At 38.9% G+C, this 144,179-nt stretch overlaps 1 protein-coding gene across 3 annotated transcripts in view; it reads right to left on the bottom strand.

Moving 5' to 3' along the window:
• lhx2b (LIM homeobox 2b) overlaps positions 1-6,987 on the bottom strand; it is a 14,337-nt gene extending 7,350 nt beyond the window's left edge. Inside the window, exons 1-4 of one of the 3 annotated variants that reach the window (XM_084729303.1) lie at positions 6,418-6,986; positions 5,899-6,140; positions 4,178-4,380; positions 2,834-3,204 (exon numbers count right to left, since the gene is read on the bottom strand). In XM_084729303.1, the coding sequence (XP_084585429.1) occupies positions 2,834-3,204; positions 4,178-4,380; positions 5,899-6,081 (757 nt within the window). In that variant the 5' untranslated portion in view covers positions 6,082-6,140; positions 6,418-6,986. Of the gene's footprint in view, positions 1-2,833; positions 3,205-4,177; positions 4,381-5,898 lie in introns of all 3 variants that reach the window. The other 2 variants (XM_084729304.1, XM_084729301.1) reach the window with 2 other exon arrangements.
• Between the last annotated feature and the right edge of the window lie 137,192 nt (positions 6,988-144,179).

Genomic DNA, 144,179 nt, shown 5'->3' with positions numbered 1-144,179 from the left:
TTCTAACTTCAGTCTTGATTCATTTTCTTTCTTTCAGTCCATACAATCGATCTGATCCGAGGTGACACTGTGACCTGACAGCTGTTTCTTCCAGCTGCAGATCATCTTCCTCTCTGCACCTCGTCTGTCTGTCTGTCCCTGTCTTACATGTCTTTCTTTCCTGGGAGGAGGTGCTAGCCTGGCTTCAGCAAACACACACACACACACATATATACTCACACACAACAACACACATGTATTTGTCCCAGCCTGCAAATTTCTTGGCAACATCCAAAGTGTTGCTGCATGCATAACAGTTCGTGTTCAATATCAGAACGCTGCAAATGATGAATATGAAGTGAGTGAAAACCATCAGAATAACACTTCACTTAATTAGCCCATACACACCAGGCAGAACAAATGCTGCTTTCTGTCCAAAGCATATGCTGCAGCGTTTTAACAAAAAGCAGCCTGTTTTTTCCTGCTCGTCTCCTCGTTGTACATCACACACGACGTCTCATTCGCTGCGTTAATACCATCTGAGAGCTGCAGGCTGCTGCAGGTCGCCACATGTTCTCATGTGAGTGTGCAGGTGAAGCTTTGATGTTGTTTCCAGATGGGAACAGAAGAGGGCGCACTGCCTCTGCACTCTCTGCACTGACTGGGCTTCACATTCACTCTCCTGTCTTTATTTACCAAATAGAGAAAGGCTAGGATATTCTCTTCTTCAGACATTACACTCTTTGTATCCTTAAGATGAAACCTAGTGCCCTTAAAATTTCAGAAATTGTATTTCTAATCTATAAAGTAATTTGATTCGTTTTTCCAGCAGCCTTACTTTAAAAAGTGACACTATCTTAAAATAAAAAACTGCTTTTTCTTTCAAGGAAGAATCACTTGAACCAGCAGGATAATAAAAGAAAAGCAGCTTATTTGCACTGAATTTAGTGGGAATATAATCATTTCACTTGTTGCAGATTATTTAAACTGAACAGTTAAAAAGTTTAGAGGAATGAAAATCAGAAAATGACAAAAGAAAACTCAGAATGTTACTGTTTTTTTATCCTATATTCTGACATGATGTTTTTGTAATCAACTTGTTTTTTTCTGTGTACAATTGGAAGGTTAATTAACTAAAGCCAAAGCATTTAAAAAAATGAGACTCCAGTCACAGAGTTCTGCTGCTGCTGTAAGAAACTTCTTGTATCCCCTGCTCTCTCTTCCAGTGAATAACTCATCAAATCACATTGATCTCTGTGGTACACACCCAGTTTGGCCCAGTCCCAATGCAAAAGGACTCCAGTAGTGTGTGTAGTGTGTGTGTATATGTGTGTGTGTGTGTGTGTGTGTGTGTGTGTGTGTGTGTGTGTGTGTGTGTGTGTGTGTGTGTGTGTGTGTGTGTGTGGTTGGGGAAGGAGGGGGTGGTGGTGTTAGGGTTTGTAGATGTCTATGGAGCCTGACAAGTGGAAAAGGGTGAAAGCAAAAGCCGGAACATCAAAAAACTTTTTTCTTTTTATACCCCAAAGAGGACATGGGAGAAAAAAAAAATGTTTTTTTTTTTAACTAAACTGAAACATGACTAAAAACCACCAACTATTAATAGTGATTATTATTTTTTTGAGATTATCATTTAAAAAGTTTTTTTTCGTTCTTACTCTTATGAAATCTGTAGAAAAAGTTTAACATTCACATTCAAGCTTAAAGTTTTTTGCGCCGAGAGTAACTGTGGTCTAAAAATTATGTTAAGAGACCAAACTTCTCTCTTAGTTAGTTAGTTAGTTAGTTAGTTAGTTAGTTTGTACTCAGGTTCATTCGTGCACAATGTTTGGCCTCAAAATGAACATGCTGCTGTTACTGCTGAGAGAAACTGTCATCTCAATCAAAACTAGGGCTGCAGGATATAGTGAGAAATAATCATATTTGCACAGGTTTTGCGACATGACTTTTGCATCATAACTGTGATTTTCACTGAAAGAAAAAAGAGAAGAAGATTTGTTGGAGCCTTTTTTTTGTGTGTGTGTGTTTTGTTTTTTTACATCTGGAGAGCAAGACTTCTACACCAGGATATCTCTGCAGCACTATATTCTGATCATGCTCTGTAACACATTTTAAATTGCAGTGTTTGCAATTTAGATATTGCATTTAGCCATATTTTAGCCACATCAACTGTGCAGCTCTAATGTGACTATCATAATGTGAAAGATCCTATAGGGACACAAAGTGCACTAAACTCTCAACAAAATGATCATAAACACAATTAACATTAAGATCATGGAGATTTTAAAGAAATTAAAAATAAAGCAGTCCTATAAGGTCAATATTTAGCACAATATGTCTCTTAAAAATATATTATGTGTTTAAAACTAGGCTTATAGTTATGCCATTGTGGTAAAATCATGATAAACACTTTGTATAAATTATGTGGCGATGGATATTAAACTGCAGGGGAGAAAAAAAACTGTACAGTTTTCTTTGATAAGTTATGATAAACTCATTGACTCAGTGACGAAGATAGCACGGATCCAATATAAAAGCCTACATGTTAAAAAGACATTTTCATTAATGAAGCCTGTCAGTTTTAATCAGCTCGGTTGTTCATTAGAACTGTGCAGCGATTTTTTCCCCCTATATTTAACTATTCTTTTTCAAAGTTTTAAATCTAAAATCGTTATTTTTGAGGTAAAATCATCAAAACAGGATAAAACACGAAATGCACATTTGTTTGGTAAAAGCAGTTTTAGGTTTTCTCACTCTGTCCATCTTTTATTCACCACAACATGCTTGTCATTGATGATCATATTTTTTTTTTTGACGTTTTAAGATTTTTTGACATTTCTATAAACGTCTTTCTTACCTGCGTTATAAGCCGCCAGCTCGGCTCCGGGCCCGGGGCTCTTCCTCTTCCTCGGCCGGCCCTTCTGCACTGTCCCCACGCCGTTGAAGTAGGATAGTCCGAGCGTGTTGGCCGGGCCCAGGCCTTTGTGCGGGACCACGTCCGCGTGGTTAAAGTGTGTCTGATATTCTCCCTGGATGAGAGTCTCAAAGTGCAGCCGACAGTACACCAGACTGTCCTTCATACCAAAGTGGTCCCCGGTGGTCAGCATCTTGCTGCAGGTGGTGCAGGTGAAGCAGTTCAGGTGGTAGACCAGGTCCCGGGCGCGCATCACCATCTCCGACGCTGAGATGCCCAGGTGGCACCGAGCGCACCTCTGCACCGAAAATCTTCTGCGGACAACACAGAAACCTCATCAGCGGCTGGACACGGGGACAGGCCGGGTGACATGCAAACAGCCCAACTTTAAAGCACTTTAAAACAGTCCAGGAAGTTTATCTGAACTCACACGGAAGCTTAAAGTTCGACAGATATCCTGCACCCATTTGCCGATATTGAAATTTAATAATATATGGATATTAGCCAGGTGTATGGGGTTTGAGCCAAACCTGACATGGAATTTTGATGTGTTCACGTGTCTAATTGAATAATAAGTTGTTATTCAAGAAGCCCATGTCTCCCAGAGCTTCCCTGTCACTGATTGGTGGGGGCAGTGAGGGGGGTTCACAGCCTATACTCCCCTACAGAGCTGCTAAACCTAAAAGAAGCTATTTCATTACATGGGATTCAGTTTTTTAGCAGCACTGTCAATATAAATCCCTTCTTTTTTAGTTTTCTTTTTTTCTATTTCATCTCTGTCTCTCTTCCTGTCTTTCTTTCTTTCCATGCACCGTTTCTTTCCTACACAGCGCTTTGCTGAGAGACACACGTGAATGTAATGGAACAAAACAGTAAAATATAGATTATGTCACAAATATGAGCTGTCATAAGCAGCAGTTTTTACACATGCAGTCATATTATGAGGGCACAAGCGTTGAGAAAGAAATGTATAAATATAATGTATAAATCGTGATTTTTTTTCTGAAATGAAATTGACTTTTTCAATCCAAAATCCAGAAAATCTGTTTTTTTTTTTTTGACGCCTTGTTGCGTTACGAAGATCAACTGATCATCTGTTTTAACTTTAAGAGAGTTCATCCCCATCAGTCACAATTACCCTAATTTAAGATATATATTTATCATATATGAATCCTAAATATGGTCACTTAGAAAATCCTAAAATCGGGCTTATTCCAGACCCTGTTGGCCGGTGGAGCTCCGGGCCCTAGCTGGCCCTGTGGCCCCGGCCCTGTGTGGCCCTCCTACCTGTAGTAGTCCTCCTTGCAGTAGATGCTGCCGTCCTTGCTGAAGCAGGTGAGTTCAGACTCCAGGTTGAGTTTGCACTCGCAGCATTTGAGGCAGCGCATGTGCCACTGTTTGTCCACGGCCAGCAGGTAATACCGGTCCGCGATCTTCCTGCCGCAGCCCGCGCACAGAGCCACGCGCTCGCTGGTCATACACGGCATGGACTGCGGGACAGAGGTACGAGGACACGGCGTCAGAATAACAGGACGGTAGAGGAAAATGAAGTGAAAGCATCCTGATAGCCTGACATGAAAACAGCCTAACAAGGCAGAGGAGAGGAAACAGTAAAATCCTCGAAAGTCAGAGGCTGTTTATTCGCTTTAATGTGAAGAATATTCTGAGAGAATCACCGGGTAGAAGCTGACTACAGAGGGCCACAGCCTGCACTCACATATGGGAGGATTATAGATATATTATAAATAAATATTGCAGGAGTTTAAAAAGTATTTTCTCCCCAACAATAGAATACATGAATATTAAAATACAATGAGTTCACACATGCAATTTAGTATGAAAAATGACCATATAAACCCCATTTTACGACTGCAATGTGAAATCATGAACATTATTGGAATATTCTTTGAAATTGTAGGTAAATACATTGGTATTATTCATATTTATTCCTGTGAATAATATTAATTACACTGCAATGACAGGAAGATATACAAGGAACGATAAGACCGTTTTTATATTTCTGCACCAGCAGAATAAAAAGGGGGGGAAAAGCACAAAAAAGTCATTTGACATTATCAGCCCGCTGTGTGTGGGTTTCTATATTTTTATTATGAAGTTCAGCTGTTTTTGGCGGAGGACATCAGTCATATCTGTGCTGCAAATTCTCATATTAATAACAATAATAGTTTTAATTAAAGGTGCAGTAACAAACGAATGTTTATGATGCAGGGCTGTCATTTAATGTTATATTCGAGAGGCCTGCAAAATAGACACATGCATGTGAACACGCGCACATGTCCACACATTTTTGAAAAAAGACGGAAGCTGGATTAAAATATAAAAGTATTTTCTCCATCCCATCTCCTCTTTTTGCGTGCAAGCGCAGGTAAGGATTATTACTGAGCTTTAATCGCTAGATTTATGCGTTTTTACTGAATTGTAATAACTGTTTATAGAATATAAAATTAAAACAGAACTACTTGTCGTCTTATAGATCAGAATAAAAACTTGCTATTAATGCGTTAATTTGCCTGTGGAAAAAAAGTCTTGTTTTTGTTCGTGAGCCATTTAAAATCTAATTTGATTTTACGCTGTTTTAACTATGTTTAACGTGTGTTTTGAATGCATCATACAATGCACATTTAAAGAAATAAATGTCTAAATTTAAAGAAATAAATGTCTTAATTTAAAGAACAATTGTAATAATTTTGTTTCTTGAATAATTGTGCAGCTTGTGAAGCTTTGCTGAGTCTAAAATAACTTTTAGGACTTAGGGTAAAGAAATCACTGCTGGGTTCAGGCCTTGTGCGTAAAGTTCGAGACGTTTAAAGACAAAGTAAATAACACACTGAGACGTTTGTTAGGCAGTTTTTCGTAAGTAAAAAGTGAATCAAAGTGCTGTGAGAGTGCAGCCACTGTCACATGTCTCCTCTCTGCCATGCTGCCTGCCTGCCTGCCTGCCTGCCTGCGCTAACAAGCCGAGGGGGCCAAAAAAGAAGCTCTCCTACCGTCTCCGACTCCCCCATATCGATGGCTGAGCTGATGGCCGCTGACTCGCTCTTTCCTCTCCGGTCCATTTCTTCCACCACACCGTGCACGTCGCCTCCAGGGAGGCCATGGAAAAGCATGGTTGCCGCAGAGGGGAGGATGTTATAACTGTTCTCTTCGGATCTGCAAGCCAAGATGTCCATCAGAGGCCAGAACCCTGCGCGATGAGAACTCTCGCTTTTTTTTTTAAAGGTTCTCCTTTCTGGCCGTGACAAGTGAGAAATCCAGATCAGGGAGGAAAAAATATGAGGGAAAAATTGGACACGTGTTCTCCACACTACGTCTCATCTGCCAATGGAAACCGTCATCCGAATCTCTGCAGCTCTCATTATTAATAAGCTATGATTAATTCATAAATAACGCACAGATTCCGCTTCTCTGACTGGAATCTGTGTCTCTCTCAGGTGTGATAATATTTCTGTTTTATTACCAGTTAATTTTTCTATGTTTTCTTTTCCATTTACGGTGAATAAACATACCAACTATGGAAGCCCCCGCTGCATGGGTCTCAGCACCGATGCCTCCTCCTCGCCGGGAGTAATATTTCAGGATTTCGACAGTCTGCGAGGCATTTGGAAAAATTTCTTCTCCTTTATTTTCTGCAGAACAATAAGAAACTCTGCACAAAGCTGGCTCTTCTACTGCATCACACAGTCAGGAGGAACAAAAACAGATATGTCCAAAAAAAGCTGACAGGAGCCTGAGAAAGGCTTCCTCCCTCCTCCAGGTTCCAAGTTGATGCTCAGCAGCTGATTTCTGTCGCTCAAACTAGTTTCTCTCTGCAGAGAAAAATAAAAAAATGGGAAACACACAGAGTGTTTTCTTTATAAGATCCCGGCGGCCGTGTGGAGCAGCACTTTTCCTACAGTAGTCTGTTTAGTGACTGTTTTGTCTTTTGCCAGGGAGGCTGCATACATGTGCGTAACAGCCGAGGAGGAGGAGGAGTTGGCTTCACGTTGACTGATGATAGGCGAGTGTTTGCTGCCTGGCCCCCCAAAACCGCCGTTCCTCCTTCTTCTCCTTCTCAGGTCCCGGTTGGACTCTCCGCTCCTTATCAACGGGGCCCTGTTGCGTCACCACGCACCATTTATGTTCATTGGCTGCTCCGCCGTCACCGAACCGTTCGGCTGCACTTTTACCGACCGCTCTGAGAAGGAGGCAGCAGTGTTTTTACGCACTGACCACCGCTCAGCGTCCCTCCTTTATCCGTCTGTCCGGACCCGAGCTGCAGTTTATTTTAAAGACAGAAAAGAAGAGTGAGAGCAGGAGACAGTTCTTGTCTGTTTGTGTGTCTGAGGAGGTCTGCTGGGACACCCAAGTGACGCGCACAGAGGGTTCCACACTGTTGCTGCTGACAGCCTCTCCATGGCACCAAAAGGGTTCTGCACAGAACCAAAACCGGGACCAGGTCTCCTAAATCAGCCAGAAAAATAAATAAATAAATGAATAAAGAAACACACCTTTTTATTTTTAATCCTATTTATTTAATTCTGTTGTGTTTTATGTGATTAAAAAGATACATTTGTACTGAGGCATGTTGCTGCTACGATAGAAACACAAAATATTTTATTTTTATCATTGTAATATGAGGATTTTCATATTGTAACAAGATATTTTTATGTTATTGCAACAAAATTATCACGTTATAACAAGAAACTCTTCTTAATATGACAACATACAATTTATAAGATGTTGTTATAAAATATAAGTTATCATGTTATAACAAGATAGTGTTATAACAAGGAAAAGTACGACGTGATAAGTTTACATGTCATAATGGTGTAAAAAAAACTTATAGCATTACAGTTTCATGTTATAATGTAAAAATGTGTTTCGTTATAATGTGCTGTTAGAATTATTACATTATAAAAAGAAACTTAATGTTATTACAAGATAAACAACGTTAGAACAACATAAGTAATAAGTTCTAACGTGATTTATGTCATGATGAAAATATCTTGTTATAACATGACACTTTTCATGTTATAATGTGATAATTTATATGCTTATAATATGCTATTAAAATATAAATATGTTATCACATCATAACAAGAAACTATTCACGTTAACAAGAAAAGGTAAAAGTTATAACGTCATAATGACGTAAAATATCTTGTTAAAACATAAAATGTTTCATGTGATAATGTGATCACTGATATCATATTATAACTTATAACTTTTCTTATTATAACACTATCTTGTTTGTTTATTTTTACATTTTAACAACACTTTATATGATAAGTTTGTATGTCATAATGATGTAAAAATGTCTCATTATAACAAAAGCTTTCATGTTATATTGTGGTCATTTATATCGTTATAATGTGGTGTTAAAATATAAAAATCCAAGTAATTCATCATAACATGAACGTTTCAATGTTATAACAAGATAAGAAGTATATTTAAAAAGTTATAAGTTGGAATGAGATAAGTGTGTTGTAGTAACATGATAATATCTTGTTATAACAATAAACTAATCACGTTATAACACGACACTGAAGCGTTTTTCGTTTTCTAGTGTGTCAGCAATACGCTTCCATAAATTTTTAACAATAAAGACGCATAAAAACATCATTTTTTTCTGAAACTGAAAGTTAATTGAGCTTTTCATAAACTGTATCCACAACTTTGACTTATTCGCGTCATTTCACTTGGGTCCTGTGTTGTATGAGAAAGGTGTAAATGGAGCTCAGAACGTTATTTTTCTTTATTTTGTTAAAAAAATAATCGTGGTAAACATGGAAAAAAACAAGGCCTTAAAAATGTCAGTAAACGCCACATTTCTGCAGAATATTGAAACCAAATCAAGAAAAATATCAAGCTCCAAAAATGAACAGAAAACTTTATTAATAAGAGGGGAGAGTGTGTTAAAGCAGCATTCAGGTGATTGTTTAACTTGGCGTTAATGCATAAAAGTCAGGTAGGCACCACTGCGTGTCATCTCTACATTTTAACATCACGGCTCCCATTTTTCCTAATTTATTGATGTCCCGGACAGACATCCACCTCTGTCATTTGATGTCATATGTGAGTATCTGCAGCACAGACGCGCAGAGCGGAGCGGCGGAGCAGGATCAGTTTGGCTCAGCAGCGGAGGCTCCAGCAGCGTGAGGCTGATCCGATCCCGGATCCGCTCATTCTAATTAGCTCTCCGCTCTTAATTGGGAGGGGAAAAGTGGACTTCGTCATCAGAGGACGTGTTTGAGGACCGGAGGAGAGGTTTGATCTCGCACAAAAGACGGTGGTTCCAGCGGTGTGGGAGAAAATGACACGTTATCACATCAGCAGCGCTCACTGGCTTTTGTTGTATGAAACTACAGTCAATTCAAGCAGTTAGTGAAGAAAAAAAAATATTCAAATCCATGCAGCCTTTAAATAACCTCCTGGATTTTTAATATACAAGAACAATATTTTTATTTTCATATTTTTACGCGCTAAAACAACACCAGAATGCAAACTATTGTGTTTCCTTGATATTTCTAATTCCCTTTCTTTGAGAAAATACCTGTCCTGCCCCCTCCCGCGCGTAACAGCTCGCGTTTAGGCTATTGTGAAGTTTTATAGCACAAATATGATGTTAAGCTCCTAAATCCTTATGCAAATCAGCCCCTCTGTAATACCCTTAATTGAATACATGCATATTTATCATCTGCGTTTCTCTCTGCTATAAGGCTGGGTTTATACATTAAACATAGCGGCAGCGAGCATGTCTGCGGGCGTGTATGAAATATGATATTAGGTGGTGGTGTAAGATTAAGGGGAAAAATATCAGTTTGTATGTATTTGTATCAGACCGGCTTGTTTCTCTCATTTGATTTAAGTCACCTCAGTGTGAAGAAGAACAACTTAGATTTACGAGATGATTTATGTAAATGTAGGCCGAGAGTCCGGGCTATATGTTGGAATATTCTCACTAATGTGTGTTCACAATATTCACAGCAGCAGAGAAGAAAATTCACAATATGATAATTAACAACAGAATCAAGCGTGTTAAGGCCGAGCTCAAATAGTCCAATATTTAATTCATCTATGGTACATTTATTTAAAAAGGTAAAACTGAATTAATTACACTTCAGCCAACCCCCCCGCCCCCCTCGCTCTTTCTCTCTCTCTCTCTCTCTCTCTCTCTCTCTCTCTCTCTCTCTCACGCACACACACACGCGCACATACACACACTTTTCTTTTTCTTTCTTTTCTTTTCTTTTTTTTTTTTTTTTTTTTTTTTTTTGAACATGTGGGCAGTAGACTCACATCTTCAGTGCTGAGAGATAAAAAGATGCAAGACAGAATCAAAAGGCAAACCATCAGCAACACCAGTCACCAGTCTATTGTCAGGGAAACATTATTTATGCTTTATTATACACACTTCCATCAGCTGGGACACACACTCTATAAAAAACAGGAAACATCACTGAGATTTTCAGCATAAAAAAGTTGAGAAAATCTAAATAAAAAGTGTATTTATTTCATAACTCTTTAGCACTTTAAACAGGTATGATGAAATTAGAAGCAATGACTACTGGGAATAATTTGTTCCTATAAAATTGTAACTTTTGTCTGAGGTTTGGTTGAAACAATGAATTTTGCTCTGGAGTTTGGTATTTTCTTTGTAATGGTTGCAGAAGGGTTCATATTACATATGGACAATATGATGTTACATACTGTGAAATGATATGATTTGTCATAGCGTTTATATCATGTTATCTATCATTTTATTTGTATATCTCTGGTATCCCACATTATAAATACTGGATTTTAATGTTCTAAATGTGAAAAAGTATCAGGTATTTGGACGTTTTTTTTTGGCAAATGGTTCTCAATAATTTTTCCTGTGATAACCTTTTGTCTCTGAGGTTTGGTTGAAACAATTCAAGAAAACTAGTGTTTTGGTTTGCAGTTGTGTATTTTATTTTGTACTGGTTGCAGAAGAGTTCATATTATATTTGGTCAGTAAATTATATAATCGGTCATATTGTTTATATTATGACAACCATTAGTCTACCTGTGATTGTACAGGTCATTATGGACAATGTCCCTGATCCAAAATATTGGATTTTTATGTCTTTTGAATAAACATTTCTCAGGTATTTTATAAACTGCTGCCACGTCAGACATTTCTGTTCCTCAGTTTTCAAAAAGTGACTGTATCGCATTGTAGACTGATGTCAGGCTCAGGGCCATAACCAGGACTTTAGATGTACCGAGTTCATGAATCCAAGTCTCCCTGGCACCTCCCAACACAAGTTTAATAAGACAACAGCAATAAAATTAGCATTTCTTAAAAAAAAAAAAAAAAGGCATAGAGACTTTTTAAAATATGTAATTATCTATATGCACACTTTTTGAACATGGGGGCAGTAGACTCACACCTTCAGATAAAAAAAAGATGTAGGACAGAGACTCAAAAGGCAAACCATCAGCAACACCACTCACCAGTCTATTGTCAGGGAAATAATCATTTATGCTTCATTATACACACTTCATCAGCTGGGACACACACTCTATTACAAACGTCACTGAGATTTTCAGCATAAAAAAGTTGAGAAAATCTAAATAAAAGTGTATTTATTTTACTACATTTTAAAACTTTAAACACAAATGATGAATTTATAAGCAATGACTTCTTATTCTTAGGCAAATGATTGTGAATATTATGTTCCTACTAAAATTGCAACTTTTGTCTGTGAGGTTTGGTTGAAACAATTAGTTTTGTTATGGAATTTAGAATTTAATTTCGTAGAAGTTGCAGAATTATTCATAATATGTTTGGACAACATGATATTGTATACTGTGAGATAATATCATGTATCATATAGTTTATATTGTAGTCTATATAAACACTGGATTCTTATATGTTTTTTGAATAAATGTGAAGAAGCATCTTCAGTTGTCATGTATTTGGGCTCATTCTTAAGTAAATCATAAATATTGGATTTTTGAATAACTGTGAGGAAGTATCTTCAGTTGTCAGGTATTTTATAAACTACAAAACATTTCTATTCCTGTTTTTTTTTTTAAAAATGACCATACCACAATGTAGATTGATGTCAGGCTCAGGGCCGTAACCAGGACTTTAGATGTACTGAGGTCATGAATCCAAGTCCCCCAAAACCTCCGAAGACAAGCTGTACAACACAACAACAATGAAATCACAATTTTTAACAGTTACTTGCAATTTTCTTTTAATGTAATTATGTACTCAAGTATGCACACTTTTTGAACATGGGGGCAGCAGACTCACATCTTCAGTGCTGGGAGATAAAAAGATGCAAACCATCAGCAACACCACTCACCAGCCTGTTGTCAGGGAAACATCATTTATGCTTTATTATACACACTTCCATCAGCTGGGACACAGTGTTTTACAAAAAGCTAACCTCTTTGAGAGTTTCAGCATGGAGAAGTTGAGAAAATCCAAATAAAAGGCTCAAAACAGCAACCCTCTTTACAACTGATTCAGGATCTGTTTCAGAGTATGTAAAAGAGTGTCTGATCATTTTAAAGCAAACACTAATGATGAAATGAGAAGTAATGACTGCTGCATGAGCTCGTTCTTAAAGCAAATGATTCTGAGTATTGAGTTTCTTTTAAAACTGTGACTTTTGTCTATAAGGTTGGTTTAAACTGTAAAAGAAAAGTCTAGTTTTGGTAGGAAGTTGGTATTTTGTTGTGTAATGATTGCATAAGTTTGGACAAAATACTGTTATCTACTGTAAAATGAATTTGTCCATTGTGGATGATTTGTCTATTTTGACTATTTTATGGCAATATTGGATTTTTATATGGTGTTTGAATATATGTGAAGAACTATCTTCATTTGTCAGGTACTTTATGAACTGCTGCCACAAACAGTCCCCTAATAAAAAATAACTATATCACACTGTGATGCCACGCTCAGGAGAGTAAGCAACACTTTAGATGTACTGAGGTCATGAATCTAAGTCCTCCTGACACCTCACAACACTCACTGACAAGACAACAACATTAAAATCTATGAATTATTTTCATTCTTTGTATTTTGTATGTACACATTTCTTATTTAATACTTAAGCACACACACTTTCTGTTTTTGGACATGGGGGCAGTAGACTCACAAAAGATACAAGACAGAGAATCAAAAGGCAAACCATCAGCAACACCAGTCACCAGTCTATTGTCAGGGAAACATTATTTATGCTTTATTATACACACTTCCATCAGCTGGGACACACTCTCTATTACAAACAGGAAACATCACTGAGATTGTCAGCATAAAAAAGTTGAGAAAATCTAAATAAAAAGATTAACACAACCTCCTCTACAAATGATTCAGGGTCAGTTTCAGAGTGTTTAAGAGTGTCTGATCATTTTAAAGCAAACACTAATGATGAAATGAGGAGTAATGACTGCTGTATGAGCTTGTTCTTAAAGCAAATGATCCTCAGCATATTGTTTCTTAAATTGTAACTTTTGTGAATGAGGTTTGGTTGAAGCAATTTAAGAAAACTGAGGTTTTGGTTGGATTTTGATATTTTATTTTGTGTTTTATGGCAGTATTGTATTTTTTATGGTCATTGAATAAATGTGAAAAAGTGTCTGAGTTTGACAGGTATTTTATAAACTGCTGCTGTGAACAGATCTATAACTATATCACAGTATAGACTGATTTCACACCCAGGGCCGTAACCAGGACTTTAGAGGTAGTGAGGAGCATCGATCTGCCTGACAGTCCCCCAAGACAAGTTTGACCAGACACCACCTATAAAAATGATTGAATTGTTTTAATTATTTGCATTTTGGATATTTTCTTAAGCACATTTTTCTGTCAGATTTATTTCCCAACTTGATGCCAAGGCAATTTCATACAGAACAATTCAGACACAAGGCAATTCAAAGTTCTTTACAGGGTCAGAGAAAGACATTAGAAATAAGACATTAAGTAAATACTGTAATTACATTTAAAAGACAACAAAAACAAAAGGCATAAACAAGCAGATTAGTTATGAAAGATTACAGAAACTACAGGTCTTGGTGCTATTTGAAAGGCCTCTCCATATGCTGTTCTGCAAAAGGAATACCAATTTGTTTGTGTATGGCTGCTGGCCTTAAAGCAGTCACAGCTAACACTGAATTGAAATGAACTAAAATCAGAGGATCAAATCATGTGTTGTCTTTATTGCTCTCAAAAGTAAATTCCCTTTGATTTGATAAAACCTACTAAGTCTTTGTGAAAGTACCGAGGACACCCCACCTGGCAAAATTTGGTTGAAAAGATGCTGAAAAAATGGCTTTTCCAGTCGTTTAAGAAACCTTTGATTTTGGTTGAAAGTGAAAGGTGAAAAGTGTTTTTTTTTCATGCCATTGAAAAACCAACTATTAAATAAATATCAAGCTATGTCTGGTTTTAGTTGAAAGTAGATGGTGAAAAGTCACTGTTGAAAAGAGCGATGGACTAAACACAGTTCAAATTTCAATGTTTATTTTTGGGCTACATTTGGACCAAATCAGACAGATTAAACATAGACTAAACAAAACCCAAATCTCAACGTCTAATTTTTGGCTACATCTGGACTAAATCGGATGGACTAAACAAGACCCAAGTTTCAGTGTCTATTACTTTTGGGCAAAGGATGGACCCAAACAGATGGACTAAACAAGATACAAATTTCAAGGTTTAATTTCTGGTGACATTTGGACCAAATCGGACAAACTAAACACAATCCAGATTTCAGTGACTATTACTTTTGGGCAAAGGATGCACCCAGTCAGACGGACTAAACACAGCCTGAATACACACTTATATCAGCTTTTATGGACAGAAAATGAAGTAGTATAAAAAATATGACCTGATATCAGCCTCATGTTACTATAAAGCAGTTCTTTAATTAGGTAAATGCAACAACAAGTTTAGAGTGCACTAATCCCATTAACCACTGTGGAGCTAATAAACTAACAGTGTGAGCAGCTAACTCAAATACTTTGTGGAAAGCATCAACCCTTGTGTATGTGTGTGTGTGCGTGTGTGTTAGGGGGTGGTGTTGCTGCTTGTCGACGACTAAAATGCTGATGCAGCTCCACTGATTACTCCTTGTCCCGTAATGATTTCCAAACAGGGCAGCCATCAATAACACAAATCTGCATTTCTCAGAAAAACATCAGCCTCGTCAAGCTCCTGGCAGCTTTTTGATCTCTCGCCGTTTTTTAATTGTATTCTGCATAAAGGTAGAGGGGAGGCATCGGGGTGCGTGGCTTTAATGGGATGCTGCTGTGGAAGTGGGGAGCGGGTTACACACTCTCTGAGGAGAGCTCGGCTGTAATTAAGAAAGGGAACAAAGCGGAGGAGACTAAAAACACATGAAAGGGAGGAAGCGGATCACCTAATCACTGTACGTGCACCATCCACACCGTCGCCTGAGTGTAAACACACACTTTTTAACACAAGGAAGAATCACACACGAGCATATAAACACAGAGACGGTTCAGACGGCACACCTGAGCCTCTCACATGTCAGCCTCATCCATGTCAAGCCTGTGAGGAGGCTGTTTTCTTATGGGACCACACTATGTACACATCACATAGAATGGAACCATTGTAATCGAAACATGGGCCTTTTTAAACTAGTGGGGCCCAAAATGAGGGCTGAGACCCCCTAATGGGTCACAAGATGAATCTAATGGGTCACTGGAAACAAGAAAAAGAAAAATAAGCTCTATTGGGCGTGAAATTCTTGGCTTTGGAAACAGTACTTTTTAGTTTTTGCACAGCTTTGAATCACCGTCTTCTTCTGGTAATAAGTGGACCTTGAGTTTTTTGTCAACATTATTTTCATGTCAAATATTACAGAAAAACTTTACAATAATCATCCATTAATTAACATTAGTTAATCCATTAATAAGTATTAATAACGGTTAATTAATAGTGAACTATGTGTCAGGTAATCAGTTCATGTTAACTGTCATATTACATCATACATTTAATATTCTATAATGATGTTATTAACACTAGTTAATATGGTAATGTGCATCAACAGTTTATTAAAATGAAAAAAATGTTGTTTGTTAAAAATTATGACAGATTTACATGTTAATTAGGTTATTAACTAATATTAGTATATGGATGAAAAGAAAATGTTAAATAACATGTATATAATGAAGTTCACAGCTAAGCCATTTCATTAAGAATGAACATTTACATGAAGATAAAGGAAGAACTTCTCCACAACTATTCAAGGATGAGTGTTATATTTGTTAACAGTTACTTAATTCTTATTATAGTGCTAATTAACTGTTATTTAATTCTTATTACCGTATTAACTAATGCTAATAGCATCTTAATAAACTATTAAATGATGTATGAATTAATACTATAGTTAACATGAACACCATTAGTTAATGATTAACAGATACATTAGTTAACTATTAATTAACTGTTGTCAATGTTTATTACTGCATTAATTAATGTAAATTAATTGAGCCGTATTGTAAACTGTTACCAAATTTACTTATATAGGTCAAAATCACAAATCAGAGGGTGGAACAATCTGTCCTGCATATGACAGCCTCTGTCCCTCAAGGACCAACTGTCCTCAAAGACCTTTTGAAGTGCTCATATTATGCTCATTTCAAGCTCATATATTTATTTTTGATTTCTACAACAATAGGTTTACATGCCTCTATCTTATTTTTCTCACACTGGCTACAGCTGCAGCACGTCTATTCACTCTCTCTTTGGAACACTCTGTTTTAGCTTCTGTCTCTTTAAAGAGACAGTTAACTCCAAAATAATAAAAGAAAAAATACATATTTTCCTCTAGCCTGTGGTGCTGTTTATCCATCTAGATTTTTTTGGTGTGAGCTACAGCCTGGGGGCCCAGGGGTCCATGTCCAATTGGGTGCTTAAGCAACACACACACATACATGCACATACAAAATAAATAAATAAAAAACAACAACTTTTTTTTCATAAATTTCAGGTTACGATACCAATCAATCAATAATAGCAATCAAAAACACTATTTTTTGCCTAAACAGAAAATACAGTAGTCCACTTGATCCTGCTCAACTCGACCCAGCTCCCCCCTACGTCACACTCAAACTGACAGTCAAAACTGGAGAAGACAAGCAGAAATGGATACATCTACTGAAGGAAAGAAGGAGAAAAAGAGGACAGGGAAGCGTCAGTAAGTATCAACTTTGCATTTACAAAATAGTGATGAAAACACTGTCAGCAACATTACCACCTTGTTTGAAATGTGCTATTTTTTTATTTTGCTATATTTACAAAAATGAAGGTAAGGTGTTTTCGTACTGTTTAAAATTGAGTTAATGTCCAAAAGTTCAACCTCTTTTTTAGAATTGGGTCTGTGTTCTGTATATGCCTTGTATGTTATGTCAGATTCATACAAGAAAGACAAAAAGCCTGACCAACAAACTTAGCTGGCTGGGGGCCCATCAGCCATTTGTGCCCAGGGGTCTGTAACATGAAGATTTGGGCATGACAATAACAAGTCAGCCTGCATCCTGATTTGTTTTATTGCTCATTTCCCATCCACCCTTTCTATCTCCTGTCTCCTGGCAGGAAGTAACTCAAAGGAGGTGAGAAAGGAGGGGAGGGAAGTGAAGGAGGGAAGAGACACTTGTGTCTGACAGTGCAGCATCCATCCATTCAACCGTCAAACCTAAAAATATTGAAAAAAATTCCCAAACTTCTGTCTTCATTCGTTCATTTATTCGTTCGTTCGTTTGTTTATTTCTATTTGTTAATGTTTGAATCAGTTTGAATTAAAAAACACTTTGTTTGTTTGAAAAAGTGTGTGTTCTGCCTCAACATTTTATGCTGACTGAATTTGAAATTTCAAGGTGAGGTAATTTTATTCAAAACAATTATTTTCCAGCCAAATAAATTTGAGAAAACTAATTCCATAAGCTTAAGATATTTCTATTCTATCTTAAAGTATATTACACAGTAAAACCAAATAAGTTCACAGTATGGTAGAGTATGGTGTAGTTTAGGAAAGTATAGTGAGGTAAAGCAAACTAAGTTAAGCAAATTAAGTAAAGTATAGTATAGTAGAGTATAGTATAGTATAATATAGCAAAGTAAAGTAAAGTGAAGTGTGGTGTGGTATAGTCGTAGTAAGTATAAAACCTCATTATTTCATGTTCAGTAAACTCAATATAATAATAATAATAATAATAATAACAATAATAATAATAATAATAATAATAATAATAATAATAATAATAAATAAAATAGTTTTTTTTATATTTCTTAAAATATTTATGTTTTATAGACTATTTACCTCAGTAATCTAAAATTAGATTGTAATAAACACAACAGAAAGAAAATTATTCCAGCACTCAACATTTTTAAGTTAGTTGAACCTCTCAACAAATTTAAAGTTTTCACCATTATAAACAATTAATCTGAGTAGGTTTATATATTTATTAAAAAAAAAAAGAAGGGTCTCACAATGCATGTTTGGAAGTTTGCTCATGCGCTGATCATGTTTCAACTTACTTTAATGAGTTGATTGAACTCTGTACTGTACATTCATTTAACTCATCTATTTTTAGCCAAAAGAGTTCAAGTGAGGAGAACTCATGTTTGTAAGTTGTAAGAAATTTTCTGAAAAGAAATACTGGACATCTTAAGTTAATGAGAAAAGATGTGTTGTTTCCACTAAATTCCTGTATGATTTTTACAGTGGATAGGACAGCCAGCAAATCTTCCAACAAGCCACTTAATTCATTTCCTGCAGAGTGATGATGATGGCTGGTAAGATGACAGCCCAAATCAATGTCTGGTTCACAACGGAAAGAAGGAGGCTAGAGAAGGAATTAAGGAAAGGTTGGAAGCATTTTAAATGCAACTGAACAAATGTAGTTAGCTGGAGAACTCAAACTCAAACTAAGTGAAGGAAAAATCTGTCACAGCATCATATTGTTTCGATTGACAGGTGAAGCGCTGTGGAAAAACACCAATGAGTGAGAGGATCCAAAAATACCCAGCAGACAGTGATGTGAAGGACGGACGAGCCAACAGGAATACCTCTGTAATGACCCGTCCAAAAATTACAGGTAGTCACAGTAATGGCAGGCGGGAGGAAAGAGCGCTGAACGTAGGAGGGCAGCAGTGAAGAACACAGCCGCTCTGAGTTAAAATGCCCCGATGCCTCTTTATTCTCCACTTTTCAGCACAACATATTCCAGCAGCCGCTGCTTACACCGAGGCAGCACACACTCACACTGACAGAGAAGGTGTGGTGTTCCACATTTGGCACAGAGATGGAGCTGGAAATGATGCTATATGGATATACATTAGAGGATACATCGCATCCATGGCTGTTATTTAGGTAATGGAGAGTTTTACATAATTTAAATCCAATATTTCAGGAAATGTGGGCAAAATCTGGAGTAAAAGACTATGACATAATGTGACTGTTTCAGTGTACACACAAATGTTTATTCTGAGAATAATGAAAAAAAGAAAAGAAATTCTCAATTGACAAGTTCAGAAGTTTTTAATTGGTTAATTGATTAGTTAAAATGATAAGATTTTAATGTCAGTACACGACAAACCCGCTACTGTACATTTAAATATGTCATTTAATTCTAGTGAAGAGTTTTTATGTAAATGTAATAACCCTACTGGCCATGAGTGCATCATTATAAACAGCGATGGAAGAAGTATTTAATTCATTTTCTTGAATAAAAGTAGCAATATCACAATGTAAAAACACAACACAAGGCCTACATTTTAAATTAACTAATGTGTTACCAATGTTATCCAGTCCAGGGGTGTCAAACACACGGACAGCGGGCCAGAAAAAGCCCACCAAAGGGTTGAGTCAGGCCCACTTTGCAAAGTGTACAAAATTGCAGAGCAGTCATTAATTCCTGACTAGAATACAGTCCTCTAAAAACAAAAAAGATTATTGTGGCAACATTTAAAGATACTGAACACTGTGCAAAATATTGTCAAGCAAAAGAATCTGTATCAGACTTCTAACTTAAAGGGATAGTTCACTCAAAAATGAAAGTTCAGTCATTATCTGCTCATATCTACAAAACAGTTGGAGTTTCACAGTAGAAAACAGTGGTGCAGAATCTGTTCCAGAAAAAAACATAAAATGCCTCCATACTGCTTGTCTGGTGTAATCCAAGTCTCCTAAGGCAATGACATGCTATTCACTTGTGTGCACACACCATCTCACACACGCACACACACACACACACACACACACACACACACACACACACACACACACACACACACACACACACACACACACACACACACACAGTTCAGATGGTGTGCATGCGCACATAAATGTGGCTCCAAGCTAAAGATCTACACTGAAGATTAAGACTAAAAACATGGTGTAAATGATGTATTACAAGTCAACTTGGCATGTCAGGTCTTCAGGAAACTTGGATTACACCAGACGAGCAGTATGGAGTACTGAGAGGTGCTATGATGAAATGGCAAACACAGAAAATACAACCAAATTATGATCAACTAATATTTAAAGGGAGAGTTCACCCAAAATCTAAAAGTACTGTCCATCCATGTAGATACTTTTGGTGTGAGTTGCAGAGTTTTGGAGAAATCAGCTGTGCAGATGTCTGCCTTCTCTGTAATTTAATGGGACTATATAGCACTTGGCAGCTGGTGCTCAAAGCACCATAAATATACATTTGAAAAATTCAAAATCAGTGTCTCCTTCCAAAAATCATGGTTACTAAAGATAACAGACCTTGTTGAGAAAAGAAAATACTTCTACTTCTACTACTACTGCTACCTCCAAAACTCTGCAGCTCACACAAACAAAATATGTATGGATAAATAACACTACAGGCCAGGGGAAAAAATATGAATTTTTGATTTGGGGGTGGACTGTCTCTTTAAGTCCTCATGTAGACTACACATGTCAGGCCAAAATATGATGGAAATTGGGTTGTCATGTGTCCAGATCACTGAATAAATCAATGGACAAAATCAAATTTTCCTGCAGCTAGTCTGTGCTTATATCCATATTTTATTCTTCATAACCTTTTTTTTTCTAATGCATTTCACATTTCATATTCTGTTATCTTTTTTAATATTATGTTTTTCTTCTTTTTGGTATTTTTGCCTCTATTTAGTAGATAGGTGCAACAAAGATTCTTTAGCTGAAAACATACAGAGTAATCAGTATATTGGCCACAGTGTGTCGTGTACGGCTGTGTGTATCTAAAAGGCCTGTTCAAAGAGGTTGTTTAAGTCATCTCTCAGTGGGGGAGCTGCATATGATTCTGACCCACCTCACTAAAACTCTGTACATCTGATCAGCATTGTGCTGTATTGCTTTTAATGTTTTTTCCTTGTGTTAAAGCTATACAGGCAGGATAAGGCGCTGTGATGCATATTTTCAATAAAGTGAGTAAGCAGCCATCATTTTTATTCATCCTGAGACCAGGACTGTTTAAGTTTTTAATTCTGGTAAAAAGATTTTTTTAATCAATTAAAATTGACAAGATGACAAGGTGTTTCCCTGACAACAGCTGTATCACGGATGGAGATAATCAATAATTAACATTGTCCATTTGTCTTCTTTCTCATGGCAGAGTTGAGGTACTGTTTTTCTCCTGGTTTTGTGCAGCGCGGCGCTCCCACCCCGGCCCCTGTCAATCAGCCCCAGACTGCAAGGATTACAAAAGAAGCTCATTCTGCCCCAGGAGCCCCTCTTTGGAGAGCAATTCTAAAACTTACATGCCTCTTATTTGTTGGGTCAAAGGTTAAATCGCTGACCCTCCCCTCCATTCCTCCCTCTCGCTCTCCCCACCGTGGCCAAGCTGTACTCGGAGTCTTATATTTACATGGATTAGAGTCCTTTCACGCTGAAGAAAAGAGCTGGTTCACAGTCAAAGCCCGAGGAGCAGTCCATGCTGCCCGAGTGGCCACATTATTCACTGGCAGACAATGACCATATTGTAGTTATGTGGAAAAGGAGGGGGCAGGAGGAAAGAGAAATCCCCCCTTTGCCATGGCAAAGTCCTACACTTGTGCCACGGAGAGGGGAGGGCCGAGCCCCATCCACTTTTTCAAGCAGAGCAAACAAAGCCTGCCCACTGTGAACAAGATGAAGATGTCAAAAGCTTTTAGGCAGGGGGGTGAGACGGGGTTTAGGGGATAAACCAACAAAACAAGTGAAAAGGTCTTTTCTCAAATGGATAAATCCTACTAAGTCTACATTTCCACATCAGATTTACTCTCTCCTCTAACATCCTCTCTCCTCCCCCTCTCAATAACCTTTCCAAATCAAACCATATAGGAAAAGAAGAAGAAGGAAGGAAGCATCGCCTTAAGGAAGAAGGCATTGTTGATACAGCTCCTGCTTGGTTTTGTATCATAACTGAAAAAAAAAATCACAAAAATTTGAATCTTCTTTTGTGAGATTCAACGCACTGACTGCAATATTTTATAGTAAGCATCTGACAAACAGCAGGTGTAAAAAGTGGCCAAGATGGAAAAAGAGTGAAACAGCATCACAGGATGAATGATATCATTGCTGTCAAGTTAAATTTGTACAGCACCAAATTATAACAACATTATCTGAGGGCACTTTTCATAGAGAGCCGTTCTATACTGTACTCATAATATTATGTACAGACACCCAGTAGTTTCCACCAAAAGCAAGCACTAAGTAACAATGGTGAGGAAAACCTCGAGTGGAGCCAGGCTTGACGGTTGGCAGCCTTTGGCTGCGTAATTCCAGAACTGTTACTTTTCAGGGAATGAAAAAATGAGAAGTTCTGACACCATTTTTTCTGATTCCATTAACCAGAACTTTGCATATTGGCTGACAGTAAGTATACATCTTAAACCAGTGCATTACAAAAAAAGACGATTTCAAGGTCTTTTTCCACCAAATTAGCTCTGGTTCTTTAATTTCTGGAACCTCATAGCTATCTAAAGAACCAGCCTGCATTTCCACCAGTATTTAGTGGAACTATTGTAATCAAGGCTCATCATCAACAGAGGGTCTTGCACAATGCACAGCAACCCAGGGAAAATCAACTTCATGGGATCTGAACCAGTTTACTTTGGGTGAGAATGCTCCTGGTTTTAAACCAGAACCACAGCCACTTCCATGTTGGTGGAAAAGACCTGTCAGAGGTAAATCTACTCTGCAAAGAATCCGTTTTGTTATCTCCCAAACCCCAAAACTAGGGATGATAATGATTACTTCTGATTAAGAATTTGACTGATCAAATAAAAATTAATCAATATACTATCAAATAAAGAGCTGAAGTATAACTGAAAAAAATTCTATAAGCACATTCCACATGTTATCTGAAACTGAACTACACTATACAATTTGTAACCCTACCAAAACAGGTTCAATCCAGTTCACTACAACAAAACAAGACAGCTCTGGGCTTTACTGTGGATCCCCACAAAAACAAACCAAATCAATGAAGAAAGAAAGATTGAAATAATAGCATCTGTATTCACAGGTAAGCAACAGGGAGCATGTACAATATATATGTATGCTGGGTACACATGGTACTGATAGTCAATCTGCAGTCATTCAGTAACTCAGCGCTGATACTGGTATTGGTGTCAGGACAACCCCAGAAAAAAATGTATTTTTAAAATATCTGAAGCAAAAAGCTTCCTGCCAGAAAGACAGAAAGTCCTGAAGGCTAACTTCTCCCATAAGTACAGCACTCCAGTCAACATGGAAGCACGGTGGAGCGATAGGATTTGCAGACAGTTTGAGGATCCAGTGGAGTTGCAAGGTTTAGTCGCAAGCTCTTTTTGCATCGATTACATATTTGTAAACCCAAAGACAGAAGTAAAGGGTGATCAAAGGCATTGATTAATGAAAAAAAGACCAGGTTTTATCCCAGTTGTGATGGAGATTTAAACTGATATCAGAATCACAAGATGACTGCATAAAAGGCACATTTGAAAGCTGTGAAAAATCTGAATTTCCTCGCTGTGGACTGGAACTAAAGCCTCCTCTCTGGGTTATATTAATGACAGGTTTTCTTGCAGTATATAAGGACGTACAGATATTTCTCCCCAACATGCACCTATGGCAGTGTGATGTCCCAGAGGACAGAAGCCCGAGGCATTAGGGAATGAATGACATAAAGAGGCCTGGTATACAGCCACAGCCAATTCACATGCAAATAGCCAGCCTTGCACTGACTCTGATTAACTCCCTGTGAGTTCATAGTTTCCCTGTTAACAAAGATTTAGCCGCTTTTGAGTGAAGCGGTACATTAAGTGGGGAGAGACAGAGGGAGAGAGGACTGGTGGCGAACCTTACAGTAAAGCCCCCTCAGGACATAATGCAACCTCCGTCTTGTTGGCCTAATCCGCCTCGCAGATGCAGGACAGAGCCGGTGCTGCTACAAGGAACGAGAAAAAGGAGACAAAAGAAAGCAAGCGCTCTTGTTTCTCGTTCCATCTCAGCAGCAAAAGTCCTCCAAAGACCCATGACTGAACTCAATGAATGACTTGAGATTGAGCCAGTCAAGAGCTGTGTGCCCAGTGGACCCTATGAATGAGAATGGGTCATGTTGCTCTATAGAACTGCCTGTATTTGCTTATCAACAACATTCATACAGTATTGCAGTCTCACTGATTGCATGTTGGCTAAAAAAGCAGCCTCATCAAATGGAAGTTTATGAAACAAGCATAATGTCTTTACATGAAAATTAAAGATTGTATAAAGGAAAAAAGTTTTTTCCTGTAAAAACATTATATATATTAGAAAATAATTGCTGAAAACATGTGAAAACACTGAGAAATATGTGGTAATGAATTGTGAAGTTTGATCATTAAACTGACTGTTTCGGCAGACATGAAACATGAATCAGTTATGACACCACCTCCCCCTCCCTGACATTCCTTACAAACATACCTTCAGCCACTATCTCAGACCAAATCAACCCAGCAGTTCACTTGAGCTCACTTCAGTTCCAACAACCTGACATAGAGTAAAAAATACCATCCTGTCACTGTCCTCATGCCTGGACCATTAAAGCTGTTGGACAAAGCGTCCATGTTGTATTTCAGGTCATGGTGGAGTTTCAGACCAGGGAAAACTGACCATTCTTTGATGTTTTTGAGGCTTAATTTTTATACACTTAATGCTTTTTTAATCATTACGACAAACTCAGAACACACATTTATTGTTGCTCTACATGATTTTAAGTTTTCACCAATTTGAGATCCAACAAGAAACATTTAAAAGGTGCTGAAGCCAGTTACAAAATATGACAGTTCCACTATTAGCCAAGAAAACTGTAAGCTACATTGAATATAATTAAACATGTGTATATCCAACATCTTCCTAACAATATAAAGTCAGTGGATAGTTTATGTATTATGTTTCTGTTTCAATAAATAATGTTGCTTTTCCACCATATGTCTTTTAATTGATGCTGGGAATAATTGTTCCTTTAAGGTGATAATTATTAATGCTTTTAAAGAGGTGAAGTCACAGCCCCTCTGGTGTGCCCCATGGGACCAAATTACATTTGTCAATTTAAAACAGTCACCATTTATAATAGGTTTGTCATAGTTTAGTTTTATATGAAAACACTCAGTGAAGTATATCTCATCTCAAGAAATATGTCCTCACCACCACCATCTCTGTCCCTCATAATGTGAAGTGTTTTATCCAGTGACTCCTGGTCCTTTCATCAGCCAGGCAGAGAAAGAATACATGGACCTGTTGTTGTGTGACCACATCCCTGGTACGAAAAACACACAGGCAATTGTGGCTTCAGTGGCTAATATTAGCGTTTGGAGGGATAAAGTCATGATGTCACTTACCTTTGGGTCACGTAATTTTTACAACAAACTGCAATTTACTTGACTTATAAAATGATCTTTTAAGTTGACAAACAATCTATGTATGATTCATGAGACAGTTCAAATTGGATCAAGAAATAATTTGTCACTCACCATAAACTACTGTTCATATTTTTTCCCCTGGTGGTCACTGTGAATTTATACCCCTTATATACTGTATACCTTCAGTGTGTAAATTGTGCATGATGCTACCACAAGATGCAGGTTTCCAAATAATCGTCCAGAAGGAAAGTTTGCAGAAGACTTCAAGAGCAGAATTACAGAGGTGACATCAGAAGATGCAGCCGCTCATCAGCAGCAAGAATGAGAAGGCCAGATGAAAGATTAGAATTTGCAAGTGCCAGGATGAGAGAAAAAAAAACTGGATGGCAGTTTTATGGACAGATGAGATCAAGATAGACCTTTACAACATGATGGAAAAGCCCAAAGTGGAGAAAGGAAGGATACCTGCACATGATCCAAAGTGAACTGTCTCATGGTGGTGTCATGGTTTTGGCTTGCATGGCTGCTTCTGGAACTGGCCCACTCATCTTTATTGATAGGGAAACTCATAATGGAATCAGCAGAATGAATTCAGAACATTTTGTCTGAGGTAAGCCCTTCACCTTGCAGCAAGACAAAGACCCAAAGTAGGCTGCCAATGCAACCATAGAGTTCACTGGAAAAGTGGAGGGGATTTTAGACTGACCGAGTCAATCTGCCGACTTAAATCCTATTGAGAATGGATTTCACCAGCTGAAAAGGAGACTGAAGGGAGAAACTCCCCAAAACAAACAGCAACTAAATGAATGTTACTGCCACCATCAGTACCTTGAACCTCTCAGTTCACTTTCCATTTCCAAGGGGTGTTCTCAACATGCACAGACCAAAGTGCCTCTGGATGCATTTGGATAGACCTACAACCAATCAGAGCAATGAAACATTTTTAATGTAGCATTGCTTGGCGCCCCATTAATTATGCCTCACATTGGTTGTTCCAACTACCTACCTATAGCCACTGGTCTCTTTTTACTGCCAAAATATTTAACATATGAATTCAGTGACTAGTGGCAAATCTCATGAGTTATTTATACGGTCAGGTAGAAAGTGAGAAATACACAAATCTTTTATTTTGTAAGGTATTCCTATACATGCTGTAATCTCAGTCAGCGCTCTTCTGGCAGCAGCAGTGTCTCTCCATGTGCTTCATGCAGGAGACCAGTGTTGGGCAAGTTACTGACATTTAATAATAAGTTACCAGTTACTAACTGAATTACTTTACCAATTACTGCATATACAAGTATTTAGTTATAATAGAATGTCTGCTTCAATTCTCTTATTATGCACAAAGATTCATGTTATTTCAGTGTAGCTACATATTTTTGGTAGCTATATTAGCTATATTATTAGAGTCATAGCTCCAGCTGGGACCTGTTCATTGTCCCCACCAACCATGAAATATCTGCCCTTGTCCCCAGGCTACCAGATCAGTGGAATAGTGTAAAAAAGGAGAAATGTGTATCACCTCAGTCTTATTGTGTATCTGCATTCGTGTCTTTGAGCACATATGATATAAACAAAAAGGGGACTTATAAAAGTCTTGCTTCATAGCCTGACGAGTGGTTAAAAAAATCCAAATGCACACACAAACATACACACAAAGTAGCTATGTGTTGTTGAAACTCAGTAGCCTCATTCATCATTGGCCTTAAAGAGAAGAAGGTTTTGTAGTGGGTTTGATTAACTTTAAAATCTTGCTCTTGCTTAAAGCTGCTACAAGGACTTTTCATATTGTGTTGATTTTGGAGACCCCTGTGGAGCTGTAGTGTTTCTGTTGTCATAACCACAACATATAATGGCAAAAATAAAATTAAAGGAGCAATATGTAGCCATTGCACATGCAAAAATGAGTAGACCATTCCAAATAGCGAGTTGGAGCCACAAGCTGTGTATTAAATAGGTTGTGAGTTGTTTCTTCCTGCCCCCTCCTCCCCAGACACAGCAGAGATCAGCAGGCTGCAGGAGCTCTGCAGGAATGTAGGATGACTGCATCCTCATAAATTAACAAAAACAAGTGATGACAAATCCTCCACTGTAAGTTGATCAGCTGTTAACAACAGTCAGTTGTCTGTCAATGTAAAGTCCAGCCCGTTATCCTGAAAAGAAAAGTCCACTGCTCTGAAAATACACACAATGAGTTAAGTGGCTGCCTGTTTCACTGCCTGCCAAACTCCATTAACATTTTGCTCAATTTAACAGTTATAAACATCTATGCATCCTACAAGATTATTAATGATTTCTTCTGATTCATAAACAGACACTTACTCATTCTGCGAAAATTCTGCATTAATTTGAACTCTGACAAACAGACATACAAAACAGTTATGTGAAGTGAACATGTTTTCTTGATCTCTGATGACACATCATGGTCAATTTATGATTTATTACAGTAAGTATATTACAACTTCCTCCTTTAACAAAATTAAAATCTTCTCCTGCTGTAACTTTGCCTGACAAAATGTTAACACCTCTGACCCAGTGGCATACATTAAGAATAAGTACAGAAATAGCCGACCTTCTTGCTGATGGCATCAGGCATCAGTGATAAATTGAGACTGTCTCATAACCAGTTAAAAGCTCCTTGTAGTAGATGACTAATGTATTTAATTTATCAAACCATTAGCAAACTTTTTCTTCCACAAACAAGTTCTGAATAAAATTTTCGATCCTGTCAAGTCAACTCATGGTCAAAGAATAATCTTCAAGACTGTGCTCACTTTTGTGATACGGTGTTAAAGACATACCTGCTAGTGATGTGTGTTTGACTCTAGCAATGTTTTGCGATGATAAGGATGAGCGTCAGAGGTGTATAAGTCGAGTGACTCTGCATGAATGTGACTTTTTTTTTTTGTGCAGCTTTGATTCATATCTGTGAGCTGTGCCACCCCTAGCCTCAGCAGCAAGCGCCCTGCATGGTGCTCTGCTGGTGTGAAACCAAGAGAATAGCCTTTGTCAAGGTGTACTCGCTTCAATTCTCACTCATCTCCCCTGGCATAGGGGTGTTAAATTATATGCTCCAGAGGACTCCACATTCATATTTTTACAAGACCCAGGTTATTAGGCAAACAGGCTCTGCACATGTCCCCCGCTATGACAGTTTTCACAGTCAAGGATTTCGACCTTTATTTCCATCCAAGTACCGCCCGCACTCCCCTTCGCACCCCCTGTGACACACACGCACACACACACCCCCACATGTACAACCACTACCACCCCTCGCCAATTCCCGCTCCCTCTCCTTCTAACTAGGCGAGAGCCCCTAAGTCTGCAGAGGGTGTGATCACAGTATAGTTGCTCTGGGTGTAAGACTCCAGGCAGAACGGCTGCGGATCCGAACCTCCCAATCTACTCCGCGGATTGACAGCACAGCCCTCAGCCCCCTCACCTCTCATTTTGCAGCTTTATTTATAGTTCCCCTCTGCATAGTTCATAGGGAGGAAAAAAACGGTGTTTCTGATGACCATTTGTTCCTGAAGAGGAGACAAATTACAAATGTGAGCTTCGCCTTTGTACTTTGAAAATGCCTTTTTCATAACCAAAAACGGGCCTGATGAAAAGACCAAGGAACATCAAAGTGGTTCGCCCTCCGACAGAAAGGTTAAAAGTTGAGCTTGAACACTGATTCTCTCGCATTCTTCCCGGCTCGACTCTCATTAGCCACTCATTTTAATCAGATGCACCATCAATTAGTATGACTTTTCTGTGCGTTTGATGCTTAAAAAGTTGGATCTCAAGGACGCAGAACTTTCAGCGTACTCAGATGGGAGGCAGGGCTGGTGGAGCATCCAGGGCTTGCTTTGCTCATGGCTGTTTTTTTTATTGCCACCACAGAGGAAGTGGTTAATTCTGAGACAGCCAGGGTTCAAGCCAATAGAACACGTATGTCTAAGGGTGTGCATGTGAGCGTTTTTGGGGGTTGTCTGTATGAACATTTTTGGAAATAGGACTAGAATTAAATGGGGATAAACATTTCTTTTGATTAATGGCCACTATTTCACCCGTTTCCAACCCTGATTGTATTTTATTAAATTATTTTCATAATTATGTTGTGGTGACAGTTTAATTCCTGCTTGGATTATGTTCACAGGCGACATTATTTTTGAGTGAATGGAACAGTACATTTACATAATGATGGAGGTTGGTTGCTTTGTTGGTTGGGGTGGATGGCGGCCATACAATTTGCAGGACTGTGGCACTGGAGTCCAGGGTCCACGTCCAGACTACTGTAACAAAAACACTTTGGTTGAGGTAAAAAAAAATGATCTTGGTTTGGGTAACGTTTAGGTAGAGCTGGGTGGTACTGCCCAAAACATTGGTTCCCAACCTTATTTCCTTAGAGCCCCCCTACTTGTTTTTAAGAATAGCTGAGCCCCCACAAGCCTGTGCACATGCACATACACACTAAATGATTGATTCCAGAGCTTTACTGTCAAAAATTAACATCACGTGTAATGGTTTCCATTCTTAGAGCCTTTAAGTCCACTTTTCTCATTTAAGCTTAACATTTCTTTCTTTAAAAACCAACAGAGCAGGCTAAGACACATCCTTACCAAAACTACCATTATGATTCATTATGATACAGCTTGAAAGCTGAAAGCACAGAGATGCAGCCTAAGTAGCCTACTGTAATATTTTAAACTGAGGACATAAAATGTATCTTTTTAAATAGTTCTCTGCACAAATTATTCTATAAATTGTGATTTTAGTTAACATGTGCAAATCTAATGTTGACAACCTCTGAGCTGACAAAGCCTTGGGGACCCCATTTGACTTTTGCTGCCCCCCTCAGGTGAGGCCAGACCCCAGGTTGGGATCTAACAGCCTAAAATATCACCAGTATAATTTAATGCATGAATAGTTATGGATATATATGATGGTACAGTTGTTTTTCTTTAAATTTCAGTCAAAACTCTTAACTGTACTCTTAACTGTATTCCTAGGATATATTTCACAACTTTTTATCAGGTATATCAAGTATTACCACTTTTTATTGCAAGTGTTACAACCACTGTCGGTGAGCTCCTCCTCGTCTCTGCAGTAAATTGTTACAAACAAGCTAAAACCAAAGTTGTCTGTTTAGTTTAGTTTGACATATCCTCAAATCTGGCAAAGCTCGGATGTTACTGGATCTTTTTTCTGTACTCTTAACATTTTAACCATGTTGCTTTTTGGTCAAGCAAAATGATGCTCTACCATAGTATTACAGTATGGTCAAAATTTATACAAGTAGACCTAGATTTATGCAACAACAGCACTTTAGTTAGGGTTAGGGAAATATGATTTTGTTTAGGTTTAGTCAACAGATGCACTTTATCTATGGGAAATAAACAAACAAGAGTTTTGCTGATTCTATCCTACAAGTTTTTATGACACTAAAAAAATTGCAAAAATTGTGGGGTTGGGGAGGGCATGAACTTTTTTCAGCTTTTGAAAGGGGGTCATGCATGGAAAAGTTTGGGAACCACTGGGTTAAAGTAAGGAAAATATTAACCAAGGCATTGCTGACTTTTGAATAATGCTGCAGTCTCTATGACTGGACAGTGTCTTGCAAGATTACCTATTTTTCCAGAAAACAAATGAAACAGAAGTCAGTGAAAGTCATATCAACTTTGTAACTTGTTTGGTACATTAATTTACATAATTTCCTTGTTATGTTAATAGAAAATACATTTGGTTTGCATTATTTTCTTTCAAAATTTCAAATGCAAAAGTGTTGCTAATTAGAGATATCTCAAGAATTATTATTATTGTTTTTTTAACAGTTGTGTACTACTAGCCCTGTATGGATATGATATGAGTGCTATCATTGTTGCGTGGCCTAGGTCAGGTTTTAAAAACCATGATGTTGCTGTGAAGTAGCAGGGTTTAATTTCAAGGCTAAAAAATTGTCTCATATTGGATCAGTGCACTGATTTTGCAAATACTGCTGCATCAGAGGAATTTCCTATACTGGTATCAGTATCAGAACAACCCTAATGTAAACATAATTACCAGGAGACGGAGCTGCCTTATCAGATATTGCCCATCTAGTGAAGTGAGATTAGTCAATAAACTCCTCTCCCCAAATGGACAAGAGTAGAATTTTGAGATAAAACCTGTAACTCCTGGGATATTTCTTTGATCCCTTGTCATAAAAACAGTCAAATGTGTAGATACTGACTATGAGCTGAAAATATTAACCATCATCACCTCTAATTCAAAAATATCAGCATGCCGTTCTGGCCCTCAAACAGCCAGGAGCTAAGCCCTAATACAGGGTAACCATGGAAAGTGTTATACTGTAAATATTGCCTGTTTGGGGACTTGCAGTAGGCTACATGCTGCTGGTTCGCCAACAGCTGAGGCATCCACACATGTACAACCTGATATATGGTTTTGACATGCATGCAAAAATATAGAATGTGGATAATTAGCAATAGCCAAAACTGTATGTTTTGCAATTAGGATTTATCATTTTGTGGGTCAGCTTTTCTCTTATCTGGAAAATTTTGGTTATTTGCTGTTTGCGAAAGTTTATTGCAGTCATCCTGTTATATATACAATATATCTGCTGTATAAATTAGAGGATATTAAGTGTACGTATAGAATTTTGATTACACATCTCCTCCTCTTCTCAGTGCTAAAAGATTCTTACCAAAATATTGTCACCAGTCTTCAGTGTCTTTTGAATATGGACATTTAATTAACCAAGTGTCAATAGGTATGAAAAGGTTGAAGGAAAACAATGTTTTTCTTTCACAAAAAAGATCAAGAATGAAAATGGGAGTCTACTTTTGTTGCTGCATCACCAGTTGACACAGCAGAATCTAGTCTTGATTATCAGAATAAAGGATACAGGAACACAGAGATTTACAGCAGAGATTAGCTCAGGGAGGATGATAAGAAGATGTCAGAGTCGGGCAGCAGACCAAAGCAGCACGGATACAGCAGGTCAGGGGAAAATGGCACCCAGTCTATCACCGTCTGTCTCGACAGTGCTGAGGAAGAAGAGGGAATAACACGCTGCAGAGTACAGAGAGCGAGCAAAGCCAACATCAAAGTTGACAGAAGGCTCATACTAACATATGGGGCCAGTAATAGTCTTCTGAAACAACAGATACTGGATGATTAATGTTAGTCTTGTCTGACGTGATGGACAAAATACAGTATGTGCAGTATACTGTACATCTGTTTTAGAAGTGATTAATATTGACCTTTAGGACAGTGCTACCATATTATTATGGTATGAAGAATTAAAAGAAAAAATTAAAAACCCTGCCTACTTTCTCTCCTCCAGTGGAAAGGTGAGGGGGAGAGCAGTTTTGTGGGACAATCCAAGAAGCACTTCCTTTGAAGCATATTGAGTCCTTAACACCGATTGACACCCACAGGACATATTTGCTAAATAGAATTTGCTACATCATTAATTGCATCATATTAGATGAAAGACATCATTACATAAAATATGAAACTTTTTTTTACAGCAATGAGAATGTAATGGTGGTGAATTCTAATTCGAATGATTAAACAGTGCATTTAAATGAAGTTTATCATTTGAGCACTTAATGACAGCGCAACCCAGCAAATGTAGTTTTATTAATTTCCAGTTAAAAATAAGTTTGGGCTGATTTGGGATAAATGTCTTGTGTCAAAGTTAATTCTAAAGTTGTTGTAAGCGTTAGGAATCATGCATGACTTCGACTTGAGTCAGACTCAAGTTACAATTTGATTACTTTAGACTTGGTTTGACAAAATCAAGAAAGACTTGGAGCTCAACTTGAATGTTAACACCAGTGATTTGTGACTTCACTCAGACTTTAGCCTTCTTACGTGAAAATACCTTCCCCCCAAGTCAATTTATTTAAAGCTGTGAATCCATCAATCAATTCATTTCCCTTAACTTCCCGAATCACATAAAATAAACTCTATTCATTCTCAGCAAGTCGACACTTAATTACCCAGATTCACTTTGTTTGAACCCATCTGACAGCATCCAATCAAGTCACAGGAGAGAACCAGGAAGAACTGATGTTGCGTTACTGAGCTCTGTTTGGAAAAAAAAAAATGATTCCAAAGATCATTTCATTCACGTAGAAAACTGAGAAAACAAATAGTATGAAGTATGCAAAATGTGTAGTTGAAAAGTTGCAGGTGCAACAACTTCCAAGAACAACAACGTCATCATTTGAAGTTGCACAAAGAATGGTGAGTTGAGGCTCCATTGTTAATATGGCATTATATTGAATGTTAGGACCTGTATAAGTGTAGGACTTTGGACTTGTCTGTCTTGACTTGGGACTTGACTTGAGTGCATAGGCTTGCAGCTCACTTGTGACCTGCAAAACAATGACTTAAAAGTCTTAAAAGCATTCATCCTCTGGGAAACATGGATGTATTCAAGTTTTGCACAAATGTGTCCACTGGGGGTGCTAAAGGAATATTCCCCAGAGGTTTCACTTTCTGAAGTTCTGAAAACCATGAATATCCACAGCGAAAAAAGCCCTGAATATCATTGCAGTTATATAAACAACAAGACATAATATCATAGCCTATATTATCTGAACGTTCCAGGGGCGTGGACAGACTTTTTTCACTGGGGTAGCACAAGTAGAGCACTGACTTATGAAAGGGTAAAAAGAAAAGCATTGATTTCCAATATCTACTCTGATTACTAACATGAACATTTTTTTCAGTTTCTTACATTCCTGTGTTACAAATGTTCATTTAAAAGATAAATAGTCCCACCAATCACAATACAACAATGGCATAATGCAAACATAATATAAAGCTTCCATAATTTATTCTTTAAGTCCTCAAAAAGAAATTATACCTCCATTGTACTTCTTTCCCCAGGCTGAGACTTGTAATACAACCCTGTGCTGTAAAATGATCAATAAAGTAAATTAACATCGGAAAAAAAATAAAGGTGGCTACAAACAAAAGAAAACAGCACGCATCTTTAAATATTTGTCAAACAGTTGGTTCAAACTGAGGTCCTGCCCCTTCATGGGCACATAGCCAGTTATAATTTAGGATAATGGGATGGCACTTGAGGTGGCCAATCTGGTTTCATGCATAATTTCCATGCCACCTCCTCTAGACACGCCCTGAAAAGTACATTTGAATATATTTCAGCCGTTTTGTTCCATAATTATTGGTATCAGTCAAAGAATCTGGGAAACCCATTGCTTGGAAAACGTAAGTAACCATTAGTCTTAGGTTACTTTATATCTACTTGTTCAGTTTGCTTAAAATTTTGTGGTGTCTCTAGGTACGGGTAAAGGTCAACTTTGCATCTCACTATGTGAAGTTGTTCACACTGAAATATGGCAAGTGAAATGAACTTTCTCCTTCTATGTGCATGGTGCAGTTTTAGTTTTGTGCAGTCACAGAGCGGTAGGGGTGGAACATTTCAATTTGAGCACAAAAAAGAAGGTGTTGGAGGCAGAGGGAGCCTCGACAGAGGTGTCGGAATAGGGATCTGCTGGTGAAAGGCAGGTAGCTGAGCAGAGTCGAAGGAGTTAACACTCAGCTGTGGTTAATCTCCTCAGGGGGACTTTGGGGCAATATCCAGTTAGACTGGAATGTGTATGTGTGTGATTCTGACCAGGGGCTGGCACAACTGTCTCTCACTCCTCCTGCAGAGAGCCTATGGTCGCTCCTCTCAGCAGTGTTATTTCTCCCCAGCACCCTATTAAAACTGCTCTCAACACATGGAACTGGCTTCGACCATGGTAGACAAGCAACTCCCTGGAGCCTAACCACTGACGCTTGAATCCAAACCACACAAGACCTCAGAGTACACAAGTGTTATACTGAAGAATTAACTCTGCTCTCTACAGATGTTGGAAAGTCAGAGATTCAAACTTTGCAAGAGGAAAAATCCAGTGAGTCATGATTCCAGGATGGAAACTTAGACAAGATGTGTCAATGCAAAGATTTATGAGAAACTTCTGACACATTAACATGGTTTTATGCACTGCAAATACCACACCATCTAAACTCTAACATATTAACTTTGAGTTATTACTATTACATAAACACATCTTCTGCTATTGCTATAATAACATCTATACACTTGAAATCTAAAGTTGCATTTATAGTTGCTAACATGCTATGCTAACCATTAGTTCAGTGGTTCTCATATTGGGGGCGGGGACCACTGCAGGGGGGGCACAGAAGACCAAGGAGAAATAGAGTTAAACAAAGTTGAATGAATATGATATATGTAGGGGAAATAAACAAACAAACAAACAGTTTGCTGATTCTATCCAGCTGGCCTTTATTTCATTAACATTCAACTTTTGAATTCTTTTTTATCAGTTCCATCTATAATCATTGTAAAAATTTTGAGGTGGCAGGGCTCAAACTTGAAAAAGGTTTGGGAACCGCTGCATTAGTTTGAGGAGAAAACAAAAGCTTCAGTAAAGATTCTTTTGTTAGCCTTTTTCTTTTCGGTAGCATCATGTGACTACAACCATGGCTGAGAACATATATATTCAATAAGAAAGTATCTGGTTGTGTCTGGGGGAGACAGGGGTGCCCTTAAGTGCCCTAAAGTACCCTTTAGGATGCCTTTTAATTAGAGAAAATGCAGTTTTTAGCGTTTTTAGCAGTTGTACTTTGGGTCATGTAATAAAACAGTTTCAATCTAAACAAGGGATTGGAACTGATTCACCATGAATACATCAAGACTTTTCTTCTCCCACATACAGCTGGTGGCCTTTTTATGTTTTGTTGCCCCTGTCCCTCAGACAGCCTGAGTCCACCACTGAGCTGCAGTCTAATGGTCACTAGACTTCTTGAATTCTTAGGAGAAAAATAACCCAACTTTTTTTCTTGATAAATGTAATATTTTCATGTAGTTCATCTCTTGGTGACTAACATCACGCTGTTTAAATTACGCTGGAGGTGATTTTCAAATGCTTTGCACCATTAAAGGGATAGTACACCCAGAAATGAAAGTTCAGTCATTATCTACTCTCCCTCATGCTGATTGAAGGTCAGGTTTAGGTTTTTAGTTCACTGAACACTGCTGGAGTTTCACAGTAAGACAGTGTTGCAGAATCTCCCAAACAATGGAAGTGAATGATGACCAGTTTTCAAATGTACAAAAACAATAGAATAAAAACTTAAAATGCCTCCATACTGCTCGTCCGGTGTTATCCAAATCTTCTAAAGCTCCAAAATGCCAAGTTGACTAGAAAATATTATTTACGCCATGTTTTTAGTTGAAATCTTTGTATTTTATGTTTTCCAGTTATTTTTTACATTTGAAAACTGGTCACCATTCACTTCCATAGTTTTCCTGTGAAACTTTTGAAAATCTTCATTTTTGGGCAAACTATCCCTTAACTTACAACACAGTCATGTAGGCTATTGAGACTGAGTTAACTGTGGATCCACTGCTTTGACTAATAGTCACCTAAAAGTTTTAGCACCTTAGCAAGTCCTAAACTTTGAATTTTCAGTCCTAAACAAGTCATAATGTAACAAAGTTTCCAGCTTCATTGATTTACAAAGTAACGTAGCTGTTAAGCTAACATTGGCTAGGTATTACCTCACTAACTATATTAATATTAGCCTCAACTTAGAGTTTTTTGTACACCCTCAAAAGTCAAACGAAGTTGGAAGTTGTTGCATTTGTAATCTTTCAACCTGTGCATTGTGTATACTGCAATTCATTTTGACTGACCTCCTTGCAGCTTTTGTATGCAACTATCTCTGGTATCATTTTTTCCAGCTGATGTTCAGTAAAGTTTGTATTTCCTTGTTCTTTCCTGCAACTTGATTGGATGCTGTCCAATTGGTTCAAACCAAAGTGGATCTGGGGAATACAGTGTTGACTTACTGAGAATGAATAAACTCATTCAGATTCAGGAAGTGAAGGGAAATTAATTGATTTGTGGATTCACACTTTGGGACACTTACTCTTTGGGATGGGGAAAGGGATCAAGTGTTTTTCATTCAAAAGGCTCAAGTCCAAGTAACAAGTCACTGAAGTTCTGAAGTCATCAAATTTGTGACTCAAGTCCAAGTCATTTGACTCAAGTCTACACCTCTGCTATTTATAGCCATGGTGGCTATCACTTGTCCAGCTAAGTACCACATTTTCATTTCATAAAATAAACTAAAGGCTAGAAGTAAAACAAAACATTTCCTTCACCAGAAAATTATCTTTATCCATAAAAACTTATCTCAAACTGTAGGTTAGAACGCCAGCCTACATAAAGGGATTTATGAGCTGAGCTAGCTTCAGCATTTTCAGCTTTTAATAACAATCTTCACAAAAAACACGAGAAGCCGAAACAAGACGAAGCAATTTTGAAATGGCCCTGCATCTAAAATGTGGTGTTTTTACACAGTGGTTAAGAGCTTTACTCCCCGTGGGTTCATCTCAGTAAACGTCAGGGGGTGTGTCTCCATTTCCGTTGTGAATTACGCTATAAGTTCAGCAGATGGTAGTCATTTACAGAGCCCTGCTCTTTGTGTTGAAGGCAGAGCTTATGCTGTTTTGGTAGTTTTGTGTTAAGATGCCACAAGTAGAGCTGAATGCACAAATCCCCTAAAGCTTTAATGAGAAAGGCTACAGGATCATGAGAGAAAACTAGTGTTGGGTTATAATTGGAGCCTTTGTGAACGTATAGGCCAACAACTGAAGCACACTTTCATACACTGTAAAACCAAATGCTCAAATTCATGCATCTTCATATGTGTTTACAAGTTCTACTTAAATGTTCAATGTTGAAGTAGAAGTTTCTTTGTGTTTATTAAATGATTTACAACAGTTTATATGAACTTGATTGAAAATGTTATAATTGATTCAAATTATTCATTTCTATTAACTTATTGCAGTCAGAGAGGTGACTGAAAGTTGCATTCACTGAATATATTTGAGTTGGCTTAATCAATATTAATTTCATTGTAATCAAAGAGGATACGTAACACTAATGTTAGCTCTGATAACCTCCAACATTTGAGTTTATGAACTCAGCAACTGATTGCCTCAATTTTTTGAGCACTGCTAGCTTATTTGGCTTTATAGTGTATTCATAGATTGATTTTGTACATCACCCATTCTTCAGAATTGGGACAAATCAAATCAAATATATACAGTTTATGAAATGTTTTGGTTTGCTGTAGTCTTTTTTTTTTATTCTAAAATACCCTTGTCCCAGATAAGAATTCACAAATTCAGACAATTTAAAAATGTTTTAAAAGCTTTCAAAATCTAAAACTAACTAACACCTACTGATAAATGTGCTATCAGCATTATCTCTGTTTTAAAATCAATTTTTTGTTGGCCCTTTAATAAAATTGTGTCCCAGATTTCCATCAACTCTGTCAGATTTTTACCAAAACCTGATTTAATCAAGCATAAAAAAATGGTTACCTATACCCTAAGGACCCCTGTCTCAATTCCTGGTTTAAAAAATGCAGGAATACTGCTGGAAACACTGGTAAACTTTCTATTTTTAGACAAATTCATTAAATAATATTGCTATCGGATGTGTCTCAACCATAACATGTCAACTCTGTAGCTCTTCTAAATCAAAGCTAAATAAGAATTATGGTTTAGAAATGTGTATTTTGATTAACATTAAGAGAACTCTGAGACACTTTAAAAAATAAAATGGCTGCTCTCTACGACTATGCTGTGAAATGAAAAGAAGTAACATTTTGTCAACTCTGGATGACGTCAACTGTGTCAGATTTTCCAAGTGACAGAGGTGACGTCTACATTTAATCAAAAAAAAAAAAAAGAGTTTGACCCTTTAAAACATATTTTCCAGCATAGCTGGAGAGTAAATTATCAAATACCCCCTCAAAATACGGTTTTGTCCCAATTCTCAAATACTAGTTTGGTAAATGTGTGCAACACTTAAGGGTTACAGTGTGAACGAGGCCACCCAGGCTCAGATTAATGCAGATGTAATATATATCTATTAATTCACTGGTCATGAAACCCACAGTAGACATCAATATCAAACCACTAAGTCTTGTTTTTACGCCTTCTACTCCACGAGGCCATGAATCCCCAGGGTTTATTTCCCCCCTTGTGTGAGCATGTGGAGTGTTATGTGGAGCGATGTGTAGCACAGAAAGCATTCCCCTGCAGTTTACTGTGGGCTTGGCTGGGTATGGCAGATGTCTGCAACACTGCTCCGCTCCAAGTTGAGGGCTCCATTTCAAAGGCCTGTTTACTGGCAAGCCTTAATAGGAAGTGATCTTAAAGTGTTCCTTTAAACATGTCGGAGGCTAATGGTTTAATTTGCTCTGGGTATTGCTCTGTCTAATGAGATTTAGCATGCGCTCCCAACTGCACCGCTCAAACACTCATCTTTTGGAAAGAGAGACATAATTTCCTCTGTTCATTTATAACTCTGCATGTCTTTTAATTTGTCACATCATGGATTTCTTTCCTCGTTGCTGCATCAGACTTGATTTTCCTTATGAGAGCAATATTGGCTTTCTGATGAAGCTCGTGCCTGTGTAGTCTACATGCTTGTGTAATGTGAGTTTATGACTATATGTTGTACATGCATTTTGAGGTTTGTCTTTGTAGTCTTATTTGCATTCTTCTGATTGGACAGTACATGGACGGTGCAGGGCAATGTGGCACATATAAATAAAGAGATAAACTTGCAGGCATTGGAAAAGGAACTGTGGGGTTTTGATTAAAGAGCAGCAGACCTTCAGACGATCAACAATGCACACAGCATCTTTCAACCAGTGGTGAAAAGAGTACTGAAAGTCTGTACTCAAGTATAAGTGCTGTTACATGTCTAACATATCACCCAGTTACAAGTTAAAGCACTGCTGTTAGAAATATAATTAAGTAAAATTACAAATTATTCTGCTCTGCAGACTAGGGTTGCAAATTTTGTGCATTTTTCTCAGCAGTAATTGAAAATACTAACATTACAACTATACTAACTATACAAAACACTTCTTTTTTTCTCATTGTCCAATTTTTTCTGTTTTTTTTTCTGTTTTTTTTTTTTTCTCATTTTAAGTTTAAGTTTTCTTAAAGTTTCCTTCCTACTCCAAACCTGTGCTGCAGCATTTAGTTATGTTTTTTGTCTGAATGTCTGTTTTCATTGGTCTATTTGCAATCAGATCACCTTATTGGCTACTAAAATGCAGATTAAAGGTTTGGATATCAATTCAAATTCTACTCAGTATTCAATTGAAAAGTAACTAAATAGATTACATACATAATGAATACTTAAGTACAAGTAAAAGTACAGACTTGAAAATCTACTCATAAAAGTACAAATACCCCCCAAAAACTACTTAATTAAAGTAACTTGAGAATTTGCAATTAGTTACTTTCAACTATCATATGAAATGGATAGGATGGGAGTCAGGTGGGACAAACAACAGAACACCAGAGACTGTTGTGTCCACATCCTACAGAGACCTGCTCCATCATAACATCCAGGATCAAGCTGTTGCACCTGATGAGTCATTTGTGGCAGCTGAACAAAGCCAACCAGGTTACTTGGAACAACCAGTCTTCTCAGCACTTGCACTTGCTAATGCTAAAATCTAATGCGCTGTAGTTTATTTATTGCTGGGGGACATATGGCTCCTGTGTATGATGGCTGACAAGGACAAACACGTGGCATGTACAGAAAGGCGCTGTGTATATAGAAACGCAAACTGCAAGTACAGAAGCACGCTGCATATAGGAAAACAAATGCAAAAAGAAAACGCTGCATATCCAGTCGTACAACAGAGGTGCTCCAGGCCTCTAGAGGCAGTGCTGAGCTTCCACCCTAGAGAAAGACAATGGACGTATTAAGAAAAAAAGAAAACAAGAAAGAAAGAAAAAGAAAAAAAGAGTACATACCTTTTTATGTGGCCTCTCCTGACTCCAACTTTCCTCCAACCATAATTTTCTTCTTCTCACTCACTCCCTCACCTGCTCCATACCATACATTGATACATCCACTGTTTGTTTCTTGGGTGGAAGCTCAGCACTGCCCCTAGAGGCCTGGAGCACTTCTGTTGTGTGACTGAATATGCAACATTTTTCTTTTGCATTTGTTTTCTTATGTGCAGCACGTTTCTGTATTTACAGCATGTTTCTCTATATATAACTTGTTTTTGTATATGCAGCGCATTTGCCCTTGCTAGCCACTGTACCTGTGTGTTATTAAGCTATAAAAAATCCTGAATACAGAATCCGTTTAATGGTCTAACTCCACAGTTCATAACTGCATAGTTCTCTGTCCCTTCACGTTTACATGTACATGTACATGTTTAGAAGGGAATATCTGAATTTCCTTTACACAGACTTTAATTATCTTTATATATGTTCTATGTGTGTGAATAGACCCTGTGTTGTAGTGATAAATAAATCACCTTGATATCTTGTATATGTGTGTGTGACCTTCTCATCAGTGTGTACATTTAAATATAATAAATATTAGCATCATACAAAGAGCTTACATCAGGTATCATTATGCTGTAGTGCTTAGCAACATATTAGTGAGTTGCTAGGCTTGCAAATTGTGCCATTAATTTGCTTGAGCATGTGTGTGTGTGTGTGTGTGTGTGTTGCTGCATGCACACTTTTTACACACACACTCCAGCAGAGCGGGTACAGGACTGAACAGTGATGGATTGGGTCCCACAGGCCTCTGGTGTGTCATTTCCAGCATCCAGTCGGTGGCTCAGGTCATTGCAGGGATCAAAGGCTACGGCTGGATCACAGCAGCATCCCTCCCTCTGGTGCAGGGACTTACACTCCTTCCCCCCACTCTGGATGAAGACAGATAGAAAGTTGTGTTCTCCTGTCTGACAGCCTCTTCATTTACCTGTCTCTGATGGAGGATGGCCTCCTGTACTCTTTGCCAGAGGCAAGATATTTCTCTGTCATTTCGTTTCTGATTTGTTGCTTGTGTTATCACGATGATTTCACATCAAATTCTCCTCAGAGACTGAACATTACCTGGTTGCCACAAAGCTGGACCCTGTCATGATTTTCTCTCTATCTCGCTCCTTAACTTAAAGGGATAGTTCAGATCATTTGAAGTGGGGTTATATGAGGTTATTGATAGTCAGTGTATTACCTACAGTAGATGGCGAGCAGTGCAACTCCGACTTTTCAGCAGCAGAGAGGAGTACCAGCATGGAAACTAAGTCATGTACATCTGTGGACACGGTCAGCAGCCAAACAATTTTGAATATTTTTTACCGCTTTACCTTGCTGTCAGGCAGACTTTCTCTTAGGAAACCATTGTTATATAAGGCAAACTGCTTTCTCCAAATAACCAGCGGTGGCAAAATAATATAATCATAATATTAACTCAAGTAAAGGTACATATACCTGGGTAAAAAAAACCTTAGCTTAGTCTCCCTCTCTGTCTGTTTCATTTTGTTATGACTTTTACATCTTCTTCACAATGATATGTCTTTTGTGATGTTTTTGTTTTGTTATGATTTGTTATGTCATTTTCATCTTGTCAAGTCTTTTACAACATTTTTGTCTTGTTATGTTGTTTTTTGTCTCATGTTTTTTTTCTCGTTACATCTTTTACTGCTTTTTCATCTTGTTACATTGTTTTTGTCTTCTTACTTCTGGCTACATAATTTTTGTTTGTATTGTAAGGTATTCCTTATTATACCGTTTTCATCTTTTTGCATACTGTTACGTAGTTTTTGTTTTTTATACTGTTTTCTTCAGATTATGCCTTGTTATCTTATTTTTGTCTTGTTACATTTTGTCTGTAGTTTTCATTTTGTGATGTCTGTCAAGTGTGGTAGCATGATATGCACTGGTGGATACATTTCTTTTCTGTTTTCATGTCCCATTCTTTCAGGGTGAAATCAGTCTTGATGTTGGGAAGGGAGCATGCAATGATGCAGGATTAAAATAATCAATAATTCCTTTCAAATGCATTAAAAGTAAAGTAACGAGCTGGTTTTGAAAATGTAAGGAGTAGAAAGTAAAGATAGAAACAAAGCAGACTTTTTCATGCAGCCTCTGGTCACTTTGCCTGCACAATGATGCAGAGTTCGACTGACAGCTTTCACACCAGCCCAAATGAGTTTGTCAGGTTAGGTGTGAAAGCACATTCAGAGAGCCACAATGAAACAGGATATTCTGGGTTTGTTGAATAAGTATTAGACCGTAATTCAAAATCAATACAAAAAATCCGGCCTTACAACAAAACCTTGGCCTGCAGCCCACTGCACATGTGCGTTTGTGTTTTTCCACACAGCACAGCACAGAGACACACTGGCCCAGAGGCTTTACATCCGGATGATGCTGTGTACATAAAAGGAGCTTTTCAAGGAAATACTAAACCTTCATGGTTTAAAAATAAAAGATACAAAGAGTAATGATTGACCTTGTTTGCAGTTCTTGTCAAAAGGTGCCCTGTAGTGATGATGGTTGGTTACTGGGACAAAAACAGATTTTCTGCTTTGATATCATTGAGCAGGTGAGATGACATTAACATGTCTGCCTTCAGTCACTTTTAAAAATGATCAGTTCCACTCTTTTTATTGATTTGATAAACAGGCAGAAGTGGCAAAAGTCCACACATTCTGTGCTCAAGTAGGACTACAGATGCATAGTCTGATACAAAAAAACACTGATAAAAGTAGAAGTACTGGTTCAACTTCTTTACTGCAGTACAAGTGAAAAAGTACAGGCTCTGAAATGTACTCAAAGTGTAAAAGTAAAAAGTCATCCTCTGAAGGACATTTCTACTTAACCGAGTAGAACTGAACTGAACGAAACCTTTTCCCTACAGCCAAGTCTGCCCCTCTGTCTATTTCAGCTTGTTACATTTTGTTACATGTTTTATGTTGTTTTTGTCATATTACGTCTTCCAGAGTTTTCACCATATTGTCTTTTTTGTCCTGTTATGTAATTTTCACCTTGTTACCTGTTTTTTGTTGTTATGCTGTTTTCATCTTATTACATCTTTTTTACATCATCTTACATCATTACATCTTTCACATCATTTTTGTATTGTTACAGCTTGTTACACTGGTTTCATATTGTTACATCTTGTTACACTGCTTTTGTATTGTTACATCTTATGTATTTTTTTCTTGTTATGCCTTTTCCATCATTTTTAACTTGTTAGGCATTGTTATGTCATTTTTGCATGCTACATTGTTTTCATCTTGTTACATCTTGTCACATCTTTTATGTCATTTTTGTCATCATGCCATATTTGTCTTATCACACATTTTACAGTGTTTTTGTCTTGTTACGTCTTTTAAGCAATTTTCATTGTTATGTCTGGTTAAAACTAAAATAACAAGCCTGTTTTGAAAATGTAAGGAGGAGAAAGTACAGATATTTGTGTTCAAATGTAGAGAGTAAAAGTAAAAAGTTGTACAGTACAAGTACAGTAACAAAGTATTTGTACTTAGTTACTTCCCATCTCTGTAAATAAGTTCGGGGTTAGCATATAGCCCACTGCTACTAAGTGTAAGTATAAGGTTAGCAGGCCAATGGGCCACCCTCCCAAGCAGATCCAATCTGATATTTTCACTTGTAGATTTAATTAGAGATGGGACTCGACAGTCCTCCTCAGGAACTTTCCCATCAGTCCCTTGCTTTTTCTCAGTCTGGTTCCCATCTTACCAAGTGGAGTATGAGGGGTTAGATGCTGGGGATAAGCCCTTCTGAGTAAAACTCCATGAAATGGAGCAATGGGATTACAGGGTCCGTGCACAAGTCTCAAGCAATCCTCTCTGAAACCTATTGGCCCTGTTCATGTCTGCTTTTCATCTCTTTGTGTTTTCTTATTTTTCTCCTAAATCCATTGGTTCAGATGATTACTTGTCAATAGAGACTTCAACTTTGATGAAGAGCTGTGTTCTAAAGGACAGGATGTCTCACCTGTACTGGGACAGCAGAACACAACAACGAGTGCCTTAAGTAAAGAATGTGTACCCTTTTGACACTTTCGCCATATTAAAAAAAAGTCAGCATGTGGTATTCATGATATCCTGCAGCAGTAGAGTGATTAGATTCATGATTAAACTTAGCAGGACCATGTTCCCTGCAGAGGGACTTCATTATAACACTGACACCATTTTTGAACTATCAGTATCCTTGAGCAAGACGTTAAACCCCAGAGGTGCAACCACGTCATTGTGTTGCAAGTCACAAGTTATCTCAAGTCTTTGTATTGTCGAAACAAGCTGAAAGTTGTTGCATCTCCCTTCATGTTTTGCATATTGCAGTTTTTTTTTGTTGACCAGCAAATAGTTTTTGCACACAGATGACTACATTACCCATGCAAGAAAATCAAATAAAGTCTCACTGTGGATTAGTTTGTTTTCCTATCATTCATCTCATTCTAACTTTGTCTCAGTTTTGGACTTTATGCGTGTATGTGTGTGCATATGCAGCGGACGAACCTGGGTGTGTTTTTGATTCTCTGGTGCATACATACATTAATTGTAGTTGAGTTACATAAGCATTCAGCCTCACCTGCAGAGGTGACCTCCTTCCCAGGAGTCATGCTGCCTTGTTTTTTTTTACACAGCTATATGTACACTGGCATGTTAAGGGATTATATTCAAATGGCAAAAGTCACATATAATGAATATGTCATCGTACACCTCTACAGGTGGCTACTGGAACCTGTGAGAGGTGCTCAGATGTTTATTTTCAATCCTCTCAAAGTATAAAACATTATGGTTGTGATTTTTTATTTAGCCAGAGAAGACCCACTGAGACCAAGGTCTCATTTTGGATGCATATCATACATACAATGAATTTGAAATACAAATACAAAGCATCAACCATTAATGTTAATAATTAATATCAATATTAACACATTCAAATAAAAAGACAGTATATTATCACAATTTAAAGCATCCACAGATCTTGACCTCGAATTTATTTGACAAATCTTCGAATTTGCCCAATGAGACAAGGACATGTGGTCTCTTGAAACTTACTCAAGGCTCTTGGTGCACAACACAGTTTTCCCAGTTCAATTTTGACTTCACACTAAGAATTCTAATGGAGATTTGTGAGATTGTAGAACTGGCTATGTTTAGATTGAGATCACAGAAATTACTTCTAATTTGTTAAGGACCAGGTGTCTGCATTTAAGGGGAGGCCTTCATTTGATTTCTGTTATACAGTCTTCCATCCTCACCAGCTGTTGACAGCTGTCAGGCTTAATGGAAATGTTAAGTTGAGTGTCATCAGCATAGAAATGGAAACTTACATTGTAATTATTGATTATTGTACTGAGAGGTAACATGTAAATGGTTAAGCAAATAGGACCGAGCACAGATCCCTGTGGCACACCATTACCCACCTTCTTGTGGTTTGATGAATGGTTGTTTGTCAAATAAAAAAATAAATCAATTGTAGAATTGATTAGTGATAGACACCCACTGATTTCTTCATGCTCTAACATGAATTAACCTTATATCAGGAAGCATCACAGAAGCCTGCAGAAGAGGCAGGTACAGTAAATCAAGCCCACACTGAGCGTGTGCAGGGACAGGCAGTGCAGTTTTGGCCGAGGTCTTCTGCTAATGTTCAGCAGTCATTTGTGATCTATAACTCGTCCTGTTGGTGCCCTCTTCACAGCATGGTGCAGGAACAATCTCCAAGCCAAACTAGCCTGTTCCCCTCTCTCCCCTGCTATCTTTATATTGAAATATTGTGATTATTCCCCTGGTTCAGGGGAGGCTAGCTGTAATCGCCAGACAAATGATGTGGAAAAGCAATAAAAAGCTGCTCCCGGGAGACTCTTCTAGCTGGCCGAGTGACACGACCATGAGGGATACGAGCTGCCGATGTGTCTATGGAGAGTGATCTAAGTTGTAGCAAAGCACTGCCTCAGAGCCATAGATCTGCACTGCTTAAAGGGGATTTGACTAAACAAATGGCAGCATATGGTAGATGAGAGAGGGGAGGCGAGTGGAGAGAGGAAGAGGTGGCATTGTTTTCACAGAGAAAGGAAGGGGGGGTGTAGTGAGTGGTGGGTGTGTGTGGGGGGGGGGGTCCCGTGTCTCTCCTCCCCTCTTCAATCTTTCATTATGTTGTCACACTCTAGCTGCGTGCTTCCAGTAACACTTTAATTAGCCTCCATGAGTTTAATTGTGCGTGTATGTCTGCCAGCTTGTTTTGCTGCGTAAATCTGTCTTGTTTGTTTTTTCCTACTCTGAGAATAACTGCTGCTGCTGCTGCTGCTGGAAACAGTGTGCACCTTACACTTCACTCCTCATTTTTCTATATATTTTTATTGTATTTTTTTACACAAACAAGGTTTGCATGGTTCTCCACAACATACTGTCTCACAGCTTTATACCATGATGTCTCTACAGGCTTTGGCAAGATTTCAATAATGCTTTTTTGCATGTTTTGGAAAATTCTTTTCCAAATTTCAACAGCAAAATTTATGATCTTACACAATCAAAAGATACCCATGAAAGAGGGTTTAATTTGGCTTTCTTTATTATTTGACCCTGGTAGTCATTTTATTTTTTGCTTCCAAATCCTTGTATCAGAATTAAGGATGTAATGATACCAACAGCTGTTATGTTATGATAATACCACGATAAAACGTCCACAATTGATATTTATTGCAATGATATAAAACAAAGCAATGTGATAACTTGAAAAGATCTCCTTTACTTAAGCTGCTGCAAGGAAGTTGCACATATTTTGCACATATTTTGTCAATTTTATCTAATTAAAAATATCCTCCTGCTTCTTATAACTGGCTACTCACTGTAACTTGTCCTCAAAAATTTAAATACAGACTCAAGGAGAGTCCGAGCCAATAAATAAAATGTAAGCATCCTTTTATGAAATAAAATATAATAAAACAAAATAATACCACGTAATATCAGAATAGTTATCATCACATTTTTTTATTATGATATTCAGAATATCGTTAGCAGGACACAACCAATACTGAAAGTTTTCGGGGTTTTGCCGACAACAATATTAGGGAGAAAAATCCAATATCAATATATCAGCTGATTTTGCAGTCCCTCAATTGTGATTATTAAAACACTTTTGACAAAGATATGTTAATAGCTGCAGGATACTTCAACAGTTTAATGGTAAATATTAAAATGAAAAAATAAAAAGGACCTTGTAAGACTATGCCTAAAGAGCAATGTGATGTGTTTGGTTGTGTAGAGGTTGTCATAGAAACCCCCTTTAAATAAGCTAACTAGACTTGGTTAATGAGCAAATAACAAAATATAATAAATAGACAAAAAGCAAAAAAAAAAACAAATTCATCAAAATATTTGTTTCCATATTTTTCTATTAGGGCTGCATAATTAATCGTAATCTTATTGAAAAACCGCAGAACCAGAATCAAATTGCAATTTTTGGAAAATGGAAAAATGTGTGAGAAAACAGCATGATAATCAGATACTGTAGAGCTGCAGAGAGGACCTGCCCTAAAAATCTTGTCCTTCAGATGAAAGAAAACATGTCTGTTTGGTTCAGACCTCAACAAATGTCTCATCACCATGATGTTGTAGGGTTTGTTTAAGTAAAAATGTTGAAATTGTGATACAGAAATGATCATTCCCACTAATCTTGTCACAACCCCAAAATGTTGCAATAGTAATATTTTTGTGACCATATTGTGCAGTCCTATTTTTTATTCTTGGTAGGCTGCTGGCTCATGTGAGTCAGCATTTGGATCATCATGGAACATTAAAGCTGCCCACTGAAAATGTGAATAAAAATGGAATATATGTAATTTTTACTCAGTGTTCTGTCTTTGCACATTATATAGTGCAGGTTAAACACCATTACAGTTTGAGCCGACTGTCAGACCACACTCACACATCCCAATAAAAACAGCAATCAAAGCATCTCCGGAAGTCCTCCTCTCTTTTTTTTCTTTCCTTCTTCTTTGTGGCGAAACAAGGAGCAGGCAGTTTGCTGGCAGTAGGAGGTTTAGCAGCCTGGAGCTAACGGGAGCATCAAACCACGGCTCTGTGTTTCCATCTGTGTGTGTGTATGTGTGTGTGCGTGTGTGTGTGTGTCTGGAGCTGCTGCTGTTGTTGCTGTTGCTGCTGCTGCTGCTGCTGCTACCACTTGCCTCCATCTCCTCCCGTCTCTGGCCTAATCAACAAAACAGCCTCAGCTGCCCCTTCGGATCCCCTGCCAGGGTCCCTATCATCCTCTGATCAAATATTAATGTGTGATACTGAGCTTGCTCACTAATCCAAAGCCAATTAATATTATCTGTCAATTATTTACAGATCCTGAGGTGCGGAGGCAGATCCCTGAGGACTACATCGGCCAGGTTCAGAATACGAAATTGACTTCCTCTTTCGCCCCCCCCACCCCCTCCTTCCCTCCCTCCCCGGCCTCCCTTCATTCTTTCTTCCTCTCCCCCTCTTGCGTTTTCTTTCTTTTTTTCCCCCCTCTTTTCATCTCCTCCTTCCTTTTTTGTTTATGTGTGTCTTTTAAAGCCTAAATGGTTGTCTTTTCAGCGGTTCAGGGCGAGCGGCGCGGCGCAGGATGCTGCCTGGGCATTAGCATTGCTGATATATCTGACATTGCGGGATGGGGTGCGGCGGGGGGGCTGCGCTCTAGTAGGGCTTTGTGTCTGACTCTCACTCATACAGTGCAGTCAGGGAATACTGTTATTAGTTTTTATCACTGATGCGCAACAACATGACATATGTTTCAAATCCCCGCGCCTAGTGATTCGGATTGTTAGCTCCAATCACTTCCATTGTTATTCCAATAGACAGTGAATTTGCTTTTTCCACACATTTTCCCTCCTGGAGGCGGCCTTGCAAGTGTTAGCAGGGTTGACTAACACACACACACACACACACTCCAGTAATCAGTCATCACTGTTTGTCACTGGCTGTTTTTGTCCTTTACTTTCTTTCTCACTCATTTGATGGCTGAGAGAAGCGGCGGCTCTGTGGTAATGGAGTTTTCACCCTCAGAAGTCTTTATTCCACACAGTAAAGAGACTCTGCCTCTTGTAGCTTATGTAGCTGTCTGTGCAGGGGGTGGGTGGGGGTCGGGGAGGCCTGGCGGTGCTGGTGGTGGTGGTGTTTGGGGTGGGGGTGGAGGAGAGACTGGCATCTGAGAGGGAATAATGATGGCCGGTCGTTTGGATCCCTTGAGCCACAAAGCTAGCTCTTCTGCCTCTACAGAAGGGGAGAATAAAGGCCGCAGAAGAAAGGCAGGATGAAAGCAGGGGGAGTCGTTTCTGACAGTGTATTTGTGCTGCAACTAAACTCCTACCACCTCCCATAATGCACTTTGACCTGCCAGGACCTCTAATTGGCTGGCTCGGCGAGGAGTCGCAAAATGTTGAGGTTTCAGTCCACTCCTCTGTCTTCCAATTTTCCAAAATGGTCCACCGCCACCTTGCGATGCTGTTTGCTGGCTCCACTCGTACGGTATATGTTGCACTAACTAGCTCTTCTGCTCCGACTTCTGCCTTCATCAGGTCTTTGTGCGCTGCTCTTTCTAATAAGTATAGATGAGTTGTTTTGCCAGTGTTATTCCCCCCGCCAAATGTGAGCGGGAAGATGGCTTCCTCTCGTTAGCCGTGCCTTCACAGCTCAGATCTCACCGTTTGCGGGAGCGGTTTAATCTGATATGTAAATATAGTGTTTGATCCAAAGCGATAGTCTAACGAGCAAAAATCTCTGCTTTTCTCCGCCTTTCCTGCACCAGTAATTAAAACAAAGCCTGTTTGGGCTTTTCTCTTCCGTCTCCTGTCTTTTTTGTCTGTCTCTTCCTCGTCTTTCTGCCTTCCTCTTGTTCTCTGCCTCTCTGTGTCTCCTCTTTGACACAAGCGCAGCGCAGTCTTGATTTTTACACGTTTCATCCTTTACGTTAGGCAGCTGCTGCATATTTTGTCAGAGCTGTTGCTGTGAAGTACGTTTGTCATATTGGAAACGCGATGTTTGAAGCCGGGCTCTTTTGAAGTGGCTGATGTGGGGCTGTTTTAACTGGAAGGCAAAGGGACGGCGGTAGCCCGTAATGGGGGAGTATTCAAATGACTGACCTCTAGATGACAGACCCAACCAACTGCGCTATGAATAAACAGCAGCTTGATGTGGTGCTTTACGCTGCGCTTTGTTCAGGTGTTGATATCATGTTCCTATCATACTGCCTGCTAAATGACTGAAGGTCACTGGTGTCTGTGGGATGGCACTGAGATCCATTTAGCTCAGAGCTGAACAGTGAAAAGACTTGGAGTGAGTGCACAGAGCCAGTCCTCCTGGTGAGGTGTGTGTGTGACTGTGTGTGTGAATGGTGATGAGCAGATTGTCAGTGAGTCCTCAAATCCATATGAAGATATATTTGCCTTGCAAATAATAAAGTGGATGATTTGCTTACTTCAGTCCAGGCTGACAAACAGCACATTAAACTAAGGAGGCTCATCATGAAGAGAAGAAGCAGTGACCAGAGAAAACACTGTGGCACTAATGTGTTTGACCATTAACACTTCCTCTGTTATATGAAGCTGATGCTCAGACTGAGGTCTGTTACCAACAAAAAATTCACTCTGACATCGCTGCAGTTTTATCTTTACTTGACAGTTGATGATATGGAAAGATATAGATAAAAAGGGTAAAACTTTATACTAAGGTGTTTCCAATTAGTGTAAGTTAACAGATAATAAAGCCTTTATAACATGCTTATTACCATTTAAATGTGTTAAGACTATTTAAGTGTTAATAATAACATAATAACATGATTATTGTGAGATTATAAGACATTTATAAGCACTCATAAGAAACTTGTTAACAGTTTATAGACTGCTTAAGAATGTTAGTGAAAGTCTTGTAATTAATTAAATATATTATTAACTCTTCAGATTTCTACATACTTTATTACGCATTTTTTTTAGCAGTTTAACTATACACTTATTAACAGGTAACACTGCATTTTGGGGGTCCTGTATCTAAAGTGTGAACAATGCTTATTAAGGTTAATTAATCCTTTATTATGCACTTATTAACAGTTAACTACATCTTAAGTGCGAACAATGCTCATTAATGTTAATTAATTCTTTATTATGTACTTGTGAACAACCATGACTTGTTTTTAATCATTATTATTATTTTGAGGCTTTTTGCCTTTATTGGACAGTGACAGTTACAGAGAGAAAGCAGAGGAGGGAGAGTAAGAGGAGATGTCCTGAGTTGGATTTGAACACAGACACAGCAATACTGACTCTGTACATGTGGCATGCAGTCTATCATGTGAGCTACTGAGGGACCTCAGAAATACTGAAGCCCAACTCAACTAAGCTCACTTTATTTATAAAGCACCTTTCATACAAACATGCAGCCCAAAGTTGGGCTGGGCGGTGTGTTTTCAAATTTGGCTCTTATGCCTCACACTGGTGCATTTGGACTGCAAGGACTTTCACCAGGAGCTGGGACCTTTCAGAGGATCTCTATGCATTTCAACTGCAGGAACCAGGGTCTACATTAACTACCAGGGTAACTGTTTTATGATGCGCTAGTTACCCTTCTATAGTCATTTATGGCGCCCCTCTGATATTATGTTTTGATGTGTCACTGAAGTCAGGTGCAATGGTATAAAGATGTGGGGTGGATGGATGGATGGATGGATGGATTGTCTGATGTTATTTTATTTTTCTTATTACCACAGTTGTTGAACTGTATAGGTAAATGTGTATTGGGGTTGTAATATCAACCTGCCACTCCTTATTCTCCCAAGACCCCCCCCCCCCATACCCTCTGTAAGTTCTGGTGTGTGTTTTTGTCTGTCTTGCTGCAAAACCAATTGCCCTTTGGGGACAAATAAAGTTGAAAGTTGAAAGTTGAAAGTTGAAAGTTGAAGTTGGATGGATTGATGGATGGATGGATGGATGGATGGATGGATGGATGGATGGATGGATGGATGGATGGATGGATGGATGGGTCAAACAAGCACAGGACTTTCACCCAGTAGACCAGGGGTTTGTGTCCCACATGAAATCAATGACCAGTGTTTTTACTTTTTAATTTAAGTAACATTCCAAAGTGACATAATATAAATGATTTACATAACGTCAGCAGTAAAGTTACCTTATGTAATATACATATTTTACCCAAAACCACAATCTTTTCTTAAACCTAACCCAGTTCTTCTACCTAAACCTACCCAAGTAATTTGTGCCTTTATTTTGAAAATCTACCTGGACGTTGCATATGTATATTGCTAACTTGACAGCAGAGCCCTGCACACATAAAACTGACATTAGACAGGTACCTACAGTATCACATTTTGAAGCAAAGCAAAGGGCCACTGACCACACTGCTGTATTTGACAACTTGGGAGTGAGAATGGACATGCAACAAATGTCTCGGGCTGGAACTGAAGCAGGGTTATTGCAGTATGTATGTCACCCACATGACTTTCAAGATGCAACATTGTCTTCTTATTAGCTGTTTTCTGCAAGGATGGATTGGATTTTGCCCCAACCTAATCACTACCACTAGATCTGGCTTATGTTATGTGACATTGACATTGACTGGAATAAAGTTAGCCCAAGTTACACAAGTGATACTTTTAGTGAAACAGCTATTTTCATTCCTGATTAATCTGTTGATTATTTTCTTGATTAATCAAGTAGTTTTTTGGTCCATAAATGTCCATGGTCTATGTTTGGTCCAGGAAATGCTGAAAAATGTTGGTCAGTGTTTCCAAAAGTCCAAGGTAAGATCCTTAAATGTTTTGCCAACAACCCAAAGATATTATCTTTACACACAGAAAATTTACAAAACAGAAAATATTCACATTTATGGCTAAGTTTTAAAACTTAGTGTATTGTGTTGTGTCTATCAGTAGTTTGTCACAATACTGAATCTCATTACTAACACTGACTAGACACAGTGGACAAAACGTCATAAAGTGCCCCTTAGGGGGAGTCCACAACTGCCCAAAGTACTTTTTTTCTATGGTAGTTCTGTTCACAGTGACAAATTCATAGACATACAGAAAAGGTTCCAATTCATTCAACACTTCTGGAGGAGAAAATCTGCTGCCCAGAGCTTCGGGGGAGGGAGGCGAAGAAGAGATTTCACAGGGAGACAGGTAAAGAAAGAGACAGAAGCCAAGAAATCTGGCTTTTTGCTTTGATACGCCACCTTCAACTTCTGTTGACTTGATATTCTCCTAATTAATTTGTCTGCAGTTGGGTTACCTTGATGAAAGATTGCGTTTGGAGGGAGAGAACACCTGGTAGCATATGCTGCAGGGACTGATAGCACGGCAACAGAGTGCCAGCTGCAGATAACAGACAGGACGATTCAGCAGATTGTGTATATGTTTGGGAGCGGGAGGGGACACACACGCACACACACGCACACACACGCACACACACACACACACAAACATGTCTGAGATACTCATCCATTTACAACCCCGTCCTTTAAAAAATATATTGATTTAGAAATGATTTAAAATAGCAAATATGTGAATTAATATGTTGATTAAATACTTTTTAAAAAGTCAACATAATGAAGTAAGTTAATATTTAATATCTGCCAATGGCTGGCAAGAAGTCCCATCCTCCAATCAGCTTGTTGGAAGTCTTTTTCAATTACACCTGAAGTTTGTACAAGAATAAAAGAAAACGTCCACCTGAACGACACATGAACACACCTGGCAGAAACATGTTCCAACCCTTTCCTTAATCCAACCAACCCTTTCACCAGGAAACAATGAGTCAGCAGTGTGATGTTCACATCACAGACCTGCAGTTCACTCCTGTAAACACTTTAATAATCTTTTCCTGTGCTTTAGCGGATTTACTGTAACCATATTTAAATCATTTTAACTGCAATAACCATAGTCTATCCCTATACCAAACTTAGCTGCCATAAGCAGATATTTGTCAGGGGTTGTTTAAGGATACAGCTACGTATCTTTAAAACCTACAAACCTAACAATGCAATATTTCAAAAACCAAAACCGGGATCACTTACTGAGCTTAATTTATGTGTTTTAGTTGCCTAAACCTGAATACATGTAGTGCACAGGATCTGAGCACCAGCACCATGTCCTCATACCTAAACAAGTGGATAGGCTTATTGCCAGTGACTCCCAAAACAGCAAGAGCTCTGGATCTCAAAAATATGATGCAAGTCGAATAGTTTAGAGTGACAGTTGACCCCAAAATCAAAAATACATATTTTTCCCCTGGCCTGTAGTGCTGATTATCCATCTAGAATTTTTTGGTGTGAGTTGCAGAGGTTTGGAGATATCAGCTGTAGAGATGTCTGCCTTCTCTTCAATATAATGGGACTAAATGGCACTCGGCTTGTGGAGCTCAAAACACAAAAAATACACTTGGAAAAACTCAAAACCAGTGTCTTCCCTAAATGCATGGCCCAGTTACTAAGATAGTCCACAGACCTTGTTGTGAACATTTCTTTTTAAATATGGGAACTACTTTCTTTCTTTCTATTTTCTTTACCAGAACTACCATAGAGTCTACTGGAACTACCATCATGATTTTTGGAAAGAGACACTGGTTTTGAATTTTTCAAATGTACTTTTTGGCACTTTGAACACCAGACAATTTAAGCTCTGCATTGACACACTAGATGCACACTGCAGGTATAAATCCTGACAGTGGCCGTGGTATCACTTTGTCCATTATCTGTGTTTTCAAAGTCCCCAGGAAACAAGAGCAACCTCTAAGCTGCAACCTACACACTGAAAACAGCAAATTAACACTTGGAAGGCTAATGTTACAAGTGTAAAAAAGCTAACAGCTGTTACCTTTACTTTAGTAGTGATGCAGTCATTTTAATGCCAGGACTCACCTCCTGACATGCAAAAGTTCCACCAAAACAAGTTCCATATTGACACTATTTTGCAGCAGCACTGTCGCTGCATCCTGGCCTTAGCGCTGCCCAAGAAGTTTGTGATTGGTTCATAGAAATACAAACAAGGCAAGGCGTTTTTTTTTTTTTCCCTAATAGCAAAATGTGTATGTGTGGAGCCAGCCCTTTCAATTCAATTCAAGGGGGGGAAAGGGGTCCACAGAGTTGCAGAACTCATGGCAGGCTGCAACATATTTTGCTGCTAGTCAACAGCAGTCTTCCCAGTAAGGCTGGAAGTCTTTCAGAGTCAATAAGTTGGAGGAAATCAGGGAACATTTTCTTATTTTTGTAAAATGTTCCTCTCTAATATTTTTGTATTGTTTACGCTGAGTCAGGAAGTGCAGCTCTGTCTCTATTGCACCCTGGTCACAGTAGTCTCCTCTCTGGGCAGCCAGGTCTATCTGTGTTGGCCTACCTCCACTGCTAGGTTGTGTTCACTCAGTCTATATTTAATCAGTGTATAGTCAGTCTATATTTACTCAGTTTTTTATCGGACACGGTGGTCAGGTAGGTTGCTACAGTGTACTCTCTGTTGAGGGTTAGATAATTTTCCATTTTTTGAATGATTTTGTTAACTGTGTCCAATCTATGCATTTTTCTTTTTCTTTCATCATAATTTGGTTATATATTGGGTATAATTTTCTGAGTGTATGTGTCCTGAGGTTGAAGAGTTCGTGGTGATCTGAGAGGTTGTGGGTTCACCTTTCTCCTGTGCTGAGCGCTGTGGAAAGAGGTCTGGCAATGCAAGACTATTGGTCACCCATGACCAGCTACAGAATCAGGCTGAATTCTTGATGAGCTTGATGTGCATTTGAAGGAGGAACTTTGTTGTCACTGATATTCAGTGCTCACGAAATAACAATTTTCACAAAATCACGCTCCCTCTGGCACGATTACCTTAATAATATCCTGTGGTGTGTGAAGTGCAATTGTTTTCAGATCTTGTAGTGTGTGACTGTTTGACATTATAGAGAAGAGAATCTGTGAAGATTCTCCTTGTCTGATAGGGTTTTAAAACTTCCCAGACCGAGAGTTCTCAGTAAACATGTCTCAACAAGTACCAAAACTAATGGAGGTCAGTTTGACAATAAGGAATAAACTGCAGTACTGAGTTTGTTTTCTTGCAGGGTTTGGTTCCTGGCACCGCAGGGGCTGAGTCACTGCTAAATGAGTCTGTTGCCTGCTAACAGCAGCTAACAGTCACAGTAATTTAGCAACAAGTAAGCTAAAACTATATTTCCATCAGGAAACTATAATTAAATCAGAGAGTTGAAGCTGAGCATCTAAAGGACATCAGAGAAAATATCTCCATCATAAAAAAATAATCCAGTTTTACTTAAATCAGTGAATAAAGTCTGGTGCATAGATGTACTCTCCTTGATCAAGGGTTTCATTTAATGCAAATTTAGTAGATGCTTCAAAATGCAGGATGAGTCAGCAACATTTTTTAATAATTACTAATGAAAATATCATTAAGAATAATTGGAAATACCTAAAAAACAACTTTTTGTCATTGTGGAGATGCTATACTGCTGTAATGGTGATGCAAAGCACAATATATATGTAATAACAATGCTTAAATATTGATTTTGACTTCATGGGAAGTTTAACACTTTACATTTTTTGGTGCAAACTCTTCCACTGGCAGCCTGCTTCCAAAAATATCAGCAGCGGTATCGGCCTCGAATAACCCCTCATCAGTCGAACCCTCTGCTCAGCAGTCAGGATCAGGTTTCTGTCAGGGCAGCGCGGAGCGAAGAGATGGAGCTCGGCTGGGGTTTGAAGATCGGCAGGTCCGCTGCTGAATACCACCTTGTGTTTTGGGTCCTGAGAGGAGTGCCCCAGCAGCTGCCCTCCTTCATGCCTGTTTGTCAGGAGCTGTCGATAAGTCCCGCACTCGCTCCGCTTTCAAGGGGAGGGGAAGAAAAGGCTGAAATAGGATGCTTCCTGCCCTTTAACATGCCAGAGGCTTCGTTAAGGGAACCTGTGAAATCAGTTTAATAGGCTGACATCACCCCTGGGCCTCCGTGACCCGGCCCTCCTGAGACCCTCCTCTCCTTTTTTTCTCTCACTTTCTTCTTCCTCTTTCCTCTCCTCCATCACCTCATCTTTCCTCTGCTCTTCTGTTTTTTCTTGGTATCGATTGTCTTTGCTCCTCTCCTAACATCTCTTGTTTTTTCCTTTTTCCTTTTGGTCTCTTCCTTTTTCTTCTTACACTTTTTTTCCCCATTTCAGCTCTCCTTGTTTCCCATCATCTCTTCTCCACTTCCAGTTCCACTACCATTTCCTCTCTTGCCTTTCAATGTTTGCTTCTTTATTTTTTCTCTGCTCTCCTGTCTACTTACATTTATGCTATCCTTCCTTTTGGTCTCCTTTCACTTTGTTCTGTCCTTTCCTTTAGATTCCTATTGTTTTTTATTTGGTTTCCTTTTTTCTTTTCCTTTCTGTTTGTTTCTTTTCCTTTTTTTGATTCTTTTCCTTTTGTTCTGTTTTCTTTCATTTTCTTTCCTTTCATTTCATCACCTTTCGTTTCCTTTCTTTTCCTTTCATTTCCCTTCTTTTTTCCTTTCCTTTTGTTTACATTCCTTCGTTTTATTTTTTGTTTTGTTTTCTTGTTTCCTTTCATATTCTTCCTTATTTTCCTTTTCCTTTCCTGTCTTTTCCTTATGTTGTTTTCTTTTCCTTTCATTTCATTTCATTTCCTTTAGTTTCGTTTCGTTTACTTCCTTTTTCCTCCTTCTATTTTCTTGTCTTTTCCTTTCCCCTCTTTTCCTCTCCTTTATTTACTTTCTTTTACTTTTGTTTCCCTTTCTTTTTCCCCTTTGTTTCCTTACCTGGCATTACATTTCTTTTTGTTTTGTTTGGTTCCTGTCCTTTCCTTTCTTTTGTTTCCTTTCCTTATTTCATTTTCTCTTCTTTCCTTCACTGTCCATCCCATTCTTTCTTTTTCTTTCTTCTCCTTTCCTCCTCTTAAATCTACCTCTCCGTGCATTCTGCCTCAGCAGCAGTGTTTTGTACTCGATCTAACAGGGGGATAGCTCTATTTTTCATCCAGCTGACCTTGATGAAAACAGTGGAGCACGCCGGTCTGAGGACGACCCTGAGTGTGCCTGAACCCACCTGACATTAGTGAATAAAATATAGCGTGGGCCTCCTGTTGGGGACGGCTGCTGAAAGGGAGATCATTCCACCTCCTCTTATTTATTCTCTTTTCCTCCTTCTTCAGACGCTAACGCCGGGAATGTGACGTTAATGTGCATACCGGCTGTTTGAACTGCCGACCACAGGTCAGCCACTTTAATAGAGAGGTTCAAGCCTCTCTCAAAGGGATAGCAGCCCGACGCCTCCATTAATGTAGAGCAGGAATGTAGCCGTAAAACAGCACTTCCTCATGTAAGGTTTCCCTGGGAAGCGCAGAGACCCTGGTGTTTTATCCTCTATCCTGCCAGGAATACTGCGAGCAGAATGAAAGAATCACTGTAATTCTTTGGCTGTTTTTATTGTGTGTCAAATGGTTTCGTGTTTGTTTTGGATTTTTGGTTTCTGACTTGGAAGAACTCTTGCTGTATCTCCAGGTTGCATCGCAGGAGGCGTGTGATGGTTGAGGGTTGCATCTGCCTTCTCTTCTCAGGGTTTTGCATGACTATTTATGTGCTGTGAATATTTTGTCTTCTGGATATGGTATGAGGAGTGTGTTTGTGTGTGTGTTAAAGTGTTATTGCGTTTCTCTGTGCTGCATTTGTGTGTGTGTGTGTGTGTGTGCAGTATGGGTCCTGACACTGCCTGGATGGTTATGGCTGCCCATGGCTGTAGGCAGGCCTTGGGGGGTGCAGGCCCTCTCCTGGTGGGGATAAAAGCAGGAGGCATCTGGCTCCAGCGGAGCTCCAAAAACTCAAAGTAGCCTAAGATCCCCCTCTCCTAGTTTAGCCAAACAAGCTGGACTAATCCCAACTATCAGGGGATGCTCTGTCAAAACAAGCAGCAGGGCCCTAAGGCAAGCCGATCCACTGAGCAGTGAAGGGCCGCGGAGAGAGGGAGAGAGGGAAGGAGGCCCTCCCATTAGCATAATGCCTCTCGGTAGCGAGCTGGTGTGCTGGCCTGACAGCCTGAGCACAGGGGCACAGCGTCTCACAGGGGGTTTGGGCTCAGAGACGGGGCAGCAGGGGCAGAGGGGGCCGCAGTGGAGATGTGGGAGCTTTCTGGCTTAAATCAGTGAGGGGCAAAACCCAGCCCAGCCTGCTGATGGCAGCTCCTCCTCTTTCTCTTTCTCTCCCTCTCCGTCTCTGTGATTTCAGCTCTTCTGGCTTATTTTTAGCAGCCTTCATCCTCCAAAAGCAGGTTGAGTCCTCTTCTCTCTGAATATGTAGGCCTATGCCCTGGGCTCACCGTCGTTCACCCAATTCACCAGCTACATCACTACCTCGCGAAGCTATTCTGGTGCTGCTGATCCTGTGTTGTGGCTACCTGCTGGAGAGCAGCTAAGAATTCGTGTCAGGAAAAAAAAAGAACTGCTTGACACACAATACACCATAAATCTCACTCTTCACATATGAAATATTGATTTAGCACGCTCATTATCCTCCATAGATCTCTTTTGATATTCAGATGACTCTCTTTTCTCTTAAAACCCGTGAAATGCCGTCATGAGTTGAAAATGTGCACAAATCAAGTGAAAGCACTCTGTCTCCTTTTGTCACCATCCGCTGTCATTTAATTTTGTATATGCAGAATGGCTAAATGAAACAAATGAGTTAGCTGTGTGTGTTATTAGTCCTAATGGGAACATAATGGGGTTAACTCAGGCCACGTAATAATGAATATCAATATCAGCAGCCTGGCCTTTTATTAAAGCCTTACATCATCTCTCAGACACTCAATTTGAGAGGGGACTGAGGATCCAGGGGGAGGATATTTTTGGTAGGAAGCTGCTGTAGCACTTCTGCTCTAAGTATTAAATCAATGGCCTGGTTCCCAGAGATATATTTATTTAATTACTCATTTTATATGTTTGTTATCTATAGTCACAGACGTATTTGACTATAGACAAATAAAAGTATTTATTTTGACTTAAAGTTAGTGTCCAGTTTGCCATAAAATTTTAAGTTGACTGAATTTCAAAAGACAAGCTGACAACTTTTCTCGTAAAATAAACTTGATAGGAACAGATTACATGTAATGGGATTACATCATTTGGATACAAAAAAAGGTAACCTTAGTTCATTACAGTTGCAAATAAAAGATGTAACAAGGTTGCAGATACACAGGGTGTCCACAAAGTCTCTTTACAGTTTAAAAGATTTATTACAAAAGCAATTGATGACACATGTTAATCAGATTTACTCTATGTACTCAATGGTTATCAAAGTTTTTAATCACATTCATGCTTCACACATGAAGCCAAAGATTACTGATGCCATTGCCACTGTTGATGAGGCTATGCTACAGCGAACATGGCAAGAAATCGAGTACCGTTTCAATGTGCTTTGTGCAACTAATGGTGCCCATATAGAGGTGTATTAAATGAGGCAACAAAACTTCAATATCTACTTTTCTTTTTGTAATAATTTCCACTGATTTGTCTATTCATTTGCTTTTGTAATAAATTTGTTAAATTGTAAAGAGACTTTATGGACACCCTGTATTTATTAAGAGGGGGGATCATTAGCAGCATTACCATTTTAAAATAGATTTCAAAATAAAGACTGATATACCACCATGCCCAGTGTGCAAACATTACCCAATACGTTAATCAAATAAACATTTACAGGTAAGACCAACCACAACAGGCCAACCGCTAACGTTAGCTGCACAGAGAGCTAAACAGAAATCTAGTTAGCTAGGTAGCTAACCTGTTAACCTGTTAATGTTAATGACTACTACTACTACAAAATACTTGGGGACTAAGGCTGCAACTAACGATTATTTGACTTGAATTAGGTTACTTACTGACTACATTTTTTAACAGGTGCTTATTAATTTGTATCATAATATATTTTTAAGGTAACCCTCTTCAGTCACACTGATGAACATTGCAAACACATTTGATTTTCCTATTTTCTCTCAGTTTGAAAAGTCAGTTCTTCATTTCACACAAAGAACTTACAGCCTCAGTTGCTCTTGTTGGAGCTAGTTTGTTCCAACACCAGCACAAAGACGATGCTCAAACAATGCATGCTGGGAAGTATGTTAATATGTTCATCATGTTTCTTCAGAAACTTAATTTAAGAAGTTGATTGAACTTTGCACAGAACATTCATTCAATTCATCAATTTGATTTGAAGTCAAAAGACTTCAAATAAAAGAACTGTATTTTCTGAAATGTTCTGAAAATAAATACTAAAAATTTAATTATCTTGAACAAATAAAGCTTGCATATCTGTGTTAAAAGATTAGCTGATTCCACTAAATTCTTAAATGATTTCTTACAGTGCCACTATTCTTTTGATTCTTTCACATGTTGTCATATGATGCGATACTGTCAGGTTTTCAGTAGCCATAGATACAGTATTTATGATCCCTGAATGCTTGTTGGAGGCTACAGCTTAACTAAAAGATCCTTTTAAAAATAGGAAACCCCGCCGTCTGCCTCAAGTCCAGCCAGTCCTGCTGGGATTGTACTTGGACTGGATCCAGTTGATTATCATTTCAGCCCACTGTCACTCATAAGGAGGCAGGTTCCTGGGCCCAATTATCTTTGAAAACCCAACCATGGAGGCTGGATGTGATCAATGAGGCCGATGCCAGCGTCGATGTGCTCCGAGTCAAGCCTATTGATCAGCGGACGCGTATAGACAGACGTTGTGAGCTGTATAATGTCAGCAGGGCAGACGGGTGCGAGGCTGGAGGGGGAGGAGAGGTGGAGGAGGGGAGGGTGGAGGATGGAGGAGGGGGAGGAGGGGCGGGGGCACGGCGGCAGCGCCGGGAGCCTCAGGTGTGCAGCGTCAGGAGGAAGAGGTGACAGTTTGCTGGGCCCCAGGGCCCCAGGGGAGGGGATCAGGACCTGCCCTGACTCCCAGCCTCCCAGCTCACGGCAGCAGGGTGACGAGCCACCCCGGCAGCCCCTCCCACCTCCACCACCGCAATTAAAAGTCTGGCTCAGTTGCAGGCTGGAGCGCAATAAAACACAGTGCACAACAACCCTCTCACCTTACGCTCAGGGACTGGGACACACACATGCACACACACAAGCTGGGACTCTGTTCTCACTCCATTCTCAGAAAGACAAAACCTTAAGGTTAAAGGAAGATAAAATGAAAATATGGTGAAGGTATGGTTAAGGTTAAGGAGCTTGGTTAAGGGAATAATTCTACACTACCTTGGTGAGGGTTAGATAAGAAGCTCAATAACCCTTCATATTTGCACACTAAATATGAAGTTAGCAAGGAGACCATTAGCTTAGCATAAAGACTGGCAAAAGGGGGTTAACAGTTAGCCTGATCCTGTCCAACAGTCACAGTCACTCAGAAAACAGACCCCCAAAAAACTGAACTATTTATTTATTCAGTTTTGTGTTTCAGGTATATTATTTGTGTAAAAGTTGACAAATTGTGATCTAAAAGAGTTCATTCTGAAAATACAGGAATTACCCTATAAAATATTCACCTGGGGCGTCAATACAGAAACTTCCCAGGTCTAAAATCCTAGCTTATCTCAGGATGATGTTGCAGGTTTTTAATTTTACAGAAACATGTAGGACAACGACCTATCTTATATTAGGATATTACAGAACCGTCCAAATTGAAGAATTTTCTAAATTAGGAATCCTGCTAACAAAAATGGAAAAAGCATTATTGTAAGGTCTGTGTGGCAATAACAATGACAATGAAATATTATGATAAAAAAGACCATTCAAATTGTGAGATGACACTTAGAATTTCCTGGACTATCAATTGCCAAGATGATTGATTTTGATTTTGATCAACATGCTGCATTTGCAGTTCTCTAAACTCTGCACACATGATGGCATCCACCACCTCTTGCCACGTAAAATCTTTATGCTGGATCAATGATTGAGAAGAAAACTTCCTTAAAAGGTGAGGTCTCTTCTCCTCCACCAACATGATTAATGCCTCCAACTCATCAAATCTAAAACTGAACGCCAGTCTTTTCTTGTCCACTGTAATAAGCTAGCTTGACAAGTGAAGTAAGACAGCTGGCGTCAAGGACACAGGCAGTCTTGTGTACATTCTAAATGCAGATAAAGGCATGACAGAACAACTGTCAATTGAAGAATCAAATTTACAGTTGTAGTTATAGGTTTTCTTAAGTGAAGATCAGATACAATGTCTGAGACAGGATATGACACAGCCAACAGTTGATACTTGTAGGATCTTTGAAACAAAAGTTAGGAAGCTTGTGGGACAATATGAGTCAAGTCTATCTAGATGACATCATTGTTTATTTGTTATCAAACATCTGCGGGCTGTAATAGATTGACCATTCTCAAGAAGTCCAGATTCCGCCTGATAGAAATCAGATTTATTGGACACATTGTCTCTTGTAAAGGAATCAGTGTTGATCCTGACAGAGACTGCTCAGCCTCCGAAAGACTGAATAAAAGGGAAGACCTTTCATCTAGAGTCAAGCCTAACATCACGCCTTTGACCAAATCTGAAGTCCAGTTTGATCTCTCCACCTATGTTGGAGCACCCAAATCCAGATTTACCATTCCTAGTCAATACCGACACAGGTAATAGGGGTCTTGGAGCTGTGTTGACCCAGAGGACAGACAGTGGAACTGAAGTGGTTCTTGCTTATGCAAGTGGAGCATTGAACAGAGCTGAAAGGAACAACTCTGTGACAGAAAGTGCTTTGCAATCTCTCTCTAGAAAAACTGGCAACACTATCAGAGATCTTTGCTGCCACTACGGAACAGTTGGGGGTCTTTGTGATTTTCAGCATTGATATTGGGGTTCTTCATATTTTGGACGGTTGATATTGGAGTTCTTGATATTTTGGAGTACTGATATTGGGGTTCTTTATAATTTTTATCATTGATATTGGCATTCATGATATTTTTAGTGTTGATGTTGGGGTTCTTGACATTTGTGAGTGCTGATATTTGCATTTTTAAACATTTGGAGTGTTGATAGTGTGGTTTATTTATGGTTTTTAGATATTGGAGTCATTTTTCTATAATGAGGACACAGATGTTTAATTGCAAACACTCCCCCCCAGGTAGCTGCAAACAACTGCAGTGACAGGACCTGAGCTATGGCCATGGCTCTGTGCTAAAGCACAGATGAGACAGTTGTTTCAGTTGAATAAACATCTGCTTTGTCATGGGAACACTTGCAAATTACAATCTGAGTGTTCATCTTGCCTCTGGATCTAGTGTTGCACATACCATGTGCTCCAACTTGGAATAAAAAAAAGAAAGTGAAGCTTTTTGCTGCTCACAGTGATTAGAAAACATCACATCTGTATCACGCAAGTCTAAAAATCAGATTTCTTCCTCTTCCTGCTGCAGACTGAACAGAGCCGCCAACACCTCTGCCCCAGCCTGAAGGAAATCTGTTTTCCATTCTGCCGCCAGGTCCCTGAAGCAGCGCCGTCGTCTCAATAATGATGAACGATTATTGCCCTCAGATTGCTTTATGATATATGCACTCGTTAAAAGTAAAGGGCCGATCGTTTCACTAAAGTAACCTTTCTGTACATCATTTTGAGTGTGAAACTAATAATGGGCTGTTTCATGTGACAGACTGGAAACTGAGACATCCTCTCTATATCTGCGGCGCGGAGGAATTGAATTCAATACATCTTAATATGGATAAAGCAGTGGAGCAAGTGGGACTGTGATGTAATGACCATAAAAGCATTCGGTGGTGGCATAATGAGATCAATCGCCTCGCTGAATCAGTCTCTTTGCTCGTTTTAAGAAAAACACGAAGGGCTCACATTGTTTATCTCCATCAGATGATTTGAAAACTGCGTCTAAACACCCTGACAACTTCCTCCATCTGCTTTTGCAGGGGTAAAATCGCTAAATGTGGCTAATAAAGGCTGAAGCCACATTCCGGCTTTGTCCTCATATTATTTTACCTCTTAATTCTTATGAATATAGTGGATTTAACATGAATTTTAATGAGTGGAATGTATGCATTTTGGTTCATATTGATGTATGAGGTCATTGGAGAGAGAGAGCGCCAAAGGCTAAAGTTGAGGAAAATACAGACAAGGAGGAGGTGAATGCGAATTAGAGGTGTGTGTGTGTGTGTGTACGTGTGTGTGTGAGAGAGAGAGAGGACAGCACACACTGAAGTCCATAGCCAGAATTCCTCATGCAAATACTAGCAGGAGGAAAAAAAAAAAAAAAAAAAAAAACGAGCTTCATGAATTAATCTCTCCACTTCCACTTCTTTTTTGCTAAAGGCGGTCTTCCTCCCCAGCTTGAGTCTTGCTTTTTCTGGCGTCAGGGAAATTAATTAGCTGTTTGTCATCCTGAGCTGAACTGTGGGAATTGGGAGAAGACTCGCGACTCAATGGCAGACAGGCAACACAATGACTGGGATGGACTGGAGGCTGGTTGGTGGGTTGGTTGGTTGGTTGGTTGGTTGGTTGGTTGACAGGCAGGCTGGGCTGTGACACTGCAGGTGCTACCACTGACTTCTTCCCCCCACCCCCCCTTTTTTTTCCTCCTCCTGAGCCTGAAGGAGGGTTTGCCCATCAGCCCGACCTCAATGCACGCTGTAAAAGAGGCAGCAGCTCATTGTCTTTGTGAAGATGGAAGGCAGAGAGGAGGGAAAAGCTACTTTTTGTGTTATTAGAGGAGGACAGGTGGTACTCTGTTTCACTGAGCCCTAGGAAATGCAGCCTAATGTTAGCCAAGGCTGCTTTCATGGCCTGAGGCTACAGGAGGGACGGAGATAGCAGGCAGCAGGTACTCGCTGCCATGGGGTAGATTTAGCAGCGGTGTGAAGCTTCCGATTTGGTCCCCCCCACACACACGCTACCCCACTCCCTTATTTGATCAAGGCAGGTAACTTTCAGCAGCTCGATCACAGGGTAGAGTTTTAGGGAAGAGTAGATTAAGTTGAAAGTTTGGTTGTGGGTTTGACAGGGACTTGGCAGCTCGCCAGAGCAGGTGGCTAAAAACGTATCTTTTCTGTGGCTTTCTTTTACACCACAGGAAGCTATATACTGTACAGCACATTTGTGAAATAAGTGAATGGCATTGCTGACATCTAATGCCACAGTGTGTGAGTGTGAGTATGTGTGTGTGTGTGTATCCTATGCCTAAGATTGGTTTGTTGTTAGACAGTAATGTGTTACAAGTAGGGAAAAGAGGGAGATTTTGATAAAATTATAAATCATATACAGGAAAAAGGGAGTTTTTCTTCTAAACACTTTAGAAAATATTTGGTGAAAAGGTGAAAAGTCTGAGAACTATGTAGTACTGAATTGTGGAGTTGTTGTTGTTAAACTGTTGTTCATGATTTCTATGTCCAGTTTGGGGGGAGATGAAACATGGTTCGGTGATGTGTTGGAACCATGGTCCCCCAACACTATATAAGCCCCATGAACCGTCGCATGAGCAACAGCATCTCCCCCTTCCCTCACCTTCCCTGACCCTCAGTTACAAATGTACCCTCAGCGACTCTCTCAGTCCAAATCAACCCAGCAGTTCACTTCAGCTCACTTCAGTTCCAACAACCCGACACAGAATTAAAAAATACTATCTCATACCATGTCCTCTGGCTCTGGTGGCTCAAACATGTCTGGAAATGTCCAGTAAAGATGTGCGATGTTATGGTTGTGGTATTTGACACTGCAACAGCAGAATTTGGCTGAGTAATTAATAACACACATTTCTGTGGTCTGACAAATTCATGACACACATTTAATGCTGCTTTACACAGTCTTTAAATACTCAAAATTAGACATGGTCCAAAATCATTGTTCCTTCCCACTACCAATTCCAACTCCTAAATTTTATGTACAGAGTAAAGATCTGAAACCAGTGTGTACAAAGTTCAGTCCATCTGGTAAAGAGTCTGTTTTGTTTTCCCCACAACCCCTAAAAAGTTCAGTCCAACCCAGTTTACGATCACAAAAGAACTCAAAATGTCTGCTTCAGGTTTTCGTACCACAGATCCCCAACAAAAACAAAGCAAATCAGGAAATAAAGACTGAAATAACAGTGTATGCATTCATAGACAGAGATAATGTACAACTGTACAGTGGGTGATTGTGGTACAGACAATCACTCAGGTTTGCAGCATCGGCCTTTGCTCTCCTAAGACACCAGCAACTCCTGGAGAAACTCCCACAAAGAAATACACAATCGACTTGATTCTACCTTATCCTGACACCAACACCAGAGACCCCCTGCTGTAGTCATACGTACTGTAAACACTAGTTCATCCACAACCCCAAATTTTTGTGTAGAGTCCATAAACATTCACAACATGAAAACTAATGAGACTGACACAATGTTTTCATGTTAAGTCATCAAGTCATAAAATTTATGAACCTGTTATAGCCTTATTTGTACAAGACCAATTAACAACTCATATATTGTGCACTTAGTGTATTTTTTGATAGCTGAATGAAAGTAATAGTGGTTGTAAAATTATGCACTTTCATTATTATTTTATTGCACACACAATTTAATAACAATCGGCTAAAGCATTTTTAGAGTGCAGGCACAGCACATTAGCAGAATTCCCAGCATGCAATGTGTGAAATAAAACTTTCCTGAGTCTCTTCTTTTTTACAGTTTGAAGAAAGCATGCTGTGTGCCTAATACATTTAAAGATAAGTTATGGCATTTTGTTTCCACCTTAATGAAAACAAACCACGATGAAGGTCAGTATTCCAATTACGTTTAGAATGATTACATTCACTCATTTGTTCGCTTGCTTCAGTCGCAAGCCAGGAGTGAGCAAATTGGCATATGTGCCAAATACATGTCAAAAAAGCACTGGTGGGGGTTGTGTCCTGTGGCATTAAGACCACAGGCAAATAATATAAAATGGGTGAAAGGATATAAAATGACTCACTTGAGAAATGTAGACATTATAGTACTTTTTACCCAGTTCTCCCATATACTTCTATTTCTTTTACAGGCCAGTCTTGACAGTCCGATATGGCTGCAATGTTGACGTACGATCCAAAGGCCAGTGTGGTGCCTTTGTATTTATGTTTATGGTTACGATGCCATCCATGATCACCTAAAGTGTGACCAGCTTCCAGCTCTGTTCTTATCATTCTCCACATAGAATTCACTTTCAGTTTGACCTCCACATAAAGTAGTTTAGATCATCTCATTAACAACCTGTCTGATCGTCTGACTTCTCATGTTCTTGTGACTTTCTTTTTTTGGATGGACGGATGGTCCCACATGTCTACAGTGCAATGCAATGTTACCATAACTAATTAAATGAAAGAATCTGTATGTGTATGTTATGTGACATGACGTGTCTGTCTCTATGCAGAATGTATGGAGCATCCCTCCATCACACCATGAGTCAGACCTTTAAAACTGGCATCCCATGGGCTAAATCTGGCCCCTCAATCATTTATAAATATGGAAAAAGTACATTTGTGATTCTATTCAAAAAGCTGTGAACATCCTGCTATAAGATTATGGGTGTTTGCATTGTTTAGAACAAGATCATCATTTTATTCGTAGGCTAATGAGCCCATTCATTAGTTATCTCTGTTGTTAAGCAGAGAGACATTTACCCCCCCCCCCCCAAAAAAAAAAAGAAGGCTGTTTAAGCTGAAGGAATTTGGGAGTCAAACTAAAAGAAAAAAGGTGTTGAATTCAATATTGTGTTACTTCTACATCTATGATTACAAAGTTGTTTTTGTTTTTCCCTGTACTTTCGTAAATGTTTCTTTTCCAATTGAAAAAATGAATAAATTGGAGCAACAAATAAAAAATAGTTTTACAGATTTTATAATTCCTAACTTTGCAGATCAGATATATGGCACTTGGCATTTTACTTTTCCAAATCTGGCCCCTTTTAAAAAAAGAAGTCATTGAATAGGCCCGTCATAAGTGGCTTGCTGACTATACAGGTACGTAAACATGAGCTTATTTTGTATGGATGTGTGTGTGTGTGTGTGTGTGTGTGAATCATACAGTAATGTATGAGTGTGTGTCAGCCTGGCTGTACCTGCCTGTTGTGTGTATTGTGTAGCCTTTGTGTGACACCCATCATTTAGACCATAAGTGGATTGAATTTGGCCTTGCCACTTTCTACTGGCACTGTGTCTGCTCTGTGAGTGTGTGTGTGTGTGCGTGTGTGTGTGTGTGTGTGTGTGTGTGTGTGTGTGTGTGTGTGTGTGTGTGTGTGTGTTATACTGTGTCTTTGTTGCAGACCATAAGTGGATGGACTCTGAGCTTTCTGCTTTATTTTGGCGGTGCATCCATTGTGTGTGGATGAGTTTATATGTGTGCGTGTGCCAGTGTGTACCTGTCTTTGTTGTACTGTAAGTGGATGGACTCCCTCCACTAGCGTCCACCCTGCATGTGTGTGCGTGTTTGTGTGTTGTCCTGTATGTGTTGTCTTTGTTGTGTGCCTCTAATCCCCAGGTCCCCGGGGCTCCAGGGGAACAGCTGAAGCAGGGGCAGCGGTGGCTTGTCAGCCCGGGGCTCCCGCTGCTCCTCTCCCTTTCACTGCTCCCCATATGGTCCTGCAGTGCCGGGTCCCCGGGGGCCTGTTAGCGCCGCACCACCCAGGCCCGGGCCCTGCCACCAGGCCCCTCTTGCCTCCTGTCTCACCCCTGCACCGGGGCCCGCCGTCATCCCTTAGTCCCCTCTACCCTCTCCGTGCCCCCCTCCTCTTCTTTTGATTGTCTGGATTACGAATCCAAATGCAGATCTTTCCTCCATGATTTATTGTCTTCTTTTAACCACACACACCTCTTCTCTTCCTCTACACTGTGTTAGTTGAGTCAACTCTTTTCTCATTAACTTAACGTAAATATAAGTTAATTAAACTGAAAGTTCTGATGTGATGTGAACTCATGATATGATGATTTGAATGAATATACTGTACAGAGTTCAGTAAACTCATTAAATTAAGTTTCTGAAGAAACATGATCAGCATTTAGTAGACTTCCCAGCATGCATTGTTTTTATACTATGAAATTTTTGTTTTTTTTCAGCTGGAAGTTCTTTGGGTGAACTGAAACCGAGAAAATGTAAAAGGAAATGAAATGTTTGTAATGTTCTTTAGTGTGAATGAAGAGCTGTTGGTTCAACTTAATAGTTTATTGAACGTTTTCTCAAGTGCAACAGAATTAGTGTGTTTTAAAAAAACATTTATTTGACTAGAAAAGTTTATTTGTTTTGAATCAACTGAATTAATATCATGTTTATTAATATCAAGTTTATTTGACCCGAAAAGTTTGTTGGAATTTTTACAAAATACCCTCAACTTGTCTTTTCAAATTCAGTCAACCTCAAAAAAATTTAAGGCCAGCCGAGATACTAACTTTTTTAAATTAAGACATAGTTCATTTCTACAGTGCACCTTTTAATTGATGTTTCTTTTTTCCCTCACCCTCACCCTGTTTGTAATGATTACCAGTGTGACTGAAGAGTTGTTGGTTCAACTTAGTATCTTAAGCTTATTGAACATGTATTCTCAAGTACAATTTAATTACTATCAAGTTTATTTGACTCAAAAAGTTTTTTGGAACTGTTGCGAAATTACCTCAACTTGTCTTTACAAATTAAGCCAACTTAAAATTTGAAGCAGCTTGGACACTAACCTTAAGTTAAAAGAAATATGTTATTTTTACAGTGTTCCCACTTAATTGATGTTTTTTTTCTTCCTCACACTCATTTGTCTCACATGGTGTTAGACTGATCATAGAATCACTCACTAACTGACACCATTTGTTTTGAATCGTCACTAAATTACCTCAACTTGTCTTTTCAAATTCAAACATTAACTTTTTAAAGTTAAAAGACAAAGGTTATTTTTTTACAGTGTGCCTCTTAATTGATGCTTATTTTTTTCCCCTTGCCCTCATGTGTCTGATGTGGTATTGGATTGTGCATAGAATCACACCCTCACCGATACCTGATCCCGCATTTTAAGACATATTGGAGGCACTGCTGCAAATTTTTTTTTTAGGTTAAAATAAACAGCTTATTTTTACAGTGTACCATATAATTGATGTTTCTTTTTTTTCCCTGCCCTCATCTGTCTCTTATTTCTCCGGGCCGTGCCCTTCTATGCGCTGCAGTGAAGTTAATACAGGGATTTATGGCTCCCATTAGATGTATGAATTATCTCCAGGAAACTTTTTTGGAGAACTCTCTGTCTGTCCAGCATGGTGGACAGAGTATATTAAGATAATATGGCACGGGCTGGCCACTGGCCCCACAATACCCGTGGCCCCCAGTGACACTGAGGCTCCCTGTCTCTTTAAAGAGTGATTTAGACTCTCCGGGCCCTCTGCAGACCTCATTGCAAGAAAGTACCTCAGTTTATCTTCACCAACGGAGCCCCGAGCGTCTCTAAATCAGCTGTCACTACCTCTTGGGGATTACGAGGGATTTATAAATGAACAGGGAGTGCTGTTTCACACAAGTTATCAAACAGATCATAAAACACCATCTCTGGGATTTGACTGTTTGGTTACACATGTTGGAGCTGCGTCTTATGGTAATGCTGCTGAGTGTTGGCACCACAGAGAGGATGTCTGTGATCTTGTTTTTTTTTCTCTGTCTCTTTTTTTTAGAATGTGTTTTGGCTGCATCAGACCTCCGCTCACACCAACATATGACTGATCCACCAGGTAGACATGATGCTGTCTACATGTCATACAAGTGGAAATCCACATGTCCACATTTTGGAATTTATTTCATACCATCTGATTTATCACATTGATTCTTGTCTTTTTTTTCAGTAGAGCTTCTCACATCAAATATTAATCCACCAAAATATGCCTTTCTTGCTCAATTTCAGTGGATCCACATATTGAGCCATAGCGCCCTCTGTTGATGGCAGGGGGAGAGTGTCCTTAAACTGACCACATCACACCTCTGGACCTTCAGAAGGACTAACAGAGAGACCAGCTGTACAGGATGATGTGAAGTTGGATCTCAACCAAGTCATTAACTGCATGCAAGAGCTCAGACAGTGCAAAATTTATCATAAAAGTATAATTATTCATAGAATTTAAAATACAAAGGGATGGTGCAAGAGAGCAAATGTGGGGATGAAATGATTCTCTCCCAATATTTGGGGGTATGGATTGTTGGTTTGACAAAATAAGCCACAGGAAGATGTCACCTTAGATTCTGGGAAATTACAATTGGCATTTTTACTATTTCATAGACCAAATGATTATGGGATTAATCAGAAAGATAATCATTGTTCATCATTAATGAAAATAATAATTTCTAACTTTATACTTTATACTTTCTCTAACTTTCTAACTGAACTGAATTGTGAAGTCAATTTTGTGTTCAGAATAAGACTGCAACTGTTGTTGCAATAATGTGTTTTTGTCATGTTAAGTTAACTCATTTTTTTCTGTTACTGGACAAGAAATTGAACAAAAGTGAAAACACTGAGAACATGTTTTCGCAACCATTTTACATTTACACATTTCTGTAAAACAAACTCAAAAAACAACACTTGTTGACTTAACACATGACTTGACACACAGCAAGTTTCCAACATTTCAAACTAGAAATAAGAAGAGCCTAAGGAGACTTTTTAACTCACACAATGCATGCTGGGAAGTCTGATGATGTGCTGTGCTGGCCTGCACTCTAAAAATAAACAATGTTTTGTCTCAATTTTATTCAATTGTGTGTACAAGATAACAGTGAGTTGGTAAAAAAAAAAACAGGAAATAGCTGCAGTTCTGTGTTAAGAAAACAACACAGTGAACTTAAATTATTCATTTCGTTGAACAAGTAACCATCTTGTTACTTCATTCAACCATAAAATTATATGCTGAGCACAGAATGGACATGTTGTTAATTGAATTAACAAATAATTATGTCAACCTTACAGTGGATGAGTATTTGTGTCAAGTGAACAAAAGTTTTCCTGTCATATTGACAATCCTGAACATTTGTGTGGGGTTTACGGTAACATGCTGTACACAGTAACACAGGGTGCCATTTAAGACATCAGTCAGCCATCAAATCTATATTTTGGATCATTCATAGTGGGGTTGTTTGAGGTACTTACCCATAGTCAGAAGTAGAGTGAAGCAGCAGTACTGAAGCAACAGTATATGTAACGAACTGCTGTGGAAGGGGTCAGCAACAAAAGGTATTTTAGCCACTTAAAAATGTCCACAAAGCAACACTTTTAGTGCATGTTATATTTATAACATTTTCTCAATTTTATCTTGCTGTCACACAACCTTTTCTGATAGGAAACAAGTTATACAAGCCAAATATCACTCTCTCCAATCCAACCAAACTCCACAGGCAAAATCAGGAATTTAACCTTTCAAAAAACAGGAGTTGTTAGTCTACTACTGCCTTTACATGTTTGTTTGCCTGTCATATTGAGTGACTTTGTCACATAATAACAAACAAACTACGAGACCAAGACAGCATTGGTCCAACAGCTCCCATGTGTGGCAAGATAAAATTACTGATTACTGTATTTGGAATTTGGTTGGTTTGGAAAGAGCTCGCATAACAGCATTTTCCCATCAGAAAAGTGAAAATATTTTAAATAAAGTGTACACTTAAACTTACATTTATTATTTATTATAAGGAGCTAAAATGTCTTTTACTTCTGACCCTGTCCACAGCAGTACAATGTTTGGCTTCCTTGCTAGTATTCCTGCTACTTCTCCAAAATGGGGGCATGCCAGCCAGCATCTACTCTGGCTAATACACTGACAATGGATTAGTACCTCATACAACCACACTTTTTAATAGTAAGTGGTACCATAACACAGTATACTGGGCTCTGACAGTGTGCTGCCGTGTAAATTTGGCAAGTCACATCCTGACTCGACCACTGCTGACCGTTTTCGGACAGTCTGATCTGCGGAAGTGGATCAGCCGTGGAAATCCTCCGCTCTTTTTTCCGCTTTGAAACTCAATCTCTCAGGGTCCCCGTGTTGTGTCTTTGAGCGCAATATCCTCTGCTGCACTCACGCTGTCATCGACTGCCTCTCAGCTTCTCCCTCTCCCTCTCTCTTTCTACGTGTCTCTGCTTCCATCCACCAGAACACACCCCTCTCCTCCCCTCCCTTACCCTCCCCTCCTTCCCCTCCCTCCCCCTCACCCCCCCCACCCCTCCACCTCTGCGCGCAGGGCTCCAGTGAAGCCTGCAGCTGGCTGAGGCCTCCCCTCCTCTGGGCTAAAGACTCGGCAGGGGGGCAGGGCTCTGGATCCAGCTTAAAGAAAAGCAGGCAGATCAAGGACAAGAAATACTGGGGGAGAAAAAAGTAATGTATGATCCTCTCTGTGAACAACCCCCACCAGCCTCACCCTCATCCCCATTTCTATATATCTCTCTTCTCGCACTCTCTCTCTCTTTCTCCCCCCTTTGGAGTCTCCCCCTGTCCAGTTTGGTTTACCGCTGCTGTATGGGCTAACTGGTTTCAGATGCAGGACAAAGCAGAAATTCAGAGTGAGTGTTTCATGTTGTGGGCAGAGACTCCATCTTTACTGAGGGCACAGTCTCCGAACAGGAGTCAGAGTCATGTCAGTTAGGCCTCTAGGTGGTGAGCTGACAAGTGTGACATGGCATGAGTAGGAAAATATTCAATTACCAACCAAGACATGAAGAACAAAAGGCAAGAAGTTAAAAAAAAACAGCAATATGAAGGGTTGTCATCATTTCTGTGTCGGTGTAAATTCACATCAGCATCATTCATTAATAAAAAGCTCTTATAATAATCCATTATGTATGCAGTTGTAAACGTTAATACGTTTTGGGTCCAGATGTTCTGCAGCTCTTCTTGTAGGTCAGAGGTCAGATGTTCCACAGTAGTGGTCCTCATGAACAGAAGAGCTATAAATACAAATCAAGTGTGAAGGAGGATGAACAACCTGGAACAGACAGAACTTGGAGACTCAAGTGTTGTTCTTATACTGGTTTATCAGTCATATTTAGTAAATGCTTTATTAAGCATTACAGCAGCATTGTGTAAGATTTGGCACCCCAGTTCAGTTCAGTATTGACAGCTGTTATGCTTTGTTATGATTTCACTACTTAAAGTAATGGTCAATGAATATCCACCGATTGACTAGGAAATTTATATCATAATGCATTATCCTGATAAATGAGTGGATTATAGCTAATGTTTATAATAATCGGCTATATATCAGCTATGATTTAACAGATAATGTCAAAGCTTTTAATTTGAATTCTTCAGCAAAATGCTCTATATAAGCTGACATACATTTGTGAAGATTTTTGATTAACTTTAAGAAATACTAACTGAACATTTAAAGAGTCAGAACTGTGATTTGTTTGGTCAGCACTATGGTATATTAAATTGTATGTCTCTCTTAGCCTTTCTAGGTTTCAGGTGTGCATTAACTGCAGTTCAGTCAGACATCTCACGTTTAAGACTGTTTATTCAGCAGCAGAACATGACTTGAGTTTGTTGTCTAGGCTTCCGACTTCATCACTCTCCACAGGTTAAGTTACATAGAGATATGTGGGGAGTGATGAGCAAATTCTTGAACCCCCCAGCGGAGCCTAAAGGTGGATGCTTGGGTGGTGGTGGGGTTAAAAACACAGGCAGCAACACTAGTGCAGGGCAGCAATGCACTGCAGGCAGAGGGAGAAATGGGAAGTTTAGCAGTTTAAATAGACCACCAGATTAAAAGGGTGCGTTTGGTATGTACTATCGAGAGTGAGGCATGTCACGTGATTGGCAGTGCAGCTCGAGTTGACTGCCTAAACCACCATACATAGCCGCATTTTATATGAACTTCTTTTTAAAATGAAAAAAGTATTGTCCATGAAAAGCAGGTAATAAGTGGTTAATGATATTGGCTGAAAAGAATTCATATAGTGCATCCAAAAATGCTTCTTTGCTAACACAGCCAAACAATGAGCAAGTGCAGCAACACAAGCTAGTGAGCAGCTAGTCTGACTCACCAAATATAACTCCTGCCATTGGTCGCTTGCTTCAACCAGCATCTCAGTGTATGCTATCTACATTTTCAAAGTCCCTGGGAAACAAGTACAATGATGGAGGTGCAACCTACATGCTAAAAATGGCAAATTAGCGCCTGGTATGCTAATGGTACAAACGTAAACAAGCTAACAGCTGTTAGCTTTTCTGTTGCAGTGATGTAGTCATGTTAATTCCAGAGATCACCTCACCCGAATCAAGTTCCCCCTCGACAATATTTTGCAGCAGCACTTCACTGGGTATGGTGCCACCCTAAGAAGTTTGTGATTGATTTAAAGAAATGCATACAAAGTAGAACGTTTTTTCCCTTATAGCAGATTGTGTATGTGTGGAGCCAGACCTTTCTCCAGCGCTCAGCACTATGGAGAGAGGTCTGGTTATGCAAGACTAGCAAGCAGTTAAAAATACTAACAAGTCCGACAGCTAGAAGGCCTGTCAGCCTATCATCTCATGAAGCTGTCACCAATGACTAAAAGCCTCGCCCGCTTTAATCTGGGCAGTACAGCTAACTGAGCTAATAGCTAATCAGCTAAAAGCTGCAACAAACATCAGTTTACTTCATTATCCATCAGGATGCCATGTTAATCACAGAGAGCTGCGGCAGAGCATCTGGAGGACATCAGAGGGAAAACCAGAAAACATTTTATCCATAAAACATGATCCAGTTTTTTATTATAAATGTCATTGGTGGTGTGCATCATAGTGCCCTTAAGTGTTACACACTTGTTGTGAGTTACATAGTGCGAGAACAGGTGTGTGGGTGCAGAGTGGGAATGGCAGGGGCACCATTTACTCTATTGCATGTCTATGAGACAGAATGATTTTGAAGCTCTTATTTTAAGGTAAACTAGTTACATAATGTTGCATTAATACAGCCCTTAATTAACACTCATTGCCCATTTAGTGTGAATTATTAGAAAGTGTTACTAATACTTCTGTCACATTCCCAAATCAAAACATGTTGTCATTATGTAACTAACACTAAAACTGGTGTTATATGAAGTTTTAAATATTCAGATGTCACTTCAGCCTGATTTATTTGAGAGACAGTGTTACTCTTAAAAGGCAACCATTAGGCTCCAATTAACTATCAAAATAATGCCAAAGAACCATACCAGTATTATTTAAGTTTTAGGTCTTTGACTACAAATCAATTACATGTGACACATTTTACAATTATTTTTTTTTTTTTTATCATTCCAGGGGTGATTTGGTTTCTGTTTATCTCAATCAGTAATATCTTTCTTAAAGCTGTCTTGATCTGTACAACATGTACAGTATTCTGGCCTTAAAAAGTTGATATTCCTAATACAATGGAAAACAGTTGCCTGTTTCCACAACCAGCAGACACAGAGGAACTAGGGATGCTCAGATAATGTTATTTTGATGCCAGTCCTGATTGCTGAGCGTCTGTAACAGTCATTCCCAAACAGGGGTCGTGACAGGAGAGGAGAGGACAGGAGATTTTATTTTGGTCCCCCCAAGAATAGAAGAAATAATGCAAAATTTACAATTTATATCTGCAGTAAATCTTTTATAAAACATTTGTTGTTTTACTGATAAGACGAGCCTGTTAATTCTGCCTACTTTCACTGATTTTTTTTTCTACTTTAAGGAGGCTAAAATGTCCTACACTGTAAAAACAAAAAAGCTGGGAAAATTCAAAATTTCAAGGCCATTTATTTCAATAGACTATTGAATTTCGAGCCCAGCTCAAACTGTTACATTTTTAAAAAGTTTTACCGTTGAGTTAATTTACTTTTCTTCTTTAGACAAAACTTGAATCTTTGAGTTTTAGAAACCCCAAAAAAGTATATTTTAAAAACTGAGAGAAGTCATTGCCTTGACATTTTGAGCTGTCTCAACTTTTTTTTAGGTTTGTTTTCTTGATGAGAGAAAATAAAAAGATTGAGAAGCCCTGTTAACTCAGTCTGAATGGATTTATTTTAGCATTTAATGTGCATATGCATTTGTCAAGATACTATAAATGGCAGTAACAATGTTCAGGAACATTCATTAATGCACAAATTAACCCACCCAAGATTTATTAATAAGGTGTGTTGTGAAGTGGGTCGTGATGGTTTGTCATTTTTAAAAAGTGGGTCCCCAGAAAAACAGTTTAGGAGACAGTGATCTATAAGCAATATCAGCCAATATGATCATTTTTCTTGTTCTGTTATAGCACCTGCTTTAAGCAACAAGTCTGGATAGCATAACTTTGGATTCACTCTACGTTCATGTGGAGGCAACACAAGGCAAGCAGTGAGTGACTGATACACAAACCATGTTGGGGCTAGCACACAACACCAACACAGCTAAGAACTGGCTCAATTTCTTTTTTTTAACGTCATCATCAGTTTTTGGAAATGGCATCTAGAAAGTGTTAATTCTGATCTCCCGATCACATATTTTTATTGACTATCGGCCAGTAATGATCAGTGTCTGATCGATTTGGGCTTAAGAGGAGTCTGCGTTCAACTGATTAGTGTAAGTCAAATATTCACTTTCCTTTTGGCTCTGTTTTGGTCTCCACCAACTTCTGAGAAAATTATCGGGCTCTTTAGCTGCTGCATCCTCCACTTGGTTCACCAGCTGGTTGCCTACTTGTCTTCTGTTTGATGCTGGGAAGGCAAAGTAGCACATAATGGTTTTATAATATCGTTTAGTTTGTTTTTGTTTTCGTTTTTTTCTGAAATCAATTTCATAAGAGCAGAGAGACAGAATCAAACCAGTAAAGTCACAGATCCTATAACCAAAAGTTCATGTAAAAACATTGACAGGTGCAGCTTTAAGTTATGTAATCTCAGTAATCAGTATAATAGTCAGTCTCTGATACATTATTATCATTATTATTATCTACAGTGAATTACCATAATTATAATGAAACTATGATAAAAACAGAATGAATGTAGGTGAGGTTCACTGAGATGGATTCCACAACTCAAGAAAGGTTCAGTCAAAGAACGAGCAGGTGTGTGTGTGTGTGTGTGTGTGTGTGTGTGTGTGTGTGTGTGTGTGTGTGTGTGTGTGTGTGTGTGTGTGTGTGTGAGTATCTGATGTGTGCTGTGTGTGTGTATCACCTTTACTACCATGCCAGTCATGTGTCCTCCATCAACTATTGAGCTTTTGCCTCCGGTGTTTCATCAGGTGCGCAGCCTCATGTGTTAGTGCCTTACACGAGTAGATTAATAATTCCATTATCCACTCTCTCTTTCACCCTCCATGCTCTATTCATTTGCTTTTCTCACTTTCTCTCCTCTGTTCGTCTTTGCGGCTGCACTCTGTCCTGCTTCCCTCTCTTTCCCTCCGTTCCATTTGCAAGGTGTGATATTGCTTTAATTGAGCAGAAACATGTGGAGAGATCAGACATATCTCGGGGGATTAGAGGAAAAGCTGGGAGTTTGTGCGACTGGCAGCCTGTGTTTGGAGCAAGGGGTCTGCTGGGAATGAATGTAGTTAGTGTGACCCCTGACCCTGCGAGCTGTTGACGTGGAAGCCGGCCAAGAGGGGTCCAACAGAACGCTTTTGTTAATCTCATTCAGGGCTCCCTGTGAACTGTGGGCAGGGGGAAAGCTGGCAGCTCAGACCTGTGGAATGCAGAGCTCTTTATTCCCATGCTTTGGAAACAGAGGTGGGCCCTGGAACTAGCAAGGCTCCTTTAGCAGGACCTCCTCCACTCAGCTCAATCGACACTGACAGTTTCCTGGCTTAGGCTTGCCAACTGGCAGGGCAGCGGTGCAGGGAGGACAAATGCGCCCCACCAAGGCTGCAAAGGCCACAGGCAGCAGGACGGCACTTCTAACAGGCAGCTACAGTAGTGTGCCACTGTTTGGAGAGTCCCGGTTCAACTCACTGCATTTACTGTTGCTACATTAAGAAGCTTTCCGCATCACAAGTGCAACAACACAAGTATGTAGAAGATGACTACTACTACTGACTTATCTAGCAGTGAGAATGGAACCTCAGGTCAGATTAGTTTGTCATATTGACAAAAAAGTATTTTTTTTTTCTCAGTGTCTGAACAGAGAAGGAGAGATCTGCACACCGAAAAGCTCCCATTTAAAGCATTTATTTGCATGATGTTTCGAGCTCCAGGCTCTTCCTCAGAGGGATGATTTAACTAAGAAGCAGCGTGATGAACTTAAAATTTTGAGGGAAGATAAATCATTGGTTATTAATACTAGATAAGGATGCATATGATCAAGAGGTGTGGAGTCAACTTACCAACACTACGTTCTACAGAAAAAAATTGGATGGCAGCCCCATCTCAGAAGTCAAAAAGATTCCAGAGTAAATGTAATATTTTACTATAACAGGGTGACGTTATGGAATCTGAGCATGCATTGACATTAGTTAGCTATTGGATCAGTGACAGAAAAAAATTCAGCTTTTGTGGACCATTTTTACAACCTCTGCCTACAACACAACCTTCATATACAAAAGACTCAGCGAATTTCATCAAGACATTACAACAAGTGGAGGAAATACAACTGGACACTCATTCCTTGTGTACTGTTGTTCGCTTTGATGAGGGCCTTCTAGCCTACAAATTATTTTTGGACCAAAGTAACTGGACTGTGACCCTACAACACCACCATCACCTCATTTTTTTCAGTATGGCAGTGACTTTTTCCTTCAGATCTCAGGAAAGGCCATGGGATCCAAGATGTCTCCTACATTTTGTCTTCTTGTATGTGGGATTCTTTGAACAGGAACTTCAACCAACAAGAGAATCTATTCCTACAGCACATTTTCTGTTGGAAGAGGGACCTGGCGATGTGTTTTTTATATGGTCAGGACCAGAGCTCTTGTTGCATGAATTTCATGACTTCATTAACTTCAGGAGAAGTAGAGTGAAGAAGAGCAAATAAATACTTTAAACAGGAGTTATTTGGTGTGTGGATCTCTCCTTCTCTGTTCAGGTATTTTTATGATCCAGTGCTCATCCCATTGGATTGATGGACGTGCATGTTTTTTTTTTTGTTGTTGTTTTTTTTTCACACTGTCTCCCACAACCATGCGAACAGCAATTCAAAATCACACTTTTTTTTGAGCTTACTATCCACTATGATCTTTTCCTAAACAGAAACACACACTTGTGTTACATGCTCCCTGAATCGGCACAACTCAGCTTGATGTGGCCAGTTGCACTTTGCACCCACAGGAAACCTGCAGTTAATTACAACTACACTTAATTACAAATAGGTCCAAAGGCTGAAATGAATGCACTACCTTGACCCATTCTGCTGTTATGAAGGATTTAGTTAAATACCTGCTCTGGGCTGGGAGGAACAGAAATGACAATAAGTTAAATCTTGAATCTTGAATCTTGGAGGGAATTTTGGATAAGTCTTGGCACAAGTCTTTGCACCAATCCAGTATCACATGGTTTATTAACTCTGAAAATGGGATCCCCAGCACCATCCTGTACATCATATTTTATGTGGTCAGTGGAGAAGAGAAACACCAGGGTCAGTTCAGCATCAGATCGCATTGCAAAGACCTGCATTATTTTGGCCTGTTATTGTGGAGTCAGACGGAGAAATAATCCAGTGCAGGGGTCTTCAAGGTTTCTCAGGCTGCATGTATTGCATTGAATATTTTTAGGTCTTCTCTTGTTTGCACTTGTCTGTAGTTGCTGATCCAGCAGCAGTTGTGACATGGCTAATGTTAGCTGTGTTAGCGTTACTTTGCGCACTGTTGCTGGTGGCTTCTGCGGGGGAGGGTCTGTCAGAGTTTTGTGCTAATAATACAGCTGATTGGCCAAAAGGTTTGGAATAATAGTACGTTAGCTAGGTCACATGATTGCATGAGCAGAGGTAGCCTTTTTTCAATGTTTTTCAATTAAATGCTTTTTGTTTGTTTGTTTATTTGTTCTTTTCAAAAACTAATTTCAAGGACTGCCTGCAGTACCTCTAAGTACCCCCCAGGGGTACCAGATCCACTGCTGGAGTCCCATGATTTGGTGGATTTTGTTTTTCGCAGTCTGACTTTCTCCAATTGCTGGCAGTCCAATGGTATTTAATATTTCTAAACTTTCTCACACACTTTTTAGGTTCAGAAACTCAAAAGTTTAAGGTTATCAAAGCCTAAGTGGGGTTAGTTACATGTTCTTTTTAATTAAACTTGATTAAGTCAACTCAAATATTTTTGGTAAATGCAACTTACCCCTCTTGCTGCAATAAGTCAACAGAACTGAATAATTTTATGAATAAAAACCCATTAAGTCATGTTCAGTAAAGTTCATACTAATCAAAAAATTGTGAGTTTAACAGGTGTGGAAGTAACTAATTTCAGTCATATTACTGTAATTAAATATTTTATTTGGGGGCAGGGTGCCTGTATTTTTTCAAGTCAGTAATTTTACTCATACTTAAGTATGCATTACACTATGTAATCTAATTTGTTACTTTTAAAATCATTGAGTACTGAGTACAATGTGAACTTATTCAGACCTTTCATTTGCATTTTTGTAGCCAATATGGCTCAAAAGGCCAATGAAACCACAATATATTGATGAAAATAAGAATACTTTGTACTTTTTCTTAAATATGTTTACTTGTAATTGATTAATATTAGAGTAACATAACAATACTTGTAGTTGAGTACAAAGTTTGAGTTGTTTCCACTGCATGGGTTAAATAAACACAAAAGAAAGAAGAATTTACTGTCACTCAACATTTTTACGTTATTAGAACTTGTAAACAAATTTTAAGTTCTTGCAACTCATTATAATTAAGTAATTTTGGGCATTTGGTTTTTCAGTGTATTTCTTTGCCTTGTTCTATTTTCAGTGATGTCACCATATGCAAATTTCTTTGGAGAGTATATTATCATAACCAATAGGCACAAGATGCAAAGATAAAAACCTGTGTTATGTCATAAGCTGCATGCTCCTTCCACTAGAGAGGACAGTGCCCCCATCAGCTGCTGGTCAGAACAACAAAAACATTGCTGATGCTGCAGTTAAAAATTAAATATAGTGAAATAGCTGTTGGACACCCCTCAACAGAGTCCCCAACCTCATCTTGGAAAGGTTTTCTGTAAAGGTGCAGCTGTGGGTCTGAGAGGAGGCCCCCAGTACACAAACACACAAAGCACTCACTGGTTGGGCCAGATCAGTCCAGATTAAATAAGTGTACCACAGCACTGGTCTGAATGGAAGCTGCTGGAGCCTAAGTGATGATCTGTGAGGCTGATGGCAGGTTAGGAATCAAACACCTCTGCACAAATACACAGACACTTTGTAACATGAATCTTTTGAGCCGTTCGGTAGCGGATCAGTGCGACAAACAGCTTTGTCTTTATCATTGTGTGTTTTCCAGAAGAGGCTGGCTGACAGACAGGAAGTAAGGAAGTCAGGCTTCGAGGAGGAGGACTCCTCCTGCTCCCACAGCGCTGCCAGTCAGCTGAGTCCGCTGCTCAGCGGAGGCGGGGGAAATACCCGCCGGTACGCACAATGGTGCTGCTGGGATTACAGGCCCCCCTGCTGGCGAGCAGCCCGGCAACGGGGGGAGGATGGGAGGGGAGGGGAGGGGAGATGGAGGAGAGGTGTGCACAACATGTACAGCTTCCTAAACTCAACCTGGGACTGATGCTTTACCACCGTGTGTTTGAGTCATTGTGAGGTGAAGGCTTCAGCCAAGGCAGCTGGATTTTTTGGAATTACGAATAAGCGGAAATAAAAAGAAGAAAATTTAACTTTAAAAAATCGTTTCTTAATTCTCTTTAATGTCATTATGCAACTTTAAAATTGTTTTGTTGTCACCCTTTTCTCACCCAGCAGCTTTTCTTTTTTACAAAGCCAAATGTTTGTGTTTTAACAACCATTTCTATTAGGACAGCAACTAACAATTACACCCTTTACACCTGGTATTAAAATGTAATACCTATCCGGATGTGTTATCCAGATTGTTGTACAGATTTCATTTACAGCTTCATAGGATCTGAACACAATGCAAGCCAGACTACCTCCAGATGAGTTCAGACAGATCTGATCACACTCTGATCATGAAGCATTTACACCTTGTATTAACAAGTATTGCTCTTGATCTGGAAAACGTATCTGAGTGCAGATCACATTTTAACAGCAGGTGTAAATGGGGCGATATTTTCATTATCAGTTAATCTGCCAATTATTTTTGTGATTAATCCTTCATTCTATAAAATGTCAAATTGTGAAAAAAAAGCTCTCAGGGTTAAATAGGTGTCTTCAAATGTCTTCTATTGTCCAACTAATAGTCCAAAACCCAAAGACTCTTCATTTACTGTCATAAATGTCAAAGAAAAGCAGCAAATCCTCACATTTAAGAAGCTGGAACCTGCAAATGTTTCACAGTTTTACTTGAAAAATAACTGAAATGATTTATTGATAATCAAAATAGTTGACAATAAAATTTCTTTCAACAAACTGATCAATTATTGACTAATTGTTGCAGCTCTAATCTGTATTATTCATAAAATTTTGACACATATAAATCTACCATCAACATAAATTGAAGTTAAGCCATGATTCAAGAACATATAGGAGATTCTATTGGCAGAATGCGTCAGAAATGGAATAATATTCATAAGTATGTTTTTATTTGTGCATAATTACCTGAAAATAAGAATTGTTGTGTTACCTTAGAATGAGCCTTTTATATCTACAGAGGGTCTTCCACCAAGGCCACATGCTTTGCAAGCCTTTTGCATTTTGCTGCCACTGTATTTCTCCCACACACTTGGAAGGGGAGGGTGAGGCGAGCTATATTATAGTTTTTTATGACTGCTTAAGCACAGTTTTGAAAACAGGGCTCATTTTCTCAGAACACTACACACAATTCACAAAACCACACATTCACAGGTAGCAGAACACCTCAGATCTTTTGCAAAATGAAACACTTCATTTAAAATTATACAGTCATTTATAAAAAACTAAACTTTGTCACCATATGGCAAACACACATGGTTCACATGATCTGATTTTGTTTAAACCAGTTGTGTACTGCTCTGTTCAATCTACATTTCCACCTGTCTAATAATATAATCTGGGTTGGATTTAAAGCATGAATATATTGACCAAATACAACACACATGACCATTTCTGCACACTAATGAACTGACTGATGATCAGTCAATACATGCATGCGTGTCCAAAAGTTGCATTTTGCACTGAAAATCAGAACAGAACATATTCTAAATAAAATAAAAGGTTACATAAAAACAAAAATGCCACAGGACAGTGTACAAGGAATTGTTTCAAACATGGAATGCTGGTGCCAAAAGCAGCAATATAGCACGTATAGTGGCTACATTGTACAGATTTTAGAGAAAAAATGTTTTTCACTTGTGTTCTTGTCAAAATGTCCAAACATTTAGACCTAAGTGTCTGACGGCAGTGTTTGATCAGTTGGATATAGGTGAAGTATTTTGGAAAAAAGTGCTTTGAAAGGGCAATAGATAGCCATCATGTTAGATTTCTGTCTGTAATGTTAGGAAGTGTGTGTAGTGTGAGGCTGAGAATACACTTACAGTCGTGCAGATCTGGGCTCAGGTTTTGCTCCTTGAGTGTCAAATTTCACTGACTGTGTTATTTTTAATTTCGGTGTGTAAGCAATCGCAAAAAAAACAAACAAACTGTAAGCTGGTTGCAATCTATAACCTCACCGCTAGATGCCACTAAATCCAATGTACTAGTCCTTTAAAGGGATTGTTCACCCAAAAGTGAAAATTCAGTCATTATCTACTCACCCTCATGCTGATTGAAGGTCAGGTTTAGTCTTTTTCAATCCAAGTCTACTAAAGCCCCAACATACCAAGTTGATTAAAAAAACTGTTATTTACAGATCCTTGGCTTGGCGCCACGTTCACATGCACATGCACACTGTCTGAAATGGGTGTGTGTGTTGTGATGGTGTGCAAATGGCATGTCAAGACTTTAGGAGACTTGGATCACACCAGACAAGAATTTTTTTTTTTTTTCCCAGTTGTTTTTTACATCTGAAAACCTGTCACCATTCACTTTGTTTAGGATTTTCTGCAACACTGTTTTCCTGTGAAACTCTAACAGTGTTTTGTGGACTAACAAAATAAACCTAACCCTCAATCAGAATGAGGGTGAGGAGATAATGACTAAATTTTCATTTTTGGTTGAACTATCCCTTTAAGTTGAGTTTAAAAATGACTTGCTGTTGCAATCTAGCTGAAGTGTCACTAATGACCAGATGATCGGGCAAAATCCATCAAATTGATGACATTTGGGATGATAAATAAATGAATAAAGAATGGTTCCCCAACCAGCTTCAATTTAAAAACCTGAGCCATACCCAACCAACAACCACAGATAATACACACACATGCAGCCGACAGCTCCCTCCACTGCTGTTCTCTTTTTACCTGACTCTCTCTCCCTCTCTCTCTCGCTCTCTCTCTCTGTCTCTCTCACACACGCACACACACACACACACACACACACACACACACACACACACACACACACAGGCTGGTGGCCACATCCTCCTGCGGTCTGCTGCTCGGTTGGAGTGTGAGTGTGTGCTGGGCTCAGGCCTGTGATTTACCTGCTGTCCCTGGCTTTAACGCGCCCCATATGGTGAACAATGGCCCATAAAGACGCCTCTAAACGAGACAGGAGTTATAAAGGCAGCCCAGACCTCAGATCAGCTCTGTTTATAGCTCACAGCCTGACTGGACTGGCCTGCACTGAACTGAGACTGTTCATATCATCTTGTTTTATTTACATCATACATGATCATGCAGTAACTTCAATTCTATTTTATACTTTGTCACAAGGTAACAAAGATAATCTAACTCATATGCATGTTGTGTACATCAGTATGAATTTTTGTGTGTGTGTGTGTGTGTGTGTGTGTGTGTGTGTGTGTGTGTGTGTGTGTGTGTGTGTGTGTGGTGTTGCTGAGCCGTAGTTGGCAGCTCTGGGTGCAGAGCAGATGGAGCAGAGAGGGATCCTGGCTGCAGCTCCTCATGTGATATAAAGATATGCTTTCTGTCAGAGCTGCTTCTACTTTTTTGTGTCGACACAGAATGAGTCAGTGTTTAACAAACAAATTTAGCCAATTCACTGATACACTTATTGTAGCAAGAGGCTGGTGTAGATGTGTAAAGAGTCACTTAACCCCAAATCTCCAGTACAATGTTAGATACCAATGTTCTGATTTTTACTCTTCAGTTATGCTGGAAAATATATTTTAAAAGATCTAACTCTTGGATATTAATACCTTGTAACGGGCCAAACTCCTAGTGATGAGTTTTTTTTATTAAATGTAGACATCAACTCCATCAGATGGAAAATCAGAGTTGACGTCTAAACTTTTTTTTTTTCATTTGTGAGCAGCCATTTTATTATTTAAAATGTTAAAGAGTTGACATGTTATGGTTGAGACACATTAGATAATAATATTATTGAATGAATTTGTCGCAAATAGGAAGTTTACCAGTGTGTTACCAGAGAGCAGTATTCTTGCTTTTTTCCATTTTTTATAACCAGAAATTGAGACAGGAGTCCTTAGGGTATAGCTAACCGTTTTTATGTCTGATTAAATATTAAAACAATTTTGAAACAAAGATTATTATAATAGCACATTTGTATGCCTGTATTATCAGAAGGCAGTGGTGTAAAGAGTACTGAAAATATGTACTCAAGTACACGTAGTGGTCTTAAAAAAATAAAGTACTTGTCTCAAAAACTACTCAGAGTATAACCATTACCATACCATACCATTTTCATGTAGTTAGTGGTAATTACCAAGTAACATTGTAAATTTGCAGTTAATTTCAAAGGAAGTTCAACTATATGAAATTACTAAATTACTATGTACTTGCATACAAACGACACTTGCGAATTATGACATATTTACCATGAAATCTGGGGGTAATTTCTAGTATTTTGAAATATATTACTTGGTATTGTTTATATAATTACCATAAAATTATCCCCATCGCCATTTTTTTCTCATTAGTTTTAGTTTCCTTATTCAACAAATGGCTCCACCAGACAGAATAATGTCAAATGAGGTGCAGTTCTTTCTACAGTATAGATTAAATATCCATTAATACAGTTTTACTTGACTAAATTCTTGATGACGATTAATCAATTAATGATTAATCATTAACATCCTCACTCTAAACCTGTGCTGCTGCAGTGTTTAGCTTATTGTCACATGTCCTTGTTTTCATTGGCCTGTTTGTGATCGGATCACCTGATTGGCTACAACATTTCAGATGAAAGGTTTCAATATCAATACAACTTGTAATCAGTACTCAGCTATAATTTTGAAAGTAACTAAGTGGATTACATGGTCTAATGAATATTTAAGTACAAGTAAAGGTACTTTAAAATCTACTCATAAAAGTACAATTTCCCCCCAAAAAACTACTTAATTACAGTAGTTTGAATATTTGTAATTAGTTACTTCCACCCCTGTCAGTAGGTATGGTTAGTTTTAGATTTCGAAGGGTTTTAACACATTTTTAAATTGTTTGAAGCTCTAATTGTTGTCTGGGATGAGGGTGTTATCTGTCACAAAGTAAGTTTAGAAATTAAAATAACCTAAATAAACCAAAACATGTTATGAATGACACATTTTTCATATATATGAATACTTTTTTGGTAGGATGTAATATGTCCTAATTCTCAAGAATGGGCATATTATCATTATTATTGTTATTTTTATTATGGAATTATAACTCATGATTGCATTTCATTAAAATTCACTACAGATTTTCACACCACTCAAATGTAAGTTAATGGATAATAATCAAAATTTTCACAGTCTGTTGGCAGATTTCCATTCTCCCAGTCACACAGCAGCATGTTTTTTCCATCATGGTCAGCATGTTTCCATGCAACCCGGTCTTCTACAAATTATGTTTGTATATAAATAAATTGTTTTCATAATTACATTGTGGTGACAAAATAATTCCTGCCTGGATTGTGCTCAAAGACATTGTTTCTTTGAGTGAATGAAACAGTACATTTATTTAACCTGCTGAAGTTGTAAGGAGGTGGTTGGGTGGATGGTGGGCACACTAACACAAGGAAATATCGTGACTTGGGTTAAATTCAACATTTTGCCAAAAAACAAAACATAATCCCTTTCAGTCATTTCTTCTCACCCACTGTCAGTGTGTGGTGGTGTCTGTATCTGGAGAAAGTATTTTCTTATTTCCTCATTATTTTGCTGCTTGGGGAGCTTCACCAACCCAAAACATCAGTGTGTGACGTCCTGGCAATGAGACTCAGCAATCAGCTATCTTCCTGGTGCATTCACGAACAGCTCGGACAAATCGTATAGATGTGTTTAAGTCACTGCTGACTTAGTCTCTATGACTGGATAGTGTGCTGACAGATTGCCTATTTAGATGGTAAACAAATGAAATACATTGTCTGTGAACATTTAAATGATGGCAGGTACATTAATCACAACATTTCTTCATTATGTTTGCAGATAGTGTAATATGGTTGGCATTTCCCCCGAAATGTATTTGCTGTTGCAAATAAGTTGTATAAAAATGTCTTTTGTCTGTGCAGACAGCTGGACTTGGTAGAGTTCTAGAAAACATTTGGCCTCTGGCTTCTTCAGTTCTGACTGACTAGTTTGGAGTTTGACTCCCAGTTAGTTAAATGGTCTTTCAGGCATCCTTTGTAACACTTCATAGAGCGACAGCTTTTGGCCAGGTGGAAAAAGTCATTCCATAATTTATCTTACTGAAAATCGACCTCTACAAATAAGAAATTTAGGAGGATGAAGATCTGATGATTTATGAGTTGAATATGAATGTAACTGTGCATTAGCTTTAAATAAGTCTTAATAAGTCTTGAATGGCTCAGGAATATTCCCTTCACTTAAAACTATTTTGTAAATAAAAACACATTAAAAAAATATTAATGTCATATAGTAAGAATCTGAAGTCTATGAACTTCTTACATCTGTCTCTAGTGCTGGTGTACAAGGTACTCTATAATGTCAGAACAACTTTTTTGGGGTTGCTGTTTGGTTAGTTTTTGGAAAGGATATTTTTTTTGGGTTACATTACCTTTCATTTCATTACGTCATGTTACCTGACATAAGTGGAGGAAATCAAACACCCCCAGTTCATCCAATTCATCATTTTGCAAACCACAAGAAAGTCTTTGCACTCAAGTTAAGTCCCAATTCAAGATGGACAAGTTCAAGTCTCAAGTCCTAAACTTTAAGTTTCAAGCACTCCTTGTACAACTTCAAATGTTAGAAGCTATTGTGCATTTTTTCCAACTGGAGCTCCTTAATATAACATTACTTTTTCATGGTTCTCTCCTGAGACTTGATTGGATGATCCTAGTCCTCCACTGTAAGTTGCTCAGCTGTTTATAATGTTTATAACATTCTCAATTTAACTGTTACAAACATCTACGCCTTCTACAAGATTATTAATTATTTCTTACGACTCATAAACAGTCACTTACTCATTCTGTGAAAATTCAGCATTAATTTTAACTCTGATTAATGTGAAACAGACATACAAAGCAGTTACAGTTTCCTTGATCTCTGATGACTCATCATGGTCTTTTTATGATTTATTACAGTAAATAAAGGTTTCTCCCTTAAATATTTCATTTGAAAAAGAGACAGAGCTGCTTACTAATGATTCAAAGCCATCATTTTATGTACAATGCTCATAAAGCCCAAGTTCATGTTAAGTTCTTACTGAATCCACATTGAGGACTGGTTCTTCCTAACATCCTGTACGTCCTGTCCTGATGTCCACACCGGCTGCTCTGCTCACAATGTTCAGGTTTTATAAAGGGCAGCAGTGAGCACTGCGGGACATTCACACTAAATAAACTTATATGTTTATACACCACGGCACTGTGGTGGAAAGCTAGTGGGGCGTGTAACTGCGTTTGGGCACGCCCCTCGGGGGGTTTATGGCCAATGGGGCAGTAAAGATGTCATGGCCAACAGCTAGGAGGACTTCTGTAGAGAGAGAGAAGGAAGAGGGTCCGGCAGTTTATCATCATGTTATTTTCTAAAACGCAAAAGGATCTGATTTCCGCTCCCTATCCAGCCCTCCTGCCACACATCCCAGCTCCACCTTTAACCTTGATGTGTCTCACAGTCTGCCGCGGCCCGGCCTCAGAGGTGGAGGTGACCCTGACACCTCCCTGGCTCTGGCCCTTCAGCCGGCCAGCACTATGTTTCCTTTGTTTAACCCCTGACCTGAGAAAACAAGACGTCTCCCAGAGTTCTGAGGAAACTGAAGGGAAAAGGAAGTGTTTGGTTACAAATTAAATATATGCGTGTCATGAGCCATAAATCGGCGGGCCTGCTAGCAGCGCTGCTACTGAAACGGCATGTGGTACCAAGGCTCCCACCATAAAGTTTTAAGGCCTCACTTCCATCTCTGCTTTTCAAAGGGGATCTGGATGATGGCTGGACCCACGGCAAGATGGATCCCAGGTGTCAGCAAGGAAAGGAAAGGAAGACAGGAAAGAAAAAGTAAAGCTGCACATGTCTAAAAATTAAAACAAAATAAATTATGCAGATCATTTTCAGTCAAAAACTCAATCTAGCTCTTCCCAAAATCTAAACTTTTAAGAACTCTGGGAAGACTTGATGGTAAGTTCCTACTTGTGGTTGGATTGTATTTAACAATTCAACAATTCCTGTTGAAGTTGGACAAGTTAATTCCTCCATCCACCCCGACCTCCACCTCCTGGTCGCTCTATAATAACATCACCAGACTTGCGCCGTTTTCTCTGGTTGTAATTACTATGGTCACTAGCAGACATAGTCATGAAAATGTAAAAAGCACATTTAATCTTGGGGTGTTGCTGAGAGAAAATGTGACAATAGCTGCACCTTACATTACATTTCTTTGCATTCCTAGAGTGGGAAAAGGCTGAAAGTACACAGGCACTGACTTGGTTTGAACACTGGGAGGGCAAAAAATGTTGGCTTATTTAATGTTACATGGTGACATGTGGTGAGGATTATTATTTTTCCTGAAAACAAGACATTTTCTATCCCAGCATTAGCATATTATCCTGATGTAACCCACGAAACACACACATCAAAACACATTTTTCATATTACAGGCAACACTTTGGGCTTGATTTACTGAGATCCTAAATGAAGAGCACTAAATTGCATGTACATTCTAACATACTGCACGTTTGGTTGGTGTGTGTTTTGCGGGTGATCAACTGAGAATAACTGCATAAATGACAACAGGTGCAAACACTGGAGACAGCAGTATGTAAATGAGGGTTTCACATGTTTTACAGGTAAATCAGAGTGTCTCCTCCTCACCACAGCAACAGCAGCCATCTGTGCACACCTTCTTTTACTATTGTTAAATAAAAACGCAGTCACAGTCACCACAAATTATTTTCAGGGTTGGTAAATTGCAGTACGTGCTAAATTAACCTAGTCGCATGTTGTCCACCCAGTATTTCACACACTAGGGTAGAAACGCCCCATATTGCATATTCATTAAGGCAAACACGTGTGCTGTCTTCCATATTTGAAAGATGCAATCCTCAGTGTGCACCGTTAGTAGATCAGCTTGTACATTTATTTACAGGTGATATCAAGTTTGCACATGTTTTCACACATGCAAACCTTAAGTAAATCAGGCCTTATATGTAATAATGAGGAATATGGATTCCAAACCTTAAGATTTTTGTGTATTATTTGGTTTTAATAATTACTGAGGCAAAGGAACGCCATTTCAACATTAATTAGCATGAACATAATATAAAGTGTGCATGCTGCGTGCTGCTTGAACTTCGCTACAGCTGCAGGGATGAAAAGTTTATTGCCAGTGATCTGATCTCTTGAAAGAGAAATTCTTCATTTTATATATAAACTAAATTAGTTAAAAGAAATCATATGGTGTATGCTTTGACAGATTCTGTATTCGTGCAGCAAAAGGCTGGTGCTGTGCGCTCTGCAATGTCAGATACAGCTGGCCTAATAAAGTCAGCGATCTCTCGAAGTTAAAAAGCAAAGCTCGAAAAAAGCTGATTTCGGATGGATTCTTCAGGAGTCTTTGTCTTTGTCTTTGTCTTTCTTCAGCACAGGGTGCCGACTATTGAAGGTGAATCCATCATATGCTGCCATCTCAGCCAGTATTTGACCCAGAGGTGTTTTGGATAAAGTATAAATTCAGCGTTCTTGACGCTTTGGGTTTGACTTAAACACAGCAAACCTCAGTCCAGCGCATTTGATCCCTTGTTCACAGAGTGCACTCATCGCATCTTCATTGATTAATCTCTTGAAGCATTTCTTCACAGAACTGATGGCAGAAATTGTGTTGTGTTGTTGTGCCTAATTTGGATGACAGAGCCATAAGTTAATGTACTGACAGCATTAACAGTCAGAAGTGTTTCAATTCATGGCGCTTTGTCCTTGTTAACAACTTTTTTAAAGTGCTTGGTGTGCACATAAGAGCAATATTATAGCATATGTTATGACTTTATTTCTGTTCCTTTCAAACGCCAATTAAATTTATCAGTCAATGGCAAATTTACAGCTGTTTCTTCCTGCTTTGCCTCAGGATTGAGGAGTTGTTGCTCCCCCATGTTTAACTTTGGGGGGGTGTAAAACCTAATGCGCCCCTGTAGATGGTGCAAGTCTACTAATGGCTTGAAGAGTATATTTTTCTTTCCAGTCAGTGACAAACCTTCCAATATAAAACCAATAAAAAATACAGCTGACAGATTAAACACTGAACAGCTAATACACATATGTGTTCTGCAAAAGCATCCTTTTAAAATATCAAAAACATTCCACCTGCTGAACTGAGGACTAAGGTTAAAGTCTAAAAAACACTGTGTACTTAATCCCCTTTCCCTGCATCTGAGACTTTTCAGGTTTCCTCTCTTTCTGACAGACAGCCATCAGCTCCTGTGTAATCCCAGGGCTTTGGGCTGAGCAAAGTGTTGACAGCTAGACAACACAGCCTGTGCTGCGGTGCAAAGAATGTGCTAAAGGATACAGATGTAATTTCTGCACACATCTGCCAGATGTAACTCAATCTCACAGTCACTTTTTCGCATTTTATACATGGACATACATTTATAATATGGGGTTTCTTCACTTCCATAGTGGTTCATGTTTTTATTTTCTGCACCAGCCACACAATCCTTATTATCCTTATGTCTTTATATCACACTTTTTCTGTTGGATTTTCAGCCTGTGGATGGAACTGCGTCTGTTCAGTCGTGGTGGCTATCAAGGCTCATGCAACCAATCTGTTCTTCATATTTTGACTCTTTTCAAAGAGCAGAACACGTCATTTCACAGCAGAACTTCCTGAACATGAGGCATTTCGCATTACAAACACTTCCCTGAATGCCGGCGCTGCCTTGGTTTACAGCAGCGTGTGTGCATGTGTTGCTCGTGTTGAGTGACACAGGTCAGGTGTGGGCTGTCCAGGCAGTAATGTGTTTGTGTGATGCAAGGAGCAGAGGGGTGGAGGTGAGGGGGTGCAAGGTCATTCCTGTGTTGATATGGCAGTCTCAATCTCCCCTCTGGGACTGGCGGTGGAGCACCGATACACGCAGGCTTCCATTACTCTGTAATGAACTCTTAGGGGCCCACAAGAATTAAGCCAACTGCTCTGATGCATTTCTGCGTTTGTTTGACACTGTGACTGTTAACATTTTAAGGAAAAGCTCCAAATTTGATTCATTTATCTTTGTCAGGAGGGAAAATAATACTGAATCAATTTGCATCAAAAATCGCACCCCTTATTTATTTGAGTACAAACTCAGTTGAACCAGGCGTCATACACACTCTTCTAGAATCTGAAATTTAAGTCTGGGACAAAGCCAAAGACTACAAACACACATTCAGATTGTTTCCACCAACTTGCACAGATTTTTTATTTTGTGACTGTCAGGAAGGAGCATAAACATTAGGACTGAGTAAATACACCAGACAACACACAGGACCACCGGTCAGTAAACCACAGAGTGTTTTCATGGCGCATCATCAGTCTGGAGGTCGGCCATTTTGGTGGTACTGATTGAAGACAACGCATTTGAACTCACAAATGCTTCTGCTTTTTGCTGCCTTCAAATGGGGTTGTGTTTACAGTCTTCAAGTAGAGTTCATAACCTTGTAAGTGGAAATTGTCATGTGTTGTTTAACTTCTCACAACTTCCTGCAAATTTTCGAGGAGCATTTGAAGGCAGCACTGTTATACAAAATGGTCAGGTAAATGAGTTTTTCATCAATTGACTTCTTTTAGGGACATTTTAATTACTAATATGTTTATGACAAATCAGCATTTTGAACCCCTTTTAGAATATAAAGTGAGGTCTCAGAGTCAAACTGTGTTGCTGCCAACCTGTTAAAATTAAACTGAAAGTGCATAATTGTATTGGATAGTTAGCCTTCTAAGATAACTTAGTCTTTGCATACTTAAGGTCCTTCTATGCACAGACTAAAATCCCAAAATTTAATGAAATGTATATAGAAGAAAGGGAGGAGGGACAAAGTGGTGTAAGATGATAGATTTTGTTTCATCAGGTTGATGGTAGCAGCTGTATCTGCTGCCTGCATCTCAATTGCTGTTCAAAGATCTGAAAAAACTCATAAGTGGATGCTGATGTCCCAGCTGCAAACTGAGTGTGTGGTATCCTGTTCTGGGAGGATAAGACTCTTGATTTCAGTTTAACTGTGTAGTGCCACTTGCATGCCAATTGATGACGTTACAGAGTTTCCAACTGAAACCTCTTCAACTTTGCATAGGCGCCAATGTGCACGGCTGACATTAATGTCTTTCAGAGGCTGTAACAGGCTCAGTTTCAAAGCTAGAGACCCTATATTTCTTTATATATGTCTTATTTCATAAACACAATAATTCTATGTGAGAGTGTAAATGGATAATCCATCCACATACACATAATAACTTAAACTGACGTATCTTTCCATTTTAACTGTTGTCCCACCAATGATGAAGTAGAAGTAGAGTCACCAAATATAATGTAACATCTGTTAAAATAGGTCAGATAAAAACAGAAAATAATGACATTTTAATCCCACGGCTTTTAAAAAATGAGTTCTGCTTACTTAAAAAAAAGCAAATATTTAAACATCAAATTAAATTATATTAATAAAATATGGTAATTTTTTGTCGTTTCAACCTCAGTTACAAAATTGGAAATTATTTATTTTGAATTATCTTGCACCTGCAGTACCTTCACAAACCACCAGGGGGGCGCAGCTCACACTTTAGAAGTCTCTGACCTAAGACACCCATCAGTCCCAACTGTGTCATGCTAGCTTGTTGAGGACAGGGGTAAATAAATTTTGGTAAGGGAAATACTGTTATAGACATATTCAAAGTGGTACACTGACTTGTCAGGAAGTTAATTTATCATTTAGGATCAATCGATTCATCGCCAAATAAGAATTTAACTGATTAAACATGGACGTTTGAGTTTTGACATTGTTTTGTCTGGCAGACCAATTCATACAAAATTAAACATAAAAATGATAAAAGAGAAAAGAACAAGAAAATATGAAAATGAGGGGAAAAAATATTATATTAATAATTAAATAATATAATTTATCAATTAATCCTTTGTTAGCATTTTCAACTATTGTAACCCTTATAGGAAGTCATTTTGGGACATTAAACGTTCTATCACAAAATATAATTTTGGCTGATAATAGCACAACAACATCTGATTTAATGTGGATGAAGAGGTGAAATAATCAGTTTTTTACATAAATATGTCATTTACCACAGCTGGAAGGTGCTGGTAAAGTTTGAAAATGAACCTTGAAAATGCTCGAGAAGAGCTTGAATTTGACTTTGGAAAAGGTGCATGAAGCCTGAAATTGTGATTTTAGTTGACTTGTGCAAATCATTTTTTAAGGACCTCAGAGCTGATGAAGTCCAGGGGACGCCCTGTGATTTCTGGCACCGCCGTAAGGGGGGCTCAGACCTCAGGTTGGGAGCCAGTGATCTATTCTATAGGAATATTTCTGCAACTAATTACATAAATTGGGTCTGACTGAAAAGCTGAGACACTCACTGGATTCAATGAACCCAGTTACATTCACATGTGATGATGTTGTTCCTCATAGTAGCCATTTCACTATAATGACACCATTCACTGAATAAAATAACCTGTTGTGATTAATCACAGTTTCGTGAAACATCACAACCACATGTTCACCAGTATGCTGCTCACTGAGAAGTGAGAGAAGAGAAAAATGTAGTTTTGGGACAGAGGTTTCATAATAACTGAGACAAACAGGAGAGGGACAGACATGTTTGCGAAGGTATGCACAGGTGATTGGATTAGAGAGGCACAGGTGATTAAATTAGCTACAGGTGATTGGGTTTGTGACAGAATGGGGTGGACCTTAGTTATAAACCTTCATCAGACCTGAGGCATTCAGAGGATGGATGACTTTCTTAGGAATACTGACAATAACAGGGTCTTTGAGCAATTCCTAGAAGACAGGTGCTCACCATCCAATCATTTTTGAAGAAACTGTGACAGTTTATTTAATCTGTTCTGGTGGTGGTTTATTCATTTTCACCAAATCTGTGTAATAAATTCTATCAAATAAAAAGCTGCTGCAACAACTTATCAGACAGGATAGGGCAGCCATTATATACTAAAGTCATAATGTTTTAAGCCCTTATACACTCTAAACACAATGTTTGTTACAGATTTGTGACTAAAAATACTAAAAATGACAGAAATGAGTCTTGAGAGGGAGATGTTTTATTCTGAAAATAACATTGCCATTTGCACCCAGGTTGGAATAGCCAATGTGCCTATTTACACCTGGGCGTATATTGCCATTGCATGGCAGATACAAGCACAAGTGTCCATATCCAAAAATGCTATTTGTGCCTGGGGCGCACTTTTTGGGTGTAAGAGTTTTAACCATATATGTGTGATTGCAGTGAATAATTTCCAGCTAGAAACATGCTGTCTTCACTTAGAGACTATTTTTACACAGGACTGATAGAGAGCTGAACATTATGATGTCACAGTAAAGTTGACTTTTGACCTTTTTAGATATTATTATTATTATTATTATTATTATTATTATTATTATTATTATTATTAGAAATTTGTGTGTAATTTTGTCATAATTAGCACGTGAAATTAAAAAATCAAAAATGTGTCTGGTAAGGTCACTGTGACCTTTGACTTTTGACCACCAAAAATAATTTTTGAGTTCAAGTGAACATTTATGTCGAGTTTGAAGAACTTCCCTCAAGGTCGTGGTCACAAGAACGTGCTGATGATGATCTAATACCTCTTGGCCCTTGCATTATTTCAGCCCTGTCAACAGCTATAACCTTTAAATTATTCCATATTTATTCTGCAGTGTTCTGCTGACTGACTACATAATCCTGTGCAATAACTTAACAGTGCATTCACTCTGTGCAACAATTCAACTTGTGCAGTTAATCTACTGTTTACTCTGTCAAACAGCATTTCTATTTACACTGATGTATAAATCTATATTTTTGTTTGATGCATATTGTGTGCATAATTCTTTTTTTAATTCTTATTCTATATATCTATTCTATTACAGTATATATGTATAATAATTGAAAACAAAGCAAATGCCTTTACTGTATATAATCTGATTTATTATCTATTACTTTGGTTCCCAACCTGTGGTCCGGGCCCCCCTTAAGGGGACGGCAGAAATGACAGTGAGTCCTATAACTTTGTTCTGTTTTTGAGTTCCTAAAATCACAATTTCAGGGTTCGTACACTTTTCCCAAAATTAAATTCAAGCACTTTTCAGGCATCTTCAAACTTTTCTAGGCCCTTGCAGCTGTTAAATTAAATATTTATATATAAAATGATTGTTCCACCTTTTCATCGCATTAAATCAGATGTTATTGTGCTAAAATAATGTTTTGTGACAGAAAGTTTCATGTCAAAATGTGTCATCTGTTTGTAAGTGGACTTGGCTTCCTATAAGCGTTACGCAACTTGTGCATTTTCCAAAGCTGAAAATGCTAAGAAATGATTAATGATTCATCACTAATTCAGGCAGGCAGCACTTTATTACGGAAGTAATGTGATTACAATTTCAAGCAGTTTCAAGCACTTTATCCAAAACCCAAGCACTTTTCAACCCTTGAAAACACTACATTAGAATTCAAGTGTTTTCAAGGCTTTCCAGCATCTGTACAAACTGGTAATTTTTACAAAAGTCAGTGTCAGTGTTAAAGTTGACAGTGCACACCTCCAGTAAAGACAGATGCAGTGAAGTGACCTCATATTGTTCACTTGCCACAGTGTCTTTCTGTGTCTAAATCCACTGGCAAGCTACGATTTATTCAGTACAGACTGAGTCTAAATCTGTTGTCAAGCTCGTTGTCTTCTTGTCATTTAAAACTTGTAATCCCCATCCTGCTGCATTGTTTACAGCGATTCCTCTTATTTTTCCATGGAGCACATCCTTCAAGAATTCCATGCTTCACAGAGCTTCTCCTTTGAATATGTGGCAGATGAAAGTAAAAACAGGATTACAGTCTAATCCCTCTCGATTGTTTGTGTCTTTTGGCCACTGGGAGAACTCTGATGTGGTCCTGCCCTGCTGGAGAGGGAGACGGAGAGGGGTGGAGGGGTGGTGGTGGTGGGGGTGGGGGGGGCGGATGGAGATGGAGACGGAGACAGAGGAGAAAGAGACTTTCCTCAGTGCCGTCCAGTAATGAGAGCCAGTAATAAAGTGGATGTATTCATGGACAACTGAAGCCAGCAATTAAGGAAAGAGGTAGCTAGCTTCAGACGGCCACTTTGGATCTTTTAAATGTAAATACAGCCGCTTCTCTCAAAGTGCTCGGTGAGATATTCCAAATGAAATCCCCTCTCACTAATGAGGGAGCTGTGATATTTCTACACCAAGCCTCTCTACGGCGCTACCACGGTAGGCAGCCCAGGCTCTTGTTGAAATGTTTTAATCAGGCTGAAGGAACAGGGATTATGATATAACAGAGTTGGTGGAGACTAGTCTTCCTCTGTTTCCCATATCAACACAGTACTGTTTGATCTGCCCTGAAATCTACACTGCTGTGACTGTCTTAATTACCTAAGTGGATGTAGACAACATACCCTACATAGTAAATTGCAGGAGCTGACATGTCACTGAGTAATGTTCTGTGTTCCACTTAATAAAGAACAATACTTGGGAAAATAAAAGACAGTCACTGTTGCTACATCCATAGAGGAGATAATAAGACAAAGAAACGGCTCATATAGATCCTGTCAGGAGACAAATTATAGTAATTTTAAAAGCAAAGCTCTGCTATTTGGTAACATTTGGTGTTTGCAAGATCTCCTCTCATCGCCAGTAAATTGCCGTTGCCTTGATCAGCTGGTGCAGCCTGTCACAGACGCGCTGTATTGTGCCATTGTTTCATCCCATCTGCCTGGGCTTGATGTCTCCTTCCCCATCCTCAGCATCCTCACACACTCCTTTAGCAGCGGGTCAGGTCACTACACACTGGTTTGTGATGCGGGAGTCACAGAGCCGCCGTCATCTCACTGCCCAGTAACAAACAACAGCTTGACTCGCAATATTGTCGTCGTGTTTGTTTGTTAAGAGGGAGAGAGACTCGCTTGGCAGCGAACCAATTCAAATGAGCTGTTTAAGATATGCAAGTGCGCTATGAATAGGAATGAAGGCGGTTATATGTTGCAGGGGATCCTCGTGGCATAGACGCGGGCCGCTTTCTCCTTTTCCAGACGGTGGAGGATTTCTCGGTGGCCTGGAGTGGATGTGGCAATTACCCTTTATTTGCATTGCCACAGAAATTCATCCAATTACCACCATTTAGGCAGTTACTTTTGACATGCACTGGCTAAGTGGATATTAACATCTTTTCTTTAGGAGCGAGACAATGATACATTTATGCCTGAAGGCACCTGAGATCTGCTGTTGTTGTAGTAGAACGTTTAAGAAACAATTTTTCAGACTTCATTCAATGATTAGTGGTAACATACACTGAAATTAAGCCAGTTTCTGAGGTTCTTCAGCCAGTGGACCTCACTCAGGTGTCATTACATGACCTAAGTCACATATTACCAGAGGTGTCGAAAGTACAAATATTCTTTACTGAAGCAGAACTGCAGATACTTGAGTAAAATGACTCTGGTTAAAGAAGAAGCACTGACTCAACTTCTTTACTGCAGTAAAAGTGAAAAAGTACAGGCTCAGAAATATATTCAAAGTATAGAAGTAAAAAAACAAGCCCTCTTTGTACGTCGTGTCTTATTTTGGTTTTACTTTTTACTTTAACGTTATTTTTCGTCTTTTTTTCTCTATCTTTTGCAATGTTTTTTGTCTTGCTACAATGCTTACGTCTTTTCTGTCTTGTTAACTCTTGTTACAACTTTTTGTCTTGTTACATCTTTTATGTCTTGTTAGGTAATACATGTCTTGTCTTTTGTGTGTTTTTCGCCTTTTTTTCATTTTATGCATCTTGTTACATCTTTTTTTGTTATGTCTGTTATATCATGTTACATATTTTTGTCATGTTATGTCCTTTACGTTTTGTTTTATCTTTTATATCATGTTATGTTTTTTTGTCATGTTACGTCTTTTATATCATGTTATGTCGTTTATGTTTTGTTCCATCTTTTTTGTCGTGTTACATCTTTTCCGTTTTGTTTCATCTTTTACGTATTTTTTGTCGTGTTATGTCTTTTTTGTCATGTTATGTATTTTACGTTTTGTTACGTCTTTTATATCATGTTACATCTTTTTTGTTGTGTTATGTCTTTTACGATTTCTTACGTCTTTTTTGTCATGTTACATCTTTTATATCATGTTACGTCTTTTCTGCCTTGTTACTACTTTTATGTTGATTTTCATCTCCAGACATCTTTTTTGTCTTATTAAACCTGTCATGTGTGATATGCATTGATGACACAAGTGTGTTATTGCTATTGTGGTGTTATTGTTCTGTCCATTTAGGTTAAAAGTCCCCCCCAATGCATTGAAACTAAAGTAACAAGCCTGTTTTGAAAACATGAGGAGTATCAAGTACAGATATTTGTGTTCGGGAGTAGAAGTAAAACATTGCCAGAAAAATAATACTCAAGTAAAGTGCATACATCTGAAAATTCTAGTACAGTAACAAAGTATTTGTACTTTATTACCAAAAGGTTATCTGTGGTGGGAGATTTGACCTCTATTTAAATGTGGTCTCTGGCTATCAGATATGGATGTCCTTCTTTAACTGTTATCTCAAGCACAGACAAAACTTACGTACACAAATTTAATCACATGATGACACCTGAACAAGCACCACTCTCTGAGATATGGTGAGATATGTCTGAAAGCCATAAAAATCACTTTTGAAATATCTGATCATACTTTAAAGGTTCCATGGTTAAGTTTATCCAACGATTTCGATGACAAATAGTGATTTTTTAAAGCAGCATTGTTCGTTATTCATTTATTTATTTATTGGTCAGTTGAGAACAAGTATAAACCTACTTTTACATCACCCATGGGTTTGTGGATTGTTTTATTATAGCTGTCGCCATCTTTTTTTTTTTTTTTTTTTTTTGAGACAGAAGTGATCATATTTGGACAAGCGCGCGGAGCTGGGGAGGATACACATTGCTAACCCTCTATCCAGATTAGCTCAAGATGAGAACCGGAGAACATGTGACTTGTCAATCACAAGGTAGTCACGCCCTAATGCATATATTGAAGAAGACTTGAACTGAGACCATGAACTGATTAGAAGACTGTTTACTGAGGCCATAAATCAAGTGAGAAGTAGGCTCATTTTCTCATAAAGTTGATAGAGTTGATTTGCCCCCTGCTGGCCATAAGAAACATTGCAGGTTTAAGGCACTTCAGCACTTCACTTTTCAGACCTGAAAGCTCTGTCCACTAGTCATTAGTCAATGGTTGAGAGAACACAACATGAACATGTTATATTATGTTGTTGTAGTGAATATGTCCACAGTTGCACATCCAACAAACACAGCACCACATTAGCATTTATCTGAAGTCACCTGAGGACTAAAAATCCAATAATCATTCTATTTTAGCTCTGTTTTGGTCTCCACCAACTTCTGAAAAATCTGTCTCTTAAGGCACTGAATGCTCCTCTACATTCATCCTGGAAAACAAGGTTGATGTGAGTCCTGAGAAGGAACCAAAAAGTAAAGATGTGGGCTAGCAATCCAAAACCGCTAACTAAAAACGCTCAGTCAAGCTGAGTCAGATGAATGTCTGCAGAGTTGGATGATAATTCCCTGTTCATTATTATAAGTGACACCCTCATTACACAGTTGTTTGATCCAATGCTGTTCACAGTGAAAGCTCAGAGATGCCCGGTGCAGTCACATCACAACATGGACTAACAGCAGGTTAAGTGCCTTGCTCTAAAGCACTAACAGCATCATTTGTGATCAGTTCTCCCCAAAATTCAAATAAAGAAAAAACAAGAATAAAACTAACAAACAAACAAACATATCTATCTCCAGAACTCTGAACTTACACCAGAAAAGTCTAGATGTATATATAGCACTACAGGCCAGGGGAAAAACATGTTGTTTTTATTTTGGGGTGAGCTGTCCCTTTAAACTCACTTCACTCAGCTCAAATTCACCCTAAAGGTCCAAGCAGATCGCACTTTTATTTTAGACTGAATTGCTCATTTCATCCATGGATATTAAACAGTCTGACCCTCCATGAAATTATTACCACTTTTGCAATTCAACTTGTCTGAGATCAGGTCCAATTCACACAGAGGCAGATCTTGATCTTGCACTGCACTCTTAATTCGAGCTTTTAATCCTCTGAAAAGTCTCATCTCCACCTGGCTGGGGGAAGTAAATTCCTTAATCCCTGTCTCCCTCTGACGCTGGGTTTTGGTTTACTTCAGCTCTGAAGTGATGCAAGCTGAGTGCGTGTGAGTGCAACAGTGAGTTGGCGTCCCAGAGGACTGTGCTGAGGCGGAGGCAGTGTTTGCGCTCTGTGCAGCCGGTGGCATTAGGTGTCGGAGGCAGTACATATGCAGCCTGCTCCTGAGCCTCCAGAGAGTTACCCCCCCCCCCCCCGGTGGCTTCACTCTGATGCTGATGCCATAGATACTGCAAACGCCAACACCGTCTGCGCCGCCAGCTCAGTCAGCTCTGTCACACAGAGCTGACATTGCTGACATTGCAGGTGCCATCCTAACTAACGCTGCCTTCTAAATTTTGCCAAATCATTTAGATAAATCTGGGAGCTCACTAACTCTGACATCGTCAGCTTTTACTCTGATTATACTCATGCATCTACAGATAATTCTGCCAAAACTATGAGACAAAAGATTTTTAAAGCAGTGTTGTTAACTGTGCTACATGAACATAATATGATATGTTTTTGTGGGGAATGTTTTACCTCACTGTTGCCTATTTACACATCAGCAGACAACAGTATTCACCTGACAAGTCCAGTATTCACTCTCCTTTTAGCTCTTTTTTGGTCTCCATCAACTCCAAGAACATCTTGAGAGAATTTTTTCAAATAAGGCACAAATGCCCTCTTGGATTCACGGATGACCTGATTTGATTTTGGTGGTCAAAGTTTAGAGGTCAAGGTCATTGTGACCTCATGTCCGCCCCATTCTTGTGAGTATGATATCTCAAGAACACCTTGACCATTACATCTGATACAAATGTTCATGTGGACTAAAGCAGTCATTCTCAAACACTGGGTCATGACCCACAGGCAGGTCACATGAGATTTTGTTTGGGTCACTAAATAAATGAAAGACTATGGAATAAATTCTGTAAATTTAAGATGTATACCTGCAGTACAGCTTTTATAGAGCATTTAAAATGTGTGTGTTGTTTTACTGATTAGAGGAAAAAACAAGCCTGTTAATTTCATCTAAATGCACTGAGTTTGTCTCATTCATGAAGTGTAGCAGGCTAAAATGTCCCATTCTAACAAAAACAAAAAAAGTTGATAAAATTCAAAATCTCAAGGAAGCTTACTTCAATAGATTTTTTAGTTTTGCAGCCGATTCAAAGTTTTACCGCCAACTGTTTTGTTGGGGAGAAAATGACTTTCCTTCTTTAGATAAACTTGAATCTTTGAGTTTCAGAAATCCCCCAAAATGTATTTCATACATTATTGAGTAAACTCATTGAAATGAAAGTAAAAAATGGTTCATATTTTAATATTTTCAGATAAAACCATTTGATTTTCAAGCACCCAAATAATGACAAATGAACTTTACAGCTCACTGTGAATGATTTTTGAAATACATTTTTTTGAGTTTCTAAACTTCAAAAATTAAGGTTTATCCAAAAAAAGCAAGTAAATTATTTCTACTAGGTTTGCAAAACTTTTTAAAATTGATTTTAAAACTTAAGAGTTTGACTCACAACTCAAAAATCTGTTACAGAAAGTTGCCTTGAAATTTGCCTTGACTTGTCTCAGCTTTCATTTGGCTTTGTTTTCTCAATGAGAGGACATAAACACAATGAGCTGACCTGTTAACTCAGATTAAATGCATTTATTTGTCAACAATAAAGTATTTAACATGCAGACAAGCCTGTGTCCAGATAATATAAGGTGATGTGGAGATGGCAGTAAAATGGTCAAAAACGTTAATTCATGCACAAATTTAACATGCACTGTTCCAAGATTTATTGATAATGCCTGTTGTAAATTGAGTTGCGATGGTTTGTAATTTTTAAAAAGTGAGTCCCCAGAAAAAATGTTTGGACATTTGGAATTTGGTGATCAAAAGTCACTGTGACCTTTGATCACCTCACAAAACACATTTTTCCCATAATTCAAGAATTCATATGCAAAACTTATGACAAAATATCACACAAATATTAAATTCAATAAAATGACAACGATAAAATTTTGTATTCAAAAGGTCAAAGGTCAAATTCACTGTGACATCATAATGTTCAGCTCTTTATCAGTCTTTTGTCCTCCTCTTTAAGTCAGTGGTTCACAAACCTGTTCTGGCATGCCTTCCTTTCAGAAGTCGACAAAAGTTCGAGTACCCCCACCCCGAAATTTTTAGTCAAGCGCTAACAACAACTGGGGATGAAACTGAGAAAAAAGAAATCAAAAGTTGAATTGTAGCTAAGTAAATACATTTGCTTACAACGAAAAATAAAACAAGAAAAAAAATAAATAAGAGAAATTTTGTTTGGAAATGGTTTCTTGTATAAGGCCCAATAACTTGGTTACCTTGCGAGTTACCTTACTCCAAGTTGTCCACGTCTGTCCTCACCAGAGGTGGTGTGAGCCAATCAGTGCTCTCTGAGGGACTACTAGCAGCTACAGGCGTGGTTTTAGATGCTCCAACAGCGAAAGGCGTCCATAGAAATGATTTGTCTCCTCTTGTCCTGAAGAGGTTAGTGCAGATACTGTGATAGCATCAGTTATATCAGAAATAAAGAGTGTTTCTTCATTGAAAGAAGAACAAAGAACGACACTGAAGGCTTTTATCAACAAAAGAGATGTTTTTGCTCTTCTTCTGGTCAGCTTCAGCGTTGGTTCATTTGAGTTGATCTGATTGGTTGCAGTTAACTCATGTTAGACATGACAGATGGTTCAACCAATCACCTGCCAGAGGTTTTCTTTAAAGCACCTGCCCTTTTCCAAACAGTTTCTATGGACAGCTTCACAGACTGACTCTTCTGCCATGTTAGGTTAATAACTTGGTCCCACCTTTTACAAATGCTTTCATATATTTGTCATCTCCATATAATAATATAATAAACCTGATGACATAGGCCTGGGCAATAAAACTGAAAAATCGATCATAATAGTGAAGTTTCAGATTGGTCAGTATTGATAATTATCATCAAGCCTCTGCAGAAGCCTGAAAACAACCTGATCATTTGAATCAGGTGTGTTGGAGCAGGGAGACATCTAAAACATGCAGGGCAGGAGGGCCTGAGGACCAGAATTGAGAAACACTGGGCTAAGGTGATGTATTATCACTGGGTGATACAGACAAAATCAATTATTACTATATTTCCATATTTGATAAATAATCATGAGTAATGTGGATGTAATACTAAGTGGGTAAAGGCAAATAATAGAACAGTTCAGAAAATTACATCACTTTACTGTAATTCAGTCTTTAAAACTAGGAAAAGACAACACTTATGCCATATCAACATATAACAACACCCCAAATTTATCACGATATCTTGATACAGTATAATATGGATATATTGCTCAACTCTATGATGACATCATTTGGAGTTATTTTGTTGGACTTCACAGAAGAAGACATTATATAGCTATTTACAGAAGCTGAGTAGGATTCTTCTTAACCAGAAGATTGACCTTTAAGGCTGTTCTGCAGCACTTTTCCTAAAAACAAGTTGGACTTTAATACTTTCGTGATACTTTACATTGGGTTAAGGTATTGCTCTGTGTTGCTGTTGTTAACAGTCAGACACTGAGGCAGGTAGTGGGCTATAGCCAGGTCAGTGTGCCGTGGCCCCATACTGCAATCAGCTTATCTGAACTGCTGGCTAGGCTAATGCCAGCAGACAGGAAGCAGTTGTTGGCTCCCGCCGGGTCAGCAGCTGAAGCCGCTGCTGACCCGGCTCTATCAGGCCGAGAGGCCGAGGGGGCCGAGTGAACATCGTGCCTCCCTCCCCCAACCCCCATCCTTTCCCTTCCAAAGGCCAATGTGGCTCCTCTGGGCTTTTGTTGCATGATGGGATATATTCAGCTGCTCCGTTTGGCTGGTTTGGAGGAATGCTGCGGGTGCGCCCCCTCCCATCGGTTGGTCAGTGGAGCGAGGAGGAATATCAAAGCTCCGTCGAGGAGGGGGCGGGAAGGGGGCAGGAGGGGGCTGAGAGGGTCATGTCTCATTGGGCAGAGCAGGGGGGCACTGAGCCTGTCACATGGCTGATGGCTGATTTACCACTCCACTGGAGAGGTGAGGCCTCATAGGCCACCTCTCCCTGCCCACCACACACTCACACACTTCATTGACAGATTTCCTGTCCTGCTCACCATCTCTACAGCGTTTTCACTACCTTGAACATCAATGAGCTTTCTCCACAGTCCGGCCGCCTCTTTAGCCGAGCTTCAGCTGAATCACCCGTATTGATTCCTGCTCCAGTCAATTCAGCCGCAGCCTTTCATGGACTCTTCTAACCGACTGTCTTTGTCCATGTTTCTCTAACATGTTCGTTTCTCCCTCAGCCATTTTTTGTCATCTGCACCCATTTCCTGCACTCACCGGAGACACCGCTCCCCCCCTCCCACCCCGCCTCTGCTCTCACACCCTTCACATTTTGTCCATTTCAGTTGCACAGTGATGGAAAATCTATGCTATTCACTTTGTTGTTGTTGTTATTTGCCGCAGCTCATGTGTTGTCAGACATCTCCATATATAAAAGACACCTGAGCAAAATGTTCTGTCTGGCTTTCGAGACCCACTCACCCATCAATAAATAAACCACATCTTGTAAACATGCACACTTTCTCTTGGTTCAATGGAAAAGCAAAAGCAGTCCTCCTTATTTAATAATATTGCCATATGGTGCAGAAAGCATACCCCTTGTAGTCTGTTTTAACCCGCTAATGTGTATTGATCTGTGCTCTTAGATGCCTACTGAGTATAACAATATGTGTCCTGTAATCTAACAATAGAACCTGCTGTTGAGATATTAGTTAAAACACACACTGATGTCTGTTGTCCTCAAACAACCAATTTAAGGAATCGTGCATTTGCATACCAGCTCCTTCTCTGCTGTGGATTTAGTAACCATAAGTCTGTGAAAATAAATGGCACACCCAAAAATCAGATGCAGAATGTATTTTTACTTGTAGCTTCACTAAAACACTTTTTTTTTTAAACTTAGGATATGGGGGCCAGACACAAATGATACAAGGTCCTAATAATGGCCAAATTTCTGATAATGGAATGGTAAAATTACAGTTTAATATAAAACATACAGTTCATGATCATTACCAAAGAACACAGCACTGACCCCTTTCAAAATAAAGGTCTGATAATGATTTAATGGTAAGCAAAATGCTGTCTTTGCTAGATTTTTAATTTTTCCACGATGCCCTTGTGGACCACATGAAACCTTTCAGTGGGCCACATCCGGACCCCGGGCCACATTTTGCACAGGTCTGCTTTAAGTTGTCAACTTGACTGTGTCCTGATAAAGTTTAATGTATGTATGTATGTATGTCATTTGGAGGAATTCCATACAGATTATAGTGTTATAAGACCTATATTGTTTTATTTGTCAGTCGGATTCATCACGTGAGGACCATGAATGACTGTACAACATTTCATGACAATCTATTCAGTAGCTGCTGAGATATTTCAGCCTGGAATAAAGTGTTGGACTCACTGACAGACTGACATTGCCTTCCCTAGAGCCATGCTGCTAGTGTGGCTTAAAAGCAGGTTCTGGCTGTCTACCATAGCTGGTACCAAAGACCAGCAGAAAGCAGATGGCCGGTTCAGAACCTGCTTTTCACCAGTAAGTGCCAGGTTTCATAAGAGAATTTCTTAAATTATTTTAAGCACATTGAGCTCATAATTGGCAAAACCCAAATGGACATGCTTTGGATTTTGTGCACTACCACACATTATTTGAGCTTTTCCAGTTTGATTTCATTTGGTATTTTATATTCAGAGGTGGCAAAAAATACACACAATTTATTTGAGTAGAATTACTGATACTTGTATAAAAAAAGACACTGGTAAAAGCAGAAGTACTGATTCAACTTCTTTACTTAAGGAAAAGTAAACAAAAGTACAGGCTCTGAAATGTACTCAAAGTATAAAAGTAAAAAGTTGTCCTCTGAAGGACGTTTGTACTGACTGTTTGGTCAAAGTTAACTGAACCTCTCTTTTTCCCTGAGTCTTTTTTGTCTGTTTCAGCGTACAATGTTTTTGTCCTGTTACGTCATTTAAGGCATTTACATCTTGTTACGTCTTTTGCATTGATTTCATCTTATTACATCTTATACTTATTACGTTATTTTTGTCTTGTTACATCTTTTACATCATCTTCATATTGTTTTGTCATTTTCGTGTTGTTATGTGATTTCCATCCGGTCTTACGTTGTTTGCTGCATTTTCTTTTTTTTTGCACTGTGTTCACCTTGTTGTAACATTTGCAGTGTTTTTGTTTTGTAACATGTTGTTACATCATTTTTGTCTTAAATTTTTCGTCTTGATATGTCATTTTCTTTGTGTCTTGTTACGTTTTTTCCATCTTATCTTACATTGTTTACTGAATTTTTTGCTTTGTTACATCATGTTGCATCTTTTACATTGTTTTGTCTTGCTACATCTTTCATGTCATTTTCGTCCTTTCATGTGTAATTACATAATTTTTTTTTCTTGTTACACCTATTATGTCACTGTCATTTTGCAATGTCATTTCTATCTCGATGCGTCATTTACAGTGTTTTTGTCTCAATACATCTTTTACAGTGTTTTTGTTTTGTTGTGTCTTGTTACATCATTTTTGTCCTGTCTAACGTTGTTGTTACATAATTTTCAGTTACTTTTTCACATTGTTTTTGTCCTGTTACATTGTTTATGACTTGTTATGTCTGCTGTACATGATATGCACTGATGGACGCACCAAAGAATCATCTTTTATGTAATTTTTTGTTCCATCCATTTAGGTTGAATAAATTTGTCTTGTTGTTGGGAAGGCTGCACCCAATGACAAAAAATAAAAATAATCAATAATTACGCTTAAATGCATTGAAGCTAAACTAACTAAAGCTAACTAAAACTAAAGTTTTTGAAAATGTAGAGTAGAGTAGAAAGTGCAGATATTTGTGTTCAAATGTAGGGAGTAAAAGTAAAAAGTTTCCAGAAAAATAAATACTCAACTAAAATAGAGATACCTGAAAAATCTGAAGTACAATTATAAACTATTTGTACTTAGTTACGTCCCACTTCTAGTTACATTAACACATGCACCAGAGAAATAATAGTGTGAAGCTCATGCAAACCACGAGTGTGTCTTGCCTATACAGCCAGTACTGAGCTCTCACTACAGTACAGCTCTTTTCCTCGTGCTGCAGCTACAGTACTGTACATACCTCTTGATCCATCCTCTACCATGCTGCATATGTTTTGAGTTTGGCATCTGAGTCTGGGCTGTCTAAGAAAAAAAACGAGACCATTCAGAGATAAGAGAACACTCCTCTTTCTCTCTGTCAACATGTAAGTCTTAAGTGAAGCCGAGTGCTAGCTGGGATTCCTGTCTGGTATCCTGTCTGACATGAAAGGCTGCTCGCTGGGACTGAGGAAGGAGCTCAGAGAGAAGTATTCCCGCCGGACCCTCCGGCAGATGGAACAAGAACACCTTGAAGGATGGGAGTGTCGCCGAGCCCGAGTGCTCGCTTTCTCCCCCGCAGATGAAACGTAACGCGGGGCTGTCTCAAATCTCCCGCAATCTGCGGATGTGAGCGACGCGGAGAGAGCACCTGGCTCTTCAAGGGAAGCAGCCGTTTGAGATGTGACAGAATGCCTTGTCAGATAGAATCACTGTAATGGAGCGATAATCCCACAGTCATCACTCAGAAAGGCATGTCTGCAGGGCATCTTGGAGGAATAACCAGATATGCTTTGCAACATTTAGACGGTAAACGTCACTGAAGCCGTTGTATTTATCACAGGCTAAAATCAAAACTGAGTGATACTGAGAGGAATTTGGATAAGAAAAAACACTGAAAGCACTTTGAATTTTTGTTGAAGTAATGAGAGATTCAGAAGTTCTAAATGTAGATCAATAAGCGCTGTTCTGCTGATACTCTTGGCTGCTGAATAGTCCCTGAGTAGAACAGGATTGGTCCTTGTTGGCCTGTCAGATGACAGAGACAAGCCAGACAGGAGAGTTTGCAGCCACTGCTGTGTATGCAGAGATGTGCCTTTCGTCTCTTGTCACTCAAAGGCCCTTGGAGGAGTTTTGCTGCTCAGCCACCTTCCTTGACCTGTCACTCAGTCCTCTGACAGCTGGTAGGCCGCCCTCCTCCTCCCCATCCTTCCCCCCACTTTCTCACTCCTTCACCCTCCCGGTCCCTCCCAGTCTTCCTTTCCGATCCCAGCGTGCGGATCGGGGTCTCATTTTCATGTGTCAGGCGCCCCCGTCAGTGTGACAGCTCCCTGTCTGCCTGTCTCATTAGAAAACAGCCAGCTTGGTCTGAGAAGCAGCAGGAGAGGCGATTGGCGTTCAGCTCTCCCCAACCCGGGAACTGTGAGATCAGCTCTGCTAACACCAGTCAACCAGATCATCATCTGGCTTGATCTAACATCCACACATACACTGATCCGCACACCCAGACTCCAGCTGATACATGTACCGCACATGGAGATGCGTTCTTTCGCTCCCTCTTCCCAGGTTCACTGCACTTTCATTTCACTTACTTCATAGGATTGAGTGCAATTACAAAACTGAATCAGTGACTGAAGTGGACAAGAGTAAAGCTGCTGTTACTTTGCAAAAATTCTGCTTCCATTTTATATGAAGATTACATCTATAATGGATTCATAAAGCTTTATGACTACACTTATAAACACACATAATGCTTTCTGCACTACATCAACAGTCATAAAACATTTAGATGTGGCTTATAATGAATTACAAGTTTAATAGACTAACCTAGAGTTTGATTGATTGTCAGGTTTATAATGCATTATGACGATTCATGCTCACTTGTACACACCTCAACAATCAACTGCTGTAAGATCTCTCTCACAGTATCGTCAGTTATCATTGCATGTGTTAAAGCAAAGTACATGTTGATGCATCTACAATAACACACGTTCCATCATAATTTTTGATTTTTGGTGGCAAGTAAAATGTAATGGATTTTCATAAACATTAATTAATAGGGACAGTTGATGGCACTCAGCTTGTGGTGCTCAAAGCACCAACAATAAATTTGAAATATTCTAAATCAGTGTCTCTTTCCAGAAATCATGACCTGGGTGTTTAAAATAATCCACAGACCTTGTTGTGAGCAGTTGCATGAAGGAACTACTTTCTTTCTAGCAGAAAGTAGTTCCTTGTAGTGATGTAATTTTCTGAATGTACCAGGCTGGTCTAGTTGTTCCATTGTCTAATTTGTCATTATAGTCACAAAAATCATTTTATCTAAATTATTTATCTAAAGTCTCAACAGTGGTCATTCCTACACTGTTGCTGCAATATCGCTAAATATTGATCAAGATATTTAATCAATCAGTCAAAAATATTCTGATATTTTATTTTGTCCATATCACCCAGCCCTAATTCTATGAGTAAAATTGTGCTGGTAGTATCGCAAAAGTTTCTGAAAATCATTGTTCAGTGAAATGGTCCCTGTCAATGTTTTACTATTGTATATGATAGTTTGGATTAATATTACAGCTGCATGTGTATGTTGTATTTTACTATATGTAGATCTATCTATAGATCTGTTCAGGGTCTCATCCAGGAGGCTTCTTCTTCTCTAAAGGAGTTTAACCTCTGTGGTCATCAACACCTTAAGGTGTACAGACATACTGCTGTAGATGCTTAAGAATGTGCTCATTTTAACTACTTAATGCACTGCAATATAATGTTTTATGATTGTTGATGTAGTGCATCAGAAAGCAATACACTGTAAAAGTACTCAAATTAATTATTTGTAGTAAGTACTGAAAACTTAAATTTGTTTAGAGGTTCTACTAAGTTAAAAATGTTGCGTTCCAGTAGAATTTTCTTATTTGTGTGTTTATTAAACTCATAATTGTTTATGAATGAGTGAAATAAGGTCCCTAAAACACAAATAATATTTAAAGAGGTTTAAAAAATACATATTTTATTTATTACTATACTGAGTTTACTGAACATGAAATATACTTAAAATGTATTAACTTCCTTTAGCTTACTGCAGTGAGTTGCAATTAGTGAAAATATTTGAGTTGGCTTCATCAATTATTTTAACTGTAATCAAAGTGCATGTAACTCAAAATTTTTAAGTTCTGATAACTTCAAACTTTTGAGTTTATCAACACACGATAATTGTGGCAACTGACTGTTGACAGTGTGAGTGCAGTCATTATGAATGCATTATCATTTGCCTCATAATGCACAATAGATTTGGTTCTCATATTAAAACTGCTTCTGGTCTGTCATCACCTTCAAATAATATTTATTGTATTTGTCATCATAATGTTGAAGAATAGACTTTTGACTTACAGGCGCATGAAAAGGTTTACCTCTCCTTACAGCATGTGTGTTTTTAAATGTGTGTGTGATTTAGTGCTAATTTAGTGTTAATAATTTGTCACTCTACAGTGTATCTTGGGCAAACACTCTGTATGACTTTATCCCAGTTATGTTCTCTCAGGGGACGACTCTTGATAGAGGGAAACAAAGGTGTTTACTTTTTAGACCTGCATATCAAATGGCCTTGAAGGACAAAAAAAAAAAAAAACTTAAAAAAAACTAAACATCAGACAGCTATGATTCCCGCTCCTTTATTGTTTGTCCTTGAGTGTTAATTGTGCAACGTAGAGAGACATCCATTAGGCAGGCTCGCGTTTGATGTTTTTTGATGCGAGACCTAGATGTGAGACGGTGAATAGTTAAATTCTAATTGCGTGAGGAATTTGTATCGTTATAATTTGGGGAGGCTTTGTATTCCTCCCTTTTAATGAATGTAACATGGCCATCTAGGATAGGAAGGAGCAGAGATTTTGTGAGTTTATAATGAACTGTGAAAGGCTTTTGAATATGTATGAGGATGCAAGACCCTAGGCAAGATGTACACAAGCTCCCCTGATGGGTGTGAAGTTGATCATATCATTTCCTTCCAAAGAGCAAGCCTCATTTGGTTCAGAGTTTAATCCAGGGCTCGTTGTAACGTGGCACAGCTTTGTAAGAAGTGGAGCACAAGCGAGAGTTGTGGCATGATGGGAGAAATTCAGTGCATCTGATTTATGGTATTCTTGCCTGAAATCAAGGCTTGTCTCTCATTTAATTTCATCTAAAAATAAAGTTTTAAAAAACAGAATTAGAATGGCAACTGGTAAACTAGATTCTATGGAAATGAGTATATGTTTTTCACTTCTATAATGTTACAAGTCATAAACCTAGAGGGGATCATGCATTTGGTGGTATGTGTGTGTCTGTGGGTGTTACATCTGTCTGTCTATCATAGGCTGTAGCAGGCTCAGTTTAATTACTAAAGTGAAGAAACTAGATGACCTAAAACCTTGATTCTACTGGGCATGGCTGCGTCGTGTTATGGCTGCACTGCGGCCAACAGAGCTGACTGCGTTACGAGAATACGCGTCAAGTCTATGTTTGATGGAAGCCACGTCAAGTTGCACAGAGCAGATTGAGCAGGCAGGAAGCCAGACACTGGAAGGGCATAGAGAATCAGTCAATTTTCAGAATAAAACATCATGTGCAGACTAACAATTATAAAAATAGACAAAGAAGAAACTATGTAGCCGACTTACCCATGGTAGAAGCACAAAAATCAAGGAAAAAGCTGAGCAAGTCAACATAATGAGGCAGGCAAAACACTCCATTTCTGGTGCTGCTGGTGGGTCATGAAGCTGTGAGGAGGACAGCTCAAAACTGCGTCACAGACACAACTGTGCTCATTGGAATGAAGGCATACATCAGTACAAAACAAGCTGGTTGGGAAAGGGGCTAAATAATGCTCCAAATTAGGTGAAGTTTTGGCAAGAGAAAAACTGCTGTGACCATTTTCAAAGGAGTCCCTTGACCTGGGTTCTATAGCAGGACATATAATTGCTCTTTAATCATATGTTTACATATGGGTAAAGTCTGCATGTGTAGGAGCTGATGGATGAATCAAACCAGTGGTTCCCAAACTGGGTGGTGGGCGCAGAAGACCAGGGGAGACATACAGAATGAAATAAAGTTGACCCAAAACAACAAGATTTTATAAACCAAACCAAGTACTTTAGCATGCCTAAAACTAACTGCTACTAAAGATGTCACATGTTTACGTGATATATGCCACGTGACTGATGTAACGTACTTATGGTCCAGTATGGCTGTTGTCGGTACTTTCCACTGGTCATATATTATGTTTCATTGGTAATCGACATACTCTGCTGTTTAGGTATGAGGAAGTACTAGTTATGGTTCAGGTCAGTTCCTAGATTGTTACTGTGGCACGAGTACTACTGGTAGTACACAAGCTCCCACTTGAACTAAAGAAACGAATGTCAGAAATACTGAAATGTGATTAAAATAAGTTTTGTCTTTACTGTATTTTTGTTTCAATATCAGTGAGTTACGTAGACACACTCATGCACATATCAAGCACATACATCACCATGATTAGTGTAGCTACCAGCTGGGATGGCAAGGTAATAAGCAGGGGTAAAATGAAAACACTGAAAGTGAATCCTTCAAAAAATACTGCAATCCTGACCCTAAATGGTAACTATTATGAAGAGATGTGCAGATCAGAAGCAGAATATTTTGAGCAGCTGTGTTGAAAGTGGACAACTGTACCTGCTCGAACCAAATACTACAAAAATGTAAGCTCAATATTTTGTGAGGTGTAAAAAGTTTGAGAAACACTTGGTTAGGTTATAGTTGTGACCTGGGCTGAGGGGTTACATTTCATTTGAGAATGAAGTTAAGTTTGAATGACAGGTGAATGGTTGTGGTCAAGTAATATTTAAGTACAATACAAATCCACGAGTGTGTGCATGCCAGATTAGTGTGTATGTGTGTGTGAGCACACGTGGCAGTACACCACTTGATCCCCATCTCTCTTCATCTGCCTTAAACCTGTGACCTGACATGGCGGTGGCCGCTGAGCGCTCTAAGTGACGACCCTTCAACCTGGAACATTTCAATTTCAACCTGTGACGGCTCCCCGGAGAATGATTTGAATGTTAAGTGCGCCCTCCAATCCAGGCGCCGTATGAAAATGTAATCAGAGCGCTATCATCTCCCCGGCAGAAAGAAGGCTTGCTTGACTCTATGCGGCAGGCGTTGGCGCTGGCCTCATTTCCCCTGCCAGCAGGTGTCCTCTTTGGATATAATAGGCTTTACATGTGTAATTAACACATGGCACCGCTGCCTGCGCTGGCCATAGCCTTAGCCCTGCTCCTGTCACCATGACTCTCTTTTCTCTTTCTTTTTCTCAATTTATTTCTCCACCCGTTCCTCTTCCTCTTCATTATGAAACATAATGGCTTTTGGGGCAACTCTCGCTGTGGTGAAAGTGGGTGAGGAAGACAAAGACAACACCTTGATGAAGAAAGCCAAGAGCTTGGTAATGCAGGGACGGATCGGGAAGGTTCCACGGTGTGGAAGGACACGGATGGAGTTAACAGCTTGCTGTGTGGGCCGGCTAATGCCTTAAAACCCCCCTCTCATGAAACCTGTAATTACCAGGGCTCCGTTAATCAAGAATGAAACAGAGGAGAAGCAGTGGGCTAATTGGGGCCGACGTGCTCTGTAATTAGAGTAATAGTCACACATTGGGATTTTATGAATGAATGACTTTGCCAGCTTTTTTTACAGGGCTTCATTACATTGGTCAGAGCTACCAGCGCTATTTGCATGCATGTATATAAAGGATACAATATGTTACTGGTCATTTTTTTGTCCAAACAGCAGATTTTCTCTCCAGGCCTCCTCACTAGGCCAGTGTTAATTATGTCTGTGGCCGAGGATGAGGGTGGGGGTGGGGGGGTAGGGTGGGGGAGGGAGGGCCAATTATTTTTCTCTCCTTCCTCTTTTTTGCCCCAAACCTTTTTTTCACCCATGTGCTGCGAGCTGTCGGGGCAAGGAGGTGGATTTCTGTGTTTGTGGAGCTTGATTTGCAGAGTGTGGAAGGAATGCATCATTTGCTTCATCATAAACACAAACTCTGACCTATTTCTGATATGACAACCCCACAATAAGTTCAACTAATTTCCTGATGATTTGAGAGATATAACAAATTTCTCCTATTTAAGTGACAGAAATGGTCTTGCATATCCTCTTCATGACTTTACTGCGGCTGTAGGTAGCCTGCATAGACAGAGTTGAGAAATTGCACTTGGCAGTTTTGCATGTTTGCAGTCTTAGAGAGTAGTAATGGCTTGCTGTTTAAATTTTAAATACTAATCATCAGAAAACCTGCAATAAAATATAGGTAAACTTAAGCCCTCAGTATGCTTCTGTATGACGTGTCAACTGGGTGTTTATCCCTGATCCAAATAACTACACTCAATGGCAGGGCAAAAATCCTGCTATCATAGCCTCATGCCTCCCTGTTCCATCTAAAATTTCTTTCGTTTTTTGCAAGTCTTTGTAGTCTTGACACAATGAATGTGCACTTGAGCACAGTAGCTGCTTTAGGAATTTGAAACAAAAACAGCTCGAGAGAAGCTCAAATCCTGCCTACATTCACATCTCCAGATAACTAACCAGTAGCAAAATTATTGGACGCAGCTTCTTGATTTTGTCATGAGATGAAGTATTTCAGACACTTAGATGATCTGACAGGCACTATGAAGCATGGTGAGGCCTTAAAGTTTTCATCCTTAAGATTTTCCTGAAATCCCATTTTTAATATTATGGATGGTCGGTATTTTTCAGCTTCAAATTGCTTTACAGGAAAGCAAAGAGACGATTTTTTCATTTAAAAAAAAAGCTTTTATGCTCTCTATGACTAATTTCTTGTATAGGAGGAGGCGGAGGATGTTTCTAGGCTGTATGCTGCTCTCTATCTCCTATTCCCAGGACAGTTTTGTTGACCACAGAGAAGAGAGAGCGTTGGCACCTCTCCCCGGTTTGGATGCTTCCCTGTCAAGAGTGGAAAGGCTACAGCAGTGATTTATGGAAGCCATCTGAGGATGCAGGTCCACTACCTGTGGTTAATATCTTCTCCTCTATCTCGCCTCTCATTACCTCATTTGTCATGGCGTGATACATCACGACGCCGACCCCCGTAAACCCACTTCAAACAGGCGCTGGATGGATCGAGTTCCTCCTCGTGATGGACTCAGATAGGAACCATAATCCCAGTGACACCAGTCCATTGATCTCCACAGGACAGGAGACTGGACCACGTATTTTACTTGTAAAAGTTACACACACTAAAGTTACCAGAAGGATGACTCAGCTTCACAGTAAAAGAGATGTGTGTGTGTGTCTGTGTGTGTGTGTTAACTTTAAAAGAGGGTTTTTGCTTCAGGAGACATTGTGAGAGCTTATTTGTGGTGGAATTTCTCAAGGTGAAATATTAAAAATACAGTGTATACAGTGTAATGAGATACAGTGTATATTACAGAAGCTGATAACAGCTATACTTGCAAATATTTTTTCTTATGCCTCCAGATCTCAAGTTAATTATTTCATTATCTCAAGAAAACAAAGCTCCCTTTCTCATGATAATGGGTTAATTGTTTTATTATCTGAAATTAACAAAGCTTCGAGATAATAAAGCTCACTTTTCGTGACAAGTTAATGATTTTGTTAGTTTGAGATAAAAACTAAACTAGCTAATTTTTTCACCATGATAACGGGTTAATTTTTTAGTTATCTCAAGATGAGAAAGCTTAGTTTCTCATGATGACGGGATAATAGTTTCATTACCTCAAAATACAAACAAACAAACAAACAAACAAAGCTCCCTTTCTCGTCATGACTAGTCATTATCTCATTATCTCGAGATAACAAAGCTTGCTTTTTTTGTTGTAACAGGATAATGATTTCATTATCTTGAGATAAAAATGCTACTTTTCTCTGGAGAACGGGCTAATCATGTAGTTATCTTGAGACAACAAAGCTCACTTTTTTGTGATAATGGGAAAATGATTTTATATTGAGATACCAAAGCTCATGTTCACTGCATAACAGGTTCATGATTTCAAGACAACAAACCTCATTTTCTCGTTATAACGTTAATTTTTTGATTATCTGGAGATTAAAAAAGCTTGCTTTGTCTCATGATAAGGGGTTAATTTTTTGTTATCTCTGGATGGCAAAATATGTTTTCTGTATATAAAGTTTAAAGTTTTTTTGTGTCTGTTTACATTTTCATTTCTGCAATATTATGCAAATAGTGTGACAGCTGGAGAGAGACAGGAAAGGCAGGGAGAGAGAGAGGGGATGAATGACATTCAGAAAAGAGCCTGGCTTACTGTGGTAAGGACTCAGACTTGATGCATGGGGTCCCCGAAGTTTGTGGTTTTTGAATAAATATTTAAACATATCTCACTTATAAAGAAATATGCTTTTTATATTATATATGTTTTATGGTTTTGTTTTATGTTATTCATAAATATATATTTCTCATATATGACATTGATATATAACTCATAAGTTTGTTGCATAGACATATCTACTAAGAATATCATGTAGATTCAATGTCATATAAAGTACTTAAGAATTCACTGACTAAAATGTTTCAGGTAATATATATAAAAGTTTAGTAAAATGTATCTATCTTTTCCGAGCAAGAAATGACACTTTACAGATTAATTCCCAGCATGCAGTGTGTTCCCCTCTGTCTGTCCTTACTGCAGGTAGTCTGGAGCGTTCCCCTGAGCTGTGTTTTAATGTGGAGCCTCGTCTCTCGATCAGGGACATCTTCAAAGCCGCTGTAATGACACGGCGTGCACACCTCTGCTTCCTGTCCCTCTGCGGCCCACAAAACAACAGGGATCTTTCTCCTCACATCCGCCTCCGGAGCCCTCGTTGCCCCGCACATCCAGTAATGGACAGGGCACCTCAATATGCCCCAGCCCCCCTTTCCTATTCTCCCACAATCCCCTCTGTCTCTCCCTGTTTTCTGTTTCCTCTCCATGCTCTCAGCAGTCAACATCCTCCATCAGGCACACACTATTATGACTTTCATCTTTGCCTCGTCATTTACTGGAGTGGCTGCTGCTATTTACACATAGCTAGCTAGTGTTTTAGCTTTACTTCGAGCTGGACTCTTTATGTATCTGAGTGCTGTTGTGTGTTTGTGGTTATACAACAGGACTTTGGCGCTGTATGCACTCTGCTGTTGGTTTAGCGGTACACTTATCAGTGCCACCTGCTCTTGGAGTAGCCTCTTAATTATCAGATCAAAGGCAGTGAAAAGGTGCTAAGTGGTTAGGAGCTGCAGCAGCACGCTACTGGCCTTTGATCCGCTCAGTCCCAGCCTCCCCGACAGCAGCCTGCCTTAAATTAAATATGGACAGACATCTCTCTTTGAGTTCAGCCCTTTCCCCCTCATAAGCTGCTGCATTTTTTTGTACATTTCACTCTGTTTGATGTGTGCGACTGCTTAGCCTGACAATGGACGGCAGTGTGCCTGAAAAGGAGTGGCTGACTAATCGAGGGCCGGAGCCTCCCGCTGAGTTACCTGGAAAGGTCTCGGCTCTCTCTGGACCAATCAAGCAGGCTGTTAAGAGTCGCCTATAATAAGACTGTGTGTATGTGTTTCCCCCTGGCGTGTTTGATGTATTATTTGTGCGCTGATTTATCTGATGTTAGAGTAAACACCAGACCTTGCCGTCTCCTGTACGTGAGCACTGGATCTGGTCTGGTCTGGCCCTGGACTGTCCCACCACCTCTGTCTTGCATTAGAGCAGAGACTGTTTACGAGTGCGGCGGGCAGACTTAGCTGAAACAGTTGAGGTCTTGTGTCACCAGATGTTTTATAGGGCAGGCGGCGTGGAGGAGGCAAGCAGTAAGCGAGGAGGCAGAGGGGGGCTGGCGCTGGCTGGGCCAGCAGTCAGGTGCTCTGGGTGCCCTTTTATGGGCCGGTCCACTAATGAAAGTGGGGTTCTGGGACCACTGTGGAACATCAGAGGCCACTCCACCCTACCAGACCCTCACCTCCATCTACACAGGAATGTCATAAAGCTTTAAATGACCGCCCCCCCTTTCATTATTCACTTCCGCCTCCGCTTCCGCTTGGCTGTCCTGTCACTGATTGATTGGTTTCCATTTGTTGTCATGTTTTCAGGTGTTTGCTGAAGTGCCACTGGGGTGCCACAGGATGGGAGCAATAAGTTATTATTAGGCAGATGAAGTGTAAGATGTTCCCCAGAGGAGGCGCAGTCAGAGCGGTTTGATAAGAGGAGTGAATGTGATAGCTGTGATAGAGGCCGCCAGATGGAAGTCTGCAGAGGCACCAGTCACATATGGAACAGATAAAAGGAGCGTTTCTGTGGTCAACTGTGATGTTGACACTTCAGAGACCTGCTGGTGTAAAGTTGCCACAAAAGGGATGTTGATATACTCTGTCTCTGCCATTCGGCTTCTATCTATCCATCAATTCATTCATGCAGATGTTCGTATAGGACTTGCAGACGACCGTACATACTAGTGAATCTGAATGAAGTCATAATACATTGTTATCCTGTCAAGTCTTTTTAGGCTCTGAGCCATGAAGAGATAAAATGTTCTATGAAGTGGGAGTTAATACTTCAGTCACTGTTTTAGATAAAACCAATGACGAAAACTTGGCCCTGCCTGATCTCCATTTTTCTGAACAATTATGGACAGAATCCACTTTGGGTGCGATTTCAAGTCACTACATAAAAAAGCAGATATTTCAGTGGATGTCTATGTAAGTTATTGGTAGTTATCAGATGTTGGACCGTCACTGTTTTGCAAGTCCAAAACAGTGTAGAGGATTATGAAGAATCAAGTCCCAAGTCAAGACCACAGATAGTAAATTAAATAGTGCACAGAGCTTCTGGCTCTTAAAAGTGAAGCCAGTGCGAAAGTGCCTTGAACCTACATTCTGGGAGCAGGGGAGCGACTGGTTTGAAAAAAAAGTCTTACTTAATTTATGACCTCAGTAAACAGTTTTCTAATGAGTTTATGCTTTTTCAGCATGCCTTGATGTTCATTTAGTAAATTCTTGTCCCATTTAGAGTGACTGACAAGTCATTCTCAGTACCACACACAAAACTCAGAACAAACTGTCAAACTAGGCAATACTGATTAAATATGAATCAAGATTCTGTTACTGCATTGCCTAGTTCTTGCCTTAAATATTTGGAGAAACATGTTTAAGTGTACTATTTAGCTGTAATTCAAGAAAGCTTGTGACCAGGCAGCCACAATGTGTGTCCAGTTTCCAATGGCGCTTCAGGAAACTCAGATCAAACTGTTAAACTGGTCGGTATAATTCAATCAAGATTCTATTATATCGGGGTGGCTGGGTAGATCAGTTAGTAGTGCATGTGCTCCATGTATAGAGGCTGTAAGTCCTCTGCAGCGGCCATGGGCTCGACTCCAGCCTACAGCCCTTTGCTGCATGCCATATCCCCACTCTCTCTTCCCCTTTCCTGCCATATCTTCAGCTGTCCTATCAATTAAAGGCCCAAAAAAAGATTCTGTTGCATTGCCTTTCTCTTGACTAAACTGTTTTCAGAAACATATTTTGGTGTACTGTTTGGCTGTAATACAAGAAACTTTGTGGCCACCAAATTTACTGCTGAGCAGACAAGCCAAAACCAAGCACCACCCAGTATGTCACCCAAAAGCTCCACACTCTCGTCAGCACTGCACATGTTCTGGTACTAAAAACCAAGATGGCAACCCCCATAATGCCAGTCTCGAGTCTTCAACACAATAGTCCAAAGTCCACACTTTGTCAACACAGATCAAGTCAAGCAAGTCAGTATTCGTCTTTCTTCCTGCAAATTGCATCTTTTCTCTTTAAATCCTGTGTTGAGTTCTCCAACAAAAAAGTTGGGGGAACTGCTGAGAGAAGTCCATGACCTCCAGCCAAGTCTGTATTCACTGACTTAATTGAAAAAGAATTTCATGACTTTAAAGACAGCTGCAAGACACAGGCTGATACCTGCAAAGACACCAAGAATGATGTACAGTCTGTAAAAATGTCATTTCAGTCCATGACAAATGTAATTATCTAGAAGCTCATTCTAGACGCAGTAATATCACCATTGTTAGCATGAATGAATCAGCCAGTGAAAAATGTCTGATTCTGAGGACAACGTAAAGAAGCTGCTATCTGAGATGCTATAGATTAACTAATTTGGAACAGGCCAGAGGACTGGAAAGTTTTCTCTATCCTCCACCAGGCCCATTGTCATGAAGTTTCTGTGTTTCTGCTCTCCTGCTTGCAGAATGCAATTTGGTTGCAGTTAGGGTCCACACCCATGGTAGATTGCCATACTTTTGGAGAGCAGACTCTCTGGAAGCCCTCAGAAAGTAGAGTGTTTATGACGCATTGTGGATTTTGATGTAAACTCTTGTAAAGTCCACAGTTATGCCTGTGTGTGGAAGTCCGAACAACTGCAGTCCATCCATCCATCTACTCTGCCAATCTTCAGGCCGATCCCCACTCCCCGCTCCCTGCAGACCCACCAGTCCCAGCTTCCTCTCCGGCCCCTGAAACCTTCATCTCCGTCTTGCTGAGCAGCTTTGAACTCCGGCGTGTCTCACATGCCTCCTCGCTCCCACACATTTCAGCCCCATGCATCACAGCAGCTTAACTCCCATGTAAATCAGCAGGTCGAGAAATACATCCTCTGCCAGGTGCATACACTTAGCCAGCGCTGCTTGACTGGTGTTGAGGAAAAGAGGGCATGTGGTGAAAGAGAGAAAGAGAGAGGGAGAGAATGTATTTGCGTGCATATGTGTATTTGCTGCCCTTCCTCATGGGAGCACAGTTACTGCGATCTCCCCTTGGCAGGCATTCACAGGATCTGACTGGATTACACCCTGAGCCCCGCTCGCACGTTTTAGCCACAGTACAACATGCATGAGTGAAAGAAGACGGAGAAAACAACAAGAGGGGGGAGGAGAAGGAGGGGCAGGAAGAGGGGGAGGCGGCTGTGGGGCTAAAGAGGGACTGTGCGCGGGGTAGCGGTGTGGAATAATGTCCCTGTTTACTCTCTGGGTTGTTGCCGTGTTAAACAGCAGCGAGCCAGGCGGCGCTGGGTGCTGGGAGGGGAGAAGACTTAATGTCGGGCTAGTGGAGGGGTGAGGGTGGGGGTAGCAGCTGATCTACGGAATGTCTGTATCAGTTGTTGGGGGGTCTTGATAGATACAGAGCAGAGGGAGGGGAACAGGGTGAGGATGGGGTTGTAGTAGAGGCAGGGATGAGGATGGGAAGCAGAATGTGAAAAGAGAACATGGAGTTTTGCAAGGTCAAAACACATGAAGCAAACTTACATACAAGGTTATACGTAAAAAGTAGATTCTTTTTCTTATTGTCTCAGCTTAGTTACCAAAATAAATTATTGTGTCACGTGTATGCTTTCAATATCAGCCTTTACAACTACGTCGATCAGAACCATCCAGCAGACCCAGTATCTGCCTGTATTACATGTCATGCAGCAGACCCTTGGTTCAAAATAGGTCCTGCCAGACCAGTCCTCTGCACTGGTACAGTGGAATCACTGAGGAGACAGTCTGTGTAGGGAGAGTATTATGTCATGTAGATCACTCATTCTTGAGAACTGGGACAAAACTGTGTTTTGAAGCAGCTTTGATTTTTAGTTTTCAGTTATGCTGGAAAATATATTTTAAAAGATCAAACTCTTTGCTATTAAACCCTCTGACAGGCTAACCTCCTGGTGATTCAATTTTTTATTAAATGTAGACAGATGGAAAATATGATGGAGTTGACAGTAATTGCTGACAGTAATTGTGTATTGGAACAAACTTCTAACTAACTTCTTAATGGCCAAGTCATTGTTTTGCAAGTCAGGATCAAGTCCCAAGTCAAGACTGACAAGTCCAACGTCAGACTTTTAGTTTTAAGTCTGAAACAAGTCCTTGTGCGCTCTTCACCAAATGTAATGCGATTTTAACAACAGAGCATGGACTTACCATTGTTTGTGCAACATCAACTGTTGAACAAATTCGGAATTTGCTGTGTGTCCGTCTGTACTTTTCAACTTGCACATTTTGCACACTGCAATTTATTTTTTTTTGGTGAGTAGCTCATAGTTTACCTACGTGAGGCAAATGACCTTTGGCATCATTTTTTCCAACTGGAGCTCAGTAGCATGATGTATGTTCTTCATGGTTCTCTCCTGTAACTTGATTGGAAGCTGTTGGATTGGTTCAAACAGAGTGGATCTGTGGGATCAAGTGCTGACTTGCTGAATATGAATTAGAGTTGATTTAAACTGAGAATTTATTATATATATATATATATATATATATATATATATATATATATATATATATATATATATATATATATATAATTATTATTATTATTATTATTATTGTGATACTGTATTGGTTTCATTGAAGTCTGATGTTACCAAATTTGTGACTCCAATTCAAGTCGTGTGTTGCCATGGTGCGACAATAAAAACTGGTGGCCCCATGCTATTGTATTTCTACAATACAACACTTCCATGATGTTGTACCATGCAATCATAAAACACACATTGCAAGCACAATTAGCATTAAATGAACAGTTAAATAGAAGAAAACAAGAAACATGATGCATTAATTTTAACAAAAAAATTTAATTGGATATATGCATTTCTAACTTAATTTTGTAATGATTCGAGTAAATTGTTGAATAAAAGGCTCAGTTTTGTACCTGCACTTATATATCTGGCTCCCATTTAGAGAATTAGACCACCTTGCTACATGCTTGCAAAGAACTGAAGCATAGCACTCCAGTAACAGCTGACTCCACCAGCAAATACAGCTGCAACCTGTCTACACACAAAGAAGAAATTGTGTCGCTTATCCTGAGTTTTTTAGATCCTTGTTATTGTAATGTGTATGAGTTTCAGCTGAAGGAGAAGTCTTCATGGGATAATGCTTGTGTCCTATGGGGATAAAAATACTGCCAGGAGGCATGGAAACGCGGTGGGAAAAAGTACATATTCTTCCTTATAATTGGTTAGCTTTTGCAAAAAACAAACTTCCTCAATTTTTGGGCACACTTGTTACCTGCATAATTATGCAACATCTCCACTCTTGCTACTGGCAAGGCTCAGTTGTCAGTTGTCTTCTCCATAGTTAGCATCAATCTTGTAACTGCAGCATTTGAATCACATGAATTTGGTTTTGCCATTTGGCACTAGTCATAACTTGACTGGCTTTGAAGTTTTAGACATGATTTCCTTGATGATATATATTTCATATATATATATATATATACATATGTATATAAAGTATATAAAGTATATATATGAATATATGAGTCTATATATAGAATGTTTATCTTACAATCTATTTGGGAATTAAAATGTTTAAGCTGCAGTAAGAATGATGCTGCATTATTTGTTCCATTTCTTTAAAACCCCAATGACTTTTTGACTTTTCACTCATTATCCCCACCAGGCATAAGCCAGGAGGGTATCATGTAATTGCTTCTGTGTGCATGTGTATGTGCATGAGTGAGTGTGTGTGTGTGTGTGTGTGTGTGTGTGTGTGTGTGTGTGTGTGTGTGTGTGTGTGTGTGTGTGTGTGTGATGCTTGGACCTGCACCTTGTCTGGAGCCAATCTCAAATACTACTGAACCGATCAGCCTTATTTTTTTATTTTTTGGGCGGGTGGGGGGGGGGTGGTATGCTGAAGGACCTCGGTGATTCAGAATTCTTGAAAACCATGGAAAACATGGCAGAGGCATTATTTTTTCATGTCCTCCCATTCTTGTGAGCATGATACCTCAAGAATGCCACAGGAGAATTTCTTGAAAATTGGTCCGAGCGTCCACTTGGGCTCAAAAATGAACTGATTAATATTACTGATCAAAGGTCCAGATCAATGGGACCTCGTGTCCAACCTGTTACTGTGAACGCGATATGTCAGGAACGCTTTGAGGATTTTTTTTTCAAACTTGACACAAATGTTCACTTTGACTCAAAGATGAACTGATGAGATGTTGGTGGTCAAAGGTTGAAGATCACTGTGACCTCACTAAACGCAAACATTTCAACCTGGAATCACTTATATGTGTATTGTCACAACTTCCATTTTGCCAAAAATACCTTTGTTGAATTCCCTCAGAGTTACAGGTCAATATAGTGGTCAAGTCTGGACAAACATGGATGTAAACTGTAACTTGACTGCTTGGTCGAGACAAACAACTGTGATGCAGTAATTCTATATTTTGACTGCTTTGTTTTATACGACCATTGACAGCTGACTTCTCACTCTTCTTAATGATCAGTAGGGAGCGCAAGAGATCAACAACTGCTTCAGTTTGACATGTTGTTTCAGCTCGAGACAACTTATATGGAGGTCAGATTAATGTTATCAGAACTTTGCAAATCTCTGCTGGTTGCATCTGGCAGTTGTGATGGCATTGCAGCAGGTGCTTCATCATCTGTTGTCTGGCAGCGGTCTGCATTCTACTGAGTGACTTCTGCTAGTTTCTAAGTGATATTTATGTAGTTATACTCATGAAATGAAACAGCAATTATTCTATGACCTCAGACAAACTAAAATACTATATTAGGTTCACGATATCCAACCTACATGCACATAATTTCCCACCACATTCAGGTTTACAGAATAGTAGGAGTTTCTCCCAGATATCGTCCATCTTCCTGTCTTCTGTCTAACCTAAGTCGACCTCCCCCTCCCTCTTCCCATCTCTTGCCCTGGCACTGGCCTGTGTAAGTGCGCTCAGGGGTGGGGGGGGGCGCTGGTGGGGGTAGCTGAGGGAGGGAGGGGCAGAAGGGAGTGGGTCGGCAGCGCTGGGTCGGTCATGCGAGAGCAGCCAGAGTGCTTGTGGTCATTATCAGAGCAAAGTCTCAACGCTGCCGCACCAATTAGTTTTGACCCAGAAGGAAGAGTCTGTAGACCGGGGACAGGCATCGCTCCATCCCCAGCAGATTCAGACAGACACACACACACATGCACACACGAGTAAAACCCTCATATACATACACACGCTCAGACTCGCTTGCACGTGGAACATCATTCCCATTTGTAGTGGAAGAGTGTACATCTGTGGATCTCTCCTGCCCCATATTCTGTTTTCTCTGTCCGTTTCCATTTGAGCACACATGTTTTCAGTTGAGGTGCCTCCTGACAGACAGGACATGTCTGAATGACAACCTTTATACCAATGTGGGAGAGCATGTTGAAGGGAGGACCTTCACACGGACTGGAATCAGATTTGTTTTGACCAGATTCATCAACCTAGAGGGATGAAAAGTTACCAAAGTATTGTCTTCTGTGTGCACAAGTCTGTGAGACTTTTTAAATGAGCCCAGCTTTTTCATGTAATTGGCCTGTATGAAGTGAACATTGAGCAAAAATGCAAAATCTATGGTTTTGGATGCAGAAAACCCCCACGGTAAATAGACACTCAGGTTTAGGCTAATCTGTTCTCATTCCTAATGCATGAAATACGACAGCTTGTTTAACGCCCCTATGCTTCAAACTATGACATTGTAGGTACTCGTCTAGCGTCATTTCTGGAGGTGGCCCTCTAAAGTTATGTTTTGATTTGCCGATAAAACGATAATACTTACATTTGGGTACTCTCTGATACTGAGTACTGATACGAGCACCTAATAATGCCATTACAGTTCTTAAAAAAACTTGAAAAACTTCCAAACTTTATTTTCACTTTGTGTGCACTTATTAAGCTGTAGTTTACAGTGTACATTATGTGTTTCAGTAGGAACACTTCCACATTATTATGAACTTAAGTTAAGTTTACTGTTACATATAATTATTTCATTATTATTTACAGAACTTACCTGTATTTTAATCATGCATTTATATGTGTAGTATTTAAGTCTCTTCATTATGTCTCTCTTGTCTAAGAGCTAATTAGTTCCTACCTGTCATTGTTTAGGGGGGACAGGTATGAGGGTGGTGCCATGTGTGCAACAGTTTTGTTGACCCTGTTGTGAACTTCAAAGAGTGAAGTTGGGTGTACTGTGCTGTCAGGCTGTTTAAGTGAAGATTAACAGGAGAATAAAGAAGAATACATAAAGAGAAGTAGTAGGAGCTGATTACCAAGAAAAGAGGGTCACAGACTGGTGGAGTGGTGTTTTTTCTTCGTCTTCGGATTAATTACCCGAGGCATCAACTACCTTACACCCATCAGGGCTTATTGGCAGCAGACTACAGATGCACTCTATGTGTTAATTTCAGTTTTACTTGGACTTAATGGACAGTTGCCAGACTCACTGCAGTTATTAGTGAATGATGTTGAGGGCAACAAGTCTCTTGCTGATAATGACAGCACAGCCAAGAAAAGAGGGTTAACATCAGCAAACTCCTTGAACTCTGTGTCATATTGGTTCTTTAGGTGTTTTATCTATTTGCTTGGGTCAAGCAGCTACTTTCATGATGTGGTATCAGGTGTTGGGTATCGGAGTAGTTTTATAAGTACGAGTATGAGTACATGAGGACAGTGTCAGACTGTGCTGCATTCCTAGTTAGGTTAGGTTATATTATGTCTTATGGACATAACTTACAGACATCACATTACATGCATTACACAAGTTGTGTACTTCCTGATAGCAGGTGCTAGTTAAAATCGCTATAACATGAGGGAAAACAAGGACTATGTGAGAAAGGAAGTCACCAAGTAAGTTATGACTAAACATAACGTGAATAAACCTTTAATACATTACCTTGTCCTGTTTGTTTGAAAGTGAGACAGAGACCCATAGTGGCAGAATTAACATATTGTGTGTTTGAATTAAGAATATTTCAACTTCCAGTGCAAAGAAGCTGCTGGCATTTTCAAAGATCTAATTTTACTTTCTTTTTTCTTTTTTTTTCATAAGTACATTGTTGTGACAATTGCAATTCCTGCCAGGAATATGTTCACGGACAGCGTTTATTTGTAACAATGCATTTATATAAGCTGCTGTGGGTGGTGGGGCTACAAAGCACAGGACAATCACCACAGACAGGGACATGTGTCCATGTTCTTACAATAAGCTCTTTGGGGAAAGACTGTGATTTTCTTCAAAATGTAGAAAGAAAAAAAAGAAATTAGGAAGGCATCTAGTTTTACATCTAATTTTTGACTTTACTATCTGAAATAACAAAAGTACTTTAGCAAGTATTTTACTTCATCGTTCAATAGTTTTTTTGCTATGTTTATGTTTTTTTCTTTTATCCCTTTTTATCTGTCTGGAGTATCAGTACATGTTCTCAGTGCACTGGAGTGTGTGTGTGTGTGTGTGTGTGTGTGTGTGTGTGTGTGTGCACACAGTGTATGAACATGATGTGACATGGCAGGCGTCATACATTCACCCCACAGTGTCACACACACTCTGATGGAAGTGTGGTCAGCCGTCACTGGGCACCACTCACCACTGCAGCATCACTGTGTGTGTGCATTTGTGATTGAGTGTACACACACTTGATCAGTGGGTGCTCACAGAGCATGATGTCCATAAGCTGAATGTGAATGCTCACAGTGCTGGGCACCAGATCACTCTCTTGTGGGAACTGTAGTTTTTCTATCCCTGTGATCTTTGCTCTTTTAATTATGATAAATAAACACTTTATATTAGGTGCCTGTAATAAATTGTTAATAGGTAATAAGTCCCTATTAGATGCTTATCAACATTAATGTGCGTTACGAGGACTATATAAGTCTCAATAATGGCATAAGCTTATACACTTATAAGACATAATATATTATGTATAATATAATATTTTTATAAGCACTTAAGAAACTTTTAAGAACAGTTTACAGACTGCTTAAAAATGCTAATAAAAGCCTTATGAGCATCTTATAATAGTTACAAACACATTTATTGAATTTAACTTACTTGCCTGTTGCATTGTTAAACCTTTTCTAAGCTTTTGTATTGTTTTGTTAAGATTTCTACATACTTTATAATGCATTTATTAGCAGTTAACAGCAGGTGCCTAATATAAAGTGTGAAGAGTGCTTAAAATAGGGCTGAATGAATTTGAAGAAATATCTAATTGCAGTTATTTTGACTGATTACAGTTGCGATATTAGAGGAAAGGATCATGTTTATATAATTATTCTCACTTTCATTGGAAAAGACATTAAAATGATGATGGTGTTTTTTTTTTTTTTCACCTGTACTAAACAAAGATGTTTTCTGAAGTTTAGAGAGTAACGTGTTAGCCTGGACACTGCTGCAGCACAACAATAGTTCATTTAAAATAGTATTTTGTCACACTTTTTGCATATCCTGCAATTTTGATAAAATTTCAATTACTTGTTCAGCCCTAGCATGAAGTTTTCATCATTAAGTGTATAATAAAAGATTAATAAGCACTGTTCACACTTCATATCAGGTAACCCCAGGTGAACTGCTAATAAATGCACAATAAACCATGTAGAATACAAAATAAAACAACAAATTACACAATAGGTAAGTTAGTTAAACTAAATAAATTTGCTTGTAATGATATTATAACTGCAACTATAACTATTACAAACTTTCTTATAAGTGCTTATAAATAGCTTATTATCTAACAATAAACATGCTTATTGTGTTTATTAACGCTTACATAGTCTTATATAACATATGATATTAATGAGCATCTTTTAAGATTAACTAACTGTGATTATAGGCACTTTAATATAAAGTGTTACCTAATTATGTTCTTGTTAGGTTCTCATTGATAATGCTCCATAGTAACATTTCCCTCAATTACTTCACAAGATCCATTCAGTAGCTGGTAAAGCTTTCAGTCACATGGATTCTTCATCTGTTGTCCACAAGTCCTTGAAGTGCTCAGAAAAACTGGACATTTGATTCTGTAGAACTTGGACTGTCGCCTGATGAATGTGAATGAATTATTTGCACTTCGTCCATCGGGATCATTTCAAGTAACCAGTATTTCTTTTCAGACATTTCCTTTAATGACAACCAAAAGTCTGAAATTTCAGATGTTCAGAAACCTCTACATGGAGGTGTGTGTGAGTATTTTTTCTCAGGTGTTCCTTAGTGTGTGTGTGTGTGTGTGTGTGTGTGGCTGCACTATGCACAGTCGTCTGAGCTCATCTGAGCATCTGGGGAATTGAAAAAGCAGTCAAGTTGTTCATTTGAACCTGGCCATATTGAGGCCTGGCCGAGCGGGCTCAGGTATGGCAGCTTTTAAATACAGCTCATTACTCATTACTGCCGAGCCCGGGCCCTTTAATTTGTGGAGCTTGGCAGCTGGACCACCTGGCCACACATTAAACACTAAAGGCTGCTCTCCCTAATGGCCGCAGATTAGATCATTACCTTAACAAATCAGAGAGGAGTCTGCCTGGGCCGAGCTGGCAGCCAGGAGGGACGCAGGGAGAGGAAGAGCAGGCGCACACATGGGGTCTGGTTTTGGGTCAGTGTATTGTATGTAATCAACTGACCAAGCCCATAGACTGAGTTAGAAACCCAATTAAAGGGTCACTCTAGTTTAGTACTTTACATTACATATGACATTCTATCACTAACAATAAGATCAGTAGGACTGTCATTTCTGAGCTCTTGGAACAAGGTGACATCACCGATGGCAAATATTACAAGTAGTCTGGTGATCAGATGTAGGGAAACAACCTCTCAGGTTAGTTAAATTAATTTGGAAGAAAAAACAAGACAAATGGTAAAATAATGACAAAAATTGTCCATTTCAATCATGCATCACTTTACCTTAAAACAAAGTTCAGATAATCTGGATAAACTGCTGACTTGTATTTCCTGATGTGTCATCTTCAATGTGGTGATGTTGTCATGTTGCCAGACCACAGTAATCACTTTATTGAGCACAGTGTTATAATAACTGATAGAAAAGGTTAATCAAAAGAAAAGGAAATATCCTTTAAGACATGTATATGTGTGCCAAATTAGGTTAAACACTGAGGGGGCAAAAATGTCGACCTATGTAATGTGACATGATGTGATGTGAGGAGGATGAGAGAAAAATATTTATCCCAAAAATTAGACATTTTTTATCCTGTGAAAAGAAGCACTCTATCCCAAAGTAACCCTGAAAATGTACTTACTTTAAAGGGATAGTTTTTAGTCCTAAAAAACACTGCTGGAGTTTCACAGGAAAACAATGTTGCAGAATCACCCAAAAGATGGAAGTGAATGGTGACCAGTTTACATGAAAAAACAACAGAATAAAAACATAAAATGCCTCCATACAGCTCGTCTGGTGTAATCCAAGTCTCTTAAAGAAGTGACATGCCAAGCTGACAAAATTTGTTGCCATTTGTTTTTTTTTACATTTGAAAACTGGTCACCATTCACTTCCACTGTTTGGGAGATTCTACAACAATGTTTTCCTGTGAAACTCCAGCAGAGTTTCATGGACTAACAAAATAAACCTGATCATCAGTCAGTATGAGGATAAATAATGACTAAATTTTCATTTTTGGCTGAACTATCCCTTTAAGAATATAATTTAGGCTGCACCATCAAAACAAGTTGTTATTTTTCAGGCAAATATGTAACAGGAAGGAAAAATGTGGGTTGACTGATTTAGTGTATTATCTGTCAGTATCAATAATTACTGAGGCAGAAGAACACCATTTCAACTTAAATCCACATGAAAATGAACTTAATATAAACTGCACACCGCAGCTGAGAGGGTGAAATTCAAAGTTTACTGCCTGTGATCTGTCACTGTATGTCTGGAGAGCCTCATAGAAATGATAATTTTAAGTCCTTCATATTATAAACTAACAAAGTTTGTTAAAACAAGTAGTTTGTTGCTTTTCAAGCTATGATGTTTATTTGAGACAGATTCCATTTTCTGTTCATGTTCAGAGGCTGCTGGTGTGCAGCCTGAAGGCTCTGACCATGCACACTGCAATGTAACATATCATGGAGTCAGTGATCACTTAAAATTAAAAAAAGAAATCTATAAAAAAGCTCTCATTCACTTGGAGTGAATTTCCATATGGATTCTTCAGGAGATTTATTTCTTCAGTGAGTAGCACATGTTGCCTCAGCCAACAGTTGAAGGTAAATCAATCCCATGCTGCCACCTCTGTCAGTATTTCATTCAGAAGTATGTATCCAGTATTCTTGGGCACTTTGGAATTTTGACTGAGATTACAAATGCTGCAGTAAACCTCAGTCCAGCCCATTTTGCACAGCACAGTACAGCACATTTTGCATCTTCATTGTTTATTATTTTGAAGCATTTCCGTAGAAAACTGTAAAGCTCTAGAAATGGTGTTGTGTCGCTATAATTCGGATGGCAGAGCCACAAGTTACTGCTGCCACTGCATTACAGTTCAGAAGTGTTTGAATTCATAGTTCTTTGTGCTACAATTGATTACAGTGCTCGGTGTTGGGTAAATAAATATTAACCACAGCATAGATTTTCCTATGATTTTATTTATGGTACCTTCAAATGCCAATGAAATGTATTAGTTTATGGCAATTTTACAGCTGTGTTTTTTTCCTGCTTTGCCTCGGGACTGGGGGATCATTGCATCCCCAACTTTAATTTTAGGAGGGCATAACCCCCCCCCCCACACACACACACACACACACACACACACACACACACACACCTTTGAATATATAGCATAATAGCATGTAATGTTTTTATATGGGTTTCATATAGGTTAAATGTGGCATGTGAACATCCATGTTTTCACTATTGGTTTGTCAGAATGTGTGACACTCCTACAGTGCACTTGCACAGCATTAAGGCTACATTTTGATGACACCTTCTGTGGCCGCTGTCAGGAGAAAAAAAAGCTTCAGAGATGTGCAAAAGTGTGACAGCAATGCAAAAAAATCTCTTCTCTCCTGTGTAAAAGAGCCTTTAAATATTTTATCTTTGAAAAAGGAAACATTTGGCACTATGGAATTATTTTGAACTTTCACTATTAAGTCGATTTGTGTCTGGATTTTTTAAAAATCTTTATCTCAGCCCTGTCTTCTAGAATTTTTGTCCATATACAACTCATTTACAACAGCAAATATGTTCTGAGGGAAACATCTTCCATTAATATGATGAGGAAATGTTAATTAAGATATCTTGAAAACTGTAAAAATTTTCAACATACAAGTAAAATGTTCATTGACAAAGTATTTCATCCCTGCAGTTAGACTTTTAGTTTTTGAATTGGATACATTGTTTGTATTATCTACATCTGATGTAATTATGGTCTCAATTCAATAAAAAATGTAAAATCTGGATCTGAAATCTGAGATAAGATTATATAAAGGTGAAAAAAACTTTTGGACTCACACAAGGTATACAGCTGGTGAGGATTTCTAAAATACTAAAATAAATGTCAGATCTGTCACAATATCCTATCTGATACATTTTTAGCTCTGTCAAAACAGAACACAAAACAAGCTCCAGTCAAATTCACGTGACAGTTTGACATGTCTGTAACTGCTGCTGTCGAGACAATATCGAGAGTAGAAAAGTTTGGGGCCACTGGCCAGAAAAGACTGAGAGGCTGATGGATAAAAACAGTACCTGTACACCAAGTTGCTACATGTTCACACATAATTTATACATTTTCACATAGGCAGTAATTACATTTGAGTGACACTTTAATGTACATGATGCCCACGTCTATAATGCATCATAAACTTCATGCATTATAATCTGCTTATTGCTATGACAACAGCTGTGCATGCAAATGTTGCGGTTGGTAGCTCTATCAAGTTTCACAACTTTTCTTTTTTTAACACTAGAACTGCCAAGGTGGTCATCTTGACTGATTTCAAATTTATATGTGCAATAACTTTGTTGAATCAAAAACACAATGCTGCTGGGACCTGGCTTTTCTTAAAAGTGTGTGTATTTTTATATATAAATATATATATTTTTTTGCTTTATTGCTGAAACACATATAACCTACGATAGAAATAGACCCGAAGGCATTGGAAAAGGACTGGGTTGGATTAAGGAGCAGCGAGCCCTGAGAAAATCAGCAGTGTGCACGCAGCATCTTTCAACACCCAGTCAGATCAGCAGGACGTGCCGCTGCAGACACCCTGAGAGGAGAGGAGGAGAGCAGAGGGATAAGAGCCATGCTAACACAGCTTGGATTTTTGCAAGGATAATAGTTTATTATATAACCATAACCTTTAAATAATGGTTACATGAAAATAAAAGACTGTGAAAGTGACATATGTGAATGTTAATTGATTATGTGTAATTTCTCAGTGTTTAGCCTGTTTGATTTAGCAACAGTGCTTTGTATTGGCGATAATCTGGCAATACAATAAGTATCATGATGCAGGGGTTTTGATTCAATATATTGCTATCAAACCCACCTGTGTTTTTTGTGATTGGTTGTTTTAAGCTCACCTGTGTTGTCCCTGGTTGTTTTAAAACACCCCTGTGTTGTGATTGGTTGTTTTTAGAACCCACCTGTGACTGGATGTTTGGGTGTTTTAGTCCACCTGTGCTGAGAGTTGTCTTTTTAAAAAACACTTGTGTTGTGTAGGCTGTATACAGCTAATATTGGCAAGGATCTAGTGTTATAATACAGATATGTATCATAACACAGGGGTTATAATCACATCATAGTGCATTCTAACAGTGATTATGATGCATTCATTTAATGAGAATTATAATACTTTATGATCTCTGGAATCACCAGCAATTATGAAGCATTATGAATATTTATGAGTGCTTGTACCTATAATTATACAGTGTAAGCAGGTTATAACAAATTATAAGAATATTTATAATACATTGTAGACATGTGGCATCATAGAATGCGTTGCATCTATAACTCTGACAGTATTATTGTCATGTTCTGTTGGTTCTATTATAACTACTATAATATTACTACATTTTCAGTACTTTTTTTTGCCTGTTTGGACACTAATTAGATATTTTAAAGCAGTCCTGATCGTTGGCTCTGCGTCTGGGTCAGCCCGTCCACCCATCCAGGCTCCTCATCGGGGCTGATTGACCTCTACTTCGATTTCATGCATGCGTGGTGGAGAGCTGTCATTAAGCAATGTGATTGGAATATTCAGATGACTGTTTTAATTGAAGAGAACAAGTGTTCACACATGGCGGGGCTGGCGGTGTTGTCGAGCGCCTGAGGCCGAGTCCCCGAGCGGCCCAGACCCATCTGATCACGGCTCAGTGGAGACCACGAGCCCACCAACACTACTGCGAAACCCTGGCTGCTTTTAATGCCCTCAGGCTCCCATCGCATCACACACACACACACACACACACACACACACGCCTGCATGGCACAGGAGAGGAAGGGAAGGAATGGGAGAGGAAGGGAGGACAGGAGGAGAGAGGTGGAGGGAGGGAGGAGATGAATGAAGTGAGTGACAGCATAATTTGAAGCATTAACATGCAAACAAATGGGATTTAAAGTGAGTGAGTAGGAACGAGACGTAAACACAAAGTGAAGCAGTGTAACAACAGAAACATGAAGAACTAGCATTCATAAACATGAGTCAGCACAAATAAATTAGAGAATACACATGTAAAGCTTTACTCTGCTCATGTACAGTATGAAGGCTTCAGTTTTACTTACAGTTTTACTTTACTTTATTTTAGAAACAATAACAAGTATTGTTCATTGCTTTTAGAAAATCTGGCACATTTCAATTGGTTTGGCTTTGTTTTAGAAACCTTTTAATTTCACATTTTGTTCGACAGAAACAGTTTGGTCAGTGTAAACCGAACTAGTCACTATAACACAAAATTATGACAGTCAAGTGATTGTTTCAGTGAAAGTCTATTAAAATACAATCATTAGACAGTGCTCAGTTACTCATAACTGCAACATACAAATGATTATAATGTGAGTAAGTCATTGCTTTTTGTAAGGTGTTTTTTTGTGTTGTCATTAGTTGTTATTTTGTTTGTCTTTGTTTGTTTTGTGTTGTGTTATTTGATTTTACCTTGCTAAATATGACGTGCTGTTAACAGGGAAGGCATTACACATGGGCTGTAGCTTCAGCCTACACCAAGTTTTGTTAAATTACTTTATTGTAATGTTTGTGCCTGCATTTATTGTCATGAATTTGTAGATTTATACGTCATGATCTAATTTCTATTGGCAGACTGAAATAATTCTAAATTTGGATAGGTCAAAAAACGCATATGAATATCAAAATGTCCACTAGAAATTCATCTTAAGATGAAACATCAGTTTTAAATGAGTGTGTTTCAGAGTGTATTCGTGACAGTGGTGGAATAATGCTGATTGCATTATGAAATTCATTAGAATAATGATTGAGGGATTCACAAATAAATTATTCATATTTATGTACTGCCTGTATCATATTTGATACACACACTTTCAACATGATTTTACTACAAAATAGAGCAAAATATTAAGTAGCCTAATTATGGGTTGTTTCACTAACGTAAATATGAAATATTAGTAACAATATAACTGTTATTGTTACTGTAACTTTTTTGAAATCAGAAAAGATTTTACTGCCAAAACCGTGCAACTCACTAAGTGAAGGCAGCCATGTTGGATTTTGCACTCAGTCGCACTGCAGTGCGCTGATAATCCACCAGAGGGCAGAAGACATGTCTCAGATTGCACATGACAGGTTTGATCATAGTATTGATCGTATTGATGTCGTAGAGGTCCCAGAAACTCATGTATCAATATGATGACAATGGTATTATAGGGTTAAAATCTGAATAGTTTTTTGCATGTGTATAGGTTTCATTTCAACACTGGGGGGCGTATATTAAGCATTAATGAGCATCAAACAAATCTTTTAGTCCATTCTGGTGATTTTTTTATGCACCAATTTCTGTCTTTTCTACATCAGTTTATAGTGGGAATATCTAAACTCAGGCACTATGGTGACAATGCATAATGGAAACTACTTTCATGTTTCTTATGGGGGGTCAAAAGTATGTTTTCTAAATAATGAGGGGTTCTTGTCCTTTCCATCCTCCCTGAAATGTGCACCTATGGTTCATACAGAATTTCTGTTTATTTATATTCATTGTAATCTACATCATAATGAAACTGTGTCTGACCAAAAGAATTAAAAATGCTGCCAGCATTTCTCTATTATTAACACACAGTGACTAATGCACAACCTTACTGAAAATTAGGTTTGTTGATATTGATATGACATATCTTTAACCAGAAAGTGTCCGGTGTCATCATATTAGAATAATAATAGCACACAGTGTTATCTGTAAATCAAAATAGAAAATTAATGATTATTTTCCCCCAAATTGCACAGGAGTTTGTGTCTGCAAAGTTTCCTGTCAGGCTGCCTGTGGCTCCAACAAACTCCCTGATATGAGGCAAACTTTAATATTGCAGTTCAACAATGATACATTATTATAGCTGAACAGGTGAAGGCAACTTCCATAAGAGTATCAACATTTTTAAGAACTCTACTCTTCTCTCATCTGGATTTCAACAGTTGGACAGTAAGAAGATAATGTTTGGAGATTACAGTACTCCAACTGGAACTGCACAAGTGACAGAAGGGACTTTCTCAGTGCATATTATAGCAGAAAAAAAAAATAAAATGCCAGTTTATAAGATCAAATAAGAATGTAAACTTCAAACATTATTTCATATTCTATACAGTCAGCACAGAATTAAAATCACAAGATTTCACATAATGTGTCGTACTGATGATAATCGTGGTATTTAAAAATTCAAATATTGAGATCAAGTTAATAATACACATATGACAATACTGTGTAAATAATCCACGGCAGGCTCTTAAATCAGTTACAGTCATGGTTACAGACTCTTTCCACCTCCCTTCACTTGTATTTGGAGTGAAATTCAAAATTCAAGAAAGAGGCAAATACACAATAGTTCAAATGTAGATTTCTTTTAAATCTGTAAATGTAGTTATTGTGAATTATTTTGGCTCCAATTGTGTAGTGAAAATCTGATAATGTGACAGCATCATGTATGCATCATGACTAATTTCTATCTACAAACAGTAAAGAGTAGAGTGAGTTATCAAAAAGATGGAAATTAGAAATTTAAAAACAACATGTAGTAGATATATGCATGAGACAACAAAATATGTTGTTATTGTCTAGGCAGTTAAAGGTTTGAATTTTTCAAATTTGATCATCTTTCAAGTCAAATTCTTTTGATTGGGGAATTTTTTTTATTGGTAGTGGGAAAATGGAAGTTTTGTTTGAAGGTTTGTCTCTTTGCGTGTATTGGCTTCGCAGTTCATTGGTTTAATATTTTAGTAATTTACTCATTCTTGAAAACAAACTGTATTTTGAGGGGGATTTGATTTTTACTCATCAGTTTTGGAGAATATATTTTAAAACATCAAGTTCTTGGTTATTAAATCTTGCATGGGACAACCTTTCATTAAATGCAGATGTCTTATAAAGCTGGCAAAATGTTTTTTTCATTTCACAGCATAGTCATAGTGAGCAGCCATTTTATTTAATTTTATAAAGCTGCTCAGAGGTTTAACTCTGATTTAGAAGAGCCACAGAAATGCCACACATCTGGTAGAAATATTATTTAATGAATTTGTCAGAAAACAATAGAAAGTTTTCCAGTGCTTGAGCAGTTTTTCAACCTTTTTAAAACCATTTGAACCAGTGACAAAGGGGTCCTTAGGGTACAGCTAAGCCTATATATGCCTGATTAAATCATGTTTCTGCAAAAACCTGACAATTGATGGAAAGCTTGTACACAGTTTTAAGGGCCAACTTCTTAGCAAAGATGGATTTTACAACAAAGATTATTATAATAGCACATTTTTATAGTTATGTTATCAGTAGTTAACATTAGTAGATTGTGAAGGCTTTTAAAACATTTTTAAATAGTTTGAATTTGTGACTTCTTGTCTGGGACTTGCACAGAACGAGTTTAGAAATTTAAAAACTTAAAGCAAACCAAAACATTTCATAAGTTAAATATAATTCATATATAAAAATCCTTAAAGAATAAATTTCCACCAAAAAATGGAATTACTGTGTCACTATTAATAATTTTTAAAGGTTTTTCATTTTGGTAGAACATGATTTGTCCCAGTTTTCAGGAATGGGTGAAGTATAAGTGCTTATGCTGTCCTTTTTTGTCATTTAACTTTGATTACTTGCAACAACAACTTTATTATTAGAAGTGAACTGTACCTTTGCAGCTTCTTGTGTAGGCTGTTACAAGTGATTGCATTGTCACTTGCATAAATACAGACAGAAAGGTGGAAAATCTGTTCTTGTGGTGTGAGAACACACACAGAACAGATAGACATTATCTCAGTGTTTTCTGGAAGTTTTTACCGTCAGACAAGTCTAATGTTAAATTGTCAAATTTAGCATGAAAGGTCTTGGCAGTGCCGCGGCCTGCTTTATCTGAGCCTTATCTCTGGAGGAAGAATCCAAGCTATCTGTCTCGTACGCGGATTAAGAGAATAAATATGTGTGCTACTGTCGTGCGGGGAATTATTACGACTCCGAGGCTTGTTGGATGCCAGGATCACTGTGGAGAATGCAATGGTTGAGTGATGCTGGGGTCCGCGAGCCCTTCACCCCCTCACGCCTGGTCCTCTTACCGTGCTCAGGCACCTCCT

Source organism: Lutjanus erythropterus, chromosome 10, assembly GCF_056507025.1.
Source record: "Lutjanus erythropterus isolate fLutEry1 chromosome 10, fLutEry1.hap2, whole genome shotgun sequence".
Classification (NCBI taxonomy): Eukaryota; Metazoa; Chordata; class Actinopteri; order Lutjaniformes; family Lutjanidae; genus Lutjanus; species Lutjanus erythropterus.
Note: the sequence above shows the minus strand (reverse complement) of the source record. Positions and strands in the feature narration are given on the sequence as shown.